Genomic DNA, 120,588 nt, shown 5'->3' with positions numbered 1-120,588 from the left:
CATGCAACATGGCTCGGGTCAGGTTCAACTTTTTGCAAATAAAAAAATGAATTAGAATCAGCCTGAACCCGATCCAATTTTAAGGTAAAAGCTCAGCCCGAATTGGGAAAAATTGACCCGAGTTACACACTTGTTAACCATATATCGTTGAGGGTAAATATAGAATTTTTACTAACTGTTCATTTTACAATATTCACATTAGAGGGCTACGATCATCTTCTTGAAAATTTTATCGTACCTCAATCTATCTATGATGGAGACCACCAAATAAACTGTCTAATTCAGCAAAATAAGTAAGACCTACTGTATGATCCATTTCAAGCCAAATATAGAAGAACAAAATGATGATAATTTTATAGAGATGTCTTGTGAGTGTTGTTTTTCCTCTATTGGGCCAACTATTTTAATTGGATAGCTAAGACTGTTTGGTCGGTGTGATGATTTTATGACAGTCCATCTAGAATCGTGCTCACCCCATGGACAGTTTGGGTTGTCTGATCGTACAACCATGCCTACAATGCGGACCTATTAGCTCATGCAAGAGTTTTACTAGTGATGAGATAGAGATTTTTCGCTACTTACCCCCACTCATGCAGTAGTTACTAGTGATGAGTTAGAGATTTTTGACTACTTAATAACCCTGAGCATTGATGTTCTTCTTATGCTTTCCTCTTATTCTTGTACTCTTTTTTTTCAATGACGGTCTCGGACGTGGAGTTGTTTTTTCAATGCAATCTCACCAGTTAAATAAAGCAATATTTTGTATTAAAGAATACTAACAGAAATCGTAGGCATGACTCGCAAGAATGTTTTGCAATCGAACCTCTTCTTCTCCTTATATTATTTTCTTTTGTGATTTTAAAAATAACAGAAAAAGGGAGAGGAAAGAGGGGCGAGGGAGTTTCACCTCCCTCGCTAGTAAGGCTCTATTCATTTTAGATTTTGACAGCTGAGTGCGAGTCCCAAACCGATTATTGGACTTAAAATCACGTTTGAATTTTACTCTAATAATTGGTTTGGAACTCACAATTGGTTGTCAAAATCTAAACTGAACATGGGCTCGAGATAATGCCAACAGACGTCCAAAACCAATTAATGGACCCAAATTTACGTTTAAATTTGAGTCCAATAATCGGTTTAACACTCACAATCAATTTTCATAATCTTAAGGCCCTGTTCGTTTGAGATTGTGCCAATTGATTGTGAGCCCCGAACCTATTATTGGAGATTTTATATGGTGTAAGCCCTTATAGTCCCTTATTTTTCAAAAAACATTGTATGGACCACACTATAGGATGATCCAAACCGTCCATGTAATGGGCCACAGCGTAAATAGATTGTGCCTAAAAAATCATTTCCATAGGATGATACCAACGCTCCGATCTATAAATGGTGTGAAAGAGCTTTTAGCCAAGTTTTGAGATGAACATGAGATGATATTTAATCTTAGATTAAGTTGATTGAGGACGAAAATTTAAAGTTTCTTATGTTAAAAACTTCATAAGACATCCATCTCTTAGACATAGGAAAACCTCGAGATGGTGTTAAGGAGCTTTTAGCCAAGTTTTGAGATAAGGATGAGAACGTATTGAATCTTAGATTTAGTTGATAAAAGATAGAGATTGAAAAAAATAGAAAGTTTATTATTTTAGAAACTTTATAAAACATCAATTTTTTAGACTTAGTAAACCCTAGATATGGTGTAAAGTTGCTATTAGCCAGGTTCTGAATTGAGGATGAGATGATTTTGAATCTTAGATTTAGTTGATGAAGGATGGAGATGGAAAAAATAGAAAGTTTCTTATTTTTCAAACTTTATAAAGCATCCATCCATTAGACGTATTAAACCTTAGAGATGGTGTCAATGAGCTTTTAGCCAAGTTCTGAGATGAGGATCAGAGGGTATCTAATCTTAGATTTAGTTGATGAAAGATGGATGTTGAAACAATAGAAAGTTTCTTATTTTAAAAACTTTATAAATTATCAATTTTTTAGACTTAGTAAACCCAAGAGATGGTGTGAAGGAGTTTTTAGCCAAGTTTTAAGATGATGATGAAATGATATTGAATCTTAAATTTAGTGGATGAAGGATGGAGATTGAAAAAATAGAAAGTTTCATCTTGTAGAATTTTTTTTAAATATCAATATCTATCTTTTAGACAATAAAAACTGTAGAGATAGTGTGAATGAGCTTTTAGCTAAGTTTTGAGATGAGGATGCGACGGTATTAAATCATAGATTTAGTTGATGAAGGATGGGGATTGTAAAAAAAGAAAGGTTCTGAATTTAGAAACTATATAAAACATCTATCTTTTAAACATAGAAAACTCTAGAGATGATGTCGACGAGCTTTTAGCCATGTTTTGAGACGAGGATTAGATGGTATTGAATATTATATTTAGTTGATTAAGGATAGAGATTGAAAAAATAAAAAGTTTCTGATTTTAGAATATTTATAAAACATCAATCTTTTAGACTTAGTAAACTCTAGAGATAGTGTGAAGGAGCTTTTAGTCAAGTTTTGAGATGATGATGAGAGGGTATTGTATATTAGATTTAGTTGATTAAACTTGGAGATTTAAAAAATAGAAAGTTTCTTATTTTAGAAACTTTATAAAACATCAATCTTTAAGACATAGGGAACCCGAGTGATGGTATGAAGGAGGTTTTAGCCATGTTTTGAGATGACGATGAGATGATACTGAATCTTAGAATTTGTTGATCAAGAATGAAAATTAAAAAATAGAAAGTTTCTTATTTTAGATTTTAGAAACTTTATAAAACATCCATCTTTTAGACATAAGAGACCCTAGATAATGTGCCATGGTGCGTTTAGCCATGTTTTGGGAAGTGGATAAGTTGATATTGAATCTTAGATTTAGTTGATAAATGATGGAGATTGAAAAAATAGAAAGTTTCCTCTTTTAGAAACTTTATAAAACAATAATCTTTTAGACATAGGAAACCCATGTCATCCTTATCTCAAAACTTGGCTAAAACATCCAAAACTTTCTATTGATTCTTTATGTCCTGGGCAATGCAAACCAGTCACCTTATAAGTCTTATCCAATAGTGGAAGGACCTCGTAGTTAAAATCATTCATCTAACCTATCGAGAATTTATGGCATATTATTTGGCCTCAATAGACCATTTTACTGTCACTAGTCTAATTCTCGTATACAATGTTCTAATAAACATCATGTGCACGGATTGAGCCAGAAATTTGCTCCAAGGAGCATATAAGGTTCTGTTCGTGGTGTATAATGTTAAAGAATTTTCAAAATCAAGTGTTTTGTGGTCAAAACAAATTTTGAAAAATATTTTCTTTTAGTTGTTTTGGGAAAAACAAACTATTCTTTGAAAAAGTTGCTTTTTGCTTTTGCTTTTCGAAAGAGTGTAGAAGTGCAATGAAAAGATAGTCACACATTGCTCCAGAGAAAAGTTGGAGACGGGCATATATTACTTCACCCATTCCTTTCTCTTGGTTGTGTGCAAGTGAGGTCTTAGCAATGGGCCGAACGCACCGTCCACGCACGCGCGGCGTGGGCAATAGACTATAGGGTACATAGTGGCGCTTTATTGGCACTTTTTAGGCGCACTTTGCATTAATAGAGTAGTAACTATTGATTATGTGAGATCAAGCGAGAGATCTGGTGTGTAAAACATCATTAGGAATGGGGTTAAAGCCATTACCAAATGGTCACCAATGATGGAACATTGACTCAACACTTGAATAAATATCAAGTCTTGAGTTTAATGAGTGAAAGTACATCATATGGAGTGATTGTAAGTACTATAATATATTATATTTCCATCCCAAGGTAAAGTGCTTGGTACCTATAATGTATAAAAATTGCCAAAGGAGATGAATTCTTATGTGTGAGACGTGTCCGGTTAACCAAATAGAATCGTTAGTTCAAAGACATGTCTACTATGCAATTCTGGTTAACTTTGATGTGTTTTCACTAAGTAAAAGTTCAAATCGAGAGATACCTTTATTTATGCATAAAAATTTGAGGCCTCATGAGAAAACTTTCTTTGATTTTGAAAATGGTGGGGGATTGTTAAAGAATTTTCAAAATCAAGTGTTTTGTGGTCAAAAGTAATTTTGGAAAATATTTTCTTTTCGTTGTTTTGGGAAAAGAAAAACAATTCTTTGAAAAAGTTGCTTTTTGCTTTTGCTTTTGGAAAGAGTGTAGAAGTGCATTGAAAAGATAGTCTCACATTGCTCCGAAGAAAAATTAGAGATGGGCATATATTAGGTCACCCATTCCTTTCTTTTGTTTGTGTGCACGTGGGGTCTTAGGCATGGGTCGAACAGCGGGACGGTGCAACGCATCGTCCGCGCACTCTCACGCGCAACGTGGGCAATGGGCTATAGGGCACATAGTGGTGCTTTTTTGGCACTTTATTATGCGCACTTTGCACTAATGGAGTAGTAACTATCGATTATGAGAGATAAAACCACAATTTGGCTGATCCATTCACTAAAGCTCTTGCGAGAGATCTGGTGCGTAAAACATCATTAGGGATGGGGTTAAAGCCATTACCAAAAGGTCAGCAGTGATGGAACCTCGACTCAACACGTGAATAAATATCAAGTCTTGAGTTATATGAGTCAAAGTACATCATATGGAGTGATTGCAAGCACTATAATATATTATATTTCCATCCCAAGGTAAAGTGCTTGGTACCTGTAATGTATAAAAAGGAAAGGCTGAGCATTTGAGCTCTTAATAGACTTATAACAAAGTGTTTGGAGTGTTATAGTTACATGGGCACTCGTAATAAGTCTACCTATGTGAGTGTGAGAGTGGTGCCGTTTCCTATGAGACCTGGCTAGTTTCTAGAGCGCTCATGAAACCAAGATATTGAGACAAGGCCAATACATGTGTCGATTTTTTAAAAATTGCCAAAAGAAATGAATTCTTATGTGTGACAAGTGTCCGGTTAACCAAATAGAATCGCTAGTTCAAAGACATGTCTACTATGCAATTCTAGTTAACTTTGATGTGTTTTCACTTAGTAAAGGTTCAGATCGAGAAATACCTTTATTTATGCATAAAAATTCCAAGCCTGATGAGAAAACTTTCTTTGATTTTAAAAATGGTGGGGGATTGTTATAGAATTTTCAAAATCAAGTGTTTTGTAGTCAAAACAAATTTTGAAAAATATTTTCTTTTAGTTGTTTTGAGAAAAGAAAAACTATTATTTGAAAAAAGTTGCTTTTGGAAAGAGTGTAGAAGTGCATTGGAAAAGATAGTCCCACATCGCTCCGAAGAAAAGTTGGAGATGGGCATATATTAGTTCACACATTCATTTCTCTTATTTGTGTGCACCTGGGGTCTTAGCCATGGGTCGAACAGCGGGACGGTGCAATGCACCGTCCGCGGACGTGCATGCTCACTCGCGACGTGGGCAATGGGCTATAGAGCGCATAGTGGCGCTTTATTGGTGCTTTTTTAGGCGCACTTTGAACTAATGGAGTAGTAACTATTGATTATGTGAGATCAAGCCACAATTTGGCTGATCCATTCACTAAAGCTCTTGTGAGAGATTTATTGTGTAAAACATCATTAGGGATAAGGTTAAAGCCATTACCGAATGGTCACCAATGATGAAACCTCGACTCACCACTTGAATAAATATCAAGTCTTGAGTTCAATGAGTCAAAGTACATCATATGGAGTGATTGCAAGCATGATAATATATTATATTTTCATCTTAAGGTAAAGTGCTTGGTACCTGTAATGTATAAAAAGGAAAGGCTTACTATTTGAGCTCTTAATAAACTTATAAAAAAGTGTTTGATTATTTCAAAATAAAAATAAAAAAGTGTTTGGAGTCTTATAGTTACAGGGGCACTCTTAATAAGTCTACCTATGTGAGTGTGGGAGTGGTGCCGCTTCCTATGAGACCTGGCTAGTCTCTAGAGCGCTCATGAAACCAAGATATAGACACAAGGCCAATACATGTGTCGTTTTTTTAGAAATTGTCAAAAGAGATGAATTCTCTTGTGTGTTTGGACCCCGATCTGAGAAATGCTGAGGGACGAGCCCCCAACGGCCTCTGTATCATCCACGTGTGAAGGAGAGCTCTACCAAGGAACTTTCGAAAAGGATGCCACCCTCATAGCGTAGCACGAGTGGCGATAAATGAGATACCTCTTGATCTAAGGATAAATCCTTAAACCAAGACGTACCTAAAACTAACTCAGAGTCACCATCCATGGATAGGCCATGGAACCCCCAAAATAAATCCTCTGTATAATGGGTAACCAGAAATATATATGGGCTCGTGCCTGATTACGAATGGAGAAGGTCCGACGAGCACCCCCAATTCGTCCAAGTGCAAGCACTTGTCTCCTATGCCATTTATTATTAACTTTGAAGAGTTTTGGGTGAAAATCATGTAAGATAGGAACAAATATCCCCGAGTGGACGTCTACCTAATCATGCATAACTCGGGGATGAAATAATAAGCACATAAAATAAATGAAAAATGTGTCGCCTAATCACACCTAGGTTATGAGTGATATGCCTAACTGGTGTCTAAGTTTTGGTGGGCAAACACATGCATGCTACAGCTAAAGGTATAAGATATGTGCATGAAAGTAAGAGAACACAACAAAATACACCACATGACAACACAACAAATCTTAAGACCCTAACGTTTGAGCCCGAGTCCTTGGATGGTCTGATGTTCATCCAAAGAAGCCTACGTATCCCCGCCTCCCAAAGAATCAAGGCAACGTAGTTCTTCACACATATTCTAAACTATGATGCCTAAGACACCTAAACCTTTATCCTAGGCTCCATCTAAAAGACCGGACTGGTTATTAAAGCTTCTTGAGCGATCATTTAGATTTCAAGGAATTGTGGATTTTAGGACAACATATATGTCTTAACTAAATGCAGGGTAACCCTAAGCTAATGTAGGTGGTTCCTATACCCTATGTGTAACTAGGTTGTATGTCCAAAGAAAATAAAGGGCGGACTAACACATCCTATTCTAGTCATCAGTCGGCGATGTGGATCGCCAACTGATCGGATGGAGGAGTTCCTATAACTCTAAGACAAACCCCTAACTCTAAAACAAGCACATAACAAACAAATAATACATCAAGGACAAACCCCTAACTCTAAAAAACTCTCTATCTAGGACAGAGTCCTAACTCTAGAGGAAGATCTTTTCGAAAATAAAGTTTAGAAGATTTTTATGCTTTCAAAAGGTTTAAAAAAATTTTAATTACAAAGTTTGGCTGGACTTTGGATACAGATCCCAAGCTGCACTACGTACCTCGTGGAAGAGGATCAAGCCAACGTAGTTCGAAATCGAACTCCCCTAATTACCACTCCTAAAATACTCAACACTTTAGATGGTTTAAGGTTTTTAATGTTTTCAAATATTTTTGATGTTTTAAATTTCTAATGTTTTTTAGTTTTCAAATATTCCAATGTTTTTTGGATTTTAAAGTTTTTTCAATATTTTTGGATTTTTAAAATGCTTTAGATGTTTTTAAATTTTTAAATATTTTCACCCTTTTGGTCAAAGACCTAAGGGAATACGCAAAGCAACACCCTAGGGCCAAACCTTAGGGCTAACAGGGGAAACTCCTAAATTGGGTAAGATATCATCCAAAGAACACTGGAAACGATCTAAAACCCTAAGCAAGCAAAGCTCTAATAAGACTGAGATATTCTCTAACAAAGAAGAGCAACGACAACACCAATGAGAAACTCCTAACTAATAATACTAAAGAAAGGGTGTAAATGAGTCAGAGACTCTCTAATAACGCCACCTAAAAGATGAATGAGTCAAAGACTCTCTAATAAAACCACCAAAAGGACAAACGAGTCAAAGACTCTCTATTAATACTACCTATAGGACGAATGAGTCAAAAACTCTCTAATAATACCACTAAAGAAGAAAAATTAGTCAAAGACTCTAATAAGGACAAATGAGTCAAAGACTCTCTAATAATACTACCTAAAAGACGAATGAGTCAAAGACTCTCTAATAATGTTCCAAAATGATGAATGAGTCAAAGACTCACTCTAGAAGAAGGGGGAGTCTAACTTGAGGCTGAGTAAACCTCCTAAAAGGGGAACTTTCTAAATGAGACAAGGCTTGTCTCCAAATAGGGGCTCCATAAATGAGGCAATGCATGCCTCCTATGAGTAAACTCTTTATCAAACTAAAATAGACTCCCTTAGGGGGAGACTCTAAATGACAAGGCTTGTTTCCAAGGGAACTGCCTTAATGAGACATAGTGTGTCTCCTAATATAACTCCCTAATGAGACCACAATGGTCTCCTAAATGAGGACTCTAGATGACTCTTTCATTTCCCTTGCAATGATAGTGGAGATTTAACACCTAAGGGTATCTAAAAGACTGGATTAGTCTTCTAACTGAAAGAGGGGAGTGCTAATAGGACTGAGCAAGTCCCCTAAAAATGGGCTTGGGTTAACACCTCCATCGCCCTAGTCAATCAAGATACACTCATTTCAATTTCCTACATAAGCATAAGTTGTTCACTTCTTACATTCATGCTTGGACAATAATACAAAAATCATATCCAAATAGCAAAAGATAAGTCAAATTTGATCTAATGAGAACCTGATATTTTAATACCATTCAAGATGAAAATAAAAAACTTACCAAATTTTAAAGTTTAAGTCTGCAAGATCCTGCTAAAAAAATGATACAAAATTGATAACTAAGGCAGTTATGCTCAACACATGATCATGCAATTATACTCTTTTTCTGCACTCTATATAACAACCATACAGATGGAATATTCGGTTACAAATAAACTACAACCACTTCAATACACTCGAGATAACAATGAATGTTTTTATTCTGGAAAATACTTAACAGGATAACCCAAAGTTATCAAATGACATAATCTCTAGACTATAATACTTGGAATGCATTGATTAGTATCTGAACAGTACAAAGCTAATGAAATTCAATCAATACACATAAACTATGAGTGTTCTATCTGTAAAGAAATGGTCTAGCCTCTATCAGTTTATGAAACATAACTAGGCTGAAATTCCTCTTCCAAAGAAATAAAGCATGAGAGTAATGATATCCATGAACTTATAAAATATGGTAACACTTTCATCCTCAACCAACATAATCATCCTAATATTTAATCAGATACTTACGACATTATGAACATCTAATACTTCCCATAAGCTTCGTTACTTTGGTGAAAAAATTCCAAACAAATTAAATCAAACCACATGTAACTTCACACAGGAGATGAGCAAGTAAAGAATTCTAAAGAAGAATATGATAACAGACAAATTATGAGGACGAAACTACAATATAACAATATCTTTCAAAACCAATTAGAAAATCATTTAAACTGAACATTATGACTTCCAAGTAGGGATGTAATGTAACCATTTCTAACAAACCTATGGTATAACAATTCTTCTTAAAAATTATTCAGAAAATGATTTGAATTAAGCAATACTACTTTAAACAGAATTGGAATGTAACCATTTCCCACAGACCTAAGACATTTCTCAAATAAGTCAACAATGACTGAAGTAAAATAGTAGGATCAAGCCTTAAAGTGCTCTAACAGGTAACTAGTCAAGTTGATACATATGACACTAGATTCCACCAAATTGTCACAACTTAACTATATTATCTTTTCCATCGCATCAAGCATCATCATAAAAAAAAACTTTTCAACATCTAAAATCTTAATATCAGTACATGACCTTAAGCTATAAGGATCTGAATTGTAATGGGAATTAATATGAAAAACCCTTTGTCAGCAATCATCTCAATAATGAAAGGTTATTGATATTTTATCACAGAGATGATAGAATGCACACAAGACTACTCTGGGAAGGAGAAATAAGAAGGGATAATGCCATAGACTAAGACATAATAGTATGAAAATACTAGCTAAAACTTGCATTATCTTCCCTGCTCCATGACAAGACAACCATTTCTCCAAGAATTCAATCACACTACCTGATGTAATAGGAGGCATTCAACACCACCACTTAAGTGCTACAGTACGAGTGCATAAAGGCTTGTAATGAAAGCATTTACATTCAGCAAAGGTGAACAAAGCAGTAACATGAAAATCACATTCATGGGGGTATATCTAAACACAAACAAACTCACAAAACAAAAGAATATGCAGTGCAGATTCATAGATTTTGCCTAACTGACTTGGAACTAGAGGTGAACTAACCTGTTTCATATATACTAATTCACACCAAGTAGCCTACTCCAGTGAAAAGGACAAACGACCCAAACATTCAACACACAAAGGAACCACAAAACCCTCAATTCAATACTATGACAATGAATTGCACTAATTTTTTTAGCTCAGTATAAAATAAACTGGTTCAGTCTTGTGTCAACTAAACTAAACAATGCAGAGATTAATTTATCATTATTGTACATGTATTAAAACAAAACCTGTAGTGACAAATATTGAAAGTAAGATTTCCCTTCTATATAATGAAAAATAAGAATCTATTACTTATGGAATTTTTACAAGTTTCAAGGGTTGTATCTGTGGACCCCAATCTCGAGGACATAGTGCTGAGGAACACGAGATCCCCCTGCAATCCTCAAAGATCTCCACATGTGAAGGAGAGCTCTACCAAGGGACTCTCGAAATAGGTGCCACTCTCACAGCATAGCACGAGTGGCGATACATAACGAATGAGATCCATCTTGATCCGGAGCCAGGGCTCGAAACCAAGATGTAACTAAAATTAACTCAGAGTCGCCATTCATGGATATGCCATGGAACCAAAACGAATGCTCTGCTTGCAACAGATAACCAGAGATACAGAAGGTCCGTGCCTGGTGACGAATGGAGAAGGTCCGAAGAGCACCTCCAATTCGCCCGAGTGCGAACACTTGGTCTCTCATGCTATTTATTTATTAACCTCGAAGAGTTTTGGGCAAAAATCATCTGAAATGGGAACACGCATCTCTGAGAAGACGTCTAACTAATCATGCATGTCTCGGAGATGAAATAGTAAGCACACACAAAAGAACCGAAAGAAGTGTGTCACCTAAGAATAGCTAGATTATGGGTGACACGCCTAATATGAGTCTAAGTTCTGGTGGACGAACACATGCATGCTACAGTTAAAGGTAGAAGGTCTGCGCGGGATGATAAATCTAAGACTAGCAGCTAAACATGAAATGAATTAAGATACAGTAAACAAAATAAAGAATAAACAGAAATACAGGCAGATAAAAGAATGAGCATGTGAGTACGCCAAGAAATGAACACACACTACCACGATTCTATGCAAAAATCATCATCAATATACAAACACAAACCCTAAAGTGCTAACAACAGAACCTAAGACTCAAATGCTTAAGCCTGAGTCTTTAGATGATCTGATGTTCATCCAAAGAAGCCTACGTATCCCCGCCTCCACGAGAATCAAGGCAACGTAATTCTTCGCACCTATTCTAAGCTATGATGCCTAAGACATCTAGTTCTCCATCCTAGACTCGACCTAAATGACCGGACTAGTTATTAAAGCTTCTTGTGCGATTATTTATATTCCAGTAGATTGTGAATTTTAAGACACCCTATATGCACTAACTAAATGCATGTTAGCCCTAAGCTAATGCAGGTGGTTCCTACAACCTATGTGTAACTAGGCTGTGTGTCCTATGAAAAATAATGGGATCACTAACGCATCCTAAACCTAGTCATCAGTTGGCGATGTGAATCGCCAACTTACGGACGGAGGCGTAACAAACTCCTAACTCTAACACAAATACAAACAAAACACATAACACATCAAAGACAAACTCCTAACTCTAAAAACTTTCTATATAAGACAAACTCCTAACTCTAGAGGAATATCTTGTTGAAAGCAAGGTTTTAAAAGATTTTTTTTTTGCTTTTTTAAAGAATTCAAATGATTTATTTACGAAGTTTGGTTGGACTTGGGATAAGGATCCCAAGATGCACTACGTACCTCGTGGAAAATGATCAAGCCAACGTAGTTCGAAATCGAACTCTCCTAACTAAAATCTAACACCCCAAATGACTTAAAGTTTTTAATGTTTTTCAAATATTTTTGATATTTTAAAAGTTCAAATATTTGTTATGTTTTAACTTTCTAATGTTTTGAGTATCCAAATATTCCAATGATTCTGGACGTTTAAATGATTTCAATGTTCTTAAAGGGAACACGTAAGTAACACTACAAACTAGGGCAAAGTCCTAAATCTAAGGGGGAAACCCCGAATAAGCAACCAGCGTCTCAAAGAGACAATCCACAACGAGTAAACTAGTGCCCCAAGAACAGAGAAAACGATCTAAAATCCCAAGCACGTAAAAGCACCCTAAAGGATAAACTCCTATCTAACAGACGAACCAAAAGGCTATGGGGCGAATTCCTAACATATAGGATAACCAACTCTAAATGGGAAGCAAATGAATCAAAGACTCTCTGTTACTCTATACGGGAGGGCAAATGAGTCAAAGACTCGCTCTAGAAGAAAAGGAGGCTTTAGGCATGTCTCTGAAAGAGAGCTGCATTTCGAGACGAAACACGTCTCCTAATGGGGGAATCAATTAATTCTAATGGGACAAGGCATGTCTCCTATGGGGCTCCAACTAGTAGGGGTACAACTTAGAAATGATCCTATAAATGAGGCAAGGCATGCCTCCTAGACACAAAGGCAGGCTCCAAGTAACCTTATCATCGCCCTTGCAATGATAAAAAGGGATGAGGCAACTAATAGACCAAGTTGGTCTCCAACTAGCACAAGGTACAAGTTGGGATACAATTTGGAGAAGATTTTACAAACAAGGCAAGGTCCTGCCTCCTACGAGTTAACCTTCTACAAAACTAAGATAGGCTCCTTAAGGGTTGGCTCCAGCTAGCGCTATCATTGCCCTTGCAATGAGGAAGGGAATCTAAGGTTTTAGGGTCTTCAAAAGACTAAGTAAGTCTAAAATACAAAGGAGGGGAGCGCTACTTGGACTGAGCAAGTCCCCTAAGGATGGGCTTGGGCTAGTGCCTTCCTCGCCTCAAAACGAAAGGGTTATCTAAAATTAAAAGGCACCTAAAAGGTAAGAGGTCTCTACCTAAAGAAAAAGAAAGAGGACAGAGGGTATCATCATGACAAGGTAGATCCTCTAAAGGATGGGCTTGGGCTATCACATTCATCGCCCCTGCAATGAAGGGAAACTTATATCTAAAACTAAAAGTACTTAAAAGACTAGGCAAGTCCCACAAATCTACTCATGCGACAGGTTAGATCATTTGAGAAGAGTAACAGGGCTAAAATTTCAAACAACATGAGATTTCACAAAATATGCCCAAGAGCACAAAGTAAATCATGAAAAATGTCTAATATATGATTTATGACATGTTACTGGAATAAGATCACCCCTTCTATAGTGTGGAAAATGAAGAAGAGTTTAATCCTTGGACCCAACCATGCACCCCCAAGGCCAACACTGCCATCTCATTTCCCATTTTGGCACAAATTACTCTCTTAATACCCTCTCCCATCTATCTTAAGCTCATTTTTCAAGACTCCTGGAATCCTATTCTAGGCAAGAAATCGCTAGCTCAGGACTAGCACATTACTTTGGTCAGCCACTTGAATAACAGAAAAAGGATGAATCACTCTTATCACCACATTATGACAGTATAAATATGAATGTCCCAAAGTGAAGAAAAATATGTACAAGTCAAATATCAGTGTCCTGAGGGCTAGAAGGAATTGACACATATGTTCCAAATCAATGAAGGAATTTCAAAACTATATGTGATGCATTGGACCACAATCTGTAACTTATTGAATGCTGAACATATGAATTTGATTCAAGGTAGGTTCCAAGTCCCTTGATTATCGCATGAACACTTCACTCTTCCGAGAAGGAGAGCTCTACCAAGGAACTCTCGAAACATGATGCCACTCACAGCATGGGTGGCGATGGATATGTATGAGATACCTCTTGATCAGGAGACAGGAGCCTCGAAACCAAGACACACCTGAAAATAACTCAGAGTCGCCATCCAAGGAAATGGGCCCTGGATCCCATGAAATACTCTGCTGCAACGGATAACCAGAGATACAAAAGGTTCGTGCCTGGTGACGAATGAGGAAGATCCGAAAAGCACCCCCAATTCGCCCAAGTGCAAGCACATGGTCTCTTATGCCAGTTCTAATTAACTTTGAAGAGTATTGGGTGAAAATCATGTGAAATGGGAACAATCATCCCCAAGAAAATGTTTATCTAAGCATGCATGACCCGGGAATGGGCAAAGAAAGCGAACAAATCCTAGCTCATCGCATCTAATCCTAACTCATCACATCTAAGAAAGCAGTAAACAATCGCATGCATTGCTACAACTAAACAGATAATGACAGATATAATAAGATAAGGAAAGCAGTAAAGAGCAATAGCTAGACAGATAATCAAGATAAGACGAATGACTAAATGTTATAGCTAAGCAACCAAAGTAGTAAAGTAAACACACTAGCATGCGAGCCTATGCAAGAGATAAGGCTGAGAAAATGGCAATCAATCACATGCTAGAACAGTAAACAAACTAAAAAAAGTAATTCATAATAAACCAAAGACAAACCCACAGTGAGCTAACAAGATGTAAGAAAATAAAGGAATCAGAAAATCAAAGGTATACGATGACCAAAAATGCCAGGGGAAAGAAAATGGAACACACGATAGGCTCAGAGGGCGATTCAAATGGAATCAAGCCCAGCGATCCTAATCTGCTGAAGATCGGACAAGTCTCGCGATCGTCATGACCTATCGTTGAGCTCAGCGAGGACAATCCCTGTGAAAGGGTCACGCTACGTCATCGCCCGTCCCAAAACCCGATAAAACATCGAAAAACCGATGGAAACCGGAAAACCACAATGAAAATCGGAAATGGAATGAAAAGAGGGCTCCGAGTGACCTGGCAATCACCATCCTTGCCCATTTTTTAGTTTTTTTATGTTGAAAGGTTGGAAAATGCTTAAAAATATTTATTAAAAAGGTTTTACTGGACTTGGGTAGACCCAAGCTACCTACGTACCCTGTGGACAGAGATCAAGCCAACGTAGTTTGGAACAACTTTTTCGAAAAAAAACATTTTTGTTGTTTTTGATGTTTTTAGATTTTTGTTATTTTTATCCCTTTTGATTGAAAAAGGGGGGTTTGGCTTAGGAGGTTTCCGTCCGTCTTCACCTTATCCCAAGAGGAGTGTTCCCAAAATCGATGGAATCCCGAAACTCGAAAAGGATCCCGAGGGATGTGCAAAGAATAGTCCCGAAAAGAAAGGAAACCCCTCAAACCCTTTGAAGACCCTGAGATGGGAAAAAGATAGGAAGGGCAAGGGGTTGGCTCAAGAAACATTCCGTCATCGCCTAAACCAGAGGAGAATGACAAACTGTTCCCCAAAATCGATGGGATCACGAAATGCAAAGAGAATCTCAAGGGACGTGTGGAAAATGGAATCCAAAGAAAGGAAAACCCCTAGTCCCTATGAGCACGAAATGAGAGGAAGATGGAATCCCTGACCTTGTGAAGATCCCATGACATGAGAAGGGACAGGAGAGGAAGGAATGACCCTAAAAAAGAAGAAACACATAATCCTGCAAGTGCTAGCAAACGCCAATGATTATGCTGAATTCTAATGAACGCTCTTTAAAACAAAAGGAAGCTTCCAAGACACCAGAATGAACCCCAGATTTCTACACAAGACCCGATAGCGTAGAGGATGAGAGCAAAGGAAGGAATTCAGGTAATTTCATTACAACCCTCAAAACTCCAACAATGATACCTTCCACACCTTTAGATGATTAATAAAAATCTTCTAAGATAGTGGTTTGCGTCTATAACAGATTGGTAAAGGCAGAAGACCCCATTCCAACAGAATCCTCCAAGATGATAATTCAATTCAACTAATCATTCGAACAACATTATAGGAGCAATTTTGTTTCATCGTAACAGACCTCTCAATTACTCTGTAATGGTTCAGTCAATAGATTTAAAGGAACATGCAAGACTAACTAATTTTCAATATAATCTTGACTTGAACTTAGGGGGAGTATCATAAATGAATGAAGACAAAGACCTATTGGCTTTAACATACTGAATAAACTTCTCGACTAATGATATTCAAATCACTACAAAAGTCCATTAGTTATGAAATCTTTTATTCTAGTGTCACTTGGAAAACATGAGTTTTATGCTATTATAAAAGAAAGGTAACACAAGTATCATTATCTTCCAGTTCTATATGCTCAATTCCATTTATGGCATTCAAGTCATAACAAACATGATGAAAGATACTTTTGATATGTGCGGGGGATGAGACGGTGCATATAAACCTAACCAGCTAGTTCTTGGAACAAGGAGGACATCCAATACTAGGACTTCTATACTGGAATAGAACCACATGAGATAAATCAAACAGTCCGAAAGGAGATGACTGATACCATATAAGGGAAATGAAGTCCACATGTCCAATTGATACTAAAACTGTTGAAGAAACCTCATTATGTCTCAAAAATTATCCTCGACCATGAAATTGAAAGCAACAATTGGGATTAATGACTAAGATTTAAACTCTGAGGATTCATACAATTCTGAATATGAATTCAACTTGATAAAGGAAATGGAAAGTGATGCATGACAAAACCCCAAAGCGATATGAAGACAAACCCCAAACCACAAGCATTATCAATTAGAGCAAAGATATGTAAAGAATAATCAAATGAAATGCAGAGGAGACTAACCTCTTCTTGAGTTATTTCAAAGTGCTGATCTCCTCAGATTTTCACACCTTTGACTACGCTCCAATCGAGATTAGTAGTGGTCAGCAAGGGCGATGATGGTTGAGGTCGGGTTCCGGATTTAAGACGAGGATGCCAGATTTATAAAGGGTCACCGGACCAGATAGGAATGGGTTTGTGGAATCACCTGGTAGTGGGAGTGGAGGTTGGGAGATGGAAATGGGATCTAATTGAGGAATAAGGAAGAAATGGGGTCTGTTGGGAGATAGGAGAAGGGTCGGATTTAGGGGTTTGGAGGGTAGGAGGAGAACTGGTGAATGGGTTTTGATCATGGATCTCATGGAAATGGCGATGGGTTTGTAAAGTTAGGGTCGAAAATGTAAGAAAATGGGTTTAGAGGTGGTGGAATAGGGTTTTAAAAATGAGGTGGGTTTTGAGGAAGATGAGAAGATGAAGATGGTTGTGGAGGTAGTCGTTGAAAATGGGTTTGGCAATGGTAGAGATGGCTTGCCGGAGAGGTGAGGGAGATGGCCGGAGGTAGAAATGGAGGAAAAGGAAATGGGTTTGGGGTTTAATGGCTGAGATGTAGCTAGTAGCTGCTACAGGGAAGGATTTAGGGGTTAGTAGATGGTTGGGGGCTCGGATTTATTGGGGTTTTTGGCCGGATTCCAGCCGGAGTTGGGGTGGGTTTGCGGGATTGAGTTGGTGGTTCCTTCTCTTCTCCTCTCTTCGTCCGAATGAGAAAACTCTCCAAGCTCACCTCTCTCTCTCTCTCTCTCTCTGTTTTGCCAAGAAGAAGAAGACCCACGAGAAGCCTCTTCCTTGGGAAAAAAAATCCGACCCCTCTTTTGAACTCTCTCTTGAGGCTTTATAACTAGGGCTCTTCTCTAGGGTAATCCCATCCCTTCATTTGGTATCTTTCTTTTTTTGGTTCTTCTCAACCATTGATCCCCTCTCTTTATCACTAATTCTATCTTAAAACCCTAAAGACCTAGAACATTCTAGCTAATCTAGACCCTACACCACACCCCTCTTATCCAATGGTCCATGCTCTTTGCTTGCAAAGAAAGTCATGTCAACTTAACAATAGGACCCCAAGGACAAGGTATTTTACCCTTTTGCCATTATGCTCTACTTGTCTTTTCTCCTCATCAATGGGCACCCCCTGCTTTGCTAGCTCACCCTACATCTACAAAGAAAACATACTTGCCTCCTCTTTTTGGCTATGGATTTCAAAATGGGTTTTAAAGAGGGTTCCATTGGGCTAACAGTGAAAATGATTTGAATTTAATCCAATTGGGGTTTCATGAAGCTGTTAAATATATATATATATATATATATATATATATATATATATATATATATATTTTAAAGGTGCTACTGAAATTTACGAGGTGCTGTTGAAGTTTCAAAGTAGTGTTGGGAATTGATTTTAGGGTATTGGGGTTAAAAATAAATTGGGAAGATGGGGTCTGAGCAAGGGATTAATGGAATATGGAATGTATAAAATTAATCATGGGTGAGAAGCTAGAATGAGGAAACCATTACAAATTCAGAAAATTGCAGAGACATCCATCGAATTTAGGTCATAGCTACTCACTTGTTGTGAAAGAAGATCAAGGGTTGAAGAAGAAGAAAAATCACTGCCCCTCCCTTTGTTTTCTTTGCTTCTTTTTTCTCGTTCTCTCTGCCTTTTCCCCTTTTTAACTTTTTTCTACAGTTTTGGGCAAGTGTAGAAATCCCACCAGGTGGTTTTTTTGTAAAACCCAAAGATTTCTATTGTGGTATGAGTTGTTTCCTAATAAATTTGTACTAGATGAGAAAGTTTCCTACTTATCTAGGATTCTTGATAGTTATCTTAGTGGTTAAGCAATTGCAAAGGAAAAAGAATTACCAATTCTCCCTCCCCCTTTTTTTAATCTTATTTCTATAATGGCACACCTTCAATCGTGACCCAAAAAAAAAAAAATACACGTACACTCCCACAGTTGGAAGATATGTATGACCCATCAATTATGGGGAGATTTTAAATCTCCAAAAATTTTGCTAAGAAATCCCTATTTAATTTCCATCTTTACCTCTTTACTTATATATCCCTATATTTATTTCTAAACTAGGTTTTTAATTGGTTTAGGAGTTAAAAAGGCAATTAAGTGGTCCCACTTTAAAATAATAATTATTTGGGAAAAATAATGAGGTCGTTACAGATTAGAACTTGCTATGCGGATGAATTTCAGCAGGCTAGTGGTGGGAAGGTTTAATGATTTTGAAGCTCTGTCATTTTTTGTTGGACTGTTATTAATTATTCTTATTTTTACGCCTTATCTGTAGGGTGAACCAAGTTACCATCTATTTGGGTTTATACCGCCTGTTGGTGCGACTGTTGCGAGGGCATTCAAGTCAGTACTTCAAGGGATTTTGCTATCTTATGAAGAGTAAGAATTACATCTCCTTTCGTCTATAAGTATGTTAGTTTATAACGTTTTTATATATTGAAACTGCATCAAGTTGGTCCATTCAATGTACCTTTCTCATATCCTGAGCATGTTCTCTTAGCTTGGTCATTTGCTTAATATGCGGCATTGCATTATTTTCTGAACTTTTTTGTTGTATTGGAAACTCTCCTTTTGTATCATTGATGTTCATGCATCTCATGCTTATGTTTTCATTTAAATTTCATTTGTTGGATTAGGGAGAGAAGCATCCATAGATTAGGGACACCCAGGCAGTGTCTAAGGGAACTGAAGGGGTACGCCGGCGGAAATAGGGTCTAACCGGAAATAATGGGTACGCCGGCAGAATCTCATACAGAGATGTGGTATTATTAGAAGACGCCACCGTTCCATATAAAGGCACCAGCGTTCCAAAAAGTTTTCCAATACGTGTCAAGCAACCATTCGTCTCTAGTTATTTCCGATGACCAACATATAAATGAACCCAAGGTTCTGTTGGTTCAAATACACATTAAGACGAACCAAAACAAGCCTCGTGAAGCGCACCAATTTAATGGGCAGTAATGAAAAAAGGAGATTTCTGTCGATATCAGAAGGGTATCAGGGTCTTTTTACCACCCGATTTTAAAGAATCACCCGTGTTTCATTCTTGTTTTCGAGGTACCGAAAGCCGTAATTCCTCGAAACATGAAACCCCCCATTCCGTACATTTATCTGTTGGAAACATCTCACAGCCGATCTACGTTGTGTTCCATCACATGGACCGTTTCGACCGTTTCGATCATCCTGTGATGTGGTCTTAAATCTAGAAAATCACAATCTCAGACTGAGGTGCCAATATCAAAACAACCGATACTATTTCTCTTATCTATTTTTCTTCAATGTTTTCTTCTGACTCATCCGTAATCCAAAAACCTTCTTCCTCCGAGTCCAATGGCGGCAACGCTAGCATCAATGGCCACTGCATGCGTCCCATTTTCCTCATTATCCATCTCATCTTCTTCTGCAATCTTCCTGAATCCCACCTTAACCTTCAAAACTCATCTCCTCAGAATCCCCCTCATTAGAGCCTCTTCCTCCATTTCACCCCCGTCTAAAGTCGAATTCAACATTACCTTCGGCGCCCCCAAAAAAGAAACCCTAAAAACACCCAATCCCGAACAAACCCTAAAAAACCCCAATCCCAAAGAAACCCTAGAAAAACCCAATCCCGTCCCACTTTTCATTCCATGGATAGTGCGAGATGAGAATGGAAATCTGAAGCTCCAATCAACGCCTCCTGCCCGCCTAATCCACGCCATGGCCGAGGCCAAGACTACGGCCTCGACCACGGGAAAGAAGAAGAAGAAAAAGGAAGGTTTAGGGAATGGGGTTTCTGTGTCTTCGCCACCAAAGCATTCCAAAGCTGCCCGGAGGTTCTATAATGAGAATTTCAGGGAGGCTCAGCGCCTCAGTAAGGTTCTTGCTTCTGCTGGAGGTTCGTGTTGAAGTATAAATGATTAAATAACGCCACTCTCACAACTTAAGCTTTTGGAGTAATTGTTTGTTTCACTTGGTATCAGAGCTATTGCCTCAAGGCAGGCCCTGGGTTCAAAACTCAATAACTTCTTGATATTAAAAATCCACGTGTATGGCCAATCCAAAAGAGGGGCAACACTTAACACCAACTCTGACAGTTTGAGCTTTTAGAGGTAATTGGTTGTTTCACAGTTAGAACGTAACAAACTTCTTCTGCAATTTGTGGAATATTGTTACCTGCCTAGATGTGTCCCCCTTGAGGTGGGATAAATTAGTTTAGATTATGTAGCTTTTGGAGTTTGCTTTCTTAGTTGTTTGGTATGGATAGGATTCTTAGAGATGAGGGTTAAGGTTTATAGATTAGCTCGGGTAGGAGTTTTAGATGAAGTGGTCAAGTGACCTCCAAGTGGGTTTTCCATTTTGTGTAAATAACATGTTAAGTGGTCTTTTTTTTCAATTCAATGAGGAATTTCAGACTCAAAACTGTGTTTTTGCACACAAAGGACTGACCCTTCCCTCTGAAGTGGGTCGAGAGGCTGATCTTCCCTCTAAAGAAGATCAATCACGATGCGAACTGTTTTGGGTTCGTAACAAATATCTTGTTAGAATCCTAGATTTGCTGATAAGATTTTGCTTATGCCCTGTTTGTATTGCAGGGATTTTTTGGAAGGGAAAGAAAAATAAATCTTAAATTTTGTAGTTTTTGTTCATAAGAAAAAAGATCACTTTGAACTGACCCTATTCAATTTTTACTTAGAAGCACCTTCAATTTATGATATTATTTCTCTAAATTAACCATAATTTTACAATTTTCCTCTAAATCATGGAAAGAAAATTTTTCCTTAAAAAAATTTCTTCATAAATGTTTTTCTTTCAATCCAAATAGGGCCTTAGTTATTATGAGATAAGATTTGCATTGTTGTGTTAGGAATCCAGATTTGCAGTTATTATGAAATAAAATTTAGGGAAATGATATCATCACAACCATGTTTTAATAATTGCACAAACTCAAGCTTGTTTTTTTCTTTCTAATTGGCTTGTGAGCGCTTTTTGTGAACTGTAATAATCCTTCACAGCACTTTAAATTATAAAATACAAGATGGGTTAGTGCAATTATTAAAACACCGTTGTGCTGATATCATTTCCCAAAATTTATTGTTAGCTGATTAGCTGATTAATTTTAGGGGTTTGGTTGATGTTGATAAGGGTATGGAGTCAATAAATATGGAGTGGAATATGAAAACTTTTGTCAATTGAGGAGGGGGGGCTTACTCTTGTATAAAGTAACACATTAGCACTAGTGTCGAGTTTGGATGCATGGCATCCTAACGTATCTCCTTCTTGTTTTTTAGTGGCATCGAGACGGAGTAGTGAAGAGCTTATTTTTGACGGTTGTGTGACCGTTAATGGATCCGTATGTAAATTGCCTCAGGTATGTGATAGTTTCCTTTATTCGTTTTACCAATTCTTTCCATACTATTGTCAATGGTGAAATGATTTATGAATGTTGTAGAGATGTTGCATATTACTTCTGATGTACTTGTTGAATTGTTGGTTGGGGTTTATTAAAAAACATTGGTAGGAACTTGGGTACTTGTGATGGAAGTGACTAGATTAAAGGAGCCATTCCTAAGCTTTTGCTTTGAAAGTGAAATGTATCAACAGAGTCCAATATAATGGAATGTATACCCTTTATGGCTGTCTAAGATATATGAGATAAACCTTTGAGAGATATCGGGTTCGTGATTCGGTACATGGTGGATGTGAGATATTCAACGCCAGAGATGGTGAATGTGAGTAGTGGTTTCTTGAAAAAGATTGCTTACATGCATTGAGATGGTAAGCATATTTCTGTGGGCAGTATAATGTAGTTTGAACTTCTGAAATTCCATTTCAATCCATCACGTCACCTTGCGCCGGACTCATTGTAAGGGCTTGAAATTCCACCTAAGTATTGTTGTTGTACCTTCCAAAATGCCAGAATGACTCGTTCCACCTTGTTTCAGGACATTCTACGGGTCCTTGCGAACTCTTGGACTCAATAGCTCAAGGGAAGATTTCTCAACTTCAAGTTTTGCCTCACTGTCCCCTCTAGGGCCGTCCTTGCACATTAGGCGACCATCATGCTAGAGTGGTTAAATAAAAAAGTATTTGAGATGAAAGAATTATCTTGGGATTAAGGCATTTTTTGTGAGTATGATTTTTTTTTTTGAATGCTATCGTGAGTATGATTATACAACACTATTAACGGTTCAACTCATATGTAATTTATCTTGAGTTCAAGACATTTATCTTGAATATGATTATACAACACTATTTATGGTTCAACTCAGATGTGTTAGAAATTAGTTCATTTTGGTTTCTGGTTCAAGAATAGTAGCACTGGATCGCGTGGATGGAAGGCAATCAAAGGAGTGAGCAAAGGGAGACTAATCTAATAGAAGCTCTGGTTGACTAGAGAGATGGTTGGGAAGATGATTGAAGAAGTGTCCAAAGGAGTGGCTTTTGGTTTGATAGTAGAGACAATCAAAGGGGTTGATCGTTGGGAAGATCGTCAGATTGACCAGTGGGAGAAATGATTTCATAGGGCAGAGAGGGATCGTGTTCCTTGTAGAACCCTTTCTACATCTCCTGCTTGCAATTGGAGATCTCATCGAGGAATAATGATGGCCTCAAAGGGTAGTGTTTCTAGGGTTTCATCTTGAACCCTGAGACAAGAGCAATAGTTTGGGGAGGAAGTTAAATCCAGAAAAGATAAGAGGCTACAAGGTAGTGATCAAATTTTATGCTGAGAGGTAATTGGATCTTTAGTGTTTCAGATTCCAAAATTTCCAATTTTGGTTTGCTTGTACAGTTTGTGGGAAGTGTTGAGCTAAATCTAATCAAGATGGTCCTATGGGGACAACCAAACATTGACGAACGGTACAATGTTGTCAACTGAAAATCTACCCTTTCAGTTGCTAAATCCACGGAGTCATCTTCTTCAGTGTTGTCAATGTTTAGTTGTACAATTCGTCAACAAGAAGCAGAATCTGAGGCAAGTTTGAAAAGGGTAGATTTTCTTCTAAGTCAGTTTGATCTGCGGAGGTGCCGCTTATCTACTTCTCCTCCTCCACCACCTGATGATGTGGTTGTCCTCAAGAAGGGGAGTGAGAAGTTGCTCACACTGTTGATGTGTCACACGAGGAGCCGGATGCTATTGTTTATGAGACTGTAATTGATGTTGATCCCGAGCCTATGTCAAACATTCATTGGTCAGATCCTCTAGCACAGCCAGAGAGGACGGATACAGGGCTAGATCTTATAGTGATTGATGAGGCATTGCCAGTGTATGGAGAGCTGGAGCTTTCCATTGAGGTTGTCGATTCCACATCAGGGCAGGAGCGCCGTGCTAGTGTTGAGTCTGCAATGGATATTCCGACAGAGGATTTCAGCCCACCGGTTGACAGCACTGAGCCAGATACGGTACCGACAGATGATTTTATTGCTAAGTTCACTGAGCATGATGAGATACCGGTGGGTGATGATCTTATGGATGCTGATCATGGATTGGTACTGCCCACAGCTTGCATGCCGATACAAGAGTACATTGCTATATTCCAAGCCACTTGTTAGGTGAGGCTTGCATCTTATGGTTCTACGCTTGTGATTTCTTCCCTATCTCTCCGTCCACACTTTATACTACTTCATGGTTGTCACGCACGTTATGTAACATCAGCGTCTTGTGAATCTTTCGTCTCCCAAAAATGTTCTGAGCTCAAGTGCTAATGTGGTATGAGGGCAAGGATTGATTCTTTTCTGCTTAGCTTATTCTTTGGTCTACCACATTTCCGGTCAATGCTGCAAGTGTCTTCATTTTTAATTAAGGATCCTTTTCGGCCCTCTTTCGCTGGGACCCAATAATTGGCATATCTACCCAATAGGACTTTTATAGATTTTGTTTCCATGTTATTTTATTTTCATGTTATTTAGATTTAGGGATTTTATTTTTCACGTTATTGCCTTGAGGCCTTATGTATTGGAGATTTTAAAATTTTGAAATAATATTGATTAAAGATTCTCCCCTACTATTTCTCTTCTTCCCCTTCCTTCCTTCCGCTTCTTCTTCCTTCTTTCCCTTTCTCTCCCTCTTCTTCTTTTTTCTTCTTCTATTCTCCTCCTCTTCTGCTGCTCTTCTTCTCTTCTTCTCTTTCTTTTTATCTCTATTCTTCTTGTCTTCTTTCCTCCTCTTTCCCTTATCTTGGCCCGCACCAAATTGGCATCAGAGTGATGTTTCGAAGGCAACACCAACAGTAGCTGGACATGATCTCCCACAACAACGTCTCATCTTCACCCAGTTTTGATCACAAAAGTAACATCTTTCTCAACCAAATAACAACCCCCAAACCTCCCTGGACTTCCCTCCTTATTACCCACCCTTCTTTTGCCGACAATCCCACCACTTCTCCCCTGCAGAAAGCTTTGGGAATTAAACTGTTGAGAGTGGTCGTATTACATACCCATGTTTGTTGGGTATTTCTGTCTTTTCTATGTATCCCTACTCACACTTATATTTAGGGAAACGATTTCTGCGCTCCAATGTTTTGATAAACATGCGCTCCACATGCTTGTCGTGTAGTATTTAAAGGGCTTTAAGAGCTTTTTGAGAACCGTAATATACCTTTGACAACACTTTAAATACTACACGACAAAGTTTGGAGCGCATGTTTATCAAAACATTGGAGCGCAGAAATCATTTCCCTCCCAAAGGTCAAAGGGAAGGTTCAATGGAAGATTTGTCTTTTGGCCCTTTGGTGGGTTATTTGGAAAGAAAGGAATTCTAGAATTGTTGAGGGTGTGTCTAAATCTCCTTATTGGCTCTTTATGAAAATAATTGCTTTCGCTATATCGTGGGCGAAAAGTCTCCCTATGTTTAGCTTTGTTTCGGCCTTTGACCTTTGGGAGGGTTGGCGTATAGTGTGTTTTGAAAGTGTCAGAAGATCTAAGATTATTCAGAAATGGGAAGCCCCTCTTGCAAGTTTTATTAAAGTCAACTTTGATGGGTCCAGTTTGGGAAATCCAGGTCCAGCCGGTGTTGGAGGTCTATGCAGAGACACTTTAAGTTCCGTATTGTGGGCCTTCTCAGGTCCTATTGGTATTAGTGATTCATCTGAAGCGGAAGTCAAGGCAGCATTCCATGGAATAAAGCATTTGAATAAAGACATTTATGATAAGGTGATAGTGGAAGGTGATTCATCCAATGTTATTAGTTGGCTCTCGGGGAATGCGGTTCTCCCTTGAGGTTTCTTAGTTATGTTGAGGAGATCTCAGATTTTATTTCAGGCTCCTCTATTGTCTTTAAGAATGTTAGGAGATCAGCTAATGGAGAAGCTGATTCTCTTGCAAAATCTGGACTTCATAGGTTGGAGTTGGAGTGGTTTGACTACCTCCCTCCTGAGTTGAATGTATTTCTGTTTCCGTTGTAATCCTTGAGGGACCATCTCGGTTCTCTTTTATCAATATATATTGCTACCATTTCAAAAAAAGAAATCATTTCCCTTATATATATATATATATATATATATATATATATATATATATATATATTCGTGTGGGAGAGAGATACACAACTCTCTCTCATTCTTTCTCCTCCATCTTCTTCTCTTCTCTTCTCTTCCTCGTCTCCCATGGAAGATAGGATACTTCTAACATGGTATCAGAGCTAAAGGTTAAAGGACTCTCCATCCTACGTAAAAGTTGAAGAAGAAGTTTTCTCCCCTTCCTCTCTTTCTCTATTTTTTTTAATTTTTCATTAAACCTAACCCTAACCCTAACCGTCCCATGCACCCTCACTGTTTTTGGTTTCTTTTCTTGTGAGTCCTAGCATAAGATCCAAAACTTCTCGGTGTAGGCCATTGGTGTATGAATTACAAGATACGAGGTAACAAAAGAGTATATTCGAAAAGATGGGAAGAGTTCAAAGTAAATTGGATTCCAAGTACTAATCAAGTTCCATGATCGAGGGTGCTTCAATTTGTAAGCCGAACCAAAATACTTGGGCAAGAACAAGTGGTTTTCAAGATGAAACAAGAGCAAGTTTCTTCTCAGGATGTGACTAAAAGAAATGTTGTCATGAGCATCAAATAAGTCCTTGATGGAGGGCTTTTCCCAAAGTGAAAACATAAATGAGTTGAAGATTGTGAATATCAATTAGGACCCACAGATAAATGAATGGGCAAATGAATACAATTTTAGATTTCTAGTAGGTCAACAATCCAACTTCAACCGAGAGCTCACATTAGCATTCCAACAAACACCTAGTAGCCTAAATGAATTTCAATGCCAAGTTGAATTTGAAAATACCAACAGATTCTAAGCTCTTAAAATAAGATGCTACTATGGAGAGCTTTCACACGATTTAATTCAAGCAACTGGCATACGGTCCAATTCATTTCCACATGTTTGCATTTAACTTAGCATTAAAAGTGTGCTAGTTCGAGCAACATTAATGAAATCCAATATCATGATGTATGTAGAATTCTATAATAGGATTTCAAAGAAAAAAAATTCTTATTGCTCGTCACTTTCCACATTCATAGTGCCATAAGTGCAGACCCAAGGGAAAGGGGGAAAATGTGAGGTACCTTGTAGCAGGGATCTGAGAATCAAAGTGTTTTGCAAAGCTAACAGTAGGATTCAAAGGAAATCTGAGAATCAAATTGAGGAACTGAAACTTTTATTCATTAAATTCGTGACTCGGAATTTAATGAATAAAAGTTTGATAGCTTAAGTCTGGAGGAGGCTGCAAACTTGGAAATCCCTTTTTTTGAGGAGGAAATCAGGTCAGGGCTTTTCTCTTTGGCTAAAGATAAAGCTCCTGGTCCAGATGGCTTTTGTCATGGGAAGTTGTAAAATCTGATCTGATTCGTTTCTTCCAAGAATTCTTTGAAGGTTTGGCTCTTGATAAAGGTACTGGTGCAACCTTTATTACCCTAATCCCAAAGATAGAGGGGGCTTCAAAGGTGTCGGAATTTCGCCCGATAAGTTTAGTTGGTTGCCTTTATAAAGTGTTGGCAAAAGTGTTGGCGGATCGTTTCAAAGTAGTTCTTCCTTCAATAATATCAGATAGTCAAAGCGCTTTTGTTAATAAAAGACAAATTCTGGATTGCTCTCTCATCGCAAATGAAGCTATTGACGCCTACAGGAGAAGCGGCGAAGGAGGGGTGTTGTGTAAACTTGATATGGAAAAGGCTTATGATTGGGTGGAGTGGGATTCTTTGGAATATAGTCTGGGAAAAATGGGTTTTGGTTCTCGATGGAGAGGATGGGTTAGGACCTGTGTTTCTTCAGCTTGGTTCTCAGTTCTCATTAATGGCTCTTCAAAAGGTTTTTTTAAATCTTCTAGGGGATTGCGGCAAGGGGATCCTCTGTCCCCCTTTCTCTTTGTGATTGTTGCGGAGTCTCTTAGCCGGCTTATGAGAAAAGGAATCGAGTTGGGTCTTTTTGAAGGGTTCTTAATTGGGAATAATAAAGTGGAGGTCTCGCTCCTTCAATTCGCAGATGATACCCTGCTCTTCTGTGCCCCTGTGGTATCCCAGATATTGAATCTTAAAGCTGTCTTACGGTGTTACGAGATGGTTTCCGGTCAAAGATCTAATTTCTCGAAGTCAGGGTTATTTGTTATAAATGTTCCTTCTTCTGAAGCCTCTGCTTTTGCATGGATTCTGGGATGCTCATTGAATTCTCTGCCTGCTTCTTACCTTGGTCTTCCTTTGGGGGTGGGGAGACCGAATAAACACTTTTGGAATTCAATCATTCACAGAGTTGAGAGGAGAATAGATTCCTGGAAACGCAACTTAGTATCTAAAGGAGGTCGGTTGGTACTCATAAAGCAGTTTTATCAAATATTCCGATTTACTTTCTTTCGTTGTTCAAATGCCCTGTAAGCGTAGTGCTTAAAATTGAACAAATTCAAAGGAGGTTTTTGTGAGGTGGCTCTCATTCGTCTGGAGGAATTCCTTTGGTTAAATGGAGCTCTGTGTGTCTTCCAATGAAAAATGGTGGTTTGGGAATAAGGAGAATTAAAGGTTTTAACACGGCTCTGATGGGGAAATGGCTCTGGAGGTTTGGGTTGGAACCCTCTGCCTTATGGGTTAAAGTGGTAGGGAGTAAATATGGGGTGAGGGACGGGAGGTGGTGTTTTGCAGATAATTTTAAGTTCAAAGGCCTAACTGTATGGCGAGATATTTTGAAGGTTGAGGTATTATTTAGCAAAGGTATTCGTTTTAAGGTTTATGTTGGAGATAGAATCTGATTCTGGTCTGACCCGTGGTGCTCGGCGGTCCCTCTTAGGGTAATATTTCCTGATCTATATTTGGTGTCTTCTCAGAAGGTGGCTTGAGTGGCAGATTGTTTTGAGAGGGTTAATTTGATAGTGGTTTGGAACCCGAAGTTCAGAAGGAATTTTTTTGATAGAGAATTGAATTCAGTTTTAGAATTAATGTCCTTGATTGAAGGGTGTTATATTAAGAGGCGGGGATCGATTCCCGTGTGTGGTTTTGGTGCACATCTGGTTTTTTCTCGGTTAAATCTTTTTATCAACATTTGGTGTTCAGCGAAGTAGAGCCTCTATGTGCTTCGATTTGGAAGTCTTCTTGCCCGGCGAGGGTCTCTTTTTTTGCTTGGGCAGTATGTTGTGGTCGTATCCAGACAATTGAATTCTTGAGGAAGAGAGGGATGATTCTGGTAAATCATTGCCCTTTATGTTTATCGGATGGCAAATCCATCGATCATCTGTTCATTCATTGTAGGTTTGCTAGAGATCTATGGGGCTCTATTCTATCTCGTTTTGGGATACTATGGGTTCTCCCTAACACCATATCAGATTTTATTAAAAGCTGGGAATGGTGTCCCTGGAGAAGAAAGGGTAAGACGTTGTGGAAGATGTGTATGCTGGCTTCATGGTGGTTCATTTGGAAGGAAAGAAATTCCCGAGTATTTGACGGTGTGGCAAAATTGTCTTATTGGATATTTATCAAGATCATTACAGCTGTCATTTCTTGGGCTAGAAGCCTACCTCTGTTTCATTTCGTCTCAGCATATGATCTATGGGAAGGTTGGCAGAGTATTTGTAAGGAAGGGGTTAGCAAAGCCAAAATCAAGCAATCCTGGCTCGCTCCTCCAGACGGTATGTTAAAAATGAATTTTGATGGTTCGTCTTTTGGTAATCCTGGCGATGCAGGGATTGTGGGGTTATGCAGAGATTCCAAGGGGGATGTCCTCTGGGCTTTCTCGGGCCCCATTGGAGTAGCGGATGCTAATGAAGCGGAAGTGAGAGCCGTCCATCGTGGGATTAAGTTTTTGGATACTTCTTTGTTAGATAAGGTGATAGTGGAAGGGGACTCCTCTAATGTTGTCCGATGGCTTCTGGGTACGGCTTCTCCTCCATGGCGTTTTCTATCTTTCTTCGAGGAAATTGATGATATAGTTCTTGACTCGTCTATATTGTTTAAGCATGTGAGGAGATCTGCTAATTCAGAGGCAGACTCCCTAGCAAGGGTTGGTGTTTCTAGGTCTAGCTTGGAGTGGTTTGATTCTCTCCCACCTTGATTTTGTATTTTGGTTTTTTCTCTTTCTGTAATTTGCTAGAACCATCTTGGTTCGTCTTTTAATATATTCTCATTTTTACCGTCTCAAAAAAAAATAAATTCGTGACTCGGAAGTTTCGTTCCAATTGAGAAGACAACCGGATCTTACCGAGTTCTTCAAGGGCTTGTAAAAAATCTGCTTGCAACAGGGAAGATAAGAGGAGTCCAAGAGTTGGAATTATCACTCGGAAATTCTCTCCTAGAACACTCCCAAAGATAGAACAACTTGGAATTCTCTCCAAGAAGAAAAACCCTAATTCTCCAATTCAATGTTTTGTGAAAGTCCCCTAACATGACAAAACCCTCCCTATTTATACTAATCCCTCCTAACATAAAAGGACAAAACTACCCCTCATATGGACTACTACATACACAAGCACATGTCCTATTGCATAGAAATGGTGAAAGAGAAATAGCTACCCTACATGAAATAATACCCACAATCTTTGGCCGGGACCTGCTCTACATCACACTCCCCCCTCTCAGAAAAGAGCTTGTCCTCAAGCTCGGTTCCTTCTTGCAAGAAGGGGTATAGACCCAGGTCAATGGGCATGCAGGGATGTCATCCCTCTTTTACTCGGCCAAAGAAAATGTGATGTCGACACCGGGGTCAATCACATTACTCTCCATGTCAAGCCCCTTCATCTGAAGCTTATTTGTACCTCTTGAAGTTCACCCCTCAGTTGTGTCTCATGCCACCATGTAGCTCCTAGTGGTGGGATTCCTTGGCTCATCCCCTGAAAGCCATTAAACATGCCTGCCCAATGCCCTGATGTATGTAGGTCCCAAGTGACTTGGTAGGAGAATCCTACCATGAACAATTCTAAGGATATCATCTGCCCCAATGAAATCAACATCAATCCCATATTCTGCCTTCTTCGTAATTGATTGATGTGTTTCCGTTAGTGTCTTGGCTTGTTCAATAACTACAAATAATTCCTCATTCGCTTCCAAACTCCCCTCTTTTCGCTCAACTGAATATAGAAATAATGGAAATTGGTGCTTATCTGGATGTGATTGAGCTGAACCTAGCAGACTGGTAGGTTGCTTAACTGTGACATCATCTTCCGTTGCATCACTACTAATCTCTGGAGATGGCACTTGTGGTGGAGGCGGCACAAAATTCTGATTTTGCTGTCTATCTAATTATTCCTCAAGGTTATTAAGGTCAACTTTCAATTTTTCTCGTGCCTCCCACTCTTCGCTACGTTGGGCCAAGAACTTTTTCCACGAGTCTTCTAGTACTTTTTCCTTATGTTTTTGTCTCAACTGTCTTGCCCCTTATTCTCTGCGTCGAGCTTCTGATTCTTTTCTCTGACGATAAGCCTTGGGTGCGAATTCTTTCATGAACCGGTCACGCACCTCGTTCCACCTACAAAACTGAGATTCACCAAATGCAAGACGATCGCTGTCCCAACACATCCACATATGCTTGGCGTGATGGGTCATAGTCTCCCTAACATGCCATATAGTCTCGTCCCGACCATAGAATTCGTGATATGCCTCTAAAGCGTCGATCCATAGCAAGCACTTGGTCTCACAGTCACCATCACAGTCGAAGCCGTCGAAATGTGGAACATGAGGTGGAGCCATGACAAGAGGGTATGTGGCCACTCTCCTTCCTGGGAAGCGTAAACAACTCTATCTTTGTGTTTCTAATAGGCTGTAGCAGAAGTGAATTCAACTTTTGATTTGGCAATAGAAGATTCAAGGCAATAACCCCACTTGGCTAATTGCAATAGAAGCAAACTCTGAGTGGCATTGGAACTTGGCCTAGACTTCAACAAGAACCTGTCCAATTCCTTAGTGCACCCAAAAAAAAAAAAGTATCTACCATCCAACCTTCCTGGCGTAAACTGAACTCAGTAGCATTGATAACAAAAGATCTCGTCTCAGTCCTTGATGTATAGCAGCAGAAGTTATACCCATCATAAAATTCACAGTTGAGTAGGCATGGGTACGAACTTTACTCGTTTCACTTGTCACATCCAGCCTGAAATATGTGGTCAAATGCTGGCTATCTTTCTTCAAATAAGGACAACTGAGAGGTCAGTTGCTGGAAATGAGCTGCATGATTCAGATATGTTGATCCCAGACTCAACAGATTGCAGAAGATCAGTTTATAATCTGGCAGTCAATTCGTGGCAAGTTCTGGATTCCACTCACAAATGAACCCTGCAAGAGAAATTCAGTAGCTTCTGGGATGATTTATTGGCTGGTAACACAGGCACAACTGAACTCTGTCTGTGCTACAATAAGAATCAGAAAGTGGAGATAAACACTGGTCAAAATGGACAGGCAGTTAAGTTTAGAATTTTAAATTTTCAGAGCAAAGTGTCACGCCTTGTCTGAGAATCTTGTTCTTAGTAGTAAGCAGACCTGTGGGTCTATGTTGAAGTGAATTCCAGTGCTAATGAATGGAGTTCAATGCATAAGAACTCAATGGAAGGCCAATGCTGCTGATTCAACTCAACATCCGCTTAAATGCACAATCAAGAGAGTTCCACTTACAATCTAACCAGAGAACAAGAGCAGCTTCAGCTGAAAATCGATTGGAGGTAATTAATATCAGCTTCTTCAATTTTAAATCTGTGTTGGTTTAAATGTAGCTCCACCATAGTGAGGCCACTTGTATGCGTAGAAAAAAAAACCCACTGCTTGATGACCGTAGAGGGACCTTCCACCTTCTGTATGTGATAGCAAAGTTCAATCTGCTATAGGGAGACACACCAATTGTTGCTCACTAGGCATTTCAAATGTGTCTAGAATAGACCCAGCAGTTGGCTGTAGCACAGAGTAGTATATGGAAGATAATAGTGCTTTCCAAATTGTGGAGCTGAACTCAAATTTCAGATATGCAAAAAAAAACCTTATTCTGGAGTTCAAAAACAGGGGCCTAAATCAGTTATAAACTGCCCACAAGTTCCTCCTTGGAGTGTTCAAAGGGTGTTGTTCAATCCAACTGAGCAGCTTCAGCTGAAATTCGATTGGAGGTAATTAATATCAGCTTCTTCACTTTTAAATCTGTGTTGGTTTAAATGTAGATCAACCATAGTGAGGCCGCTTGTATGCGTAGAAAAAAAAAACCCAGTGCTTGATTGATGCAGATCGGTTGCGGATGAGAAGGTCTTCCCTTGCAATTGAGGTGAAACCCCGATATAAATTTTGGAATGATGCCTCAAATAACACTCTACCCTGAGCTATTAAGCAGGCCACTTGATTGGGTTCAAAAGGCAATGTGAATTCATATTGCAACAACACTCTGATGTTTCAACTGGAGCAATAATCTGGGAGCTAATCTGTAGAACAAAGTACACTATAATTCTGCAGTAATCTTCAAATGGTAGGGAATTTGATTGATAGAAATGAAATGCAATCAACAAACACAAATTGATAGATTGAACTCTGCAAAGTCGTTCCAATCATAGTAATAATTGAAATTTACAGAAATACCTTCAAGAACAGATAAAATCCTTGCACTCGGCAAGAGAAAACTACAGGAATCAACTTGCCTGAAGACGAATATTTTACAGAATTGTCTCCTAAGCTCAGCTCAATCCTTGGAATGGGGGTTTCCCTTCTGTCGAAGAAAGAGCCAAAACCGAAATCTCCAATTCCAATTTCTATGAAAGGTCCCCCATTTATACTAGCCCTGGATACATGGACAATACTACCCCTCAGATGGCTATTATCTACTCTAGCACATGCTTTATTATATTAGATTGGTAAAAGAGATAGCCCCATATTCTTTGGCCGGGAGCCGCTCTACGTCAGACTCCCCTCCTTAGAAAAGAGCTTGTCCTCAAGCTCGGTTCCTTCTTGCAAGAAGAGGTATAGACTTAGGTCAATGGGCAAGCAGGGATGTCATCCCTCTTTTACTCGGCCAAAGAAAATGTGATGTGAACGCCGGGGTCAAACACGTATCTCTCCATGTCAAGGCCTTTCACTCGGGGCACATCGAAGATGTCACCTCGTTCTTTTCCAAACTGTGGTACCCACCTCCAGATCAATCTAGGTGGTGGATCATCCATGTCCATGTACTGAAAATCATAAAAATCCTCTACTATGTATCCCTCAGGAATAAATGTTCTCTTCCATGGTAAACCTTCCTGCTCAAGAAAAGGGTCCACCCATGTCAAGGTGAGCCCTAATGTAGTCTCTGTCAACTTAATACTTAGGCTATCCCCTGGTAAGTCATCTTGCTCATCATGACCATTCATTACCTCACTGTGACTCTCTGTCTCTTCTACCTCAAGACAAGGCATTACAATCCACTCTACCTGCTCCTCAATGTGATCCCCTATATCAATGTGATACCCTGTTAGAGACTCCTCTGGCGACTCTGCGATTGGCTCATTAGTGGTGGTTGAAGGCTCAGATTCTACCTCTTCCTCTTTGCTACTGGCACCTTCATGTGGGGAAAGGGAAGGACTAGCTCTGCAGTGATGCGATCTAGCAAACTGGCTACTAACTACATTAAATGAAGATTCCATTTTCTTATATGTAGCCTGTTTTTCCAATAGCATCGGCCTCATGTCCTCTAGACAAGCCTTTATCTCAGCCTCATGCTTTCTGCGACGAGCCTCTTTCTCACGCCTTTGTTGATATGCTTTAGGTGCGAACTCTTTCATGAAGTGGTCACGCACCTCGTCCCACCTGCAGAATGGAGGTTCACCAAATGCAAGGCGCTCGCTGTCCCAACACAACCACATATACTTGGCATGATGTGTTATAGTCTCCCTGATACACCATAAAGTCTCTCAGTGATTCTGACCATAATATGTGTGATATGTAGTGAGGGCGTCAATCCATCGTAAACACACAATTTCGCAGTCACCATTGTGGGCATAGCCGTTGAAGTGGGGAACATGTGGTGGTGCCATCGTTCAACTTTTGCTTTTCTCACTAGTTGCCCACTCAACGAGCTTTGTTTTGAAACTTCTAATGGATTGGATGCCAAAATGCTAATAGTGTGCAGGCTTAATCCCCAGTCTTTTCAGTTCAGACTTGGACTGTTGGAGTTGGTTGACTGACTTTTCAAAAAATGGTCCCTGATGTCAATCGTAGTTTGCTGACAATTTGAGAATAAGGCAACTTAAGTATGTACCAAGGATTGGTTTTCTTTTCTTTAGATCTGGAATTCAGTTTTGTACTACTAAATTTCAGTTCTGGATGCACTGTTATAACAGAATTTAATTTGAGGTTCAGCAAGAGAACTAAACAATGTTTTCAGTGATCAGCTGGCCCCTTTTTTTTTTAAGTTGCACATCTGGTCAGCTTCTATTCAGTTCTTCAAATTCCAAGCTTAACTTGGAGCTGGTAGGTTATAGATGAAGCAAAATTACTTCCCAAGTTATGTTTCCGTTGGCTTGACACCTGGTGCAGCTCTTGGGACAGTTTGAATGCACTTGGAAAGATCACCAGGGCCCTTGTGGCTTATAGAATTTGACAAAAAGATAAGCATACAAAAGAAGCAACCAATTGTAACAATATTCGCCGAAATACTAAAGCAAACTGAAACTGATCATGTCCAAGTGACTCCGAGCTGAATTTAGAAAAGGCCATTTGACAGCAGTTCTTCCACTTGTTTGTGCTGAGATGTGTTGTTCTTGACTAGAGCTAGGTCTTGTGAGTGAATAGAACCAAAGGATTGCAATAGGACTGATCTGAATATGCTCCCAAGGGTTTTGATCAAACTGATGCCCACACGGAAATGGTCCAACAATTAACTCACTTTCTTCCTCTTATACCCACAGAGATGTGCTAATATTCAGGCCTTGAAAGCTTAATGTGCTCGGCTAGAGAAGGGTCCAGTTATTGCAAATCAACTTAACTCGGAGCTTCCAACTGAAATTTTATCCAAAAGATGTCCAACCAAAAATCACTTGTATAATCCCTAAGATGGAAAAGGACGATCCACTCGTCACCAAAAACAAGCACTTCAATGCTACAACCTTCCTCACCCAAATATCAATACTAGGCCAAAGGTGTTTAAGCAGGAATCTGATTTCAGATTAAAAAAAATAAAGTATGAGCTATTTATATAAATTCTCTAACATCGAAGCTGAGCTGTGATTAGTGTCATCTGTGATTAGTGTCATCTGTGGGCAGCATACACGAGCTCGACCTAACTCCATTGTCCACAATTCTGGTTCGTTTTATTGGCCCCAATAACTGTTGAAATGTGGAGGTAAAACACAAATCTTCTCGTGAACCCGTGCTGCTCTAGAAGGAATTTGAATTCTAAAAATTCCAACAGTTAGTGAGAGGCACTTCTTAAATCTAAAGGAAGCTTGTAGGGAAAACAAGCTGGAGGGTCTACTCCTGGAGGTTTAAGAAGGTGGCCTTGTTGAGTATAACCCAAGGTCGTGAAGCCATCTCAAAATCTTGGTTTTGTTATTAAATCACTGGCAATAAGCAAATAACAAAGCTGAGGCGTCAGAGAAGCTCAAAACAAACTATAGTAGCCATACAATCAACCATAGGCGGAAGTGCTGTCAAAACAACCCACATCATATCTTGCAGCCAACTATTTGAAGCATTCTGTCAAACACCCTGCAGTCACTTTTCCTAGACCTACAAAGTTAAGAAAATTTGTATGCCAAGCTCTGATACCATTAATGATGCAGATCGGTTGCGGATGAGAAGGTCTTCCCTTGCAATTGAAGTGAAACACCAATATAAAATTTGGAATGATGCCTCAAATAACACTCTACCCTGAGCTATTAAGCAGGCCACTTGATTGGGTTCAAAAGGCAATGTGAATTCATATTGCAACTACACTCCGATGTTTCAACTGAAGCAATAGTCTGGGAGCTAATCCGTAGAACAAAGTATACTATAATTCTGCAGTAATCTTCAAATGGTAGGGAATTTGATTGATAGAAATGAAATGCAATTAACAAACACAAATTGATAGATTGAACTCTGTAAAGTCGTTCCAATCATAGGGATAATTGAAATTTACAGAAATTCCTTCAAGAACAGGTAAAATCCTTGCACTCGGCAAGAGAAAACTACAGGAATCAACTTGCCTGAAGACGAATATCTTACAGAATTGTCTCCTAAGCTCAGCTCAATCCTTCGAATAGGGGTTCCCATTCTGCCGAAGAAAGAGCCAAAACTGAAATCTCCAATTCCAATTTCTATGAAAGGTGCCCCAAAATGAAAAGAAAACCCCTATTTATACTAGCCCTAGATACATGGACAAACCTACGCCTCAGATGGCTATTATCTACTCTAGCACATGCTTTATTATATTAGATTGGTAAAAGAGATAGCCCCATAGTCTTTGGCCGGGACCCGCTCTACATTTAAATCTTTGTTGGTTTAAATGTAGCTCAACCATAGTGAGGCCGCTTGTATGCGTAGAAAAAAAAACCCAGTGCTTGATGACTCTAGAGAGACCTTCCACCTTCTGTACGTGATAGCAAAGTTCAATCTGCTATAGGGAGACACCCCAATTGTTGCTCACTAGGCATTTCAAATATGTCTAGAATAGACCCAGCAGTTGGCTGTAGCACAGAGTAGTATATGGAAGATAATAGTGCTTTCCAAACAGTGGAGCTGAACTTAAATGTCAGATATGCGAAAAAAAAAACCTTAGTTGGGAGTTAAAAAACAGGGGCCTAAATCAGTTATAAACTGCCCACAAGTTCCTCCTTGGAGTGTTCAAAGGGTGTTGTTCAATCCAACATTACAGTCCCTGATAATGACGATTGGTCCAACAAGTTCAAAACTGTTCAATGAATAGGACTATTTTAGGCTATGACTACGTTGTCAGCTGCCTCTCCACTCCCCGTTGATGCTAGCCAGGTTCAATCGGCTCACTCAAACATTTCCACAGACAGATTCAATACCCTGGACTGCTCACCAAGGCCTTTTCCCAAGATTGCCAGGTTAAGAAACCTCACGTATCCCAAGCTCTGATACCAATTTGATGTAGAGCTGACAGAAGAGAGTGGTTAATTAGTGACGTAGCAACAATCAAAGAAGCTTTTGAGTCCAAGGAGAACATCCAAAAGTTCTCGATGTAGGCCTTTGGTGTATGAATTACAAGATACGAGGTAACAAAAGATTATATTCGAAAAGATGGGAAGAGTTCAAAGTGAATTGGATTCCAAGTACTAATCAAGTTCCATGATCGAGGGTGCTTCAATTTGTAGGCCGAACCAAAATACTTGGGCAAGAACAAGTGGTTTTCAAGATGAAACAATGAGCAAGTTTCTTCTCAGGATGTGACTAAAAGAAATGTTGTCATGAGCTGCAAATAAGTCCTTGATGGAGGGCTTTTCCCAAAGTGAAAACATAAATGAGTTGAAGAGTGTGAATATCAATTAGGACCCACAGATAAATGAATGGGCAAATGAATACAATTTTAGATTTCTAGTAGGTCAACAATCCAACTTCAACCGAGAGCTCAGATTAGCATTCCAACAAACACCTAGTAGCCTAAATGAATTTCAATGCCAAGTTGAATTTGAAAATACCAACAGATTCTAAGCTCTTAAAATCAGATGCTACTATGGAGAGCTTTCACACGATTTAATTCAAGCAACTGGCATACGGTCCAATTCATTTCCACATGTTTGCATTTAACTTAGAGCATTAAAAGTGTGCTAGTTCGAGCAACATTAATGAAATCCAATATCATGATGTATGTAGAATTCTATAATAGGATTTCAAAGAAAAAAAATTCTTATTGCTCGTCACTTTCCACATTCATAGTGCCATAAGTGCAGACCCAAGGGAAAGGGGGAAAATGTGAGGTACCTTGTAGCAGGGATCTGAGAATCAAAGTGTTTTGCAAAGCTAACAGTAGGATTCAAAGGAAATCTGAGTATCAAATTGAGGAACTGAAACTTTTATTCAATAAAAGACGACATTAAATTCGTGACTCGGAAGTTTCGTTCCAATTGAGAAGACAACCAGATCTTACCGAGTTCTTCAAGGGCTTGTAAAAAATCTGCTTGCAACAGTGAAGATAAGAGGAGTCCAAGAGTTGGAATTATCACTCGGAAATTCGCTCCTAGAACACTCCCAAAGATAGAACAACTTGGAATTCTCTCCAAGAAGAAAAACCCTAATTCTCCAATTCAATGTTTTGTGAAAGTCCCCTAACATGACAAAACCCTCCGAATTTATACTAATCCCTCCTAACATAAAAGGACAAAACTACCCCCCATATGGACTATTACATACACAAGCACATGTCATATTACATAGAAATGGTGAAAGAGAAATAACTACCCTACACGAAATAATACCCACAATCTTTGGCCGGGACCCGCTCTAAATCACCCTACCACACCTGCCCGGCCCAAAACACACACACACACACACACACTCACACATTCATCTCTTCGATTTTCTCCCCATAACCCTACTTGCATAACACTATAATCACACCTGTGATTTCTGCCACCCCCTATTCCTTTATTTTTTGAGTTTTCTTAACCCTAACCCTAATAGCACATTCCCTACCCTCTTCTACCATTGCCGCCCCCTCCCACAACCCATTTCTTGTGGATTTATACCACCCAAACCCTAACCCTATTTTGCTTTTGGGTTTTACCCCACCTAACCCTAATCGCACCCTTACCATATCTTTCTACCATTGCCGCCCCCTTCCCCAATCATTTTTCTTTCGCTTTTCTTTCTCATCAGTCCCTAATCTCCTTTTAATGCTCTTCTAACACTTCGTATTCATGACATAAACAATCGTTATTCTATTTTTTCATCCCGTTGTTGGTTCTATGGTTTTAAATTTCGGCCGAAATTTTGGACCGAAATTTTGGATTTCGGTGGAGACCGAAACCTAAATTTGGCGAAATCTGGAATTTCGGACTTTACCAAATTTCGGTCGAAATTTCGAAATTTCAGTCCGAAATTTCTGAATTTCGAGAATTTGGGTCCGAAATTTCGAGAAAATATATTTAAAAAAGAAGAAGAAATGTTACAAAATTTCGGCCCGAAATTTCGAAATGAATTAAATAATCTTTTTAAATTTTTTGCCGAAATTTCGGATTTTGGTGGGGTCCGAAATCAGTACCGAAACCGAAATTTAAAACCTTGGTTGGTTCTAGGGCAATGTTTGATGCGTCTCTTTTCTTGGTGGTGCGTTTGTGGGGTGTTGTCAACTCTCTCTATCCCTGAACTGCATATTGATGTGTAAGACCGCATATGCTGGTGATTTAGTTGGTGACTTGTTCGTCATTTGATGGTGGTGATTCGGTGTTGGCATATGTAGTTGTTATTGGTGGTGATTGGGTAGTTCTTTATTGGTGGCGTTTGTCGTTGGTTTATAGTTGGTATTGGTGGTGAGTAGTGGTGTTGGTGGATGATTGGTTTAGTTGTTGGTTGACTCATATATTGTGTTGTTGGTGCCTTGTTGATGGGTTGTTGGTGATTCCTATGTTGGTGTTTGTTGGACATTCACTTATGTTGGTAGTGGTTTATTGTTCGTGGTGACTTGTTCGTGGCGATTTGCTTGTGTTTGTCGTGGGTTGGTGTTGGCTTCCTTGTTGGTAGGTGTTTGTAGTTGGTGGTGCTCGGTGATTGGCATTTTTTCTGTTTCCGTGATTTACGTTGTGGGTATTCAGTATGACGACTCCTGCATCATCGAGTACTGTTGTTGGGTCTTCCACGACCGTCCTTGATCGCTGCGGAAGCTCTGATTTCAAAAATTTTTGCCCGTTAAATCGCTGAACTGGACACGTAATCACGCCAAAGCCGCAATTGAAACCACAATATGATGGGATGGAAGATGACTGGAAACCCTGAGGGGGTTTGTACGTACACCACGAGGGAGTTTGTAACTGTACACCCGTTAGATCTCAGTCCGAAGAAGATGGACGTGTTAGACCGAGGGTGGCTGGAAAGGTGCTAGAGGGAGAAGAAGAGGGAGGAGAGAATACTACGTGCATGTAGAGAATAAGCCATAAGCTCACTTATATAAAAAAAGGGAAATTTAGTAATTCCCAAATTACCTCCAAAATCTCTACAATTTCAACAACAAACAAAGCCCTCCTTCGACTTTATTATAGGTGTACCATTAGTGATCTAAAATACCAAAATACCCTCAACGCATAATGATAATTACTAACCTGCTTAACCCAAAAGGCAGTCAGATCAATGGCACAAAACTAACCCTTTAACAATCCTAACCATCCAAGCCTGATCTCAAAAACTGAAACCTAACAGGTGAGACATCAAGGACCAATCATCTCCTGAACGAGAGCACCGTACCAAATCTCCATCTGACCAGAACGGCAACATCACAACCCCATCTAGCTTGCCCTAGACCCACACGATATACACCGAGATGAACTTCTCTAATCCCAAAGAGCCCCCATCTACCTTAGCATGCACTTTTTCATTTGTTAAGCAAACTGATGTTTTGCAAAATCATTTTCCAAAATAAACATATTTAACTATATAAATAGATTTAGAAAACAATTCGCAAAACGATCGATAAAACTCGATAAAAATGCCGCAGCCGATAAAGATAAACAAGTGCACGCCATAACCAAGCCATAGTGATATATCATGGGATCTTCCCCAACCACATATGCTATTCCGTATCAGTCCAACTGCTTTCCCAGCAATGTGCCAGTAGGTCGAATCGATCACAATCGCAGGTTAGCGACCCAAAGTAGCGAGCATTAGACTTCAACTTCCTAGCAAAGCAAAGAGTACTTAAGGGCACAGGGGTTACCTACTGAACCGGCTCCTCACGCACGGTGCTAGGTAAAAGGGATTAATCCTGCACCTGTAGGTAGTGGTCTCTAACACGTGTCGCACCCAGTGCACACGCTATGGTGAAAATTCAGAAAGCACATAGCAATCCGGAACTAGATATATCGTCATGAGGTTACACCATGCAGGATCAGTCCTCAACGACTGTAAGGCCTATCCGACTCATCTCAGGAATGCCTCATCCTGGCTCTAAAATAGGTCAATCGTCCTGATCTCCTGTGGAATCAGGGCAGCCAATCACTTCGTCGGACATCCCAGATGTCAACGCGATCAGCCTCATCCCGCACATCCCTGATGTCCGGGTCGGTCTATGCCGTGTGAGTAGCAGACTGTACCTGTTGACGATCATTAGTCAATCTCATCGATTAACTAAATCCATATAACTAATTAACATGCATCCACATAAGCATGAGCATAAATGCAAAAATAAGGTTATCTCAAATAGCTAATAATAACCATCACATGTGCTAAATATGAGCATCCACATAAGATAAATGTAAATGAAGTAAAAATGCTGAAAAGGCCACACAAAACTCCTACACTCCTTATGATTCCTATAACCTCTATCAAGCTCAACGACACAAATTATCCCGTGTGGTCTCATTCTGTGATTTATCTTCGTGCACAAGGAAAGTCCGCTTACCTTACGCACAAAAACTTGAGAGCAAGGAGTATGCCCAGTGGTGCCAGCAGGATGCTCATATTTAGACTCTTCTATTCCATAGCATGTAACCGAAGATTACCGAGCATATGCTGTTTCTTGACACAGCCAGAGATGTCTGGCTTCATGCAGAGACACTCTACTTTGGAGAAAATAATCTAGCTCGGATATGTGATACCTACTCAGTGCTCCTCCTTCTGTAGCGTGGTGATGGATTTGTTTTTGAGTATTACCCTTAGTTCGTCCATTTATGCGAGAGTAGCTTGATACGTATCGGCCCTCCTCCACTGACTTGCTGTGTTGGCCAAACAAAAAAGTGATCTCGTGTCATTCAGTTTCTTGATGGCTCAGGGCACAACTTTCTTCCCATTTGCCAGCTGATTGTGGGACTGGATTCTTTACCGTCCCTGGCGGAGGTCTTTTCAAGGGTTCATCATGCTATACGGACAGAGGTCCCTGATGATTCCTCTATTTAGCGGTTTGCCCTTGCCGTTCACACTGGTTATGGTCATGGTGCACATGGGGGTTGAGGTCGAGGCCACCGTGGTCATGGTACTAGCCGAGATTTAGGGGGAGGCCGTGGTGTTGGTGATCCCGTTTCTGTACCCACTGTGGTGTGGAGGGTCACACTGTTGACTTCTGTATGACTTGCTTCTGGAGTTACGCCCCCCAAGTTGCTCATTATGTTTTTGGTACTACTAGAGAGAGCTCCACTACAACCCCTCTACAGCTTGATCCTTTAGACACACTTGTTGTTCTGAGTATGAGGCTTTCTTGAGGTCACAAGATAGAGGAAACCAAGTCACCGCCACAATGGCCATGGAAGGTACATCCTGCTCTCTCAGTCATTCCAGTTCCTGGCTCATTGACTCTGGAGCCTCCCACCATATGACTGGTAACATTAGACTTCTTCGTTCATTTGACCATGCTTCTACATCTACATTTGTTACCTTGGCTAATGGGATGATGTGCTCTATTTCTTGTATAAGGGACACATCCTTTACCTTAACATGTCCCTGTCTTCTGTTCTATGTGTTCCTAGTTTCCCATGTAACTTGCTTTCTGTTAGTCAGCTTACTCGTTAACTTCACTGTTCTGCAACCTTTTTCGCATCTTATTGTACTTTTCAGGATCTATCGACTGGGAGGAGGATTGGTTTGGGTCATGAGGTGGACAGACTCTACTACTTTGATCGTGAGGCTCTTCGTAGTGCCTTGTGTACTTCAGTTGACTCGTTCATATGGCATTGTCGCCTCAGTCACCCTCCACCAGATCAGCTACAACAGTCTTCAGTTATGTCTTCTCCAGTTAGGCCTTTTCAGTATGAGTCATTTCAGTATGGAAAACACCATCGTTTTTCCTTTTCGTCACAGTCTCTGAGTCGGGTCTCGAGTCCCTTTGTGTTGGTCCATTTGGAGGGGTCCCTGTTGAACTCCATCTATATTTGGTTATGGGTACCTTATTGTATTTGTGGACTATTCAAGAATGTCAGGGTTTTATGTAATGAAAGATCGTCCTTAAGTATTTACTCTGTTTTGTTCATTTTTATGCTGAGATTTCTACATGGTATTATGTTTTATTAAATGCTTGCGCACTGCTAATGCTTGTGAATATTTTGCTACTTCTAATGGATTTCACCATTCTTATCTAGTCAGGGATTATTAACTAGTCCTCCTGCGCCCATATCTCTTAGCAAAATGGTGTTGCTGAGAGGAAACTTAGGTATCTTGTTGACATGGCATGCATCCTTCTGTTTAGATACGTGTTCCAAAGACCTATTGGGCCAATGCTACCCTTACATCTTGTTTTCTTGCAAAACGTTTCCCATCGTTCGTCCTATAGAATCATTCGCCTTCTCCATCGTAGTCCTCTGGAAACTCTTTTCCACTACTTCCTCAGGTCTTTGATTGCACTTGCTTTGTTCACAACCTAACTACTTAAATCCTGGCCTAGATAAGCCGGATCCTCGTGCCATCAAGTGTATTTTCCTTGGTTATTCTCAAGCTCAGAAGGGATATTTTTTTTTGAAAAATGACATATTTCATTAATATTCAGATGCCATTCGGGACCAGGAGTCCCAACCTGCAATACAAAATATTAAGATGAATTGACATACCCGAGACCAATTCAAAAGAAACCAAAATAAGTTGTAGAAAATCACAAACTTTTCCTTTCCTCTATTCTATAGTATCTCTTTTTATATCTTTAATAGCATTCTTTCAAAACTTTCACATGTACCTTTTTGAACTGCATATAATTCTGGATCCTCTAAACAAGTACCTCTTGAAACTACAGGTATACTGAAATTTCTGAAAACTACCAAAACTTCAAACTTCTAAAACGAGCAGAATTGCAAACTGAAACTCTAAAACTCCAGGTCTTATGTAAACCTCCAATAAAATATAGCTAAGCTAGAGTATCCAGATAGGGGAACCTAAGTGAAAGAACGATGATCGAAAACTTCTGGATAACGACAAACAAATCACAAAGCTATTAACCGGTAGATATGTAGGGATCTTACCGTCTACAGTTCTACGACCCAAATTTTGAAACTTCAACAGAAGCCATCAGATTAAATCAAAACTTCATTTCCCCCATCAGGCACTATACTGAGGGAGAAGTCCATACCCATCTTCTAACCTAGTTACTTAAATACCTTCTCCAATCTCCTTTTCAATTTCTTTTTCTCTTCTTCTCTTCCTTATCTCTTGCCTCCATTGCAAGAAACATGTCTTTGGTTGCCCCCAAGTCTTCATCGTATTTAATTCCAAATACGTCCCCCATCGATAACAAATCTTTGAATTCTTCTGAGAACAATCCCCGACTCCTTGAACCTTCTGAGCTATCATCAACCTGCTTTGCCTTACCTTTAGAGTCCCCACAAGTCCTCTTGGCCCCCTAGCATGCAGATCTTCAATCCATCCTGAAGTGACCGAGGTATCAGCTACCTCAGGATTCGGGTTGGATCGACTGTTCTCCAGGTCTTTGATAACAGACTTTCTTTCGTCTTCCCAGAGCTGCCGTCGGGTGCGTCTTTCCTTTTCTAGGACTTTGCTGAACATGGGGAGGTCAAGGAGAAGTAAGTGCAATTCCTTATCACTTGTCGATTCAGAATCGAGACTAGTGATGCTGGTAGAGTTTTTCTTTAGCTGGGCCCAACGCTTTTTTAACGGGCTAAGAGAAGTCTCACAAGGGTAGGTGACTCCTTTCTAGCAAGCTTTTCGTTGTAGCGAAGGTCTTTCAAGAGCTCAATGTCTCCGGATTCATACGAAAATTTTTGAGCGGACGAAGAATTTCCACCAAGAGCCGATTCCTTTCCTGACATATCTGGCGAAACGGAGGTGTCGAACTTTTGAAGGAGTTTCTAAGTGTCAACAACCAGTCTCCTCCTATAATCTTCTTGCCTAAAGATGCCTTTAAGTTTTCTTGTAAACACTGAAAGACCACCTCGAGTAGCTAGCACCTGTATTTCCGGGTTAGTACTTCTACGAGGTATGATGCCTTTTCCAGTACGTGGGCGCTTTTCGTTAGGTTTTTTATTTTCACTATTAAATCTAGTTTTTATCTTTAGCGCCTTTTCTCTTTAGCCGAAGTCAGTATACAACTGTCAGTAACATCTTTTCGAGAGGCTTTTCCTTTATCGCCACGGGCTGCTGCATTAATGTTTTCCGTGCCGAACCATTTCCAGACTGACCCCCACTTTCCAAGCACAACAGCTTTCCTACTCTGACATTCTGGGCGAGTTGGTGGCGGAAGGCTTGGGTGATTCAAAATTCAAATCAGGGCCCACCAACGGCTCCCTGGAAGGGTTGCATGTATCGGGATCAGCGTCTGTCACCTTTTCCGGTGAGGCAACCGTCGCCGGCAGCCGGACGCCGGAGATCTGTTTGGTCTATAAAATGTGCAGAATTCTGTCATTTCATGACAGAAACGAACTAGCAATTCTGACAGACTTTAAACTCTCTTCTACACTCCTATCTGATCCCCAAGTATTTCTACATACTGTTTTTCCTTTTATTTACTGTTCTAGATACTGTTCTTCTGCAAAAACAACATCTAGAAATTTCTCTCAGGCTTGAAATTTCGGAAGGGCATTTCAGGTTTGATTCCGCTAGTGCGAGGCGTAATCAAACATTAGTAGGGCTTCCCTACTAGGATTCATTGTATCTTGGAGGCAATTCACGGATCCCCTTTGCACACTACCGGTGGGGGCGAATCTTGTCTTAAGGAAAGTGATATCACGCCTTGAAGCAACAGTTTCTGTTTTCTATCACCAACAATACCCACAAATTCTCTAACAATCTTAAGACAAGATTCCTACTGTTGTTTTAATGGCACTTTATTCGGTTCGTCAAATGACCCAAGACTTTGTCAAACTCGAACGTTTCGACAAAAGAAATTTCAAGCGCTGGCAGAAGAAGTTGCATTTCATTCTGACTTGCTCAAAGTGGCTCGTGTTCTGACAACTCCAAAGCCAGTACCAACTGAGAATGAGACTATGGCGCAGGCTCGTGCAATGATGAAGTGAGAACAAGATGACTACATTTGCAAATGGCACATCCTCAACGCTATGTCAGATACACTGTTCGATATTTATCAAAGCATGGGATCGGCCATCGAGATTTGGAATGCACTGGAAGCGAAGAACGTGGCAGAAGACGCCAATAGTAAGAAATTCACTGTGAGTCGGTTTTTAAATTTTCATATGGTAGATGACAAGTCTGTCATAGGCAACTTGCATGAAATTCAACATATTGTGAGTCAAATTCATTTGCAAGGGATTCTACTTGATGATTCCTTCATAGTCCCTTCAATGATTGACAAACTTCCACCATCTTAGAAAGACTTTAGGAAAAGTCTGAAACACAAGAAAGAGGAAATGTCTCTTGAAGACTTGACTCAATGCCTCAGGATTGAGGAAGAGTCAAGAATCAGAGACAAGAAAGAAGATGAACCTGTATCCTCTAAGATCCATTTGGTGGAAAATATTAAGAATCCGAACCAACAAGGAAAAGGCAATCGGAAGAGAAACAAACACCCTGAAAAGAAGACTAATAAGAATAAGAAAAGGAAGGGTGCTTGTTTCAACTGTGGCAAACCTGGCCATTACAAGAGTGAGTGTCGGCTTCTTAAGGATAAGAAGTCGGGTGCACCAACAGACAAAGATAAGTTTGTGGCCATGATTTATGAGGCAAATGTCCTTGAAGATGGCAATGATTGGTGGATTGACTTTGGTGCGACGAGGCATGTCTGTAAAGACAGGAATCTGTTTTCAACTTATGAAATAGTTGAAGATGGAAGCGTGTTATACATGGGAAATTCGTCGACAACAAAAGTCAAAGGGAAGGGCAAGGTGGAACTTGAGTTCACATCCGGCAAGCGACTTACTCTAACCGATGTCTATCATGTACCAGAAGTTAGAAAGAACTTAGTATCTGGAAGCATTTTTTACAAGAATGGCTTCAAACTTGTATTTGAATTTGACAAGTTCATTCTTTCTATTGGGGGTACTTTTGTTGGGAAGGGATGTATCTATGAAGGGATGTTTAAACTTAATATCAATAAAGTGAATGTCTTTGCTTATGTTTTGGATTCTTCTTTATCTTTATGGCGTAATCGTTTAAGACATGTAAATACTAGGAGAATGAATGATATGGTTAAGTTAGCCTTAATTCCTAAATATGAAAATGACTTAGTAGATAGATGTAAAATATGCATGCAAACCAAGATAATCACTAATGCTCTGTTTGGTTGCTGGGTTTTTTTTGTTCCCAGGATTTATGTGTGTAAAGGTTTAGTGGTCACATAAGCTTTTTCTTGCTGACATCAGCAAAATCTTGTCTTGAAAAGGGTGTTCTCTCTTTCTCTCTCTACCCTCTCTCTCCACTCATCATAATATCTTTCTCTAATTAATGCTTGTCCCCTCTTTTGTCTCCTACCTTTACCCACATAAATCCTAGGAAAAAAAAAAAACCCGGCATCCAAACAGAGCATAAGTCATTTCCTAAAGTAGATAGAACTTCTAATTTGTTAGATTTAATACATAGTGATGTATGTGACATACATAGTGTTCCAACAAAGGGAGGTAAAAAGTACTTTGTTACATTTATTGATGATTATTCTAAGTACTGTTATGTATATCTACTTAGTCATAAAGATGAGGTTTTAGAAAAAATTAATATTTATAAAACAGAAGTCGAAAACCAATGTGAAACAAGCATTAAGTGTCTCAGATCAGATAGAGGTGGTGAATATCACTTTCCTCATTTCTGTGAATCAGCAAGCATTGTTCATGAAACTTCTGCTCCTTATACACCACAACAAAATGGTGTAGCAGAAAGGAAGAATAGGACACTTACTGAAATGATTAATGCTATGCTTATTAATTTTGGTTTAAATAAGAGTTTTTGGGGTGAAGCCTTACTTACGGCTTGTCACATTTTGAATAGGGTACCTAGTAAGGAATCTAATATAACCCTTTATGAATTGTGGAAGAAAAGGAAACCAAACTTAAGTTACCTTAAAGTTTGGGGTTGTAGGGCTATAGTTAAAGTCCCGAAACCTAAATTAAGTAAATTAGGTGAAAAGGGTATTGAGTGTATCTTTTTGGGATATGCTAGTCACAGTAAAGCCTATAGGTTCTTAGTTATAGAATGTAATGATTTCATAGACGTGCATACCATAATTGAGTCTAGAGATGCCATTTTCTATGAAAGTAGGTTCACTTCAATTCCTAAAGAAATTGAACCTATAACTTCTGTGGAACAACCTTTAGATTCACAAACAGAAGTTGGTGAACCTAATGTACAACCTAGTAAAATAAAAAGTTCCAGAGATAGAAGGGATATGAGTTTTGGCCCTGACTTTGTAACCTACCTGGTAGAAGGGACAAGAGAAAAACTCCAAGGTTCTGTCTTGTTAAACTTAAGCATAGAAAGTGACCCTCAAACCTATGAAGAAGCCATAAAGTCACAAGATGCTGCTTTTGGGAAAGAAGCCATTAATGATGAAATGGATTCTATCATGGGTAATAAAACTTGGATTTTGGTTGATCTATCACCTGGGTCTAAACCTATAGGATGGAAATGGATCTTCAAGAAGAAGATCAAAGTAGATGGGACCATAGAAAAGTTTAAGGCAAGGTTAGTTGCCAAAGGGTTTACTCAAAAACCCGGTATTGATTACTTTGACACATATGCACCAGTTGCTAGGATATCTATCATTATAGTGTTGATTGCTCTTGCTTCCATATACAAACTTCACATTCACCAGATGGATGTTAACACCGCATTCTTAAATGACGAACTTGATGAAGAAGTGTATATGGAACAACCTGAAGGATTTATTCTGCCAGGCCAAGAGCATAAAGTATGTAAGCTAATCAAATCTTTGTATGGCCTTAAGCAGGCCCCTAAACAATGGCATGAAAGATTTGATAAAGTCTTAGTGCCAAATGGTTAACGGATACATGAGTCAGATAAATGTGTATACAGTTATTTTAAGGGTGGCAAATGTGTTGTTATTTGTTTATATGTTGATGACATGTTAATTTTTAGTACCGATATTGAAAGCATTCAAAGTACTAAATCATTTCTTTCTCAAAACTTTGATATGAAAGATATGGGTGAAGCTGATGTGATTTTGGGTATTAGAATCATAAGACAGGATAATGGTCTTATTCTAACCCAATCACATTATATTGAGAAAGTTCTAAAAAAGTTTACCATTTTGAATGTTCACCCATTTCAACACCTTTTGACCCAAATATGAAATTGTATTTTAATACTGGTAGGACTATTTCTCAACTAGGGTATGCTAGTGTAATTGGTAGTCTTATGTATGCTATGACTTGTATTAGGCCAGACATAACATTTGCTGTAGGTAAATTTAGTAGGTTTACCAGTAATCCTAGTTTTTCTCATTGGAATGCAGTCTATAGAGTTTTAAAATACTTAAAGAAAACTATAGACTATGGTTTATGTTATAGTGGGTATCCAATTGTAGTAGAAGGATACACTGATGCTAGTTGGATAACTGAGCGTATAGACCATTTATCAACTAGTGGGTGGATTTTCACCCTTGGTAGAGGAGCAGTCTCCTGGGCCTCTAAGAAACAGACATGCATAACAACTTCAACTATGAAAGTAGAGTTTATAGCTCTGGCAGCATGCTGTAAAGAGGCGAAATGACTTCAAAATTTGTTATTGGAAATTCCGTTATGGCCTAAACCAATGCCATCGATTTATGTTCATTGTGATAGTTAGGCCACACTATCAAGGGCATATAATCATGTTTATAATGGTAAGTCGAGACATATAGGACTTAGACATAGTACTATAAGAGAGTTACTTACTAATGGAGTAGTAACTATTGATTATGTAAGATCGAGCCAAAATTTGGTTGATCAATTCACTAAAGCTCTTGTAAGAGATCTGGTGTGTAAAACATCATTAGGATGAGGTTAAAACCATTAACCAATAGTCACCAATGATGGAACCTCAACTCAACACTTGAATAAACATCAAGTCTTGAGTTTAATGAGTCCAAGTACATCATATGGAGTGATTGCAAGCCCTATAATCTGTATTATTTTCCATCCCAAGGTAAAGTGCTTGGTACCTGTAATGTTTAAAAGGAGAAGGCTGAGTATTTAAACTCTTAATAGGCTTATAACATAGTGTTGGAGTGTTTTAGTTGCAGGGGCACTCTTGATAAGCCTACCTATGTGAGTGTGGGAGTGGTGCCGCTTCTTATGAGACCTGGCTAGTCTCTAGAGCGCTCATGAAACCAAGATATAGACACAAGGCCAGTACATGTGTCGGTTTTTTTTGGAATTGCCTAAAGAGGAGAAATCTTGTGTGTGAGACGTGTCCGGTCAACCAAATAGAATAGCTAGTTCAAAGATACATCTACTATGCAATTCTGGTTAACTTTGATGTGTCTAAGTGAATGTTCAAATCGAGAGATAACTTCATCTATGCATAAGATTTCCAAGCTTGATAAGAAAATTTTCTTTGATTTTGAAAATGGTGGGGGATTGTTAGTGATTTTGGATTTTCAAAATCTTATATTTTGCCATGTTTTAATGTCTTTGGAAAATGTTTTCTCAATAGCATTGGGGAAAAAGAAAATGTTTTCTTGGAAAGATTTGCTTTTTACAAAAGGATGTAGAAGTGTAGTTGAAAAGATAGTCCCGTACCGAATGAGAGAAAGGAAAGAGAAGGGCTTATAAAGCATTACACTTCTCTACTACTTGTTTGTTTGCACATTGGGTTGAACCCATGGTTGGACCCGCGGGACGGTGCCACGCACCGTTCGCACACGCACCGTTCGCACACGCGTACGCGCACACGCGCTCGCGGCGTGGGCAATGGGCTATAGGGCTCATAGTGGCGCTTTATTGGCTCTTTTTTAGGCGCACTTTGCACTTCGCACGTACCCAACGTCGCGAGGAGCGATTGGAGCCTTTAATTTTTCCAGATTTGATCTGGACCGATGGATGAAGATGAAGGTGGACCGGTCGGATGGGTGGGCCGAATGGTTTGTAGGCCCATCAAGCCCAGTGCCGAATGGTTCGGTTGGGTTGGGCTTCGACTTGAGCCTAACGGTCGGCCCAGCGGGCCCAGTACTCCAACGGTCAAGGAGTGTGATCAAATGGGTTGTGTCCCTTCCCCCAACGGCCAAGAGCCAAGGGGGTGCGATCCGCACCATAGATAGTTGATCTAACGATGATGGAGTTGGAGAGAGGTTTTTACTCAAACCAACAGTCACCTCTAGGATCGATCAGGACCGTTCAATATCAAATGGATGCGATCTAACGGTCAGATTTCAAACTTCTGGAAAGGTGCCCTGTAGAGGTGTTTTTCACACAGAAAAGACACCAGGTGGTCTATAAAATGTGCAGAATTCTGTCATTTCATGACATAAACGAATTAGCAATTCTGACAGACTTTAAACTCTCTTCTACACTCCTATCTGATCCCCAAGTATTTCTACATACTGTTTTTCCTTTTATTTACTGTTCTAGATACTGTTCTTCTGCAGAAAAAGTATCTTGAAATTTCTTTAAGGCTTGAAATTTCGGAAGGGCATTTCGGGTTTGATTCCGCTAGTGCGAGGCATCATCAAACATTAGTAGGGCTTCCTTACTAGGCTTCATTGTATCTTGGAAGCAATTCGCGGATCCCCTTTGCACATTACTGGTGGGGGCGAATATTGTCTTAAGGAAAGTGATATCACGCCTTGAAGCAACAGTTTCTGTTTTCTATCACCAACAATACCCACAAATTCTCTAACAAATAGTGTCAGGTATAACAGGAAGAGGGGGAGGAACTTGAGAGTGGGGCACAATGTTACTACTTTCAGTGGGTGCAGTAAAGGAGACAGACTCAAAGAAGGTGGCATGGGCGGAAACAAATGAGTGGCGCAATTGAGGGCTATAACATCGAAAACCCTTTTGGGTACGAGAGTACCCCAAAAAGACACATCTCTTCACTCAAGGATCCAATTTATTGAGGCAAGGGGAGAGGTTGTGGACAAAGCAAACACAACCAAAGACCCGAGGAGTGAGGGTAAAGGGATCGCGCTGAGGATGTAAGATGGAGAAAGGAGATTTGCTACCAAGGACAGAGGATAGGGGTGTTCATTATTCGGTTATAACCGAATAACAGAACCGAATTGGTGGCTGGGGTGTGGGGTTTAGGGGCTGGCGAGGGAGTTGGGAGAGGGGGTGGGGGGCGCTGAGAGTTGAGAGGCGAGAGTGGAGGACTGGGAGGCAAGGAGCTAGGGTGGCTGAGAGGTGAGATATTAGAGTGGAGTGTAGGGTTTTGGGTTAAGGCTAGGGTTAGTGGAGGTGAGGGCCAGGGAAGGAGGAAGAGTGTGAAAATGGTGGCCCCTAGGGTATCAAAATGTTAGGGCTTTGATACCATGTTGAGAGAAGAAAGAAGAGGGAGAATGAAAGAAAAGATTTGAGTTAGGGAATAGCTCCCGTTCACTATGTATTTATATAAAGAGGAGAAAGAGTACAAAGACCAAAGTGCCCTTAGGCACATATACACCTTCTAACACATGTCAATATTGCACAGTATTCTCTCTTTATCACTTATGTGTTGAATCCAAGCAGCTCCTCATCTTTTCTGTGTTGAATCCAAGCAGCCATTTATTACAAGATGTTCATCCAAGATCCATCTTCCTTCCCAAACACACTGTTTGGTGGCATGATGATAGCAGCAATGGACTTATGAAATCTTATAGAAATGACCATAGTGATGATCGCCATGCTTTTAATATCCCATTTAGCCAGATGGAAGCAATGAAAAATTGTCCTTTCATTTTTATTTTTTGGCAAGAATATTTTCTCTTGGTTATTGAAATTCATTGCATCAAACTATGCATGCACATAACTTTTTTTTAAAGATTTTTGTAGCACTCTTTTTATGGATTAACAAAGAAATATATTCCTTAATTTGATGCCTGTTAATTATCTGTTCGGTTTTTACTTTCAATGGATTCACTGCATTAGATGTGTTAATGAAGGTTATTTCAGTCATAGATTAACATTATATACCTTTAATTTGAACTTTTTTATGTGTTGCTGTGTTCTTTGTTTCAATCATGGTTTTAAATTTTGGCCGAAATACTGAAATTTCGGATTTCGGTTGGGAATGGCTCCGAAACTACCAGAATCCAAATTTTGGCGAGAATCCAAAATTTCAGGATAATGTAATTGTTTTTCCTGAAATTTACTTTTTTTCCCCTAAATTTCGGTCGAAATTACAGAAATTTCGGTAATTTCAGTATTTGGGCCGAAATTTTAAACCTTGTTTTCAGTGCATTTATCATGTTGGCATTTTAATTGCATCAGATTTGTTAATAAAGGTTATTCATTCACATATTAGCTACAATCCTTGCTAATAGGATACTCGTACTTGCATAACATTTTTATTATATTTCCTTAATACTCTAGGTAGAATATTTTTTTTTTTGCATGATAGAAAAATACTCTAGGTAGAATATTCTTCAAATTCATGGACCAAATTTTAATATTGGAAGAATACTTTTTCTGATGGTGATATGCAGACTCGAGTTGACCTTATCAAGGATATAATCTATGTTAATGGGAACCGCCTCTCCAAGAAGCTGCCTCCGAAGTTATATTTTGCCCTTAATAAGCCAAAAGGGTTTGTTGTCTTTCTCATCACATACTTGCGTTTTAAACTTGTACTCTACTTTGTCTGTTCTTTTTCCTATCAATGGCATTTCCTTAGCTTTGAGCTTTATATATGCTGTGTAGATGGAGCAGTTAATGTCATTGTGAAAGCACAGGTACATTTGCTCGAGTGGGGACAAGGAGTCCAAGTCCGTGATCTCCTTATTTGATGAATATTGGAAGAGTTGGGTATAGCAGCTTACAACCTTAATTTGACAGTTGATTTACGAACTTTATTATTCTTCATGAACATTTAGTTGGTTTACAAACTTCTTCACTATTTATAAATTTAATAACATTTTGAAAAAGTTCCAAGTCATTCTAGCTTATGGTTTATAATTATATATTTGCTTTATAATTCATATTACACCTACCAAAATGGTAACATCATTAAGTTGTACTTTCAGAATAGAATAAATCCTGGATTACCAAAGCCACGGTTATTTACTGTTGGCCGTCTTGATGTTGCCACCATTGGGTTGATTATTGTTACGAATGATGGTATGTATACACAAAATGCACTAATTTCCGACATCAATCTAGTTTTTTGTTTTAAAAATTTTTGACCTTTAGTTCAAGGAGAAGCTCTGATGCCAATTCTATTTCTATCAGGAGATTTTGCTCAAAGACTTGCACATCCTTCGTCTAAACTGTCAAAGGAGTAAGATTCAATCTTTCTGAGTTCCTTATCTCATAAAAACAGCTATTGTTTTGTGATCAGAAAAAAATAATGCGGGAATCAAATATGCTTTGAAGCTCGCAAAGTGTTGGTGTAGATTAGTGGTTCTGGAAATTGTTGCATCCTGCAGTTAACATTGGAGTATATAATCCCGAATGTTCAAAGTTTTGATTGATGACTGCATATTGTACATAGAATCATGATATGATATCCCTATTATAGGATAACCATATTGTTATGGGGTCATCTTCTGCTATTGTCTACTAGTAAAATTATTCTAAATTTTAATTTTCAACATCAGAGATGCATTTTGCAATAGAAAGAAGTCAAATTCTGTTTTCTTCATTTCTAAGACCCAAAATACAACTAGAGTGTTCATTTTTTTTTTTTTAGCGATAGCCAATTTCATTAAAAGGAAGACCGAGATGGTCAAAATACAGGGAAAAAAAGGAACAACGGAAGACAAAAAACGATGGAAAACACAAGAAAATGCTAGGAGCAAGGCATCAAGGAGGTAGAGAATCGTAAAGTGCCAAATCCTCCACAGTAACACCATCTCTGACTAGAGTATCTGCTATCGAATTAGCAGAGACCTACGAATATGCCTTAATAGAAACGATGAGGATCCCATCCAATCGAGCATTTCGTCGAAGAGATGATCAAATCTCTGTAACGCCCAAAACCGCATCGGGTCGCTACGAGGAAAGACAAATAAAAACTACATGAATTTTTCTTCTTCTTTAAAACAATACATGAGATAGTCTAAAGAGAAGAACATAAATGAGCAATCTTATTCCGATTAAAATGAAATCTATTACATCCTTTACCAATCAACTAATAACTGTCCATCAACTGAAATAAAAACGAAATAAAACTCCCACTAATGCTCAAAGGCTAAAAGAACTCAAACTCTTGGATATGACAACATTGTCATTCCCAAAACCTGTGATTGCTCATTCCCCCATCCTAAAGTTATTGTTCAAACTTGTTCATTCGCAAAGGCTCCATCATCGGCATCCACAAGAACTGTGGGACAACTGGGTCACGCAAGCTGCACAAGTTTATAGAAGACTCGTATAATTAAAGAACTATAATGAAATTGTATTACAATAATGATCTAAATATAACAAGCCAGAGAGGCCAATAAAAACGAGGATAGACACATGAGTACCTCAATAGGAGAATGTGAAGAATAACCAAAGGTCACAAGCATAGGCAACAAGAGTATCAATAGAATATGGAATAGAAAACAACGTAACATGCCAAGATATCGAAGGATACAAATATTGGTAACTAAACTAAAATGTTATATCATGTGTAAAAGATGTCTCAATCTAAAGCATGATATGTATATACGAGGCAACATACATCACATACCGTTATGGATCAAGGTCTTTATATATATTTATATACTTTGTGTGTGTGTCTATATATATATATATATATATATATATATATATATATATATATATAAAGAGTACCATACAAAAACATCAAGTATATACATATGGCTTAAAAATAAAAAGATCCTAAACAGTGATGTCTAAAATTCATAAATCATAGGGAAAACGATAGATATGAGCTTAATAAATAAATAGAGAACAAAATTATAATAACAAATTCATTAAAAGAACTGTTATCATTTGAGTCAACCATAACTTGCCTTGATTTTCGTGAGTGTAAGGAACGATGTGAGAAGGCTCTAAGTATTAATCTGAAGGTGCCATGAAATATCACATATTACATGTATTAATTAGTTATCTTAGTCGATTCAAGTTTCTTTAACCTATTGTTTTCTCCCATTAAGTCCTATCCTAAATCGAACTCACTTCGACTCCCTAAACACAAGATTACCCAACTTAGGGAAATTTTCGTCATTCGTAACAATATCGCCATTCACGTTTTAAACTAAAAACAATTGTTTTTATACCCTTTAGTGTTGATTTTATTAAAATTCTACCATAACATTTATAAATTACATAATTATAATATGAGAGAACATTTCCTACACACTTGTGTAGGTAAGTTACCTACACACTAGCTTAAAATAAAGTGGGGGCCCACATTGTTTGGGTGATCCAAACAATTCATTTGAATGGTCCTCATATAGATAGGGTGTCCACAAAAAATCAGATCCATAGGATCATCCCAACCCTACGATTTGTGGAGGTAAAATGGACGTGTATAAACCTTCACAAATTAGTCCATTTTTTGCCTCCATAGTTTGAATGGTTAGGATGATCCTATGGATCTGATTTTTTGTGGACACCCTATCTATGTGAGGATCATTCAAATAAATGGTTTGGATCACCCAAACAATGTGGGCCCCCACTGTATTTTAAGCTAGTGTGTAGGTAACTTACCTACACAAGTGTGTAGGAAATGTTCTCTCTTATAATATACCCCTTCTTAAAAAGTCATACTACATAATTAAGACTTTAAATTTCTGTAACTACAACATATAAGGGCTTTTTATTAGTGATTTAACTCGCTGATTTCATAAAAATCAGTACCTTAAATCACCTTTAAAACCCACGAAATTTATTTGTAATAATTACAATTTAATATTACCAAAGTACGAATCAAGCACGATAATATTCCTTGAGAAAACAGCCCTCTAATACAATTTTAGTTTCTGATTTTTCACCAAAATAAACTCTGAATTAGTTAATAACTTTTTTATAATTTCATAAACATCACACATAATCAATTATATAAACCTTAGTTTGAAACTACCCCAAAATTATGGAAAAACAGCCCTATTTATGCGCTGAATTTTCAGAAAAATTCAACTCAACTCAACTCAACCCAACAAAGCCTTTGTCCCAAACTAGTTGGGGTCGGCTAAAGAATCCTTTAGAAAAACATTCATGAAGAATGTGAAAGTAATTTATTCGCCTCTAATCCTGGCTCTAGTTGGGTTCTTCTAAGTGGATCATTTTCTTCCATTCTATCCTATCCAAGGTCATGTTCTCTGTTATGTTCCTAGCTATCAAGTCTTTCCTCACTGTTTCTACCCAAGTTGTTTTCGGTCTGCCCCTACCTCTTTTTACTCTATCAATTTGGTACGAGTCGCCTCTTCTCACCGGAGCATCCAAAGGCCTACGTTGGATATGTCCAAACCATCTTAAGCGGTGCTCTCTCATCTTCTCCTCAATTGCTCTCTCATCTTAAAAATAATTAAGGGACTCTATTTAGGTTTTAAAGATCACAAAACAATGTTCTTTAAATTTTTAGGGTGGAAACCTATCCAAATTTCACCTATATAATACATTACATCTTTTCTAGGGGACAAATTTTATTAAATGACATTAAAACTACCCCTTTTTTATTATTAAAAATATGAAATCAACTCAAAACCCTAATTACATTAACCTAAACAAGCTTAAAACATCAATTACTATACTCTAAATAAGAAAAACGAGATTTAAGGCACTTTTCTCTCTCTTTTCCGTTCTCTTTTCCCTTTCCTTTTCTTCTCTTCGTTTTCTTCTCTTCGTTTTCTTCTTTTCTCTCTCTCTCTCTCTCTCTCTCTCTCGCACGCGCGCGCGCGCTCGTGGAGGGGGGAAGGCCACATATATATTATATTTTTTTTCTCTTCCCTTTCCTCCTTAAGTTAAGATTTTTAATTTGGTCCCGCCAATCTCCACAAGGGTGTCTTTATCAATGTGTTTAATTATTTCCAAGAGGGTGTCAATATCAATATGTTTTAGTGTTTCAAAAAGGGTGTCATTATCTATATGCTTTAGTGATTTAATTAGGGTGTCAATATCAATATAGGTAAAGAAAAATAAAAGAAAATAGGGGTCGTTACAATCTCCAAGGGGGAGAAGCCGACCCATTGAGCCAACGAATGACATTGAGTGAATCTCCCTCAATCACCACATTATTTAACCGGCCATTAGCAAGTAGCTTGATGCCTTGATGAACTACGCACACTTCAGCCTCCAAAGAATCCATCACGTGATTGGCCCCGCGAAGGCCCAAATGACCTCACCACGGTCATTCCTCAAAACTCTTCCAATGTTTACAGGTCCAGGGTTCCCCAAACTTGACCCATCAAAATTAAGTTTCAAAAAACCCTAGCTCAGGACGAGCCTACTCTTGGAAAACTTTTTGCTTATTCTCCATACTTAGGCACACTTCTCTCCACACTTCCCATAAGTCATAGCCAGATACAAATTTGAAGCATAAGATAGCCTTAACCCAAGCTATCGACAATGCAAGCACTTTGATGAATAAGTAAAAGGACCCTTAGCAATCCCGTAAAAAACTCTTGCATTTCTCTCCTTCCAAATTACCCAGATAGTAGCTAGTAAGGCTACGTTCCACAAAATCCTTCCTTTTCTCTTCCAAGGAACCTCAGCCCAACTCGCAAGAGGATCAATTAATTTCTTAGGTGTTCGATAGTTACATGGTGTAGAAGAGAGAGAGTTAATGAGAAGATGGCTGCCACACATGGGTCAAACATGGCTGCCACACATGGGCTGCCACACATGAGTCGAACATGGCTGCCACCCATGGGGTGCCAACAACTAGGGGTAGTTATTCGGTTATAACCGAACCGAAATAACCGAAACCAAACCGATTACCGATTAAAAATTCGGTTATTCGGTTATAACCGAATAGTGGGAGAAAAAGAGGGGAAAAAGCTGAATCTTGGTTTCGATCGGAGGGCTAGGATCATCCAATCGAAATGATTTTTTGAGCACAACCTAATTAAGTTGTGATCAATCAAATGGATGGTTTTGATCTGTTAACTTACCAACTTCTCCAATAGCTTAAGCTGTTGGAGAAAGGCGTTATTTATCTTTTATACTCTAACACTCCCCCGCACGTGTGGCCCACTTGGCAAACACGTGGCACATGTGGTCCCACTTTGGGTTGACCATTGCATGTGGATTTTCGCTATCCGGGAGGTTTGAACTCGAGACCTTTGGCTTTGATACCATGTTAACTTACCAACTTCTCCAGTAGCTTAAGCTGTTGGAGAAAGGCGTTATTTATCTTTTATACTTTAACATGATCATCCTTTGGAGTGCCCATATCACACCTTTTTTTGAAAAAATAATGATTTTTATCATAATTTCGGTTAACCGATTTTTTTTTGAGATAACCGAAACCGAAACCGAATAACCGAATTGCCAAAAAAAAAAAAAAAACCGAAACTGAACCGAAAAGGGAAAAAACCGAACCGAACCGACCGAACCAATTCGGTTCGGTTTGGTTATTCGGTTTTAACCGAATAATGAACACCCCTACCAACAACCATAGTCCAACACTCCCCCTCAAGCTGGAATGTATATATCATACATTCCAAGCTTGTTACAAGCATCCTTTAACATGGCTAGCCCTAATGGCTTAGTGAATACATCAGCAAGTTGATCTGCTGATCGTGGCAGTCCACCTCAATGTGTTTGGTTCTCTCATGAAAGACTAGATTAGTGGCAATATAAATTGCTGACTTGTTATCACATTATAATCGTGCTGGATTTGAAGATGAAAGATCAATCTCAGATAGAAAGAGCATAACTTCTCCACTAGTATAAGACATAGCCCTGTATTCTGCTTATGCACTGGATTTGGACACAGTGTCTTGCTTCTTGGTTCTCCAAGATACCATATCACCTCCAACGAAGGTGCAGTAGCTAGTTGTAGATTTCCTGTCTCATAAAGTTCCTGCCCAATCTGCATCAGTAAACCCTTCTATTCGTTCGTGACCATTTTTCTTGAAGCATAGTCTTTCCCCAGAGTACCCTTCAAGTACCTGATGATATATGATATATACATTCCAGCTTGAGGGGGAGTGTTAGACACATAGGGTCATTATTGTCTTTTATGTGTATACTCATGTATACTCCAACGAAGGTGCAGTAGCTAGTTGTAGATTTCCTGTCTCATAAAGTTCCTGCCCAATCTGCATCAGTAAACCCTTCTATTCGTTCGTGACCATTTTTCTTGAAGCATAGTCTTTCCCCAGAGTACCCTTCAAGTACCTGATGATATATGATATATACATTCCAGCTTGAGGGGGAGTGTTAGACACATAGGGTCATTATTGTCTTTTATGTGTATACTCATATAAATGTAATAAAATCGTGGAGGGAGAGATAAGACTAACGATTCTCTCTTTCTTCCACATTCTCTCTCTCTAAACTTCTTCTTAATCTCCATCTCTATATCAATCTAACAAATGTTTCAGTTGAAATTTGCTAAAAATTCCACTTTTCAGATAAATAAAGCAAAGTTTCTTTCGAAATGTGAAATGTTGACATTTCAACAGACATTCCGATAGTGGTGAAAATGAAAAGAAGTTGGATCATGGTGGAGAAGAGCAGCGAGATTCCTTGAATATATTTCTAAAAAAATGACAAAATGAGAAGAAAAACTAGTGGTGAAGAGTATTACCTGAATCCCAGCCAGGATTTTGTAGCAAAATGTTTCTCTGATTTTACAAGATCTCAACTGAAATTTCGTGCTGAAACTGAAATGTTTCTTTTTCGCTGATGTCTGAAACTGAATTTTAAAACCTTGGTTGATGGATGAATTAGAGTTGGATCATGGTGGATATCTATGATTTGGCTGACACTTTGAATTTATTGTAGACACACGTGTTGTGTTGTGTCCGACATGACACCCGTGTCCACACGTGTCGACACTCTTTTAGGCACTTTGAAGTGTACTGCTAGAAGTGTCAATAACTTTATATGTATGTACGTGTAAGTGTGCCATTATTTCTAGATTTCTAGGGGTTTGCATGTCAGATACCTTGTATCTGTGTCAAAACTTGGCAAACAAATCTGTGTCCACAAATCATTTTTTTTTTGAAAGATGACAATTTTATTGACACTATGAAGATACATTAGGGACCAGTGGTCCCGACTTGCATTACATAGGATCAAATAATACTGGCCAGGATTATACTCCTAGGCCATTAAAAGCAACTAAAATAGAAGCTACCCTATGCTAAGAAAATAAACACTACTAAAACTTCCTCCGAATCTCCGTCATTACATTTCAATCCCCCAAAACCTAAGCATCTAACTGTACCAAAAACTATGGAAGCCTCCCTCCTCTTACTAGAAAAACTACAGCAGCGTCTCATCTTTAAACAACATACCGATGAGAGTACTTTTCCAATTCCTCCAAAATGTGCTGGATTTGGAAATCCAGCATTTCAATGAGAAGTTCCTCCGGAATTCGATCCAAGCAACTAGGGTGTTTTCTTTTAGCAATTCTTTCTTCCACTAATCGAATGCCAACCACCTTATTAGCTTCCCAATTCATTCTCCTCTCAGCTCTTTCTTCAGCTACAAGTAGTTTGAAGAAGGGGTGTATAAATAACGGTGAGTGGGTCTCTTTGACCTCGCCAGTCCCACATAGATTATACAATGTGAAGGGGCAATCCTGAGCGTCTAGTTTAAAAATTTTCCACTGTTTCTTGAGGAGTTCTGCTGCTATTTCTTTGTGGGTTGGGTCAATAGTGGAGGCCCTCTCCTCATCGTAAGTCATAGACTTCATTCTCGTGAGGATGTTTTCTAAAATTACAATTTCCGTGCATATCCACCTGCTCCACCCGTCTGAACCAGAGGAAGACCCACCAGTATTGTCTTGATTGTCCATTCCTGGATTATGATTTGATCTCCCAGAAAGAAGAGGAAACGCCCAAATACCGAGTGCTCCTTTGGACTTCTTACTGCTCTTAAAAGAACTGAATTAGTGATGCCCTAAAATGCCAGCTCCAAGACCTTAGAACTTTCTGCATCTCGATAAGGGGATAAAAACTATTTTAGCAATAAAGTTAATGTGGCCCACTCCCCAAAGCCCTATCTCTAATGAAAATAAATAAGAAGCTCCACCAGAACAACTTTATCTCGAAGTCCTCACATTTGCTGTAAGTAATAAAGGGGATCTATACCCAAAAGGCCAATATCGACTAGAGACTAAGGAAAAACGCCCAGTGGTTTATCCCAAAGCAAAACCTACTGAGGGCAAATGGGAAAATTTGTCCCTTACCCCTACTAAAGTGGTCTCGGATGATTTGTCCAAGCTGCTTATCAGCCTTTCAATTGATTTTACCATTCTAGCCTTGAGTTTTAAACCAAGAAAGCTCTCGCCAGAATAAATGTTCCTAACTCTTGAAGAGTTGCCAGCGTTTTTATCTGCTAGCCACTTTACTTTCTGCCTAGGGGTAGGAGGGGCATTTGGTTCAAGCTCCACCCTTGACAGGCTAGCTTTTCGCCTGATCCTATGTCCCATCACACATTTCCCAGAACCTTTCTCAATTCTAGTCTTGGACCGAGGGCTAGGAAAATTTGATTGGTAAGATTTGAATTTTGAAATCAGGCTGGGGCCCAAGGGAGCATCGGGAAAACTTTTTCCCGCCAATGGATCCCCAACCGGAGCCACTGAGATGCCCAAGCCAGCGGATAGAATTTCTGACAAGCGCCAATCCAATGAACTAGAGGGCTCAAAATTGGGTGTACACTCATTTTTTCCGGGGATTTTGATCCTAATGGGATAAGTCTGGTTCAGAATCTTGATCTTAACAAAAGAACCTGAAAAATTTCTTTGGGGCGCTAAAATTTTGGCTGAGACGAAGCTCATGCAGTGCTGATTATTTCCTTCCATCTTTATTTCTAAGACCCTACCAAAAATGCTCCCTATAGCTTTAACAGTAGATATGGTCCAAGCGTGTAATGGGTTTCGTAAAATTTTACCCAAAGGGCTTCCTTGCCTTGAAGGAACTCCCGATTCCAAGGTGCAAGAGAGCACAATTGGGATCCCAGAGCTTCAGGACCTTTAGTGAGGATCTTAGAGGCCTGCTGTTCTGATTCAAACATAAAGAGGAGCTCATCTTCCGCCAGAATACATGGGCATTGTAAAAATGGAATGTCCCATAATTTTTGTGTCCATAACCAGAGGTCTTTTAACGAGCCATTAAGATTTTTCTTTTTTCCTATCAGACAAGCTTTTAGGGTATCCATTCGAACTTCCACTTCCCTACCCGAAATGGACAAGGTCGAAATCCCTCCAACCCCATGAGAAGAGATAGTACCAGTGTCCGGCCATCGATCGTCCTCAGAACAGCCCACCTCCAGACAAGGGCTAGGCCGGGATACCCATTTAGAAGGGCTCCTATTCCATTGACACCAGCGGCAGTTATCCCACCACTTAAAGTTATGATACTTGCAGGGAGAGCAAAACCAGTTCCCATCATTACTATCTACCCCTTGTTTGGTCCTCCCCTCCACACTCCGTTTTACTATAGCTTGTTTGCAAATTTTGCATCTTTTCCGCCAACCAAAATTTTGGTATTGGCAGTGTAAACACTGCCAATCCTCCAGCCATTTTCTCCTCATGGTCACAACTGTACATGATCTGCTTGCCTGTTAGTGGTTACAGGGCTTTTGCTTTCATGCAGCTCTGATATAACGCATTTTGTCTGTGTCAACAAATCATGATTATATGTACTTTCTATTTTAGCTGTGTCCCCATTTCTAAATTTTGGGAGTTTGCCGTCTCTGACACTTTGTGTCCGTGTCGACATGTGACACTTGTGTCCGTGTCCATAAATCATAGGTGGATATACTTCATCAAGTCTTTTTGTGACCAATTTAAGCTCGTAGACATGGTTTCAAATTTCCATCAAAATCGACACAAAAAGACCAAAATATTTTTGCTTTGATCCCTGTCGAAACGCATACTGAAATTGAAATGAATATTAAAACCAAAACAATAAATATATTAGTAGCATACTATACCACTATATGTTACAAAATTATATTTATATGAATTCTATTTGAAATATGGTATATATGTCTTGTATAAATATTTATATGAATTACATGTGAAATCTGGTTTTTACTGGAAAATCAAACATGCATGACAACACACATCACTGGGTGTTCGATTTTGTTTGACCATTATGGGTGTGTTTTGTTTGGTTATGTGATAGGTTTGAGTGTGTATTTGTTCTTATTATGGCACTTCTTAAAAACCCATCATTTGGATATATTTCCATATATTTCTATGATTTTACTGGATTTCCATGTAAAATTTCATCTCAAACGACATGTTTCTATTTCCATCATGAACAATACCTAAACCGAAACCCGAAATATTGCCCGTATAGGACCCAGAGTAGTCAGATCCACTATACTGCAGTCCAAATCACGATTTTCGGATTGGGTGGGTCAAATTACTTTGAGTGGTTACAATATGCCAAAATTTTTATTGGGATTATATCTAAATTGTGTTCTATGAATGGATAAATAAAGGGACCAAAGGAAGATGATCCCAACTCTAAGAGGTGGGAATTTTAGAACTTGATGATAATGCATGGTTGTTTATTATTCTTGTGTACATGAAAGGATGTATGAGATATAGTAGTGTAGAAACTAGAAATACTCCCCTAAGCACGATATATCTAGAGTCATCATCGATATCATGACTTACCAAATATTGTTCAAGGGGAGATGTTCATAGCGGAATGTTACAGTATTCTTAGGAGAAAACGGGGAGAGTTAGATCACTACCAATCCATTGTATAGTCTGAGAAGGACGCAATAAACGCTTGAGCATCTGCAAAACAAGACGGGCAAAGGAGAGAGTGCCTCCCCCACAATGTTATCGAAGTCAGACATTTGCGGGGTGATCAACAATCAGCTTTCCTTTCCGAAAAACGAGAGCTACCACTCTCCCCAGTGCGCCCACCAATGCCAGAAGTCTGATTGACGTAACTCAACTTTTGACCTTGCGTGGATGACACTCAAGCTCCCGCTGTCACTGGCTTGCAATACTTGCCATCTATGTCTTTATTTAGACTAACACCAAGGTTAAGCCTTTTTAACTTGCTGTATAAGTTTAACCATTCCCCTCTTCTGAACAGGAATCGTATGGAGACTACAAGAGGACGGCGACAAACCATCCTACCAATCTACATGTTGGCTATCATCAACGGCCGAATTGGAGCAGGACTGGGGTATCAGCGTCTATGGATCAACCCCATGGACTCCTGCCAAACAAGATCTCTATTTGCAATCTTCGAGTATCGTCTTCTCCTTGGCAAACTCGTTTGTCGCTTTCTTTGCTAGCTTAAAACCCAAACAGAAAACGTCTCACCTTTCAAACTGTCTGAGTTGATATTCAAATGCTCAACCTCGGGGGTGTTCTCTATCTCAAATAATGCCTCCACAGGCTTCGTGGAAGAAGTAACCAATGTTTTTTGTGACGCCATAGATTTAAGCATTGAGTTTTCTTCATCCAAAACCCTAAATTCTGATGTATGGGGACCCAATTGTTTTTATGTCTGGCTTTCTCTACTTTGTTTCTTTTATTGATGATTTTTCCGAAACCACATGAATATATCTTATGAAGACTACAGATGGAGTTTCTAATATCTTTAGGATTGCTCATTAGATGATCTATAATCAATTTGAAACCAATATTAAAATTTCTCGTATGGTAATGGATGTGAATACACTTCTCATGAACTTCAAAGTTAATCAAGTGGAGAATGGTATTGAGTTTCAAAGGTCCTGTCCCTGCACTGCATAGTATAATGGAGTTGCAGAAAGGAAAAATCGTCATCTCCTGGAAATCAATAGGTGATGAGAATCATAATCAGCCTTTGAAGGCCTATCAAAGGAGGCCACATATGCTTAATTCCAAGGCCCCAATCCTAATTTGCCATTTGTGTGGGCTCTTATGATGATTTGTTGTTGTGTGGTGCTTCCTTTTGATAGAAGTATTGGTTTGTGTGGATTTCTTTGTACGTTAGTGAAGTTTTTGGCAGGGGAAGTAGATATGTGTCAGGGGGAGATCGTGATCATTGATATCTACTCAAAATGAAAGATCAAAAGTCATCTACTCAAATCGAAAGATCAAAAGTCAGTTTGAAAGTTTGTGTTTCAAGTTGGAAATGCTGTCATCTAGGCTCCATCTTGAGGGAGAATGTTAGAGAGTTCAGTTAGTGTAGGTCTCATTTTATTTATGTTTTGGCGCTACTCTAGGTGTTTTCTCAAGTTTTTTTTTCCCTTTAGTTTGATGGTCCCGTCATTGGATGCCCTAATTGCACATTCTGCAATTTGGGGAACATTTATAAAATAACGTAATGGACATTGGGTGTGTGTGCGGGTGGTTCCATCATTAACTGTTACAAATGGTTGACACACAGAATTTTGGTAATACAATAGTTAGAAATGGACCAATAAAATGGACAACAAAACAGGATAGACGTAAAATAAACATTGATGAGCAATCTACTTGACTATTCTTTTGACATACAATTCCACTTTAGGCTGTTTTTTCAGTAGTCTGTATGTTATGTTCTGCAATACATAGGATTTCTCTTTCATGTGGAAGTGGCTAATAGTTTATACCGTAATAGCTTTTTATTTATATCTACTTTCATTTTTTTCAAGACAATTGTTGGATGGGGTCTATCCTCTGTTTTATTCTTATATGTACTCTGACTGGATGTTTTGCACTTGTAGATATATTGCAGCTGTGGATGGTAGTGTCAATAGGCGGCATCTTATAGCCATCAGTGAGGGTGCACTCATTGATGGGGTCCACTGTGCACCAGATTCTGTGGAACTATTGCCTGTACAACCAGATGTATCTAAGCCTAGACTTCGCATTGTGGTACTCCTTCGCTCTTTTTATTTTTTCCTTTTATTGTTTCCACAACATTCTTGATTAGTTGACTGGAAGTATTCCGTATTTGAGAAGTTTTCTTGAATGCACTGTATTCTTTCGTAGAGTAGGCAAATTTGAAACTTGGACATTGATGAAGTACTTTTAAAGGTGTGTTGGAGAGGGAGGGTGAGAGAAATCCCCCAAAAGTGATGGATTGAACGTTACGGACTGATGAAGAAAATAATGTTTACCGAAAAAACTATCCTCAAAACCTGAAATCTTCTACAAATATCTTGCAGGAGTGTTTTGATCCATGAAAGGGGCATTATAGACCGAACCGAACCGACCCCCCCCCCCCCCCCCCCCCCCCCCCCAAACACACACAAAACCTAGCTCAATTATTAGAGTAGGTTTTGTTGAAAGATACATTATTTTTTTGTTTATGTCATATGCTTATGTCAAATAAGGGAATTCAAGTCTTTATATTGAATCAATTAAATGATTAAAAGAGGGGATGCTCCGTGAAGGGAAGCACACGTAAATTCCAAGGTTTGTTTCCCTTCTCTCTCTCTCTCTCTCTCTCTCTTGTATGTCTTCTCTTACCTTCATTCTTTCTGTCTCTCATTCTCTCTTAAGATTTCTCTACATGTTATCAGAGCGGATTTAGATCTAGTGCGGATCTAGATCAAGAGAAGCAGGGCCCATCATACTATTATCCAAAACCAGATTAAAGAATCTAGTGGAAGGCTTTGTAGACTGAAGAGAGAAGATTGACCCACACATCTTCCACTAAATCTGGATGAGATGACTGGTTGTTGATAGATTCCCTTAGGAAGTATTTATGGTGATTTTTCATCACTTTTTTATTTGGTGTTCTCGATCTGGAAATTTCATATTTATGAAATTTGAGAAGTCGGATCTGTAGTTTTTCAATCTGTCCTCCCTGATCATCACATCTCTATGATTGAAGTAAGATCATGCCCAAATACATGTCATTCGGTATTTCTGTGACCAATTCCAGCACATATCAGATCCAAGTAGTCAGATGCGTGGTTTTAAATTTCGGCCAAAACATTTTGTTTCAGCCAAAATATTTCAATTTCTGTTGCTACTGAAACAAAATCTACTTGAATTCGGAAAAATACCAGATTTTCTCAAATTTTCGGGATTTCACTAATGTTTTAGTTGAAATATACAAGACATGCAACTTTTCAGATTCAAAAAGCAAAGTTTTTGTCGAAATGATGAAATTTGGACCCAAACCCTGACAAAACCAACTCCACTAGCATTAAAGAGAAAAAACAATGAGATTCCTTAAAGATATTTCTAAAAAGACGACAAAAAACCAGACCTAGGTGGTTTTCTTTGAAGTTGGATCTGATATGTGACAGATAGATCTGAATTTTTTTTTTTGAATTTTGGCAGGAAAATACTCTTTAATCTTCAACTCAAGTGATGTGACACGAGTGCTTGAACCAAGGGCGGAAACGTAAATCTTGCATTCAACAAGAAGTAGAAAAATGGAAGAAATGGAAGAAAACTAGCACTCTAGTTTGCAATTCCATTATCTGAAGAGAAATAAAGGGGACAGATGGGAAGAGCCAGGCTCTCTCCACATACGCAAGAGAAATCTTTCTAATCTGAATCTCAAATCAAAATACAAGCTAATGAAGAAGGAAGTGTGATGGGCTTTATATAGACATGCCTTACAACCACCAATCAACTAATATTACTACCAAGCTATAAAAAAGTCTAATAAGGATATCACTTATATTACTAAAATGATAACCAAGGACCACCATTAAAGACAGAGCAATAATACTACCCTTATGCTAGTGCATTCCACATGTCAAGTCCGATGCACAAGGTTTCTTCTTTTCCGGGGTCGCTGATTGTGGAGGGTGACTCCCTCAATGTGATTCTATGGGCGGAATCCAAATAGATCTTTCCATGGAGATTGGGGTCTCCATGAAGGAGATATTTTATTGCATTATTGTATTGGATGCTCTTTCCATAGTTTTGCCTGACTAAAAATTTCTCAGTGATGGAATTTAATTTCCGGGTAACTGCTTTTGAAATCATTTACCTGCCATTTAACCAAGATGCAATGCTCTTTGTTGATACTTAACTCGTTGATCTTTGCTTTAGCATCCATTGGTTTTTCTTTTGTCATTTTATTGCATGCTTTCATTATAATCAAGTCTATTTTTTTGCTTTTCAGTTGATGGATCTACTCATCTAGTTTTTTCATTATGTATTGGTGATTCTTTTTTGTCCCTCAATCAAGTTAAAACATAGGAATGCATAGTAATGAATGTTTTTTCTTGTTTTGCTTAAAATCAACCGGTTAAACTTATTTGTGGCAGGTTCATGAAGGGAGAAATCATGAAGTCCGTGAACTGGTGAAAAATGCTGGACTTCAGGTCAGTTTCTAATTACTAGATTGATTGCTTACCTAGTTTTTGTTTCAAAGTTTCGGTTTGTGCTTGTACTCAGTAACTGATCATACGGTGTATTACATAGAGTTCAAGTTTAGTTCTGGCAAAACAATCTGAGCTTGGGTTTCTTTGTCCTGGATAACAAATATCCTTATCTTTCCCAGATTATTTGGGATTTTAGACTTGTAAATTAAACATTTCATAACATTCAAACTTTTAGTTTTGATGCTCTTCTGAAGAATATTGTTGCTATTCAAGACACTAGAACATTATAAATTTTGAAAGTTAGACCACATGAGTTAGTTTGTTCGAAAGCCTTACTAGAAGCATTCAATGGTACTATTCATTGATTTTTCGATATGTCATCATTTTCTTAATTTCAAATAACATAAAATGAGAAGACACTTTAGTAACTCTTTTTCAGGTTTAAAAATTAAGATGCAATTTATGCATGACACGGTTATTTTAGGCTTTCTATATTAATCTTGATTTATTAACCCAAAGCTTCACTGGATATAGTCAAGAATGTCATTTTAAAGTTCTTAATGAAATCTTTCGAAAGAAATCGGTTTCATGGCAAATGGATATATAAATTGAGAGTTCGTGATTTTTTAGAAAGTTTTAAAATGTTAATTTAACTTACCTTGAAACTCATGAAAATTATTTTGCCTATTAACAAACATTCATGTCTAACTCTAATTTCCTTTTGCTTTTAAATGGAAAAAAATACGCATAGTCTTTATGAGGAAAAGAGACAACAATGCAAATAATTTCGGACAACAGCAACTTGAAACCAAATTATTTGCCCCCGCTCTATTATACGGTATAGTTGTGTCTGAAATAATAGAAAAAATTATATGCAGTCCTTAAGAAATACAATTCACTTGCAATGCATTTAGAAATATTTTGTATTCTTATGAAATACTAAATATTTCCACTGCTGCTTGGGGGATGTTGCGCCAATCATGAATTTATACGATTTTTTTTACTTTGGTCGTGTTCGTTTCTCTCTTATTCATGTTTACTTGTTTCAATTTTACTTTTCAGTTTCTTCTTTATGTTAGCTAATTCCACCGCCAATAATCTGTCAGCTTCATTCTCTAAAGCGAGTACGGATAGGTGGTTTCAGGCTTCCATCAGATCTTGGGTAATTCCACTCTCTAAACTCCATATTTCACTTTTGAGGTTTCATTTAATTTTTCTTCCTCTATTAGAATGCTGACTTTCCTGATTATTGTTGCATTTTTTCCATAGAATGTGTTTCTCAACTAAACAGCATGCTAGGAACGGTTTCATTTAGAATTTATCAAAGATTTTAAATAAGATTAACTCTAGAAGCATGCTTAAAACTCAACTATTTGAAAGAAGCATATCTATATCCTTACTCCTTAGATTTGCCATCTTATTATTCTAAGATATCTCCATGTATGGTTACTATTATTCTAGTGTAATTTAAATCCTTAATGTAGATTTCCGATACGCTATGTTGTATCAGTACGAATACGAGTGTCGGAATCCGACACGGCTTTCGAGTGTCAGATTCGGCAAACCTGAAAAAGTGATGATGCGTGGATTCGCCATAATATTTTAATCAATTCTCATATTTTAATTCGTTTTCATAATAATATGATTATAATGAGTAATATAGTAAAAATTTTAATAGACAAAGTAGAAATAATGTTTTATTTCAATTTAAGAAACTTACTATTAGGATAAATAAAACTCAAAACATGCGGTCATTGTAAAGTGTGGTAGTGATATTTAAAAAAAGAAAACAAATAAAAGAGACCTAGAAGTGTCTCAAAGAATCCTGAAGTATTGGAATCCGAGATGTGTTCGACACGGATTCTTCGCCCATGTAGAAGAATCCATGTAACATGGCCTATATGACAGTTTTGTCTATCAACCCTCAATATGGGTTTGAAAGAGGGGGGAAGGGGGAGATTTAAATGTTAAATTCTATGATTTGTGGACATGGACACGAGTGTCGTGTGTCAACACTGACACGGAGTGTCGAATACGGCAAACCTCCAAAATTTAGAAACGAGGACACTACTAAAATAGAAAGTATATATAATCATAATTTGTCGATACAGATTCATGTGTCGAGTTTTGACACGGATATGAGTTGTCTGACATGGCAACATCTAAAAATCTAGAAATGGAGACACATACATACACACAAAATTATCGATTATTACACAAATACGTATCCACACGCCCACATTAACTCTAGCACTCCTAGTAATACATTTAAAAGTGTCCAAAGGAGTGTCGACACGTGTGGACAAAGTGTTGGCTAAATCATAGGTTATATTATTGTTAACCGAAAGTTTAGACAGAGAAAAATAAATGAGTTAGGGTTATCTCCCCCTGACTCATATCTTTATACTAAAACATAAAGGAATGTACAAAGTCCTAAATGCCCTTAGGCAAGTTACATATTCCAACACTCCCCCTCAAGCTGGAATGTAGATATCATACATTCCTAGCTTGTTACATATATCACTCAACTTTGACTTATTTAAGGACTTTGTAAACATATCAGCTAATTGGTCCCCTGACCGAGTAAACACAGTGCAAATATCTCTTTTCTGGATTCTTTGACGGATAAAATGACAATCCACTTCAATATGCTTGGTGCGCTCATGGAAGACTGGATTGTTGGCAATGTATATTGCAGCTTTGTTGTCGCAATAAAGCTGCGAATGAGAAGATGAAATGAAGCCAATTTCAGAAAGAAGTGAACGTAGCCAAATAAGTTCCGTGCTTGTCTGTGCCATTGCCCTGTATTCAGTCTCTGCACTGGACTTAGCTATAACATCCTGCTTCTTACTCTTCCATGAATCAAGATTGCCACCTACAAATGTACAATACCCAGTGGTGGACCGTCTATCTACTGGGGATCTAGCCCAATCTGCATCAGAGAAGCCTTCAACTTTCATATGGCCATGTCTTTTGAATATCAATCCCTTCCCTGGAGCCCCTTTCAAATACTTGAGAATCTATGTCACCGCAGCCCAGTGAGAAGTACGTGGAGAGCTCATATACTGACTGACAACTCCAACAGCATATGAAATATCTGGCCGAGTAACCGTGAGATATATAAGTTTACCGACAAGCCTGCGATACCTGCCAGGATCCTCCATCAACTCTCCTTCTTCTGGAACGAGTTTCACATTAGGATCCATGGGTGTAGAAGCTGGTTTAAGTCCAAGATTGCCTGTTTCTTTTAGCAAGTCCAAGACATACTTTCTCTGTGATAGGAACAAGCCTCTAGAAGAACGAGCAACCTCTATCCCCAAGAAATACCTGAGCTGACCCAAATCCTTAGTAGAGAATTCATTTTTCAAGAAGGTTTTCAAACGTTGTATACCTTGTGAATTGCTCCCTGTGATGATTATGTCATCCACATAAACTATCAACAAAATACACCCAGCTGAAGAGTGATAACTGAAGACTGAGTGATCCACTGCGCATTGTTTCATGCCAAAGCGCATGACCGCCTCACTGAATCTCCCAAACCACGCACGCGGAGATTGTTTGAGGTCATAGAGTGACTTGCGTAGGCGACACACGTAGGAGGAAGTCTCCCCCTGAGCAACAAACCCTGGTGGTTGCTCCATATACACCTCCTCAGTCAGGTCGCCATGGAGGAAGGCATTCTTCACATCCAGCTGATGAAGGGGCCAGCTATGATTAACAACAAGAGACAGGAGCACACGGACAAAGGGAATTTTCGCAACTGGACTGAAGGTCTCAGTGTAGTCAACACCAAAAGTCTGAGTGTATCATTTCGCGACTAACCGCGCTTTTAAGCGCTCGATAGTACCATCAGGGAGGTATTTGATGGAGAAAACCCACCGACAACCAACAGGACGGGCACCAGCGGGGTAGGGAAACCAGATCCCATGTATCATTACTATGAAGAGCGCCCATTTCTAGGTTCATAGCATCACGCCAGCCAGGATGGTCAAGAGCCTCAGCCACTGACTGTGGTAAAGACATAGAAGACAAGGAGGAAACAAAGCTCTGGAAGGTAGTGGTGAGCTTATGATAAGAAACAAAATTCGAAATAGGATGTGCAGTGGAACGGGATCTCGTACGAGATGCAATAGGAGAATTAGAAACAACAGAGGAAGGCGGAAGAGAAGATACCTGAGAGCGGGAGAGAGGGATCATCGGCTCAGAAGATGATTGTGCGAGAGGAGGTAGAAGAGACCTATCTGTAACTTGGCGCCGCTGATACTGCTGTGTAATTTTAGGTGGAGCTGGCTTCTCCAACGTGGCAGAAGAAGTAGAAGCTGCAGAAGCTTGCCGCACGGAAATAGGAGATGACAGGAGAGAAGCAGGTTGATCTGGTAAGGGAAGTGAGACCTCGGACTCGAGAGAAGGGGTGAAAGATGCCGCGCCATGTTGGAAGAATGCCTCAGACTTAAAGAACGTAACATCGGCCAAGACAAACCAGCGACGCAGATGAGGGCTATAGCAACGATAGCCTTTCTGCGTACGGGAATACCCCAGAAAGACACAATGCTCAGACCGGGGATCGAGTTTGTCACGGCCAGGTCCAAGGTGATGAACAAAACAAACGCATCCAAATACACGAGGTGTCAGAGGAAACTGTTCCTTACTAGGAGATAAAATCTCGAAAGAAGAGGCACCCTCTAAGACAGAGGAAGGAAGACGATTTGCTAAGAAGCATGCCATAAGAAGGGCATCACTCCAGTATGCCTTAGGAACACTCATCTGAAAAAGAAGAGTGCGACCTATTTCAAGCAAATAACGAAGTTTCCTCTCAGCAACACCATTTTGTTGAGAGGTGTACACACATGAAGACTGATGTAAAATCCCATGTTGGGAGAGATAGGATTGAAAGCCATTAGTATCAGAAAAATATTCTCTAGCATTGTCAGTACGAAGACATTTAATATTGTAATTATATTGATTCTTAATTTCAGAATGAAATGTGCGAAAAGCAAAGAACACGTCGGATCGACTCTTCAGTAAATATAACCAGGTCATGCGTGAGAAGTCATCAATAAACACAATAAAATACCGAAAGCCAGTACTAGACGCGAACCTAGAGGGTCCCCATACATCAGAATGGACTAATTCAAATGGACTAGACACTCGACTAATGATCCAGGACGGAAACGACACACGACGGTGCTTCCCGAGTTCACAGGACTTGCACTGAAAACTAGAAAAGGTCCGGGAATCAGAGAAGTCTGCTGCAGCCGCTGAAGTGAAGGATGCCCCAGGCGATAATGCCACTGAAATGTATCCACAGAGCTATGTAAGACAGTAGGCGGCCGGCAGTCAAGACGATAGAGTTCATCTACCTCACGACCGTTCCAATCGTCTTCCCAGTCGAGAGATCCTGAAACAAACAGTAAGATGGGAAAAATGAGACAGTGAAGAGATTTAGTAATTTGGCTAACTGAAAGTAAACTAAATGGTGATTTTGGTACACATAAAATAGAAGATAAGGTAAGAGCAGGATGAGGGGAGATATGACCAACACCAGTGATAGGTGTAGTGGACCCATCAGCAAGGGTGATAGACCGAGAGGGAGACGAGAAATAGCGAAAAGAATGAAGCTGAGAAGACTTACCAGTCAGGTGATTGGATGCGCCAGAGTCAATGATCCATGACCCTGAGCTAGATAGAAGGGTAGTGGGTGAACTACCTGGTTGTGCGAAACCTGCAGAGGGAGGACGAGAACTGAGCCGCAGACGCTGGAACTCCTCATAATTGGCACGGGATAATGTATAGGTGGAATCAGCTGGTGCAAGAACAGAAGCAGAGAGAGCGCAATCTGAAGCTGAAGCAATAGTAGCACCCATGTGAGCCGAGCGTGCCTGACGAAGCTCGGGATGCAGGGTATAGCAATGGTCAATATAATGTTCCTCGCGCTGACAGTGAGTGCAAAAAGAACGGCCACGGCCACCACCAGAACGACCACCACCACGGCCACGACCAGGGAGGCTCCACCACGAGGCGGGCGAGTACTGCCATCATAGGTCGCGAGAGCAGAACCATCAATAGGAACAGATATCACTGGATCACCAGGAGAGCACTGCTGGACGTGGGAGTAAACCTCAGTAAGGGAAGGAATAGCGCCAGAACCGATAATCTGTTGACGAAGATGCATGTTCTGCTGACGAAGATGCATGTACTCTGGACCCAAACTCTCAAGGTACTGCACAACACGGATCTGATCCCTCTGACGGGCAGCCTTTGTGAGATCCGTGGTAAGCGGCATGTAAACATCAAGCTGCTGACAGAGGACAACGAATTGACTGTAATGGGTGGCAAGAGGAAGATCACCACGGCAGAAACGCACCCACTCAGAATAGGTAGAGCAGATCCGACTAATGTTTGCCACGCCAAAGTAAAGAAGAGTAACCTCATCCCAGATCCGTTTCGCAATAGGCAGAAGCATCAAGGGCCCAGAGACGTGAGAGGCCATACTCTGCCACAGAAGGGTACAAACAAGAGCATCCTCCTGTTCCCATCGATCAAAGGTGGGATCCGTCGTAGGAGGAGGATCACGACGAATGACGTGGGCTTTCCCACGGGCAATAAGGGGGAGTGTAATCCTCGGTCCTGGAAAAGGTTTTCCGAGTTGGTGAGAAATATTTTCTTGGAAAATTTTGGGGGGTGCAAATCCTCGATCCTGGAAAAAGTTTTCCAACCGGAAGAAAATATTTTCCTGGAAATAATTTCCGCCCTGGGTAGAAAATGTGTGGGGGGTTGCTGCGAGGGTACAGGACTAGGAGCTATACGCCCAGGGGAGGAGAAACGTGGCGGGAGGGAGGGCCTGGTGCCTTCGGCTTGGCGGAACGACTCCTTCCCAAGAGGAAAAAGACAGTGTGCCTCGGATGAAAACTTGGCCCGGAGTTGGGTTTCGCGGCGAGAGGGGTGGGGGGTGGCGGAGAAGATGGAGGCTGATAGAGTACCCTAGGGATCAGAAAACCCTAAGGCTCTGATACCATGTTAACCGAAAGTTTAGACAGAAAAAATAAATGAGTCAGGGTTATCTCCCCCTGGCTCATATCTTTATACTAAAACATAAAGGAATGTACAAAGTCCTAAATGCCCTTAGGCAAGTTACATATTCCAACAATAATGAACTCAACCCTAGTAGTTAAAACTCTCTCTCTCTCTCTCTCTCTCTCTCTCTCTCTCTTCATACACACACGCTAAACATGTTTCTGTCCTTTGCCATCCGTTTTCTTTCCATGGAAAATTTTTATTGCAATTTTTCTATGGTGGATTTTTTTACACCTCCTGCGTGGCATGGGTGAGGCCCACCATTTTACAATTCACGTTTTGATATGGTAGAGCCCATAATCTCTACCCAAACCTATGCATATCGTGGGACCCACCATTTTACACCCATGAGTAGGGCAACATCTCGAGCCAAATCCATGCATAAGGTGGGGCCCACCACCCAACCACATGCTTATGGTGGGGCCCACCATTTTACACCCATGATAGGGCAGCATCTCCACCAAATCCATGCATGTGATCGGGCGGGGCCCACCATTTTAAGTTTTATGTCATGTTTGGATAGGGCGGGACCCATTATTGGTGTAGGCCAAGAAGGCTTGTGTATTATTTTACACCCATGCATAATATGGGTCTAGTTGTGTGTGTGTGTGTGGCATGAGATGTCCAAGTTGTAGTTTGGTTTGTTTCTTTACCCTTTATATTTGCTGATTTGCCTAGTCTTTTCTTTCCCCTTTTGATTAATTGAGTTCTGATTGTTTGAGTGCAAAAAAGATTGCTCCATACATTCCTTATGATATTTACATGATGAATCGAAAGATTGAAATCTGACTTTAAAACAGCAGTGAAAAGTCCTTTTCCTTCCATTTGGATCAACTACCTTCAACCAAGAGTGATCTTTCTATTTATCTCAACTGAAACCAATTATTTCTGGTTTTCATGCAATCAGCTGTTTCAAACAGCAACTTATCAGTTTTGTTCCTGGAAAATTCCTTCAAGTCTTGGTTAGTTTAGCTTGTTACCTAAGTTGTGTTTTGGAATTCACCTCTATAAATGTAATTCTAACTTTGATCTTCAGTTCAGAAAACTGCTGAGTGTTTCTGAAAACTTCGAGTGTTACCTAAGTTGTGTTTTGGAATTCATCTCTATAGATGTATTCTAACTTTGATCTTCAGTTCAGAAAACTGCTGAGTATTTCTGAAAACTTCGAGTGTTATTAGCATGCATCTATGAGATCCGATCTCTGTAGTTTGAATCTGAGATGAAAACTCAATTGCTGTTTCACTTGGAACTTTCTGCTGCCAATTCCTAAAAAAAACTTAGAGCTATGAAGTGGTATCTATTCTATACAGAACCAGTTCAGATTTGAAGTGAATTCACTTGTTTCTTTTATGATCTACCTGCCTTAGAATCAGGTCTGATTGTTTAAGATACGGCCGAAGTCAGATCTGAGTTCAGATTTGACTACATTTTGTTAGAGTTGGTGCCCTAAAACCCAGTATATTTCGTATGTTAATCAATAAAAGTTTCTTTTCATGACATTTATGGGTACTAAAAGTTAAATATGTGTGATGAGAAAACGGTTTCTACACACGTGTAGATAAGTTATCTACACACTAGCTTAAAATACAGTGGAGGGCATATTGTTTGGATGATCCAAACCATTCATTTGATTGGCCCTCACATAGATAGGGTGTCCATAAAAAATCAGCTCCATAGGATCATCCCAACCCTACGATTTGTGGAGGTAAAATAGACGTGTATAAACCTTCACAAATTTGTCCATTTTTTGCCTCCACGGTTCGAAGGGTTAGGATGATCCTATGGAGCTGATTTTTATTGGACACCCTATCTATGTGAGGGCCAATCAAATGAATGGTTTGGATCACCCAAACAATGTGGGCCTCCACTGTATTTTAAGCTAGTGTGTAGAAACCGTTTTCTCATGTGTGATATATTACTTATCATCGACACATATTTGTCCTTAGGTAGCAAAGTAGGAAACCCATGCTCATGGATTCACAGATCCTAGGGAGCAAGGAGATATGGGATTCTGGTTCTTTGCAGACCTTAGTAGTTCCTATTTGGGGTTGAGGTTGGACACCTCCTCATGTACACAACTAGCATCTATCTTGCCTACATGCATGGGATGTGGAGTGACTTATCTCAATCACTTGGGTAGTGGACCCTAAGCAAGATAGAATGGGTACGACAATGAGATTGCGTACTGAACATGATCACATTAGAATAGCTTGTGGACAGGAGAACGTTGAGCTATTCTACTAGGCAGGACCCTCTACATGTCCTTTGACCTAAGGGGTCATATTGGTCTGTTGGCGAGTCTCTCATCTTTGGTCTATCTAACCGTGATTCTCTTAGAGTCACCAAAGGGTATAACTGGAGTGTTGGACAAACTTTCGAGGTCAATAGTGATACCCGACATGGAATTCTCCACCTATTTAATAGGATAACATCTACATTTTTTGTCAGAGCAGTAGGCCTAGAAAAATACTTGGCCAAATGGATTTGATAAGATGTTTATCAAAAGGATTTCACAAACTAAGTTTTGAAATAGTTTTAGCAAATGCATTTGCGGGCCGACAATGCTTTACTAAAAGGTATATCATGAGTGAGCCCAGGGGGTAGTTAATGTCCACTCCTAGTAGGACTCAACTCGGTAGATGTGGACTTGGAGAAAGAACTTGCACATTTGATGTGATTAGGGGTATGATGATTTGACAGTTATCTTCAGGGTTATGTCTCCATGGAGGCCACTGACGCAATGTGATTGTAGCATTATCTACGGAGCAATAATTGCAGTGGGGCCCACTTGTGGGTTCTGCAGGATCTATCGTTAAATCCCTGCTATGATCCCACTCGCTATTCGATTGACCTATTATAATATATTAGATAAAGGCCCCGCATTTATTGGTTTGCACACACGAATTATTTTTGTGGCATTTGATGCAAAGGGAAAGATTTACATAGTTCTAATGGTGTATAGTGTATACACACCATGGGACGCAATGGGAATACCAATTTAGTTAAATGTTAACTAAAGGGTATTTTGGGAATTGTAGAAAAATATGGATAGAGCTTTTATCCCATTGGATAGGAGGAAATATGTTTATTTAATTAAAAAATTAAATAAACAATTGTAAGTTTAGCTTATAGACTTGTTTTACTAAAACAGTCGTAACTTTTTTTTTTTTTTTTTTGAATGGTTAAAACAGTCATAACTTAATCAACTCTTGGCCAAAATTAATGTGTAAGTACTCATTTAGAAGAACTTTGAAAGATCTACAACATTGTAATTTATGATTTTTTCTAATTCGGCTATTTACTTGTCCAAAAATGAAGTCAAAATTTGACCTACAACATTATAGCGGGAAAGTAGAAAAATTAGAGTGTAGGAGATATCTTAGGGATTGTTTTTTCCAATAAAGCAACCCACGTTTTCTACTTGGAAAAATGCCCAATTTAGAGTTTTCTAAACATCCAAGAATTTCTAAAAATATTCCCCACATTGTTTGGTTTCTATTTTGAAAAAGCAAACTAGTTTGTTTCCAAATTGGAAGCTCCCAATTTTGACTAGTTTCCTTGTTTTTTAAGAATTCTCTAGAACCTTTGGATTGCATCAAAGGCAATTCAAATCTCCATAAATACAAGAAAAATGAATAGAGTTTTATAGAGCTCTTTCATAATCCATGTGCTGGAAATTGAAAGAGACACATAAGAAAATGTGTCCTCTTTATTCTCTCTCTTTATTCATCAACTAGTTTTGAGTTTTTGAAGTCAAAGCTATTCATCCAACTAATCTCCTCAAAGGCATTCATCCAACTAATCTCCATTGTTCTAAACAATAATTCTCATATTATAATCTGATTAAGATTAGATTATAAGGTAAACAAAGAGTTGTTTACAAGATCCTTTGTGCAACAAAAGGAATCCATCGATTCAACTTGTGGTTTCGCGTCGATTAGATCGTCGGCGAATTTTTAAGGAGTAGATCAAGTGAACGAGTTCTTCTGTACAACAACTTAAAGGTATTTATATTTGAGTTTATTAAATCACAATAAAATCAATTAATCCCTAGGAATCCTGGGTTAGAGCAAAATTTTTGTTCTACATGGTTTATTATTCCGTTATGTGTAGCGATTTTGCTCGGGGTTTTTCAACCCTTCTAACACATTTCTGCGGCATTTTAGATATGATGGAGAGTAGATCAAAACTCTAAACTCTTTGTTCATTTTCCAATGGGGATCTGAAAGGTTCAGTTCAGTTGGTCTGCATCAAAATTGGTATCAAAGCTTCCACAGCTTGGTCTACATCAAGGAGATTTACCGTTGAATTAATATAGGAATTGATTAAGATCAAGAGATCTTTTTGGATAGTGGGGATTGTAGAATTGATCTCTTTCATGGAATTGACATTTCATAGGCAGAAAGAAGTTGAGTCACAAGATCTAGGTGGATGGTCAAGGTTAGAAAGGCAAGGAAGAAGATATTTGTGGATTTTTCTCCTATTAGTAGAGATCGACACCTTGGATGTTTGGCAATATGCCTTTCCTTTCAGACAACGAAAGATAATTCCTTTTAGATGAAAAGGTTAAGAAGGTTGTTTTTAGTCTTCAAAAGGATAAAGCACGAGGCTAAACAATTTTGCCTTGCATTTTCCCAAGAATTTTGGTAAACCATCAAACATGATGTTAAGGTGGTTATCAGACAACTTTTTAATGCAACTAAACTTTTTAATGCATGTTTTCTAGCTTTGATCCTCAATGTAAGAGATGCAGTGCACATATAAGAATTCTAGACTTGTATGCCTGTTATGTTGAATCTACAAAATTCCTTCTTGGGTTTTAGCTTTTTGTATTAAAGCGGTTTTGGCACATCATAAGTTTTCCACTTCCCATTTCTCATGCATGGTACCATTATACCTTGTCTTCTTTGTTTCCATTAATTTATCCCAATTTACCCTGGCTTCTAATGAACATTTAAATGATTTTTTCCATCAAGTTTGATGCTCGCAATCTAAACTCTAGTGTGGTCCATGGTCCGCGGCTAAGTCTGGTACATGTTTGGATTGGTCATTCTAGACCACATTTATACAGTCATATAGAAGCCATAGAATAGAAAAACCCTAAAAAGATTTCTTAGCGGCCCCTTAGAAGTCAAATAGCATCCACATACCTTCCAATTGCTTTCAAATACCTTAAGGACTTTGATGAGCAAAGAAGATAGGTTTCTTCCCGGTGAGAGTGTTTCTTCCCGGTGAGAGTGTCTCTTCCGCGTTATCATGGGGCCCAAGCCCTTCTAGTTCCTTCCTCTCGGCGTACGGTATTTAGGGCCCAAGCCCTTCTTGATCCTTTTAACAATAATGGCGAACGGAGAAGATGTTTGGATGCGTGTTGGCGAACGGAGAGGACCATATGACCAAAGGAATCGTGAAGGTGACAAAACGAAGGATATGGATGGTCGTAACCTGAATGTGAAGGCGGGGAATGGCGAAGAAGCTAGGGTTAGAAAACCTCCTAAATTCCTACCAGGTGACTGGAGTTGTAATGATTGTTCATACCACAACCTCAGTAGAAGAAGACGTCGTCGTATCTGTGATGGAGCAAAACCACAGAAGCAGATGCCGAACAAAAATGAAAAAAGCAATCAGCATAAGGCAAAACTTTGGCCGGAGAATGGTGAGACTGTGGTCTGGGACGAAGAGGATTTTCCGAAGGTGGAGGGTCGGGTGCGTGGAAATCGATTTGCTCAACTCGATTGGATTTTGATTCTCTTGTTCGATTCAAAGTTGGAAAGGGGAACGAAGTTCGCTTATGGAAAGATTTGTGGGTTGGTGAGATACAACTGTGCTTCTCTTTTCCTGATCTGTTCCGCCTCGTTTCAAATGTCGATGCAAAGGTTTCAGATTACTTGGTGAGAGGAGATGAAGGTGGGAATGGCTTCTGGGATATTTGAATACAGAGTGATTTGAAAGATGAAGAAGCGGATAGTCTTGCGGCACTTCTAAATGTGCTACAATCTTGCTATTGTTCGCCTTTTCAAGAGGATGAGAGAATTTGGACCCTTGAATCCGAAGAAGACTTTTCAGTTAAATCTTTCTTTGCAGCTATGAACGAGGGGAATATGAGTGCTTCACGTCGAGCTAAAATTTGGACATCTATTGTCCCACCGAGGATAGTAGCATTTGCATGGACGGTGGCGCAAAAGTGTATCAATACTCAAGACCGATTGAGGAGGAGGAACTTCAAATGCCAAGCAGGTGCATTTTTCGTTTGAAGGAGGAAATGAGGAATCACTTGATCACTTGCTTTTACACCACCCATTCTCTTATCAGTTATGGTCCAATGCAATGAAATCTTTTGGTGTAGCTTGGATCTGCCCTAAAAAAATAAATAGGCTATTATTAAATTGGTCTGGTGGCTTTTTCGGTGAAACTGGGCAAGCATTACGGAATGCGCTCCCATATGTTATTGTTTGGAGCATTTGGAAGGAAAGAAACATTCGCATATTTGAGGAAAGAGTTCAGTCGGTGGAGAGGATCAACCTAGTAATGAAAATCGAATTAATTTCATGGATGAGACAAAAAAAAAGGTCTGACCTATGGAACTGGTGAAATATTACGCAATTGGTGTGCTGTAATATGGGAAAGAAAAATAAATCCAAAGATTACGCCGATGTGGGTAGCACCGCCTGATGGCTGGATGAAGCTGAATTTTGGTGGAAGCTATATAGAAAACCCCGGCAAAGCTGGTATTGGCGGTGTGGTTAGAGATTCAAGAGGTAAGATTATGATGACTTTCTCGGGCCCGGCTGGAATCTGTGATGCGAACGAAGCGGAAGCGAGTGCTCTCTGTTTTGGTCTTAGGTGGTATTCGGGAAACAATCTGGGACCGTTACTTATAGAGGGAGATTCTACAAATGCGGTAGCATGGGCGAAGAATGAATCTCTGGGACCATGAAACTTCACAAAATTATTGCCGAAATTCGGGATTTGGCCCGCAAGATTGGTCCCCAAATTCAACACAGAAGGCGGTCAGCAAATAAACTTGCAGATCGATTGGCAAAAGAGGGTGTCCTGTTGGAGTCGATCGCTATAATCATACCTGATTCTCATTCTGAGAGTTACAATGGATAATTTGGAAGTGGCGGGTTGCGTTTTGTTTGTTTTTGTACTCCTGATGTTATGTTTCACTCGATGGTGACATCTTGTCTCCTGCTTGTAACATTCATCATTAGTAATATAGTCAATTTAAAAAAAAAATACCTTAAGGACTTCGATAATAATCCCTCCCACAAGGAGTCTTCCTTCGATTTTATCAAAAAAGAGTTTCAATTGTAGAATTTTTAATAGATTTTGTTGAAAAGCTTTCATTGAACGTTGTTCCTGTAGAACTTCCTCCTCATCTATGATATCCAGATATTTGTATAGGCCAAACGTATGATGTCTGATATGGTATGATACCGATACTTGTCTACGATATTACATCCATACTTCTAGTCCAAATAACTATCATGTTCAAACATGTCATTCTCTTTAATTTAAATATCACCAGTCTTATAGATGTATTTTTAAATGTATTATTATTTCCATATTTTAAGTTAAATCTAGGGCTACTGATATCGGCACGATCATGATTTATTGATACATAGTTGGCATCATATCTCATATTATTAGATCCTCGTATCATAGTCTGCAACATCTTCGATTAAGATTGGTTCATCGACAGCTTCTTGTATATCTTGCTCTTCTTTCCTAATTTTCGGGAAATTCTTTATACCTTTCTGTCTCTGCTCTCTTTTATCAGATATTTTTTTCAAAATCATCATCCCTTCTGTGACATTAAAATGGGTTCTCTTTCTCGGAGGAAGTGTTGTCCATAATTCCCCTGATTTAATGTGCTTGGTTCCCCATTCCCCTCCAATTGGACTCCCATTACCATCTTCTAGTTGTTGAGTGGTTTTGGGTCAATGGATATTAGATAACTATTCTTCCAGAAGGGTTAAAACTTTGGGTTGAGGTATTTTCACTCCCTCATAAGGAGCTCATTATCTTTGTTGGAGGAGAAAAGTTGAGAGAGAGAGGGAGATGAGAAAGAGATATGGAGAAAAGTGAGTCAATTATGTGACCTCTCACATAATATGATATATATATATATATATATATATATATATATATATATATATATGATTAGGGTTACATAAGATTACAAAGACCAAAATACCCTTCAAACACACTCTCCCTCGAGGTAGAGTGCATATATCATACAACCCCAACTTTTTACAAATGTCACTCAACGTAGATTTTCCCAATGGTCTAGTGAACACATCAGCCAATTGATCTCCAGATCGAGTGAACATAGTGCACATCTCTCCCTTTTGTAGCTTCTCACGAATGAAATGAGAGTCCACTTCGATATGCTTCGTCCTCTCATGAAAGATTGGATTTGAGGCTATATGAATAGCTACTCTATTATCACAATACGAGCAAAAGTGACCACAACCAGGTCAACTCTCAACACATGTGAGCCATAGCTCGATTCTCCGCCTCTGCACTAGATCTAGCTACCACATCTTGTTTTTTACTCTGCCATGATACCAAATTTCGTCCAACAAAAGTACAGTACCCTGTGGTCGACCTCCTATCTGTTGGAGATCATGCCCAATCTGCATCAGTGAATCCTTCCAACCTCACATGATTATGTTTTCTGAAGAACAAGCCTTTCCGAGGAGCGCTTTTCAAGTACTTGACTATTTGAAGAATTGAGCCCCAATGGGGGTACGTGGAAAATTCATGAACTGACTAACCACTCCCACCGCATGTGAAGTATCAGGACGAGTCACAGTCAAGCAAATCAATTTGCCAAACAGTGAATCCTTCCAACCTCACATGATTATGTTTTCTGAAGAAAAATCCTTTCCAAGGAGCGCTTTTCAAGTACTTAACTATTTGAAAAATTGCTCCCCAATGGGAGGTGTTGCGGTTGAAATTGGTGATCTACTTAGGTGGCTTAGGAAGAGCTGATGTGGGCTTATGCAGTGAACAGAACTCGAATATTCCTGTGCAAGGTAGCAAACGGTTAGACGACCAACCCGGAGTAGTTACTCCAGGAAGGCCCTCCGATGCTTAAGTCAGTGGATGCAACAGGTAGAGAAAGTCTGCTATAAATGGTAAATTTTGGGATCCGGTCCCCTACCTTTGAGCCTTAGGAGGCCTTTTATAGTGGGGGCTTGAGTATTGGATTACCCTTTTGCCCTTGGGACAGGTTTTCGTCTGTTGATTGGTCAATCTTTGCTCCTGCCTTTATACCCCCTACCGGTGTCGGGTTGTGGTTGGGCGAGGCTTACACTGAGCCTTTCCTTTTTAGACTGTAATGACCTTATTACCCCTTGTGGAGTGGTGAGCCCATGGCTTTGATTTCGACGCCACGTGTCAGCCAGTGAGTGGGAGATTATTTGACCCCCATCAGTTGCCCCCCAATCCCTTAAGTCGATGTGTTCGACTTGGGGAAGCATATTAGTCAGTCATCTTGAGTAGATCAAACTAAATTTTTTTTTTTTTTTTTTTGCATGTGACGAACTGATTGGGCCGAGACGAACTCAAGTTCGGATGAACTGCTTCGGTCTAGCAGTCTTTTGTCTTTTTGTGCAAACTTTGCGTCCAGTTCGGCTAAGGACGAACTGAAGTTGGACGATCTGAGTAGGCTGTACTGAAATTTGGACGAACTGCTTTACTGCAGTAGTTTTTTGTCTTTCGTGAAAAGCTAGCACCTAGTTCATCCTATGGACGAACTGGTGGTTGCCTTTTTGGACGAACTGCCACACTTTGGCAATTTTTGTCATTTTGTGAAAGCTGGCACCCAGTTCATCCTTATGGACGAACTGGTGGTTGCCTTTTCGGACGAACTGCCACACTTGGGCAATTTTTGTCCCTTTCCGAAAAGTTGGCGTCCAGTTCATCCTTGGTACGAACTGGATAGGCCGAACTGAAGGAACGGACGAACTGTCATCCTTGGACAGTTGTTGTCTCTTTCTGAAAAGTTGGCGTCCGGTTCATCCCTGGTACGAACTGGATAGGCCAAACTCAAGGAGCGGACGAACTGCTATCCTTAGGCAATTTTTGTCCTTTTTTCGGAAAAGCTGGCGCCCAGTTCATCTTATGGATGAACTGGTGGTTGCCTTTTCGGACGAACTACCACACTCGGACAATTATTGTCCTTTTGTGAAAAGCGGGCACCGAGCTCATCCTGTGGACGAACTGGTGGTTGCCTTTTCGGACGAACTACCACACTTGGGGCAATTTTTGTCCTTTTCTGAAAGGTTGGCGTCCAGTTCATCCTTGGTACGAACTGGATAGACCGAACTTAAGGAGCTGACGAACTGCCATCCTTTGGCAATTTTTGTCCCATTTTGAAAATTTGGTGTCCAGCTCGTCCTTGGTACGAACTGGATAGGCCGAACTGAAGGAGCAGACGAACTGCTATCCTTAGGCAATTTTTGTCCCTTTCTGAAAAGTTGGCGTCCAGTTCGTCCTTGGTACGAACTGGATAGGCCGAACTGAAGGAGCGGACGAACTGCTATACTTAGGCAATTTTTGTCCTTTCCTGAAAAGTTGTCGTCCAGTTTGTCCTTGGTGCGAATTGGATAGGCTGAATTGAAGGAGCCGACGAACTGCTATCCTTAGGCAATTTTTGCCCTTTTTTCGGAAAAGTTGGCGCCCAGTTCATCTTATGGACGAACTAGTGGTTGCCTTTTCGGACGAACTACCACACTTGGGCAATTTTTGTCTTTTTGTGAAAAGCTGGGACCCAGTTCATCATATGGACGAACTGGTGGTTGCCTTTTTCGGACAAACTGCCACACTCGGGCAATTTTTTGTCCTTTTGTGAGAAGCTGGCACCCAGTTCGTCCCAAGGACGAACTGGTGGTTACCTTTTTCGGAAGAACTGCCACACTCAAACAATTTTTATCCTTTTTCCGGAAAAGCTGGCGCCTAGTTCATCTTATGGATGAACTGGTGGTTGCCTTTTTGGACGAACTACCACACTCAGGCAATTTTTTGTCCTTTTTTGAAAAGTTGGCGTCCAGTTCGTCCTTGGTACGACCTGGATAGGCCGAACTGAAGGAGCGAACGAACTGCCATCCTTTGGCAATTTTTGTCCCTTTTTGAAAAGCTGGCACCCAGTTCGTCCTTGGTACGAACTGGTGGTTGCCTTTTTCAGACGAACTACCACACTTGGGCAATTTTTGTCCTTTTCTGAAAAGTTGGCGTGGTACGAACTGGATAGGCCGAACTGCCATCCTTTGGCAATTTTTGTCCCGTTCTGAAAAGCTGGCACACAGTTTGTCCTTGGTACGAACTGGTGGTTGCTTTTTCTGACGAACTGCCACACTTGGGCAATTTTTGTCCTATTGTGAAAAAGCTGGCAATACAGGCTATACAAGCTGCTTGCCTTGGGGGTCGCGTTGCAATAAATGATGTCAGAAGGGTGATGACGCGTGGCATGATTCTAGCCACAGAAATGAACCGGCGTGATTTGGTCGGGGGTCCTTTTGGCAGAGAGGCTATAAAATGGGGTGAGGGGTCCCCATGCTATCATTTGCGTTTCTATTTTCCTTTTTTCGGAGCAGAGTTCAGATCGTCTTCGGCTTGATAGTGTGTGGCATTCTTGAGGTCGGGGCCTATTTAGGACGGTAAAATCTCCTTCCTTCACTTTCTCTTTTTCTTTTGAGATTCTTCTTGTCTTTCCTCTTTATGTTTGAGTCTGAGTTCGAGTCTGGAGGGTCTTCCTCTAGTTCTTCTACGAGCAATCCCTCCGAAGAAGTTGAGATTCTCGAGGTATCGGGGGACATTTTAGATTTGGGAGTTAGACCCAATTCTCCGAAGAGGGCCGAACTAGATGAAGGAGGGAGCGATGATGAGGACGAGGACGGTGAGGACGAGGAACCAGAGAATCCCTTCGAGGGAGGTTCTTTGGAGGTCCGGGCAAGGGTTCGCATGGATACAAGTCCAACTTACAATATTGCGTCTCTTTATGAGAAGAACGTTCTTCGAGAGGATAGACTAGATTACATAAGGGTACTGTATCCCAGATCAGTTCGGTCTTCGTATTGCCATAGAAGGAAATCGGTCTTGTAACCCTTGTGTGGATGTCTGTGTTTACGAGGAGACTTTAAAGGGAGGCTTCAGAGTTCCCATCAACCCTTTTGTAGCCGAAGCCCTTTGGTACTATGATTTGGCCCCGGCTCAAGTTGCTCCGAACTCATGGCGAATTTTGATCGGCTTCATGTATATAGTCCGAGTGAATCTTCAGAAGATTCCCTCATTAAGACTTTTCAGGAGGTGCTTCTCTGAAGAGACACAAGGAGGGCGGCTGGATTTACGTCAGCTAGAGAGCCGATGTAAAAATGGTAAAGGGGAAGCCTACTTCTATCCATTCATGGAAGAATAGGTTTTTCTTTATTTTCCAAAGGGAAGGCTGGTTGGTACCCACGAATTGGTCGCGACTGAACACCAAGGCTCTTAGCCGACCTCCGACCCTCGAAGGAGAAGACTTGGTGGTGTTCGAGGCTATTTGTGATCATGGTGCTGTCCACTGGAAGGAGTTCATCAATGAGCCCACTTTAGTGCAGATCGGAGTTAGTAGCGCCACAGAAGCTCGTAGGTGTCTTAGGGCGACTTGTCCGTTGTCTTTCTGTTTCTTTTCTTGTTCTTCTTTTCTATATATATAGCCGATCTCTTACACTTGTCTTTTTCTCTTTCGACAGAAATGGCAAGTTCATCAGCTATGGATAAAGTGAAGGCGCTTGCCTGAGGAGGTGGTGTTTCCCGGGGTGGGATCGCTCCCCAAGGTGGAGCAGGACGAGGCAATCCGAAGAAAAGGCTGTCCGAAGTGGTTACCATTGGAGAGATGCGGCCGGGCAAGTCGGTCCGTCATACTTCGGGTGGTAAGTCTCTTACAAGGAAACTCATGGGGGCCGGGATCCCTCTTCCAGCGAGCTGGTGGAGGTCACGGGCAACATTCTTGGTGACAAAGACCCAGTATTTCGTCCGAACTGGGCTGTGTTAAAAAAAAGACAAAGGCCTAGGTGAGCCCCGTGTTGCTAAGGAGATCGTTTTGAAGAGCCGTCTTCCTAAGGACAAGGCCTAGGCTTACGATCAACCTTTGGAATTGAGCATCGAGGGTCTCTTCTTTGTATGCCACGCAAATTTGGGTGGGTGACATTGCTGCAGAGTCTAGGAGGATTTCGGCGACAATCACCAGCCTTAATTCCGAGATCGGTAATTTGAAGAGAGATGGCATCAAGCTCGAGTAGGATGTGAGTGATCAGGATGTGGAGATTGAGAGGCTAAAAAAAGATTTGGTTGATTATGAGGTGAGGTACAACACTGATTTTGAGAAGTATAAGGCGAAGTTAAAAGAGCTTGGGAATGAGAAGGCTGCTGCGGTAAAGGCCAAGGAAGATGAACTTTATCTTCTTGCGGCGGAGTCATATACTGAAGGTTTTGATGATTGCAAGATTCTTGTTGCTGAGAAACACCCCGACATTTTACTGGATGAGGTTGTCCTTAAGCCGGCTGAAGTTCGGGCGGAAGATGTCAGCGAGGCTCTTGCAGCCCATACCCCATCCACCGAGCAGCAGGAAAACGCAGCTGAGGGTTGAGCCTTTGCTTTTTTTGTGTTCTTTATCTTTTTGTACTTGGCCTAGAATCCCACCGAATGTATCTCTCTTTTTGTTAATGAATGGGAATTTGTCTTGTCTTTTGTGTACCATGGTTGTTTGTGAGAGCTTCAACCGGTTTTAATATGTCTAGGCTTGATCCCTGGGGCCTTTTCAGCTTGTTTTTATTTTTCAAGTTTCGTTTCATCCTTACTGCGGGTTGACACCCGAAGTGGAAGGGATGTGACCGAACTCATCTTACCCAGGCTCAATGCCTTGGGCTTTTTGAGTTTTTATTTTTCAAGTTTGGCTTCATCCTTACTGCGGGTTGACACCCGAAGTGGAAGGGATTTGACCGAACTCATCTTGCCTTGGCTCAATGCCTAGGGCTTTTTGAGTTTTTATTTTTCAAGTTTGGCTTCATCCCTACTGCGGGTTGACACCCGAAGTGGAAGGGACGTGACTGAACTCATCTTCCCCTGGCTCAATGCCTTGGGCTTTTGAGTTTTTATTTTTCAAGTTTGGTTTCATCCCTACTGGGGGTTGACACCCGAAGTGGAAGGGACATGACCGAACTCATCTTGCCCGGGCTCAATGCCTTACGCTTTTTGTACATCTGGTGGGCGCGAACTAAGTGGACAAAGGAGAAAGGATGTAAAAGAAAAGGAAAAACTATTTCATTATCTATTTCCGTCTCTTTGTACATTGATATTTGGATTACAAGACGTGGAACAGAGTTATGGGGAGGACTTTTCTTTGTTCTATTTCTTCTTTACTGTGCTTCTATTGATAATACTTTCTCAAATTCTTGGAATTCCTGGCGTGAGGTAGAGGGTGGCCCTCTAATGTTTCCAACCTGTAGCTTCTGGGTCGGATGATTTGTGACACTCGGCACGGTCCTTCCCAAGTTGAGGAAAGTTTTCCGACCCTTCTAGGCTGGGACACTGCAGCCCTTCTTAGAGCCAATCCGCCGACGCGGTGCTCTCTGGGGAGCAACTTGCCATTGTGGTACCTGGATACCATTTGTTGGTATGCGGCAATTTTGATCCGTGCATCCTCTTGGAGCTCTTCCAGCAGGTCTAGGTTTGCGCGGAGGCCCTCACTGTCGTGAACTTCATTGAAATCCTCTAGTCGAGGGGAATTAGCTCCGATTTCTACTGGGATCACTGCTTCTGTCCCGAATGTGAGGTTGAATGGGGACTCTCCTATGGGAGTTCGTGGCGTTGTGCGATAGGCCCATAAGACGTGGTACAACTCGTTGGCCCATCGACCTTCTCTCTCATCTCTTCTTAATCCTTTGCAGAATTGTCCTATTTGTCACTTTTGTTTGTCCGTTGGCTTGTGGGTGCGCGACGGAGGTGAAGCATTGCTCAATTCCAAGGTCTGTGCAGAACTTTCTGAACTTTACGTTGTCAAATTGCTTTCCGTTGTCTGTAATAAGGATCTTGGGGATCCCGAACCAGCAAATTACAGACTTCCAAAAGAATGTTTGTACATTCTGCTCTGTGATTTTTGCTAGCACTTCTGCTTCTACCCATTTTGTAAAGCAGTCTATTACTATGACGAACTGACGGCGTCCAGGTGCTGGCGGGAAGGGCCCCAAGATATCCATACCCCAAGTAGCAAAGGGCAATGGACTTAAGATCGGGGCCAGCATTACCGCGGGCTAGTGACTAACGGGAGCAAATTTCTGACACTTTTCACATTTCTTCACAAGTTCTATCGCATCTTTCCTTAGAGTTGGCCAGTAGAGTCCTCTCAGTAGGATTTTTTGCGTGAGCGCTTTCCCACCGAGGTGTTTTCCGCATATCCCTTTGTGAGTTTTTCGTGAATGATGGGTGGTGACATTTTAAGTATGGCCAAGTATAGGACCTCTTGTACAGGGGGTTGCCATCAAAAGTGAAGCGTGCTGCGCATCGCACGACTCTCCTGGCTTCTTTTTTGTCATAAGGTAAGTTTCCGTCCCGAAGGTAATTGATAATTTCAGCCATCTAGCTTGGTTCTTGGTCGATTTGCATCAAGTCGGCTTTGACACTCTCAATTGTGGCTTTCTTCATGAACTCCACGTAGATATTCCCAAGATTTGTACAGCCTGCAGCGGCGAGACGGGAGAGGACATTTGCCTTTATGTTTTCTGTTCTCGGTACTCTGTCGATCTTGAAAAGCTCAAATTTCCTAGCGACGGATTGGACTTTGGCGAGGTATTTCGCCATTCTCGTATCTCGAGTCTCATAGTCTCCTCGGACATGGTTCACGATCAGCTAAGAATCATTGTACGCCTTTAACCTTTTGGCGTTCACTTGAGTTGCGAGGTTCATTCCGGCTATTAGCGCCTCGTATTCCGCTTCATTGTTGGAGGCATGGAACCCGAACCTTATTGCGTATTCAAGGGTGAAATCCCCTTGACCTGTGAGGATCAGGCCGGCTCCACTTCCTGTTGCGTTGGATGACCCATCCACGCACAATTCCCAAGGATCTTCGTTCTTTTCGTCGCTGTCTTTGCCATTTGACAATGCTAGTCTTTGCTCCTGCCCCCGAGTGCGGTTATGGCTTCCGCACTTGGGGGTTGGTTGCGGCTTTCCACACTAGTCTTCTCCTCAGTGGGTGGTGTTGGTAGAGTACACTCTACGATGAAATCTGCCAGTACTTAGACCTTTATAGTAGGTCGCGGTTGGTATTGGATGTCTAACTCACTGAGTTCCACTGACCATCTCACCAGTCGTCCCGATGTGTCTGGTTTATGAAGGATCTGTCTGAGGGGTTGGTCGGTTAGAACCCTGATTGTGTGAGCTTGAAAATATGGCCTGAGTTTGTTGGCGGCCATGACCAATGCGTAGGCCAACTTCTCTGCTCTCGGGTATCTGGTTTCGGCTTCGTGCAGGACCTTACTGACGTAATAGATTGGTTTTTGCTGTGCTGCATCTTCTCAGACCAACATGGCTGCCAGTGCCAACATGCCAACAGATAGATACAAAGTTATCTCTTCACCAGGTTCCGGTTTGGAAAGCAGCGGAGGTGAAATGAGGTACTGCTTTAACTCTTTAAAGGCTGTTTGACAATCTGGCGTCCATCGATCAGTCTTGATTCCTTTTATGGCTTGAAAAAACAGAAGACATCTCTCGGCCGACTTCGAGACAAAACGACCTAGTGCTGCAATCATTCCTGTTAACCTTTGAATTTCTCGAATGATGGTTGGTGGGGTCATCTCCACCACTGCTTTAATCTTTTCCGGATTGGCCTCAATCCCTCTTTGACTAACCATAAACCCCATGAATTTACCCGCGGTGACTCCAAAAGCGCATTTAGTTGGATTAAGCTTCATGTCGTATTTTCTTAAGACCTGGAACGTCTCCTGGAGGTCAGCTAGGTGCTCATGGGCTTTTTTTACTTTTGACGAGCATGTCGTCAACGTACACTTCCATGTTCCTGCTTATCTGCTCTTGGAAAAGTTTGTTAACCAGCCTCTGATATGTCGCTCCAGCGTTCTTCAAGCCGAATGGCATGACTCGATAGCAATATAATCCTTGATCGGTCATGAAAGCCGTTTTTGGTATATCTGATTCGTGCCTTCTAATTTGATTGTATCCTGAAAATGCATCCATGAAGCTTAGGAGTTCATGTCCTGATGTGGCGTCGATGAGCTGGTCGATTTTGGGAAGAAGGTAGGTATCCTTCGGGCAAGCTTTATTCAAGTCGGTGAAGTCTATGCAGATTCTCCACTTCCCGTTAGATTTCTTCACCATGACCACGTTTGCCAACCAGTCCGGATAGTTGATCTCCTGGATAAAATCGGCGCGTAGAAGTTTTTCTAAATCTTCTCGGATAGCTGCTTGCCTTTCTGGGGCGAAGTGCCTTCGTTTCTGTTTAACCGGTTTGCATGTCGGGTCGACACTGAGCCTGTGTACACTCACTTTGGGGTCGATCCCCGGCATATCATCAGGAGTCAACGCAAACACATTTGCGTTGCTCTTCAAGAATTGGGCGAGCTCCTGTCGGAGTCCTTCAATCAAGGATCAGATTGGGACAGTTTTCTCCTTGGATTCTTCATACAATGGTATTCTCAATAAGTCTTCCGCTGCTTCGTTCACAGCGATCTGTGCCTCGTCACGGAGGTCAAGAAGTATTGGCAATGTTTCAGAGGCCCTTTTTCCTTTAAGGGCGGTAGCATAACATTCTCTGGACTGCTTATGATCTCCGCGAACTTCCCCCACTCCTTGGGGGGTGATGAATTTCATTTTTTGGTGGTACGCTGAGGCTATCGCTCAGAGCAGATTCTGACCTGGCCACCCTAAAATGGCGTTATAGGCCGACGTGACCTTCACTACCAGGAAGTTGATCATAGCGGTAGCCTGATGGGGTGTTGTCCCCACGAGGACGTGAAGTTCAATGGAACCTTCAACTTTGACTATCTCACCCGAAAACCCATACAGGTTTGAGTTGGCGGGTCTTAGGCGATCTTCTCCGATTAGCATTTGCTTGAAGGAATGGTAGTATAAAATGTCTGCCGAGCTCCCGTTATCGACTAAGATCTTTTTCACCTCCCAGTTAGCGACTAGCATGGTTATAATCAGAGCGTCATCATGGGGCAGGGTTACCATATCCAGGTCCGCGTCGGAAAAAGAGATGACATTCTCAATCTTGGGTTTCTTGTTAGAAACGTGTACGGCATTGACCTGTCGGGCGTACGCCTTACGTGCTGCTGATGAAGTTCCCCCTGCGGCTGGCCCTCCGAGGATCATATTTATGACCCCGGTGGGTTGGAAAGGGAGTTCTTCCCTCTGAGGGCTTCTTTGTGAGGACGACCTACTTTGGTCTCTTGGGGTTGGAGTCCTTCTAGGACTGCGTGTGGGTCTTCTTCAGGCGTACGGTTTCGGGATTCTCTTTTTGGGCGCTCCTCTTTTCTTACATAGCTTCTAAGATATCCCCTTTTGATTAGGAGTTCAATCTCCTCTTTTAGGTGTCGACACTCATCTATGTCGTGTCCTTGATCCTTACGGAATCTGCAGTACTTCGATCTATCCCGCTTGTTGCCTTTGGATTGCATTTTTGCTGGCCATCTGAGGAAATCCTCCTCCTTAATAGCCACTAGTATCCGGGTTCTGAAGGTATTGAGGGGGGTGTAATTTTCTTCCACCCTGCGCGGGCTCCTTTCCCTCTTTGGTTGCCTATCTTCTCGTCGGGGCTTTTGCGAGGGTCCCTGTTACGGCCTTTCGTGTTCGTATTCTTTTCTTTTCTCAGAAGTCCTAGGAGTGGCACTTTGCCATAGGGCTGCTATCGTTTCTTCGACAGAGATATATTTCTCCGCTCTTGCAATGAGATCGGCCAAAGAGGAAGGTGTCTTGCGGGCCACTGATCGCTTAAAGTCTTCAGAATTGGAGCCTGAGAGCATTGCATTCAGGGTCGTTGAGGGGTCTAAATTTACCACTTGCAATGTCTCCCTGTTAAATTGGCCCACGAATTCTTTTAGTGGTTCGGTGGGCTCTTGCCTCAGCGCCATTAGTGAGACGGCAGTCTTACGGGGTTGCCTGCTGCTCATGAATTGCCTGACGAGGCTGTCTCCAAGCCCCGTGAAGGAGTCGATGGAGTTGGGCTTCAAGCGAGCATACCAGTCCCTTGCAGCCCCTATTAATGTTGTAGGGAAAGCCCTGCATAGAAAGCCGTCTGAGACTTCGTGAAGAAGCATCATGGTCCGGAAGGTCTCAATGTGATCGATCGGATCGGTTTTACCATCGTATTGGGGAACTGGAGGCATTTTAAACCCGTGAGGAGTGGGGGCACTTAGGATTCTTTCCGTAAAGGGTGACTCGTTGGTGAAGGGCTTTCAATCAGATGCCTCACATCCCCTGGCCAGCTCCTCGATTCGATGATCAATCTCCTCCAATTTCCGCTCCACTCGGTCAGCCCTTCTTTTGAATCTTTCAGTCTTTGTTTCGGGGGCGTTCACCTCGGGGCTTGAGGTGGAATCTGATCTACTGTCAGCGGCCCTCTTTTGAGCACGGTGCCTCGCTGGGCTAGGATGATCGCTTTGAGATCGATGGGTTCGAGTGGTCCGGGGCGGATTCGGCATATGATGATGTCGGTGGTCCTTCGGGGTAAGGATCTTGCCTCCTTGATGATCTGTGACGCTGCTCGCGGCTGGCCGGTGGATGAGGAGGATCGGGATCATCTCCCCTTCATTGATCAGGGGGATCTTCCCAACGAACTTGAGGTTGAGGCGGAGGATTCTAGACGAAATTCTTGTATTGCAATGTCAGGTCTGCTACTTGCTGGACTAAGGCGTGGTATTGTTCGACAGTAGGCGTTATCGCTTGTGCTTGCGGTTCGGGAAGCGCCGATGGTTGTCCTTCCATCTGAGGGGGAGGAAATACCACTTGAGATGCAAGACGTGGAGTACGAGCGTTGCTCTCGCACACTGGTTGAATAACTCTGTTCGGTATGGCTCGACTGGTTCTCTTAGCCACCATGTTTTTAGATCAGTAATGGCTTCTTGTCTGGGTCCCACGGATGGCGCCAATATGTTGTGGTCGAAATTGGTGATCTGCTTAGGTGGCTTAGGAAGAGTTGATGTGGGCTTATGCAGTGAACTGAACTCAAATATTCCTGCGCAAGGTAGCAAACAGTTAGACCACCAACCCTGAGTAGTTACTCCAGAAAGGCCCTCCAATGCTTAAGTCAGTGTATGCAACAGATAAAGAAAGTCTGTTATAAATGGTAAATTTTGGGATCCGGTCCCTTACCTTTGAGCCTTAGGAGGCCTTTTATAGTGGGTGTTAGTCTGTTGATTGGTCAATCTTTGCTCCTCCCTTAATACCCCCCGACAAGTGTCGGGTTGTGGTTGGGCGAGACTCACACTTAGCCTTTCCTTTTTAGATTGTAATGATCTTATTACCCCTTGTGGAGTGGTGAGCCCATGGCTTTGATTTCGACGCCACGTGTCAGCCCGTGAGTGGGAGATTATTTGACCTCCATCAGGAGGTATGTTGAGAACTCATGAACTGAATAACCACCCCCACTGCATTGGAAATATCAGGGCGAGTCAAAGTCAAGTAAATCAACTTGCCAACCATTCTCTTATACCTGCCTTGGTCTTCCAACAAGTCTCCCTGATCTAGATAGTGCTTCACATTACGATCCATAGGAACCTCAGCAGGCTTCGTTTCCAAACATCCCATCCCGTCTAATATATCCAACACATACTTCCTCTAAGACAAGAAAATACCACCTTGAGCATACGATACCTCTACTCCCAGACAATACATGAGTCGTCATAGGCCTTTGGTGCAAAACTCTATCTGAAGGAACACTTTTAGCTTTTGTATCCCTATCATGTCATTTCTAGTATTGATGATGTCATCCATATACACTATCAGGCAGATAAATCTAGCATCAGAATGGAAACTTAACGCTGAGTGATCAGCAGCACACTGCTTCATACTAAAGCATCAGAATGGAAACTTAACACTGAGTGATCAACAGCATACTGCTTCATACCAAAGCGCATAACGACCTCACCAAATCGTCCAAACCACGTTCGGGGAGACTGCTTCAGGCCATAGAAGGCCTTAGGAAGACGACATAATGTCCTCATTTCCCCATGTGCAACATACCCCCGTGGTTGCTCCATATAAACCTTTTCGGTGAGGTCACCATGTAAAAAATCATTATTCACGTCCAACGGATACAACAGCCAGCCCCAGTTTACCACCAAACAAATAAGAACCCGGGCAAAGGGAATTTTCGCAACTGGAGATAATCCACCCCAATCGTCTAAGCATAGCCCTTTATAATCAAACGGGCTTTCAAACGTTCAACGGTATCATCTGGCAAATACTTAATGGACTGCAAACTATCTAAGCACCGAAAGGTAGCGGAACCAACTGCCAAGAGTCATTGGAATGAAGAGCATCCATCTTAGCATCCATAGCTGCACCCTAACCTGGATGAGCTAATGCTTCTGCAATAGATTTAGGAGTAACAAGAGAAGACAAAGAACAAAGAAAGCTCATATAGGAAGGAGAAATGCGATCATAAGAGACAAAATGAGAGATATGATGTGCGGAAATGTGTGAACTAGTCTAAAAAGCAATTGGGGAATCAAAAGGCACTATAGATAGCTGATTCCCTGAGGGAGACCTGTCAGACTGGGAAGGCAGTTGGACGGGTGGTGTAACTACATAAGATGACAAAGACCAAAGTAGCATGCACTTTGGTGTTGTTTGGTTGCACAAGAAATATTGAGAAAACAGGATGGTTATTGCACAAACTCTTCAAATTAAGATAACCAGTGGGAATGTGTTGTGCGGTGTTCGAAACAATGTTGTCTTTTGGCAAAATATGAATCAGTGGTATCCTTAGTGTCACCAAGGTCTCTCACATCTTTTATTCTTAAGTGGGCATGGATTGATGTACGAATGCAGTAACTGAGAAGCACGTATTATTACTGCCATATGAAATAATGCACGGTAAACGTGCATTATTTCAGATGGCAGTAAGTATATACTTAGCACTTGAATCTGTTGAGACTGTTGGCCTTCACTGCTTCTTGTTATCATTTTTGTCCTCTGCCTTCATTTGTGCAACACATGCTTCATCCCATTCTTCAACATCCATGCTTGGATCTGTAGATGCTTCATCCACATATAAACCTATACATAAATACATGCATATATGTAACATAGGCATTTCTATCATTAGGTGTCATGATATTTTGAATGGATGCTTTCATGCAGTTGTACAATGACATGATTGTATACATGATATAGGATGTGAAGTCTCTAGTCTGTACCCTCGTGCAATTAAGAAATATTTTGCTTTTCATGTATCTCATTTCCCGTTTGTTTACTTCATGCTTCGAAACTTATGCTAAGTTTTCTGCTATTATTTGTCCTTGGTTTGCCTCATGATTTTCAGTCTTGGAAAGTATGTTGAATTGAAACAAGCCGATCTAAAGACGTTGGGTGGAACGATTCAGAGAAATGCTTAACCAGATGGGATTCATTATTCATTCATGCTCCCCAAAGAGTCGGAACATTTCATCTAACCAGGTTTGGTTTCTGCATTGTGTGTTCAGAAATGATGATTCAGATCTTCAGCACATTGCTTCACCAGTCAAACCCACAAGGTGGAATCCCATGTGGCCATCATTTGCCATAATCTATTCTCTTGTATAAATATTCACACAGCTAACCAGTATATATCTGGGTTCCAAGTGAATATAGCATTCCCTTGATTGCTTGTCTTTTTTTGTCCCTTTTAGCATTGCTAACAAAAGAAGCAAACTCTTACTCATTTTAAGAATGCTTTTCATTATTATTCAGAAAGGGCAAAAATACAGGGATTATTTTACTTGGTGTTCCTTCTTCAGCTTTGGTTCTCGTCCTTCTTCCCCTTTTACTCCCAATAATTATCCCCAACTTAGCCTAACCTTACAAAATTCTAAGAAAACCACCACCAATAGTTGGTAAGAAATAGCAATGGCTACATGCTCCAATGAAACTCTCCAAGCTGTCAAAATGTATTAGCTTGTCCAAAAGAACAACAAGGACTTTTCTTTGGCTCACAAAAGAAAATAAATTAATCTAAACTACCTTCCCCTTAGAAGGGTATAATGCCAGAAAACAAAAAACATTCGGTTCGATTAAATATCGGTGCTAGAGTTATCTATTTTGCTTCTCTCTATTTAGGTGCCAGAGTTAAAGAGGGTTTGAAGATTCAGATAGATGAGGGGCTTTAGGAGCTGTTTAGATGTGGGGGAAATTTTTTTGTAGGAAATGAATTGTCCAATGCCTGGTAAACTCATTTTCCATGGATTCTTCTTCCAAAGAAAAAAAACTTCCTTGTTTTTCAAGGAAAACTGCAAACCTATTAGCCCCTGGAATTTTATTTTCTATAGAAAATATCATTTTCCATAATTTTCTTTTCACTAATCTAAACGCCCTATTAATGCTCGTTAGTTATGTATTTTGAGAATTGATTGTGATTTCAAAACTGATTATTGGACTCAACATTAAGGCCCAGTTCGTTTAAGATTTTGACAACCGATTGTGAATGCCAATAGGCTCTGTTTGTTTTGGATTCTGAGAACCGATTGTGAGTTCAAATCTGATTTAACAAAGTATTCCTAAATACACTACAGAGGGGTAGCCTGGGGAAGAAAACGGGTACTTTTCTTAACGAATAATTCTACAACCCAGGTGTGACACATTCATAGATCTATCGAAGCAATGGGGCAAAATATGGGCAAATAGAAGTGTTATATATAGAAAAGGGGTTTTATAAATTGCACCCTGTACTTTAGCTTAATCTAAAGAAACTACATGTTGTTGCCATTCGAAAAAGAAAAAAAAAACGAAACTACATGTTGCCATTCAAAAAAAAAAAGAAAAAGAAAAGTACATGCTGCCATTCAAAAAAAGAAGAAGAAACCATATTTTTCAATATTTTAAAAGATCACCAACTATGTTTTAATACTCTTCAAAGGACCACTTGCTAATATTTTTTTTAATATTTTCAAACGAACCACCTGCCATTAGTTTCATGACAAAGATTGGCGATCTAGGTCATGTCTAGGAACCATGAATTTTTTTCATGATAAATTAGTTTCTCTAAGGCCATGTCTAGCAACTAGGTTTTGTTTTTTCATGAACGGTGTCTCCAAAGTGGTGAGAGACAGAGAGCGTAGGGCAGTGGGAGAAGGAGAGATTTGAGAGTGGACAATTGAGATGAGGGTGAGAGTGATTTGAGAGTGGACAATTGAGATGAGGGTGAGAGTGGCTAAAAATCTGGAAAAAGTGGATCCTATTTTGAGTAGAGTTTTTTGTGTCCTAATTTTTAGCTACTTTTTTTTTTCCAGATTTTTAGGTATTTCTCACCCTCATCTCACTTGTGTCCTCTCATATCTCTCTCCTCCCACTCCGTGCTACCCCTCTCTCACTACTTGCATACACTAATTTATTAAGGAAAAAAAAAATCACAGTAGCCAAATGTCCCCTAAGGTTTGAAGCAAAGAGGAGAAATAAAAACACATGAACAAGAAGTGACACCTCATGAATTAAATGAGTAAGACAAATTCAGCAATGAGGTGGCTGTGAAATGCTTTTGTGCAAAATTGCCTACTCTCCCCCCTCCTACTAGGGGTGCAATAGGGGTGCAATACGGGTCGGGTTGGATCGGGTTGACACCAACCCGAGATAGCATTCCCTCAACCCTAACCTGAACCTCGGTCGAGAATGGTCAACCCTAACCCAATTTGCCTCTAAATCTATCAACACTAACCCAAGCCATCTAACTTGAAATCAGGTCGGGTTGAGTCGGTTTTCACCTAGGGGCAAATTGAAAATACTAGAAAAAAACATAACCCTAAGGAAATCAAGATAAAAGTAGTGGACGTAGGTCGGGAACGGGTTGGTTGGGTTGCCAAGGCCTCAACCCTAACCCAACCCAAAATTAAATCGGGTTGGCTTTTCCCAATCCTAACACACCCCAACTCGAGGAAATGAAAACCCAACCCGAGCCAAAATCGGGTTGAACCCGTCAGGTTCAAGGTGAGCCCGACCCAAGTTGTTCCCCTGGAAAGTGCCAAAAGAATCAATATGAAAATATACTGAGAAAATGGTAACTTGCTTTTTGTCAGTTGTTGAGAAATGCCTTGTGCGAAATTGCCTATACTCTCTCCCCTTTGATTAAAAGCCATTTTAAATCCAAAATACTTGTGCAACTTGACTACTACGGTTTCTTTTTCCCGCCATTTCTCTCTCTCTCTGTCGCTCTCTCTCTCTCTCTCTCTGTCTCTTATCCTATCGGCATCCAAAAAACAAAATTTCCAAACCCTAAACCACATTTCGACTACCGACTTCTCTGGAGCAAACCCTATATTTTTACTGACAAATTGAGAAGGAAAGAGATGTATGGGAGAAAGGCCTCTCAGCTTTTGGGCGACCTAGCACGCACTGAAAATGGACAGATCACGCCTTTCAGTGTGAGTTTTTACTTTCTGTCCTCCAAATGATATAATTTATATATTTCAATCACATGCCTCTATCAACTTTCGTTTATAATTAGGTTCTGTTTGGATTGCATGAATTTTCAGGAAAAGTTTGGAAAGGAAAAATATTTCTATAATTTCTTTTTCTTTTCTTTTTTTTACACATGAAAGAGGATAACTTGAACTAACCTATACAATTTTTATTTAGAGGGGCCTTCAATTTATGATGATGTTTCTATAAATTAACCATGATCATATTATTTCCTTCTAAATTGTTGAAAGAAAATGATTTTTGTAAGGAAATTCATTTCTCTTAGAAATGTTTTTCTTGCAATCAAAAGGCTTTAGGCTCTGTTTGGATTGCTAGAATTTTTTGGAAAGGAAAAAGATTTTATAAATTTTTTACTTTTTTACACAAACAAAAAAATGATTAACTTGACCCAGCCCTATTCAATTTTTATGTAGAGAGACCCTTAATTTACATTGATATCCGTCTAAATTAACCTTGATCATATCATTTCCATATAAATTGTGTAAAGAAAAAAAAATCCATTAGAAATGGTTTTCTTGCCATCCAAACAGTTTAAATCTTTTTTTTTCCATCTGTGTATGTTATTTGCAGATGACATAGTATTAATTGATGAAACCAAAGCAGGAGTTAATTCTAAGTTAGAGTCATGGAGAACTACTTTGGAATCCAAAGGTTTTAGACTGAGCAAGACTAAGACAGAGTATATGGAGTACAACTTTAGTTATGTAAGGAGGCGGGGCGAGGATGTAGTAAATAGGTTTGGACAGGAGGTGCCTAAGAGGGATATCTTTCGCTATCTTGGTTCAATCCTACATAAGGAAGGAGAGCTTGAAGAGGATGTTAAGCACAGAATAAGAGCAGGTTAGTTGAAGTGGAAGCATGCTTCAGGAGTTCTGTGCGACCGTAAAATACCTACCAAGTTGAAGGGAAAGTTTTATAAGACAGCTGTGAGGCCAGCCGTGCTGTACGGCTCAAAATGTTGGGCCACAAAGAAGCAATATGTGCAGAAGATGAGTGTAGCGGAGATGCGAATGCTTAGATGGATGTGCGGCCACAAAAGGTTATAGATTGGATTAAAAATGAAGACATCCATAAAAAGGTGGGGGTGGCACCAATTGAGGAGAAGACGAGAGAGCACCGCTTAAGATGGTTTGGGCATATCCAACGTAGGCCATTGGATGCTCCAGTGAAAAGAAGTGACTTGTGCCAAGTTGATAGAGTAAAAAGAGGTAGGGATAGACTGAAAACAACTTAGGTAGAAACAGTGAGGAAAGACTTGATGGCTAGGAACATAACAGAGAACATGACCTTGGATAGGATAGAATGGAAGAAAATGATCCATGCAGACGAACCCAACTAGTGTCCCGATTAGACTTAGTCAATTTGAATTGGGTAGATCCATTCACTTTCTTCTTGAAATATTTTTGAAGGATTCATTAGCCGATCCCAACTAGTTTGGTTGGGACAAAGGCTTAGTTGATTGATTGATTGACCTATTGTTTGGTTCTCATAATGGTCTATGTTTTGTAACTTTTATTACTTGTACATTCTTTATTAGAACTTTCTGTGGTTTGGGTTCTCCCCCTTGAATTGGGAACTTTTGTTAGTTTGTGTCAGTGAATTACGGTTCGCAATCACTGCAAACAAGAGAATCTGGTCTTTGGATCCGACTCACTCTACACTTTTAATTTGGTTGATTATTTTGATGGAAGCTTAAAATTGAATTTGAAGGATGATTTGCAATAACCCCAAATAAAAGATTTTGATATTCAGATCTGAATCGGTCTGCACTTTTAATTTGGTTGATTATTATGATGGAATCATAAAATTGAATTGATACGAATCGGAGGTAGATTTATTAATGGGAAAAAAGAGCCGGAGGGGTATTTACAGGCTCATATGGGAAGGTCATCAGGCATTCTGCAATTTCTCCTGGTATGGGTTTCTTTTTTTCTTTTCTTTTTGAAAAATAACAATTTACCTGGTATGGGTTTGTTGTCTCATGTAAAGGTGTGTGATCCTCTTCTTGGCTCTTTCTTAGGCAGAAGGTATGGCTTTTCCAATGTGACTGCAAATAAATGTTGCTTTCACTGACATTCTAATTCAGTTTCTGATGTATTTGAGTTGTTGGGGATATGAAAGTAGCTCTCAGGTCATTGTTAGCATATTCGTTGAAAGGTAGATTTGGTTGCAGGTTGGCAGGCAGTTGGGCCTTGACCAAAGTTCCATCTAACCCCAGACTGCTATCCTTCCTACTTTAGTTTTCTGGCACTCCTTGCTTGTGTCTTAACTGTCATATCTCCAAATTTGATCGTATAGATAGTTAGGCCACTATGGCCAATTAGTAGTTGTACTTTTTTTTTTAATTTTTCGTTTATTTGAATTTAGTCGGCATATTGCCAGTAGTTTGTGTTCTTCAATTGGTGGTATTACGATAGGAAGTGGGATCATTTGAGACGTCTAAGTGTGGGTCATTACTTATTAGGGTTGTTTTGAGTTGCTGATAATTGAGAAGCAGAAATCTGGACTTTAGAAGGCGAGTGATTATTTTACATTTGAGATTGTGGAAGTCTCAAGATTACATGATTTTAAAGATTGGAAAGGAGATTCCCAGGGTCTCTTACACAGACGAAAACATTTTGTATGATCCAACAGGATTTTTACGAGCATGGAATGGTAAGATATGTACACTTCATTTCAATGAGTTACCACACAATATGAAATGCCACAGATGCTAGTTTCCTCCTATTTTGCTACTCAGGCTCTTATCTTGTTCTTTCTCCATGCTTACTTTGCTGTCTCATATATGGTTTTGCAAGGATGTAATGAAGTCTGAGGTAGGCATATGAAAGTTATCCTTTGATGGGAATCTTGTCTTGCGTTCTAGTTATCATTTGATGGGAGTGTGCTCATTTCACTCCTTTTCTCATTTTTCTAAGCTTTTTTTTTTTTTTTTGCCCTTAAGTCTACATGTTGGTATCTCATTTTCCCGTATCTCATCCCTTGTATTTTTCCCCAATGCTCAATTCATAATCTTTCACCTTTGTCAGATAATTAGTTTCATTACAGTTATTGAATGATGTAATGCTTGTCTCTTTTTGTTATGTAGATTGATATGTTTGGTCAAGTAATCGAAGAATGCAACGAGCACCAGTTTCAGCTTCAATCCTTGATGAGGTAATTCTCTTTGCTTTGGGTTGTGCTATATATCTCGAGAAATTGTACGATGCCCGACCGTCAAGTCACGTGAAGGTCGTACTTCAAAAGTACCACCCTTGATATTTGATCCAACAGCAGCATCTTAAAAAGTGCGCTGCTGTTGGATCAAATATCAAGGGCGGTACCGTTTTGGCGGTACTTGACGGTCGGGCACCATATAAAAACTCATATATCTCTGACTATGGAGTGTTTCCTATATCCATTGTTTTAAATTTCGGCCGAAATCTGAAATTTAGCAGCTATATCTGAAAATTCGGATCTCGGCTGCAATTTGGTCATTTTGACCTAAATTGTAAAAATTTCAGCCAAAATGACAGAAATTTACCGAAACCAAAACTGAAATTTAAATCCATGCCTACATCTAAGAGTTGCATCCAACCATAGTTTTCCCTGCCTAGCCAGAGTTATATATATGTTCTTGGCTTTTCTTGGCAAATCAACTTCTTGAGGCCAAAGAGTAACCCGTGGACTCTAGGCTTGTCTCAAAGGGGAGGGCATTCTGTCGAACTTTCAATGCTATATTTGCATCTCCAGAAAAGCTGAGTTCTATCTAAGAACTATATTGATAATTGATACAATTCAGGAGGGAAAGATGTTTCATAGCAGTATTCAACGATAAAAAGAAACTAAGATTCTTTCCACGAATTTGCTTCAATATTTTGTCAATGTTGTATAATTGGATGGGCTATTTGGAGCTCATTGTTAATGCTCTGATCGCTGTATTTTTAAGTCTGACCCCATGTAGCACTATATTGCAACAGGAAAATTCAGGAGGAAGGCTTGGACATTCAAACAACTAGAAACGCGGACCACTTTGGTGCTGTTATTCACCATCTCTCTTTAGTTCGCAATAAGCGTTGTCTCATGGCCTACATGTAACTAATTGAAATTTAATATTTTCTCATTTGCTTTAAAAGAACTGCTTCTTGCAAATTTAGTATCCTGAGTTTCTCTTCGTGTACTTGTTTGACATTCATCATTAGCTTATCAGGTACAACCGTGCGGAAATGATACGGGACTTGATATGGAAGGTTGGCCCTGTACTTCCCCAAGAAATTCAAGAGAAACTCAATTACTCAGAAAAAGAATATTTCAAAAATCACTCTTCAGCCTTAAATTCATACATGTCAGAACTTGATCTAGATTTGACCGTGGTAACTTTCTCTCCCTCTCTCTCTCACACACACACAGAGAAGAAGAAAACAAATGCATTTAAGAATGTACACATGCACTAATATAGTACTGATCTTTTGACTGTAAAGCTGTTCTTGTTTTGCTAGGATATGGTTCCTCCTAAGGATCCTTATATCCAGGTCAGGGTCCTTGATGATATGGGCGATGTGGTGCTTGGTGATCGATCAGCACCCCTCCTGCCTCATTCAGTGCATTTACTTAAACGCTCCGATGCTGAACAATTCATTTCACAAGTGTGTTCCCTATCGTTGACTAGCCTTGTAATAATGTGGCTTTGATCCCCTCTAATGTTATTGTTTCCTCTGATTGCCAGGGCCGGATGGAGGAGTTTCTGTTGACATGATCATCCTTACCCATCTTAATAAACATAGCCACTTCTCTGTTGTTTTCTCTTTCATTACTTTTGAATATTTCAGAACTCATCTTATTGAACATAGCTAGATAACCTTGTTGTTTTTTATTTCATAACTTTGAGTAGTTCAGATCTCATCTTAATTAACATAGCCAGATACCCTTGTTGTATTTGATGTCATTACTTTTTATTTTTGAGTAGTTCGGATCATAGTCACATATTTGCCTCGAGAAGTCTTCTGAAAGTATGTCTCGGGAGATTTAAAATTTTTTTTGTTACTTTCTGATTTAAATAGAGAATATATCACTTGTTGCACACTCAAGGGTGGGAACCACCGGGCCCGGGTTACCTAAATCTCAACTTTGACGTGTCTAACATGGGAAATCCTAAGGCAGGTAGGCGGAGTGCTTAGAGATGAAAATGGGTCAACGTCGTGGGCTTACTCAGGCCCCATCAGGATCACGGATTCTAATGAGGCGGAGGTTAGAGCAATGCTTCATGGCATCAAGCTTCTAGGTGCAGCTTCATAGATTGAGTGATAGTGGAGGGAGACTCTTAACGTTATCAAGTGGTTAAATGGGAGTCACTCCTTCCCTTGGATATTTGCTCAATGATTTGATGAGATCCAAAATTGAGTGGTGGGCTCATTTATTTCCTTCCAACATGTCAAAAGATCGGCAGATAGTGACGATGATAGGATGGGTGGTGCAAGGGTACTCAAAGAAAGCCTAGAGTTATTTGATTATCTTCCTCCATGAGGGTTCTCACCTTTTTTTTGCACTCTTTTAGTTGACGATCTCTAGTACCAACCACCTTGGTTGCGATTTATGCCGTTTTCTCTTCTTATTAATATAATCATTTGCCATTAAAATTTGGAAAAAATAGAATAATTAAAAATTATAAAAAAAATGTCATTTAAGAAAAAATATAAAATAAAAAATCGTAAAATTATTGTGTATTTTTTCACGATAAATGATAAAAATGAAACTGGTTCATTTTTTTAATGTTAGGATTATTTCGGGGTTTTGTCATTTTATCAAAATGTTGCCAAAAATGTCTAAAGATAATTGTGACTTGTTCATTTCTCATTTTAATAAACATAGGCACATACCCATGTTGTATTTGATGCCATTACTTTTAAGTAGTTGAAGTCCATCCATCAAGTCTCATGGAAGCAAAGAAAATGTTTTATTTTTATTAAGTAATTATGTCTGCTGTTTTCTCCATGGGGTTGGGCTGGTTCACCCTTAAGCTTAGAAGAATATTAGTCTTTAGTGGATTTTGGCTAATGGTTTTCTAGAAGAGAGTTTCTGCATTGTTGAGTATCTGTCAAAGAGATAAATTTGCTATTTGTTGTGCTAACTTGATGAAGGACATGAAAGACTCAATGTTCCGTATGCTCAAGCGGTTGGCAGCCTGATGTGTGCGATGTTGTGTACTAGACCGGATTTGGCCTATTCGGTGGGCCTAGTAAGTAGATATCAAAGTGTAGACACCCCATTTTGACCGGACCATTTTCCTCAAAGCCGAATAAAATTTTGAAATCGAATAAGGTCCCAAAGTTGGACAGGTCCCTGAAGCCAGCCATGAGATCCCAGAGTTGAGATGAAATCTTGAAATTGAAATTCCAGAAGAAGCAAGCCCTAAATACAAAGAGAACCCGAATTTTACCTGTCCATTGTACCTGCCCATAGGTACAAAGTTCCCAAAAAATGGTTAATATTCCCAAATGTATGTCGCAAATTTTCAAGTGAATCAGACAAGAAATGGAAATTAAGATGGGTCGAGATGGTACAATTATCAAAGCATGGATGTGTCAATATCATTTCCCTAAGTAAGCAAGAAAGGGAGTGCTAGTAACAGTTCTCATTTGAAAAGAAAAGAAAAGAAGAAACTATTTTCTCTACCCTAAGCCACCCTCTGGTTGTGTAAACGGGTGGTCATAATGCACTTGAGAAGGGCTGTCCCAGGGAGAATGGGGGGGGGGGGGGGGGGGGGGGGGGGCGCAAATTCATCACTTCCCTTACAAAACCCCATCGAATTAGGGTTTAGGAGCATCTGATTTTCTGAAAAGGGGGGATACCTCATTTTTTGCAGCCGCAAGAAAAAAATCCAGAGGAGAGAGGGAGCCGAGGCACAACCACCGTCATCCACCACCACCTCTGCACCTCCACCGAACCACCACCTATCCACCATCCTTCTCACCCCTGCAGATTTAAAAAAAAAAAAAACCCTCTTCCACAGCCACTTTCTTCTACCCCTAAACCCTCTTTCTTCGCCTCCATTACCGCAACCAACCACCACCACCGACCCTACCTCCACCATCTTCCACATCCCACCTCCACCATCTCCTTTATTGATAAACCCATTTCGTTTCCCCCATTTCAGAAACCCACCAACAGCAACCCCCAAAACCTAAACCCTCTTTCTCCACGTCCATTACCGCAACCAACCACCACCACCACCACCACCGGCCTCCCCCAAAACCCCATTCTCGCCACATACTTCCTCTCCCCAACCACAATTAAAACCATCTACCAAAATCCATCACCATTTCCAACCTCTGCAACCCACCTCTTCCACCCCCATCATCTCCGACCACCAGCCACCACCGACTACCCCTAACCCCACTTCGAAAACCCTCTTCCATCCTCATCTTCTCCAACCACCACCTCCAAAACCGAAACCCATTTCCACCCCAAGCCCACTTCGAAAACCCAAGTCCAAAACCCAAAACCCATCTCCAACCCCTTCTTCCACCGAACCACTACCACCACCCTTCACAAACCCATTGCCGACCACTCTGCACCTCCATCAGCCGCCATCCCCCCCCCCCCCCCCCCCCCCCATTATCTCTATCTTCTTCTCCTCCGTCTCTAATTTTGGGGTTTCTTTTGCAGAAATATAGAGAGGGTTAGAGAGAGAAAGCTGGTAAGAAGCAAAAGCTAGGGTCTCGGTGGAGCAAGTAGAGATCTAAAGAGGGTTTGAGAAAGAGGAGGTTCAGAGCCCCCATCACCGACTTATTTCAGCCACCACCACTATTTCCCTTTAATTTTTGTTCAAAAACCCTAGCTACAATCAGAGAAGGGAATAAAGGGGCAAAGGGAGAGTGGGGTTGCAATTTGCAGAGAGAGAGAGAGAGAGAGAGAGAGAGAGAGAGAGGGAGAGAGATGGGAGATCGGCAGAGAACATTTGTCATCTCCGAAAACGAAGAGCTGGTTCGGTTTCGGAGCACGGCGAGCATCTGAATCCAAAGTCAGAGTCTATTTTGTCCTAAATTTCAGGTAATTCCATTTTCTTAATTTCTTGTTTCGTATATAGAGTGTGCCTGTTATACTTGTTTGATTTCTGGGGCTATTCTTTCCATCATATTGATTTTATTCATGGACTCTGCTTCAATTTCCATTCAGTTTCTCATGCTAATCTTCTTGGGTTGCTCAATGTTCCGCTCGTCTCTGGATTTCTCGGGATTTCTCGTTTGGTTTTGCTGATTTCTTTAGAAAAGCGCATATGAGAGCGGCTCCTAAATCCATGGGCCTTGTTAGGAAAGGGATATGGATATGGGCATATTTTTTATTCAATGATTGCTTTGAGCTGGAGCTACTCCTATTTTGTCTCCTTCAAATTAGATCAAATTAGATCAATCGGGTACAAAGAACTGAAATTATTCTCAGGTGACTAAGTGCAAAATAAGAAGTGAAATGATTTTCATCATAATGGTAATGTGGTTCTCCTTGGAACTCCATCATTTAACATTGTTAGTTGTGCTTATTGCCTGTAACTAGTTGATTCTGTCAATTGTCTTCCTTTGGATCATGTGGGAAGTCGGGATAGCTTTGGAACTATGAATGTCCAACTCTCTATATCCACATCACTAGATGCTAACAGTGCCATTGATCCTATCTGTGCTTCTCATTGCTTGGGCGATTTCGGAATCCCCATCGATTTTGGGAGCACTCGTCGGGTTTAGGCGATGACGGACGGCAACCTCTTGAGCCAAAACCCCATTTTAATCAAAAGGGATAAAAAATACATAGAAATCAAATAACAACAAATCCAAAAAACATCAAAAAACTCTCAAAGCGTTTTTCGGAAAGCTGTTTCGAACTACGTTGGCTTGATCCCTTTCTACAGGGTACGTAGGCAGCTTGGGATCTTCATCCCAAGTTCAGTCAAACTTTTCAATAAAATCATTTAAACCTTTCAAAAAAATCATTTCAGCATCTAAAAGTATCTTTCAAGCTTTTCCCAAAAAATGCGAAAACCAAAATGGGCAAGGATGGTGATTGCCACGTCACTCGGAGCCTCATTTTCATTTCATTTCCGATTGTGATCGTGGTTTGCCGGTTTTATCGGTTTTTCGATGTTTTATCGGGTTTTGGGATGGGCGACGACGTAGCGTGACCCCTTTACAGGGATTGTCCTCGCTGAGCCCAACGATAGGCTATGACGATCGCGAGACTTGTCCGATCTTTAGCGGATCAGGATCACTGAGCTCGATTCCTTTAGAATCGCTCCCTGAGTCTATCGTATATCCCATTTTCTTTTTCCTGGCATTTCGGGTTTGCGCATACCATCTATTTACTGATTCCTTTCTTTCCTCGCATCTTTTAGCTTATCGTGTGTTTGTCTTTGGTTCCTTGTGTGTTTACTTTCAGCTTACTTATTCTTTGTGCGTTTAGTTTCACATGCTTAGCTGTAGATATTTACTGCTTTTCTGCTTATCATATCTGCTATTACTTGCTTAACTGTAGCTGTGCATGCGGATGTTATTGCTTTCCTAGATGTGATGGGTTAGGAGTAGATGCGGTGAGTTAGGATTTGGATGTTTATTTTCTTTTGCCCATTCCCGGGTCATGCATGCTTAGATAGACGTTTCCTCGAGGATACTCGTTCCCATTTCACATGATTTTAACCCAAAACTCTTCAAAATTAATTAAAAATTACATAAGAGACCAGGTGCTTGCACTTGGGCGAATCGGGGGCGCTTAATACCTTCCCCATTCGTCATCAGGCACGGACTTTTGTATCTCTGGTTATCCGTTGCAACAGAGTATTTCATGGGATCCGAGGCCTACTTCCTTGGATGGCGACTCTTCTTTGTTATAGGTACATCTTGATTCCAGGCTGGTCCTTGAATCGAGAGGTATCTCATTTATATCGCCACCCATGCTGCGAGTGGCATCATTTCGAGAGTTCATTGGTAGAGCTCTCCTTCACATTGTGGAGATCTTAGAGGACCGGCGTGGGATCTTGTGTCCCTCGTCACACCGTCCTCGGGATCGGGGTCCACAGGCTGGCGACTCTGCTGGGGATTTCTTGGAACATTGCCTAACTCTGTAAAAATGCAATTTTATTAATTTTGGAAGAAATTTGGACTAAAATCATTTTAAATGGGAACCTTTTCCGTTAGAATGCCATGGGCACCAGATAGGTGTGTAAATAAAACAAGGGCTCACACACTCACTTCCATCATTTGCATATATTATCTGTTTTGTGGTTACTTTCTGCTGTGGATATACTACCAGGTTACTCTCGGAGAGATACTATAAGTAGGAGCCGTGAGGGCTATACCCGCCTTCTAGTGCCACCGCACCAGTAGTATCTCAACACCTGGACACCTTGTGTGTAAAACGGACATAGTTCGTATGCTGGGCGTTAGTCACAGCATACAAGTAACTATGCACCCAGCCAGGTGGACCTCGCGACATTACTCCCTCTATATATTGCATGGTCATTTTGTTTGCATTTATGGACGAACATATGTGTTGCTTACACATGTGGAGCCTAGAGTTAGGGACTTTATCCTATTTTTTAGACTAGGGTAGTTCACTTTAAGTGGCTACAACGCGGTCCTAGTACACTCACATGTCAGTATTGAGTCAAGTGTCTTGACTCTGCGGGATTATATTTAGGGCTGGTGCCCCTGGTTAGGATGTATATATATGTATATATATTTATTACTAGATTAGGGCTTGCTTCATAGTTAGGTTTTCTTTCCTAATCTAATCCATTTTCCCCATCCATCCGTCTTTTGGATTATGATCAGATCATTGGTTTCACATCATTATCTTTATAGCCATGATCTATCTTCCCTGAGCTTGATCCTTTGATCGATCTTGATCAGATCGCTCCGCATGCCAATTATGAGTCTATCTTGCCATTATTACTACCAGTGTGTGTGTTCTTGCTGAGAGCCCTGTTTTATCAAGATCATAACAGCTTACTCTTCATGTTTAGTTGCCGAGACCCTCCTTGTACAGTCGTTATGCTGCCGGATTTTCTCTAAAAACCTTAAGCGTAACCATTATCCTTTAAGGTTATCGATAAACCATGTGCTTACCTTACCACATTTCCATGTACTGCTGTTATGCTGTCGGATTTTGGCCAAGGGAAGGATGTGTTTGTGCTACCTTTTGTTTCAACTTGCACATTACATTGCCATGTGATTACTTCTCACTAAGCCTAATGTTTGTGTTGTCCATAATAAGAGACTTGCCCAGTTGCCTATCATATCTCCCAAAAGAACCTCTCCATCTCTAAACTTTCTTGGTCTAGCCAGTATGCTGTACCTATTTCCTCTCACCTTGCTCAGATGGTTGAGTCTACTGAGAGTCTCGTCCTGGCCGAAATGAGGGAAATTATGATGAAATTCAGGACCTGAGAGACGGGGATCCCCTCATTCTTCTCGAACTCAAATGCTTCCGAGAACCTTGCACCTAACCATGTTGCACCTCCTCCACCCACCATGGGAACCATTCAACTCATTCAACCCTTCACAAATCTTACCACCTTTACCTATACCACCTTCGGGCTGGGAAGTAGATTGACTGCAAAGGGAAAATAAAAAAAAATGTCAGAGCTTGAGCTCCTTGAAAACATCATGCCAGAGAAAGCCTTGCCATTATCAGGTGTTGAAAATCAGTTTGAGCCAGGTCTACAGAAACCAAAGAGGCCGCCCCTTCCGAGATTCCTATTCCAGGGTCGAACTCCATAGTCATCACCATCATGGAGGAAAGCATGATGTCCATGAACTTCCAGCGCTAGTCTATTGCCTCAAAAAGAAAAGAAAAAAAAACCAAGTCTCACATCTTTGAAATTCGTTCTTTGTCGGCTGCATACCAACTCTCTTGTCAAAGTGGGTATGTCTAAATAATTGTGTCAATGTCAAGCTTGAGTATGTTGTGTCCATTGATCTTTCTTATTGTGAGTCAGTGTCCAGTCCTCTGTTGAGTTTGGTGTAGAGCCCATCATGGCGTGTCAAATATCACTGATGTACTTGAAATCTTCTATGAATTGAACATATGATTCCAGTGTTGTCAATATTCTTGTGTATTCGCTCTTGGATCTAATGTTAATAAACAAACTAAGACACCCTCCTCAGACAAGGATGCCGACGAAATTCCCCTCGAGATCTGAAAGATGGTCAAGCAAGAGGAAGAGCGTCGAGCAAAGCCACTTGAAGATGAAATCGAAACTGTGGATAGTGATATTGAAATTCGAGACTCGGAAAATACGGATTGGCAAAACTTTATCTCCCGAAGAGCGTGAAGAATCGATAAACTTATTTAGAGGGTTCAAAGTAGTCATGCTTGGTCCTGCAAGGATAAACTGGGGACTTGCCTTGGCACTGTTCAATGTAAGTCTCCCTCAACTTTAGACATCAGGTCGGAGAAGCGAAAATTTCAAAGGAAGAACATTAGACATCAAGTGAAGATAATGAAAAGATTGAGAGAAAACTCTCTGACAACAAAGTCACAATCATAGAACATGAGCCCAAAAGAACACTTGAGTTGTACATTGCGATGGAATTTCAAGTTAAAGCATTCAAGGTGTAGGGGCATTCCCCACATCCAAGCAAAAAAAAATCAGAAGAAAAAGGACGTCCAAAAAGAAGAAGATGATAGAATCCAGAACAAAAAGGAGAAGGGAACGTGCCCCCATGTCAACTCCTTAGAAATATCAGAATCCCAAGAAGTGGAGTCGGTTTTAAAGCATCTTCGGTGTATAGAGAAGGCCCTGAGTCTTAGAATACTGAGCATCAGTGCAAGATTCCAAAGACAAAGTGGGAATTCAATCAGTCAAGATTGCGCAGTACAGATGAAGTCTTGCCAGGAAGTGCCGCCAGACTCCTTAAAAAAAAGAAAAAAGGAGAGAAGAAAAGATTCAACGCCGTTGAACCTCAATCACTTCAGAAGCCTGTACACAAGAAGGCCATCATTGGCTGTTTGAACCTTCAAAACCAAAAATCCCAAATTCAAAAAATTCTTTTGCAAACTCCTTTGGGCCTTAACAAAATCAAACCTTCTTTTCAAGTGCCCACAAACCAGGGGCATTTTAACTCTGAACTACGCAGACCTGATCCCCAGTTCTTCAGGGTACGTAGGCAACCTGGTCTTCCAAGTTCGGTCAACCTTTGAGTTAAAAGCTAAATCATTCTTTTCCAAACCCCAAGCGAACTACGCGGACATGATCCTCCATTTTTGGGGTATGTAGCAAGCTGGTTGGACCAAATTCGGTCGAAATCGTTTGAACCAAAGAAATATCCAACCCTTTTGAACCCACGCCCACCTAAAAAGTCCTTCTAGTGAACAAGGAAAGGTTCGAGGCAAAAGCAGAAAGAAAAGAGAAAAACGATGGAGTCTGAAGACCCGCTAGGCTGAAAACCCGAAAGGGCGGCCTAGGCAAAAGTTAGGGTCATTCACCCACTAAGTTGACAACCAAAAAGTCGGCTTAGGCAAAAGTCAGGGTACTCAAGCCCGCTGGACCGAAAACCCGAAAGGGCGATCCAGGCAAAAGATAGGGCAAGCGGTCCGCCGGATTGAAAACCTGGAAAGGCAATCTGGTCAATGGCAGTGACTTCTCACAAGGAGCGAATCAATGAGATGAAAAAAGAACCTTCAACCGGAGCAAAATCTCAGAGTCCAAGGAGTGCCAACAAGCTTATTTTGACGCTCCTCTAAACTAGGGCATTGAAACCGAGCAACCTGAAAGGGATAGTAACTATGAAGGAAATACCGAAGGAGGAGAGTAGTGTCCCTTGAAACGGTGTTCGAAATACTCTTAGAGTGGCTAGGCCATACCCTAAAACATATAACACATAAGATCAAAGAGTGAAAAAAAAATGAGTCGAGTCTCTAGAGTAATAGTTTTCTTTGATTGAGTCATTTGAAATTCGTTTCTCCTATTTATTTGTTGTCATTTCCCTTTGAAGTCGAAGTCGCTGACGTTGGAAGAATGGCAGCATGCCCTTAAAAAAAAATTCAGAGTAAATCCTGGTTTAGGTAATCAGAAGGGGCAAGAGTCATCTTATTCAAACCTACCAGAGACCTTAAACCTCCAGAAATGAGTAATGCAAGAAAGAGATTCTTAGACTCAGCCGTCATGGTGATAGTCCTACTCTCTCCATCCGAAAAAAAAAACCTATGCAACTTTAAGCATTCATGAAACCAAGCATCTTTTCTTCAACTATCATTGTTCTTTCCTTGAGACTCTCGTCATGGAAGCACAAGTACACTAGGGGCATCTTTTATGACTTGCATCATAAAAGATGTCAAGCACACAAAGGCAATCAGTGCCAATGTCTCCAGCAAGTTGAGATAAGAGGGGTACGAGCACATCTTGAGCCATACCTCTAAACTCCCCAGCAAAACCAGTTCCCCAGTGGAGTCTAAACTCTACTATCTAGAGAGTCCGCTGTCGACTGTTTAAAGCATTCAATTCCAGCAAAATCTAATTCTTTCAAAAATGGGTCAGTGCCCAAAATCCCAGCAAATCATGTGAGTCCGGTCCTCAGCAAGGAACTCGCACTCCCATTTTCTCGGCAGGAGACAAAGTAATCTCCAAAAAATTAATCCAAATCAATCAATTTAAATCAATCAATCGATCAAAAGCGTGAGAGTATCAATCTTTTCACAAGAATTTTACTCCGCGAGCAAATTTCCATCGCTTGTTACTGCGTGAAGGTTCCGCATAACAGCGCTTTCTCTTCTGATTAGTGTGTGAGGGTTCCGCCTAATTAAATTCCACCTTTTGTTACTATGAGAGGATCCAAGCCCGTTTCTACACGGCATCCAAGCCCGTCTCATACGGCATCCAAGCCCTTCTCACACGGCATCTAAGCCCGTCTCATACGGCATCTAAGCCCGTCTCATACGGCATCTAAGCCCGTCTCATACGGTATCTAAGCCCGTCTCATACGGCATCCAAGCCCGTCTCATACGGCATCTAAGCCCGTCTCATAGGGCATCTAAGCCCGTCTCATACGGCATCTAAGCCCGTCTCACACGGCATCCAAGCCCGTCTCATACGGCATCTAAGCGCGTCTCATACGGCATCCAAGCCCGTCTCATACGGCATCCAAGCCCGTCTCATACGGCATCTAAGCCCGTCTCATACGGCATCCAAGCCCGTCTCATACGGCATCTAAGCGCGTCTCATACGGCATCCAAGCCCGTCTCATACGGCATCCAAGCCCGTCTCATACAGCATCTAAGCCGTTCTCGTACGGCATCCAAGCCCGTTCTCGTACGGCATCCAAGCCCGTTCTCGTACGGCATCCAAGCCCGTTCTCACACGGCATCCGCCATCCTGAAGCATTCTTTCCAAAGTCCCCTGAGGCATCCACTCTGAGTAAGACCCTTGAGGCATCTGACCCCTTTAAGAATTCAACCTTCGCAAAATCATTTTCGTTAATTCTTTCCTTCTTTAAACCAATTTCCGGGGCAGGTCAAAATGCGTTGTCCTTTTGGCTTTGACATTCGTGTGACGAGCACCCTCTGCTAAAGAGGGGCATCTGTAGACACCCCATTTTGACCGAACCATTTTCCTCAAAGCCGAATAAATTTTTGAAATCGAATAAGGTCCCGAAGTTGGACAGGTCCCTGAAGCCAGCCATGAGATCCCAAAGTTGAGATGAAATCTTGAAATTGAAATTCCAGAAGAAGCAAGCCCTAAATACAAAGAGAACCCGGATTTTACCTGTCCATTGTACCTACCCATAGGTACAAAGTTCCCAAAAAATGGTTAATATTCCCAAATGTATGCTCGCAAATTTTCAAGTGAATCGGACAAGAAATGGAAATTAAGATGGGTCGAGCTAGTACAATTATGAAAGCATGGATGTGTCAATATCATTTCCCTAAGTAAGCAAGAAAGGGAGTGCTAGTAACAGTTCTCATTTGAAAAGAAAAGAAAAGAAGAAACTATTTTCTCTACCCTAAGCCACCCTCTGGTTGTGTAAACGGGTGGTCATAATGCACTTGAGAAGGGCTGTACCAGGGAGAATGGGGGGGGGAGCGCAAATTCATCACTTCCCTTTACAAAACCCCATCGAATTAGGGTTTAGGAGCATCTGATTTTCTGAAAAAGGGGGATACCTCATTTTTTGCAGCCGCAAGAAAAAAATCCAGAGGAGAGAGGGAGCCGAGGCACAACCACCGTCATCCACCACCACCTCTGCACCTCCACCGAACCACCACCTATCCACCATCCTTCTCACCCCTGCAGATTTATAAAAAAAAAAAAAAAAAAAAAAAACCCTCCTCCACAGCCACTTTCTTCTACCCCTAAACCCTCTTTCTCCGCCTCCATTACCGAAACCAACCACCACCACCGACCCTACCTCCACCATCTTCCACATCCCACCTCCACCATCTCCTTTATTGATAAACCCATTTCGTTTCCCCCATTTCAGAAACCCACCAACAGCAACCCCTAAAACCTAAACCCTCTTTCTCCACGTCCATTACCGCAACCAACCACCACCACCACCACCGGCCTCCCCCAAAACCCCATTCTCGCCACATACTTCCTCTCCCCAGCCACCATTAAAACCATCTACCAAAATCCATCACCATTTCCAACCTCTGCAACCCACCTCTTCCACCCCCATCATCTCCGACCACCAGCCACCACCGACTACCCCTAACCCCACTTCGAAAACCCTCTTCCATCCTCATCTTCTCCAACCACCACCTCCAAAACCGAAACCCATTTCCACCCCAAGCCCACTTCGAAAACTCAAGTCCAAAACCCAAAACCCAAAACCCATCTCCAACCCCTTCTTCCACCGAACCACTACCACCACCCTTCACAAACCCATTGCCGACTACTCTGCACCTCCATCAGCCGCCATCCCCCCCCCCCCCCCCCCATTATCTCTATCTTCTTCTCCTCCGTCTCTAATTTTGGGGTTTCTTTTGCAGAAATTGCAGAGAGAATAGAGAGGGTTAGAGAGAGAAAGCTGGTAAGAAGCAAAAGCTAGGGTCTCGGTGGAGCAAGTAGAGATCTAAAGAGGGTTTGAGAAAAAGGAGGTTCGGAGCCCCCATCACCGACTTATTTCAGCCACCACCACTA

General features: G+C 40.4%; 2 protein-coding genes across 5 annotated transcripts; both read left to right on the top strand.

Annotated features, from left to right (window-relative positions):
• Nucleotides 1–20,080: 20,080 nt before the first annotated feature.
• Nucleotides 20,081–100,807, top strand: SVR1 (pseudouridine synthase family protein). Of its 4 annotated transcripts, none has more exons than XM_077364681.1 (10): nt 20,081–20,707; nt 22,101–22,180; nt 54,871–54,971; nt 55,117–55,189; nt 55,408–55,501; nt 55,613–55,661; nt 68,177–68,327; nt 70,688–70,744; nt 71,851–71,906; nt 100,523–100,807. In XM_077364681.1, the coding sequence occupies exons 1-10, from the start codon at nt 20,164–20,166 to the stop codon at nt 100,620–100,622; spliced, it is 1,305 nt and encodes a 434-aa protein (XP_077220796.1). In that variant the 5' UTR covers nt 20,081–20,163; the 3' UTR covers nt 100,623–100,807. The 4 variants fall into 4 exon arrangements, with proteins under 4 accessions (XP_077220796.1, XP_077220799.1, XP_077220798.1 ...); XM_077364682.1 differs by having other exon boundaries at nt 20,083–20,707; nt 100,363–100,807; XM_077364684.1 differs by lacking the exon at nt 100,523–100,807 and having other exon boundaries at nt 71,807–71,883.
• A 2,329-nt stretch (nt 100,808–103,136) lies between these two features.
• On the top strand, nt 103,137–108,419 carry PSF1 (partner of SLD five 1). Its single transcript, XM_077364685.1, has 6 exons — nt 103,137–103,429; nt 106,576–106,643; nt 107,447–107,560; nt 107,677–107,839; nt 107,966–108,112; nt 108,193–108,419. Exons 1-6 carry the CDS (start codon nt 103,355–103,357, stop codon nt 108,220–108,222), a joined length of 597 nt encoding a protein of 198 aa, XP_077220800.1. The 5' UTR covers nt 103,137–103,354; the 3' UTR covers nt 108,223–108,419.
• Nucleotides 108,420–120,588: the final 12,169 nt, after the last annotated feature.

This window comes from Tasmannia lanceolata, unplaced genomic scaffold (assembly GCF_043159265.1).
Source record: "Tasmannia lanceolata isolate RefF3 unplaced genomic scaffold, GAP_Taslan_0.1 ptg000020l, whole genome shotgun sequence".
Lineage (NCBI taxonomy): Eukaryota > Viridiplantae > Streptophyta > Magnoliopsida > Canellales > Winteraceae > Tasmannia > Tasmannia lanceolata.
This window is presented reverse-complemented; position numbering and strand designations above follow the sequence as displayed.

Excerpts from the sequence above, each read along its gene's own strand:
- PSF1 (XM_077364685.1), top strand. The coding sequence starts at position 103,355 with ATGTATGGGAGAAAGGCCTCTCAGCTTTTGGGCGACCTAGCACGCACT. Across the intron at positions 106,644-107,446 it reads CAGCTTCAATCCTTGATGAG|GAAAATTCAGGAGGAAGGCT; the intron begins GTAATTCTCTTT and ends ATATTGCAACAG. Across the intron at positions 108,113-108,192 it reads CTGAACAATTCATTTCACAA|GGCCGGATGGAGGAGTTTCT; the intron begins GTGTGTTCCCTA and ends TCTGATTGCCAG.
- SVR1 (XM_077364681.1), top strand. The coding sequence starts at position 20,164 with ATGGCGGCAACGCTAGCATCAATGGCCACTGCATGCGTCCCATTTTCC. Across the intron at positions 54,972-55,116 it reads GCCCTTAATAAGCCAAAAGG|GTACATTTGCTCGAGTGGGG; the intron begins GTTTGTTGTCTT and ends GTGAAAGCACAG. Across the intron at positions 68,328-70,687 it reads AGCCTAGACTTCGCATTGTG|GTTCATGAAGGGAGAAATCA; the intron begins GTACTCCTTCGC and ends TATTTGTGGCAG.